The sequence below is a fragment of the Mustela putorius genome, unplaced genomic scaffold (genome assembly GCF_011764305.1).
Source record: "Mustela putorius furo isolate JIRA1106 unplaced genomic scaffold, ASM1176430v1.1 tig00000253_pilon_pilon_pilon, whole genome shotgun sequence".
Taxonomy (NCBI): domain Eukaryota; kingdom Metazoa; phylum Chordata; class Mammalia; order Carnivora; family Mustelidae; genus Mustela; species Mustela putorius.
Genome location: NW_025421329.1, coordinates 11570880 through 11715058, shown reverse-complemented (window position 1 = coordinate 11715058; position 144179 = coordinate 11570880). Strand labels below are relative to the sequence as shown.

At 44.0% G+C, this 144179-nt stretch overlaps 1 protein-coding gene and 1 pseudogene across 3 annotated transcripts; one reads left to right on the top strand and one right to left on the bottom strand.

Annotated features, from left to right (window-relative positions):
• The first annotated feature begins 75916 nt into the window (after positions 1 to 75916).
• On the top strand, positions 75917 to 136578 carry ACSS1 (acyl-CoA synthetase short chain family member 1). 3 transcript variants are annotated; one of them, XM_045078475.1, is made up of 14 exons: positions 75919 to 76455; positions 87006 to 87102; positions 104832 to 105031; positions 111878 to 112053; positions 112446 to 112598; positions 115735 to 115882; positions 117143 to 117280; positions 122504 to 122596; positions 123754 to 123866; positions 124270 to 124396; positions 125180 to 125307; positions 125421 to 125484; positions 128042 to 128160; positions 135706 to 136578. In XM_045078475.1, exons 1-14 carry the CDS (start codon positions 76164 to 76166, stop codon positions 135883 to 135885), a joined length of 2028 nt encoding a protein of 675 aa, XP_044934410.1. In that variant the 5' UTR covers positions 75919 to 76163; the 3' UTR covers positions 135886 to 136578. The 3 variants fall into 3 exon arrangements, with proteins under 3 accessions (XP_044934411.1, XP_044934410.1, XP_044934412.1); XM_045078476.1 differs by lacking the exon at positions 117143 to 117280 and having other exon boundaries at positions 75917 to 76455; XM_045078477.1 differs by lacking the exons at positions 75919 to 76455; positions 87006 to 87102 and adding an exon at positions 93669 to 95784.
• On the bottom strand, positions 130716 to 131092 carry LOC123391606 (annotated as a pseudogene).
• Positions 136579 to 144179: the final 7601 nt, after the last annotated feature.

The window sequence follows — 144179 nt, the reverse complement described above, 5'->3', positions numbered from 1 at the left end:
TAATATTGGTAAATATTATTTATCTTACTTAGCAAATAAGAAAGAGGCCAGAGTGCCCATCTCAAACCAAGACTCTTCCTCACAGGATGGATGCGACTGGGTGAAGTAATGAACAGAATTCTTTCCTTCATCTACATATGCATTTGGAAGTGGAATTGTGTCCTGTCACAAGACACCTAGGTTTTAAAACACAAAAGATAACATGTCTTTATGAGGTTGAAAGCATGTAACTCTTACTATGGTGAGGCGATGAGTCAGTGGCAGATAGGAGATGTCCTGTGGGTTGATTTATTTTTTGCTCCCCTCTGTACTGCTAACATGGGAATGCCTTTTTTTCACATAGCTCAGTCCCTGAAAGTCCCTGAAAGAGCGTTTTGTGACCTGTAACCTGGCCATTTCAAACTATCCCTTGCAACAGTGCCAGTCTTTGGAATTTCAGTGTTGACTAGGAGCTGTGACTACATCACATCACTTGTGTCCCTTTATGAGAGAAAATTGTTGTAGTTCAAATATAAACCCTATGATTTCAAATATCTGGAGTGTGGATACCCAAGGCAAGAAGCCATGGCCATGTATAGAATACTTCCAACTTCAAATACTCCATCCCTTTTTCTCCATAAACCACTGAAAGATCTCAGAAATCCCAATATTCAAAATCCAGATAGTGAACCTCGAAAGAAATCTGCAAGCATTAGAATAACTGTATTCAAAAGTCACATTAGCTCAACAATGGATTTATGACTTATTGTCAACCATGTGTATATTAGCCCATACCCTTTACTTATGACTGCTGCATTTACCTGGTGCATTTGGACTTTGTGTTTTGAATTACAAACCTTATGAACCTCTCACTGGTCTAAATGCCTATTCAATTGTGGCTACAAATGGCACAGAAACTGCTGCTGATGTGCAAAGGCTGACAAAATCTCCAAGTCTGTTTGAACATAGTTTAAATCGAAGAGGGTTTCAATAGGATTCCATTATAATTTGTTCTACTAGTGTCAAAATGAGTGCAAAGAACAAAAGAGAAATTGTTTTAAGGTTGCTTTATGGAAGCAATTCACTCGTTTGAAACAAGAAATGACACTGAGCATAATCAAAAGATAAAATTGCTAATCGTATGATGGCTGACGTGGTTCTTCATATTCTATTGAAAGACATTCAGTTAACTGTCAAGCCTGTTAACTCAAGTGCTACAGGAAGGGCATTTCTTAAAGCAGTGCCATCTGGTTGCCTCAGTTTCCCAGGTGACTATGAGTGGTTAGAGCATATTCATCCATATTCTAGTCCATGCAAATCCACACAGCATTGCCTCTACTCTCAACCTCTCTACTTGCTCTCCAAGCCTCCTGCCATTTCATCTTCTTGAAGCAAACCCTTCTCCTCTCTCCTCAGAATCCTCCAACAACTTCCCAGTGCTAAAGTAAATGGTCTGCACTCCTCAGGCTTGTGAGCTTGGGACAGCTACCCAATATCCACTGTTCATTCATGTCTTACAACACTGATTTTCTTCTAGGGAGCCATGCCCTGTTAGAAAATAGCTGGTACAGCCTCCCTTGCAGCCAAGGGGTGGTCTATGAGCTGTACTGGAAACCATGGGGTTTCCTTAAGAAAACACTTTAAGGGGAGCTACTTCACCTAGACGGGCATGGCCTATCATCCTTTTATCTTCTCCTCGGGATCAGACCTATAACATGGACAAGATGGTGGAAGCTCCTACTGCCAACAGATAGCCTCAAGGGTGGAGAATCAGAAAAGTAGATGGAGCACAGATCTTTGAAGCTGTCATACCAGTTCTAGTGAGCCAACACCTTGACTTCTTACCCATGAGAGAGTTACCACCCAGTATACTGAAGCTACAGAATTTGGATCTCTGTTGAGGCTGCTGACCCAATTGCTAATGGATAGGGTTGGCATGGAACAGTCTCCATACTTAGTGCTTTAAGCTTCCCTATCAACTTTTGCATCACTTATTTCTCAATCCTAATGCAAAATCATTCCAAACAGGCACAGATCTTGGATTCCTATATCAGGTTTGCCAGCATGCTAGTTCCAGGGATCTGTATCTTCTACTTCCTCCCAGAGACAGTCTACCAAGCCTGGTTGCTTCTTCCACCCAGCCTTTTAATAAGATTTTATTTATTTGACAGAGAGAGATCACAAGTAGACATAGAGGCAGGCAGAGAGAGAGAGAGAGAGGAGGAAGCAGGCTCCCCACCGAGCAGAGTCCAACACGGGGCTCGATCCTGGGACCCTGAGATCATGACCTGAGCCGAAGGCAGAGGCTTAACCCACTGAGCCACCCCGGTGCCGCTCCAACCAGCCTTTTGACAGATAAAAAAGGGGGAAGTGATCTATTTTACATTTGGTGGATTTTAAAAAAGCTTTTTAATGATCTTCTGAGTATATGTACCAGGAATCAGGACAGGTGGACAGGCCCTGTTCAGGGTCAAGAAGTGGGGTCTGGCCTCAGCTGCTTCTGGGCACCTGGCAAATCACCCCCTTACTCCATTACTGGTCACAGTGATGGAGCGCCTGGATGCGGTGGACTTGTCAGCTTCCTTCCAGGCACGTGGACCTTTATTTTAAAATTGTGATCACTGGAAGATATTATCTCAGTCCCCAGGAAGTGAAAGATCTTTCACAAACAATGTCATGATTGGAGTGACTCCTCCCAGAGCCGCCGGTCATAGAAGTCAGGCTGTACCTGCTAACCTCAGTCTGTCTGAGCTCCCACCTGCTAAGAAAACCCCTTATCAAATAGACAAAAGCTGCTTTAAAGAAAAATGGGTCTGTGGGTGAATCAGCACTCTAGGTGAATGGCTACAGGGCTCTATTGTCTAAACAAAATGACAGGAAAAAAGGAATTCAATTGGATAACTAATAGGTGAAGGGGATTAAGAGTACTTGTGAGGAGTACTGAAACATGTACAGAAATGTTGAATCAGTATATTGAACACCTGAAACTCATATAACACTACATGGCAATTATACTAGAATAAGATCATTTTAAAGATTGTATTTGTTTATTTGTCAGAGAGAGAGAGAGAGTAAGCACAAGCAAGGAAAGCAACAGGCAGAGGAAGAAGCAGGCTCCACTCAGAGCAAGGACCCTGATGCAGGACTGAACCTAGGACTCTGGGATCGTGCGTGACCCAAGCCAAAGGCAGACACTTACCCAGTTGAGCCACCCAGGCATCCCGAATTTCTTTTCTTTCTTCCCCCCCCACTTAACATGCCTGACACAATGATGAGGTTAGACTTTAATATAGGATGAAAACACGAGGCAAACTTTTAGTGATGTCACTTTAAGGTCTGGCTGATTTGTCATTTCACTACTATTCTTCATAATCTTTATCAACCAATTGCTATAACCTCTCTTTATTCAAAATAGGCATATTTTACATAAATGATAGGATTCAGTCTCTACCTCTCTTTCTCTTTGCTTTTACTCCTCTTTTTAATGTTAGTTCCTAATTTAAGGCTCTGTATATAATAACTATTCAATAATTCTTGGAAAATAATCTCTGTAATTGAAATTCATACCACATTCAGAAGTACCATTAACCTATTTACAGGTGGGAAGCCTGACCATCGGGTTTAATGAGTTGCCCTAAGTCAGAAATTAAGTCTGTCTTTGAGATTTCAAATGCATTACAATATTTTCATTGAGCCAAGTTTTTAATAGTGCTATCTGCTGAGAAACAGATGATCATTTGCGAACTCAAAGGTGTTTATTAATTTGTCTGCTTGCTTTCCTCTCCCTTGTAAGTAATGATATCAATAAGTAGTCACATTTGTGAATACTCACTCGTGCCCTCTATTTATTCACATGGAAGCCCTTTCTCAATTAAAAGCAAATGATCTACCATCTCCGTTTGTCTTATAGTGGGGTCCAGACTGCTTGCCAGGATTCCAGGGCCTTCAGTCTTGGGACTTGGCAAGTCTGGTGAAGGCGAGGAGTGAGGAATGGAGGTGGACACAGTGGGAGGGAAGAATGTTTACACAACTGCCCTGGAGACTCCCTCTCTCCCAGGTGCAGAATCCCCATCGAAATCTAGGGAACTTAATCTGAAAAATCTGCATGTGCTGGGAGGAGTGTGTTCTCACGAATGGATGTTGGTGCTTCTCAAGCAAAGGTTTCCTAAATCTGGCCACTGCAGAGTGTGAAGCTTGCCTGTTGACTCACACCTACTCAACTGTATTATCAGGTCCTGACATCCCAATTACAATAACACCCAGTGGGTTTCTCCATGAAGGACTGTATCTAACACTGCTCAGGTCCTCCGGGCCTCACCTGTTTCTTGGTCCAGCCACAGCAGACTCCAACTTCTTTTCACAGGTACAATTCAGTAATGTTCGAGACTGGCCTTATTAAATGTCACTTGATCCCAGTACAGCAATAAGCACTACCAACAAACAAACCTATGAAAGCAATGGGATTATCCCTCCATTTCCTCACACATAATCCCTTTCATACCATTTCCACTCTTTTTTAATAGAAAAGATCATAACAGAGCCTCACAAAAACCTGCTTCAGGAAACACCAAAGGAAGTGGAAAGATCCTTATCCCACTTGGGAGCCCCAGTGGAAACCCTCAAAAGGAAGAAGGAGCTCAGTGTGGTTCTTCCCTAGTAGGGAATGACCCTCCAGTCCTTCCTATCCCTCCATCCCTCCTGCCGCCAACCCCACCCCACGCCAGAGAACTAAGCCTTCCCAGCCCTGCCTACACATCCAAGTGTAAATGAAGATGGTATCATTTACTAGCTTACACAAATTCCCTAGACAATGGCATGAAATCATGAAAGCAGGTTGCTCAAGATTACAGACCTATACAGAAAAAGGGGAAATAAACATTCAAGGTGAACTTGACAACTTAAATAAAACAGAATTTTATAAATAGAACAGTGAGAACAAGGAAAATAACCTCATCAGACCTAAGATAGAAAACACAGACAAGGATAAATGTCATTAGTGATGCACTGTTACTTAAAAGCTAATATGACTCTGGTGACAACTGTCTTGGTCCCTGTCCTCTTTCCCTCTGGGGATAGTTTGAAAAATGCCACAAATTCTTCTTTAGCTGAAGCCACACCTTTAGATGACACACACCCACAAATGATTTGGGGCAGCCAGTCCTTAGAAATATAACCCAGTTATGGCTGGAGAACCTCAGGCAGTCTCTATTCTAAGGGATACAAGAAAACTCCTGGAGCAGAGCTGGACCGAACCCACAGTGGAGCCCACCCCAAGCAACCAGCAGCCAGAGACAGAACCACCCCAACCAATGGAGACTGGTGAGGAAGAAAAACAGACACTTGTTGCCATAAGGCCTATGTAAGTCATGGGGTTTGAGGAGCTGTTTTTCAACATTACTGTGGAAATGTTGACGGGGAAGAAGAAACTCACACCAAGAAGCTTCACCAGCCATGAAGGTCTGCAAGCCCATAAAGAGATGACCCCAAGGATAACATAGTAATGAAAAGCAGAAAAAAAATGGATCTGAGTAACAGACGCTGCCCACTGATACAAACTTTCTGTCAACAAAAGTCCATGCTAATCAGGGTGCAGGCAAGACTCCTTTTCCTGACACTGGCCAGTAGATTTTAGAACTTCCTGTGTGTGCAGTATACTGTGCCAAGGGCAGATGAACGACCTGGAGCTTCATACCTCGTAAGGAGGTAAAATCCACAGAGGGAAGCCCTTTTGACTCAGATCATAAGACAGCAAGTATGCTGATTGTGCTTCAATGCTAAATCAACACTTCAAACATCATCATTTAAACACTTTAAATCATCATCATTAGTATGAAAGAGAAATATACATTTGAAAAATGCACCTATTTACAGACCTAAAAATGTCCCTTATACAGATTATATGCAAATACAAAATCCTAATGTGGATGAAATACTAACTACCTAGCAGATGAAAGGCTCAGCTCAGTCCATCAGTGCTGTGAAAGGGGATGTGGTCAAGGACATGGTGGGAGAAGGCTAGTGGAAAAGGGGGAATCAGGAGTCGGGACTAGTCATCCCCTAAAGTCAGCTTGCACGGAAGGATACCTGGTGTGATACACCACCTAATATGCCACCATGCAAAATTATTTCTAGTAAGTTCTGGAAAGCATTAAGAACTCAAAGAGAAAAGTCCAGAAGAGTCTGGAACAGAAAAGAGTCCAGACTTTTCAAAGAGAAAAGTCTGCAAGCACACTTTTTCTGATGCCATGGAGACTTCAAATTTCAGAAACTCTCTCAAGTGCCATGTTTTCCATCCACATCCACTTTTAGGTATTAACATCACTGGACATATTTGACACGGAATTATTCCTGGAGTCATCCAGAAGTTAAGCAATAACGGACTGAAGATAACCCTTACCACACCCCATGGCAACATAAGGAGATGCTCTCCTTTCTCCTGCCTGAATCCCAGCCCCTATCCCTCACCTCCCCACAAGATGCTTGACACCAGAATCAATAAATAGATAACCATTAGACTAGGCACACAGCAGGGATGTCCCCTCTGGTCGTCCACTGGTTTCCATCCATGTTCCTAGAAATCCAAGCTTCCCACATGACCAACATTTCTGACTGTCACTTCCATGTGGCTCTGGGCATCACTTAATCTCACCCCAGCTTCCTAACCACAACCTGTCCACGCCCGAGATCCAATAAAGCTCACCAAATCCCCTCTCCTGCACCAAATCTCTTCTGGCTCCACCTAAAACATGGAGTCCCTTGAGGGGACTGCTTCCCTGTAGACTGCCAGGTAAGTCTTTCATTATTCCTACACCACATACTGCCGGGCCTAAGATGTCGTCGGCATCCTCCCTGCTCCACACTGCAATATCCAGACCAGGGCAGTGCTTCCACTCATGCACACCAACGCTTCTTTGCTAGTCACACAACCAGTCTGCATGCCAACTAGCCCACCCACCCGAGCAGCAGCACACAGTCTTCCGCTCATCCCGGCATACTCACAGAAGATTTCAGGGCCTGGCTCACTCTTTCTCTTGTAACTAGCACTGATTTCAGCATTTCCAAAGGTCATGCCTGACTTCCACACTGCAAGGAGGCTGTCCTCCACCCCCTGTCCCACCATGCAGGTATGCCCAAACCAGACCCTAGACCCAGGCACTGCTTTTCACCTCCCCACATCTGGGGGTCCTGTCACCTGCCATTTCCCCTTGTCCCTGCTCACCTTCTAGAAAGCTAATTCCAGCAGCTCTTCAACCCTACCAGGTCCTTGAACCCAAACACCACACCATCTGGCCACTATCTATATAGGCTCAAGTCTTCCCTTCTTTTTCTCTCCTATTTGGTTTCCACAGCCCACCTTTTTAATCAGCTCTTGCACATTACCCCCCAATGCCCTTCTTTTCCCCTTTCTATATTCACTCAAGAGAACCCCAGGCTCAGTTTCGGTCTTGAATCAATTCAATGTAGTTCTGTGCACACAGGCCATGTACTAGACATAAAAAGGCATTTAAAAATTGTTTTAGGAGGAGGAGTCAAGATGGCGGAGAAGTAGCAGGCTGAGACTACTTCAGCTAGCCAGAGATCAGCTAGATAGCTTATCTAAAGATTTCAAACACCTAAAATCCAACAGCATATCAAAGAGAAGAAGAACAGCAATTCCAGAAACAGAAAATCTACTACTTCTGAAAGGTAGGACTGGCGGAGAAGTGAATCCAAAGCCACGGGAAGATAGACCCCGGGGAGAGGGGCCAGATCCCGGCAAGCGGCATTGCAACGGAGCACAAAATCAGGACTTCTAATAAAAAAAAAAAAAAATCAGGACTTTTGAAAGTCTGTTCTGCTGAGGGACATCGCTCCAGAGGCTAAAACGGGGTGAAGCCCACACGGGGTCAGCATGGCCTCAGGTCCTGCAGGGTCAAAAAAGGATCGGGGGTGTCTGAGTGTCGCAGAGCTTACAGGTATTAGAACGGGGAAGCCGGCTACAGAGACAGAGCCAAGAGTGAGCTCACAGCTCGGGATTACCTTGAACCGGTCGCAGGCTCAATGAGCTCGGAGTGTGGCTGGAAGTCAGGCAGACAGAGTTATTGGGCACTGTTCTCTGAGGGCACACTGAAGAGTGGGGCCCCAGGCTCTCGGCTCCTCCAGGCAGAGACCAGGAGGCCAGGAGGCCGCCATTTTCATTCCCGTCCTCCAGAACTCTAAGGAAAGCACTCAGGGAACAAAAGCTCCTGAAAGCAAACCTGAGGGGATTACTCAGCCTGGCCCTAGAAATTCCGCCTGAGGCAAAGACACTTGAGAGTCACTACAACGGGCCTCTCCCCCAGAAGATCAACGAAAAATCCAGCCAAGACCAAGTTCACCTACCAAGGAGTGCAGTTTCAATACCAAGTAGAGCAGCAGAATTCCAGAGGAAGAGAAAGCAAAGCACGGAACTCATGGCTTTCTCACCATGATTCTTTAGTCTTGCAGTTAATTTAATTTTTTTTCTTTTTCAATTTTTTTTCTAGTCTTCTGCTATAATTTTTTAACTTTTACCCTTTTCTTTTTTAACATTTTAAAACTAGTTTATCTAATATATATATATTTTTTTCTTTTTTATAATTTTTCTTTATTCATTTTCTTTTTATAATTGTTTCTTTTCTTTCTTTCTTTCTTTCTTTCTTTCTTTTTTTTTTTTTTTTCTTTCTGAACCTCTTTTTATCCCCTTTCGCCCCCCTCACGATTTGGGATCTCTTCTTTTTTGGTTAAAGCATATTTTCCTGGGGTTGTTGCCACCCTTTTAGTATTTTACTTGCTCCTTCATATATTCTTACCTGGACAAGAGGACAAGGCAGAAAAATTCACCACAAAAAAAAAGAACAAGAGGCAGTACCGAAGGCTAGGGACCTAATCAATACAGACATTGGTAGTATGTCAGAACTAGCGTTCAGAATGACGATTCTCAAGGTTCTAGCCAGGCTCAAAAAAGGCATGGAAGATATTAGAGAAACCCTCTCAGGAGATATAAAAGCCCTATCTGGAGAAATAAAAGAACTAAAATCTAACCAAGTTGAAATAAAAAAAGCTATTAATGAGGTGCAATAAAAAATGGAGGCTCTCACTGCTAGGATAAATGAGGCAGAAGAAAGAATTAGCGATATAGAAGACCAAATGACAGAGAATAAAGAAGCTGAGCAAAAGAGGGACAAACAGCTACTGGACCACAAGGGGAGAATTTGAGAGATAAGTGACACCATAAGACGAAACAACATTAGAATAATGGGGATTCCAGAAGAAGAAGAGAGAGGGGAGCAGAAGGTATACTGGAGAGAATTATTGGAGAGAATTTCCCCAACATGGCAAAGGGAACAAGCATCAAAATCCAGGAGGTGCAGAGAACGCCACGCCCCTCAGAATCAATAAGAATAGGTCCACACCCCATCACCCATTAGTAAAATTTACAAGTCTTAGTGACAAAGAGAAAATCCTGAAAGCAGCCCGGGAAAAGAAGTCTGTAACATACAATGGTAAAAATAATAGATTGGCAGCAGACTTCTCCACAGAGACCTGGCAGGCCAGAAAGAGCTGGCATGATATATTCAGAGCACTAAATGAGAAAAACATGCAGCCAAGAATAATATATCCAGCTAGGCTATCATTGAAAATAGAAGGAGAGATTAAAAGCTTCCAGGACCAACAAAAACTGAAAGAATTTGCAAACACCAAACCAGCTCTACAGGAAATACTGAAAGGGGTCCTCTAAGCAAAGAGAAACCCTAAAAGTAGTAGATCAGAAGGGAACAGAGATAATATATAATAACAGTCACTTTACAGGCAATACAATAGCACTAAATTCATATCTCTCAAAAGTTACCCTGAATGTAAATGGGCTAAATGCCCCAATCAAAAGACACAGAGTATCAGAATGGATAAAAAAAACAAAACCCATCTATATGTTGCCTACAAGAAACTCATTTTAAACCCAAAGACACCTCCAGATTTAAAGTGAGGGGGTGGAAAAGAATTTACCATGCTAATGGACATCAGAAGAAAGCAGGAGTGGCAATTCTTATATCAGATCCATTAGATTTTAAAACAAAGACTATAATAATAGATGAGGAAGGACACTATATCATACTTAAAGGATCTGTCCAACAAGAAGACCTTACAATTTTAAATATCTATGCCCCGAACGTGGGAGCAGCCAAGTATATAAACCAATTAAGAACAAAATCAAAGAAACACATCAACAATAATACACTAATAGTAGGGGACTTTATACTCCCCTCACTGAAATGGACAGATCATCCAAGCAAAAGATCAACAAGGAAAGAAAGGCCTTAAATGACACACTGGACCATATGGACATAACAGATATATTCAGAACATTTCATCCCAAAGCAACAGAATACACACTCTTCTCTAGTGCACATGGAACATTCTCCAGAATAGATCTCATCCTTGGTCCTAAATCTGGTATCAACCGGTATCAAAAGATTGGGATCATTCCCTGCATATTTTCAGACCACAATGCTCTGAAGCTAGAACTCAACCACAAGAGGAAATTTGGAAAGAACAAAATACATGGAGAGTAAACAACATTCTTCTAAAGAATGAATGGGCCAACCAGGAAATTAAAGAAGAATTGAAAAAACTCATAGAAACAAATGATAATGAAAACATAACGGTTCAAAATCTGTGCGACACAACAAAGGCAGTGCTGAGAGGAAAATATATAGTGGTACAAGCCTTTATCAAGAAACAAGAAAGGTCTCAGGTACACAACCTAACCCTACACCTAAAGGAGCTGGAGAAAGAACAAGAAAGAAACCCTAAGCCCAGCAGGAGAAGAGAAATCATGAAGATCAGAGCACAAATCAATGAAATAGAAACCAAAAAACCAACAGAACAAATCAACGAAACTAGGAGCTGGTTCTTTGAAAGAATTAGTAAGATTGATTAAACCCCTGGCCAGACTTATCAAAAAGAAAAGAGAAAAGAGTCAAATAGATAAAATCATGAGTGAAAGAGGAGAGATCACAACTAACACCAAAGAAATACAAACAATTATAAGAACATACTATGAGCAACTCTACGCCAACAAATTTGACAATCTGGAAGAAATGGATGCATTCCTAGAAACATATAAACTACCACAACTGAACCAGGAAGAAATAGAAAGCCTGAACAGACCCATGACCAGTAAAGAGATTGAAACAGTCGTCAAAAATCTCCAAACAAACAAAAGACCAGGGCCAGATGGCTTCCCGGGGGAATTCTACCAAACATTTAAAGAAGAACTAATTCCTATTCTCCTGAAACTGTTCCAAAAAATAGAAATCGGAGGAAAACTTCCAAACTCATTTTATGAGGCCAGCATCACCTTGATCCCAAAAACCAGACAAGGATCCCATCAAAAAAGAGAGCTATAGACCAATATCCTTGATGAACACATCATCAAGGAAAATTGAAAATTCTCACCAAAATACTAGCCAATAGGGTTCAGCAGTACATTAAAAGGATTATTCACCATGACCAAGTGGGATTTATTCCAGGGCTGCAAGGTTGATTCAACATCCGCAAATCAATCAATGTGGTGCAACACATCAATAAAAGAAAGAACAAGAACCATATGATACTCTCAATAGATGCTGAAAAAGCATTTGACAAAGCACAGCATCCCTTCCTGGTCAAAACTCTTCAAAGTGTAGGGATAGAGGGCACATACCTCAATATTCTCAAAGCCATTTATGAAAAACCCACTGCAAATATCATTCTCAATGGAGAAAAACTGAAAGCTTTTCCGCTAAGGTCAGGAACACGGCAGGGATGTCCATTATCACCACTGCTATTCAACATAGTACTAGAAGTCCTAGCCTCAGCAATCAGGCAACAAAAGGAAATTAAAGGCATCCAAATCGGCAAAGAAGAAGTCAAACTATCACTCTTCACAGTTGATATGATACTATATGTGGAAAACCCAAAAGACTCCACTCCAAAACTGCTAGAACTTGTACAGGAATTGAGTAAAGTGTCAGGATATAAAGTCAATGCACAGAAATCAGTTGCATTTCTCTACACCAACAACAAGACAGAAGAAAGAGAAATTAAGGAGTCAATCCCATTTACAATTGCACCCAAAACCATAAGATACCTAGGAATAAACCTAACCAAAGAGGCAAAGAATCTATACTCAGAAAACTATAAAAGTACTCATGAAAGAAACTGAGGAAGACACAAAGAAATGGAAAAATATTCCATGCTCCTGGATTGGAAGAATAAATATTGTGAAAATGTCTATGCTACCTAAAGCAATCTACACATATAATGCAATTCCTATCAAAGTACCATCCATCTTCTTCAAAGAAATGGAACAATAATCCTAAAATTTATATGGAACCAGAAAAGACCTCGAATAGCCAAAGCGATATTGAAAAAGAAAGCCAAAGTTGGTGGCATCACAATTCCAGACTTCAAGCTCTATTACAAAGCTGTCATCATCAAGACAGCATGGTACTGGCACAAAAAACAGACACATAGATCAATGGAACAGAGTAGAAAACCCAGAAATAGAACCTCAACTCTATGGTCAACTAATCTTCAACAAAGCAGGAAAGAATGTCCAATGGACAAAAGACAGCCTCTTCAATAAATGGTGTTGGGAAAATTGGACAGCCACATGAAGAAAAATGAAATTGGACCATTTCCATTTCCTTACACCACACACGAAAAATAGACTCAGAATGGATGAAGGACCTCAATGTGAGAAAGGAATCCATCAAAATCCTGGAGGAGAACAGGGGCAGCAATGTCTTCGACCTCAGCTGCAGCAACATCTTTGTAGGAACATTGCCAAAGGAAGGGAAGCAAGGGCAAAACTGAACTATTGGGATTTTATCAAGATCAAAAGCTTTTGCACAGCAAAGGAAACAGTTAACAAAAAACCAAAAGACAACTGACAGAATGGGAGAAGATATTTGCAAATGACATATCAGATAAAGGGCTAGTGTCCAAAATCTATAAAGAACTTAGCAAACTCAACACCCAAAGAACAAATAATCCAGTCAAGAAAGGGGCAGAGGACATGAACAGACATTTCTGCAAAGAAGACATCCAGATGACCAACAGACACATGAAAAAGTGCTCCACATCACTCGGCATCAGGGAAATACAAATCAAAAGCACAATGAGGTATCACCTCACACCAGTCAGAATGGCTAAAATTAACAAGTCAGGAAATGACAGATGCTGGCGAGGATGTGGAGAAAGGGGAACCCTTTTACACTATTGGTGGGAATGCAAGCTGGTGCAACCACTCTGAAAAACAGCATGGAGGTTCCTCAAAATGTTGAAAATAGAACTACCCTATGACCCAGTAATTGCACTACTGGGTATTTACCCTAAAGATAAAACATAGTGATCCAAAGGGGCACGTGCACCCGAATGTTTAGAGCAGAAATGTCCACAATAGCCAAACTATGGAAAGAACCTAGATGTCCATCAACCGATGAATGGATAAAGAAGATGTGGTATATATACACAATGGAATACTATGCAGCCATCAAAAGAAATGAAATCTTGCCATTTGCGACAATGTGGATGGAACTACAGGGTATCATGCTTAGTGAAACAAGTCAAGCAGAGAAAGACAACTATCATATGATCTCCCCCTGATATGAGGAAGTGGTGATGCAACATGGGGGCTTAAATGGGTAGGAGAAGAATAAATGAAACAAGATGGGATTGGGAGGGAGACAAACCATAAGTGACTCTTAATCTCACAAAACAAACTGAGGGTTGCTGGGGGTGGGGGGTTGGGAGAAGGGGGGTGGGGTTATGAACATTGGGGAGGGTATGTGCTTTGGTGAGTGCTGTGAAATGTGTAAACCTGGCGATTCACAGACCTGTACCCCTGGGGATAAAAATATATTATATGTTTATAAAAAATTAAAAATTTTAAGAAAATTGTCTTAAATATTGAATGCATATGTAAAAGAATAAGCTTCATAAACATGTAACTTGTGATATATAATTAAAAAAAAAAAAAAACACTTTAATTCCACCCACCCAACCAAGCATCCAAGCCTATCAGTCTTTTGTACCACCATGCCAGCAACCCCCATCCACACTGTTCACCCAACCTACAGTCCCCTCCAGGGCCAACAGCAGATACACATGTGCCTGTATGCCCAAGCACAACCAGGCTGGCCCAAGAGAAGGAAAAGGCCCCAGAACCCTGGCATAATGATTCTGAAGCATACTGGAGCCTAAACTACATATATATTCCTCCTTGCAAAAAGTGAACCAAGCTCCTCTTTTAGCTTTGCCAATAGATTAGTTTCTTACATCCATTACAGCCTGTTGTATATACCCGTTAGAGTGCAGAATTTTAAATTCTTCCCTAAAAACATACACATATCCAAAATGTTACCATGATTAATAATTTACTTCCATAGATATTCTCCACACCATTTAAACTAAAAATTAACAGTGGCCTAGAGAGACACTGTTGGTTTCCCTCCAGCCCCCCACCCCACCGATTCCCACAATCAGACCTTTCCTCTTCCTAACAGAGCACCTCTCTGCACAGAGTCAAGTCCTTTCGGGAGGCTGGCCTATCCCTGGCCCTAGGAGGGAAGACCTGATGCTGTTGAGCAAATTACAGTGCCAACACACCCCTTGCCAGTGATAGGTTTAGGCTCAAGCCTGTGACCTAACACTTCAATAAGAAATGGGAAAAATTATGATGGAGATGTCTGGAAAAGATTCATTGTTTTTAAAGAGACACAAAGAAGAAGAATTTCTTCTGTTTCTGCCTCTGGATGTTGTTCTTTCTGGGTGCAATACTTGTAAGGGCTGCAGGCATTTTGCCACCTTGAAGACAAGACTGCCACACTGAGGACACTAAGGATGGCAAGACAGGGAGGCAGAGCAGGTCTGAGCTGTTAACATCACAGAACTGCCGAATGAATTAGCTGTCTCAGGGTTCATCCTAGCTTGGGGCTGCTTTTATAGGAGGAAAAAAAAAATCCTTATCATTTGCATTTCAGTTTTCTTTTACCTGCATCCAAAAACATCCTTGTAAACACCGAAATAAAACCTGACAGCTGAACAGGAAACAATTACCAGTTATGACTGAAGAAGTTGTAAAAGATAGCCATCCTAAGAAAATGGATTACCTTCATATCTTTATATTTAGAAGGTAAACAAGATGTAGAAAATAAAATTCTTACGAGTCAGGAAGATATTAACCCTTTGTAATCCAGAACTGGCAATCCACATGTAAAAGTCATTCTATATAAAGACGGAACCCAATTGCCTAGTGCTAAAGTTTTAAAAAGTAGAGCTGATTTATTTAGATATTTTGACATACATTTCTCAAATACAGGATCCTAACATGTTCTTTTTAACTAATAGGGAGTACCAATATAACACACAACACAAATATATACCAATGATATACAATGTTTAAGTCAAATGTGCTTCATATACATTTTAATATATCTATACCTTCAGTAGGATCAAGTTTCATCAGACTTTTAAGTCAATGCAAAATTGCCTCTGCTTCTCTTGATCTGAATTGGGGCTAGCCTATATTACAGGCAAAACCACTCATCAGGAAGTCACTGATAGAAATAAAACAACAGATAAAGTAGGAGCTAGCTGGTAACCTCTACCTGCACCCATCTCCAGCAACTAAGGAAGTAGAAAAGTGATGATGAGGGCAGAGAGAGCCATCTTACTTACGTCAAATAATTATTAATAATTATAGTAATGGCTTACAAAAGAGCTTTGATTATATTAACTTAATTAAATCTCTAGTAGCCATAGGAAGCAGGTACCATCCTTAGGGTGAGTGGAAGGTCAGAGAGGTTAGGTTAGACTTGAACCCAAGCAGTCAGGCTCCCACACTGCTCTGCCATATCAGTATTAACAGGAAGTGTTGAGGAGGTACGGGGAAGTATAACTGGAAAATGATTTTTTAGAAGACTTTATTGATTCATTTGAGAGAGAGAGAAAATATGAGAGAGAGAGACAGGGACAGAGACAGAGAGACAGAGAATAGGAGTGGGGGAGGGGAAGAAGGAGAGGGAGAGGGGGAAGAAGACTCCCTGCTGAGCAGGGAGCCTGACACAGGGCTGAATCCCAGGACTCTGAGTTCATGATCTGAGCTGAAGTCAGATGCTTAATCAACTGAGCCACCCAGGTGCCCCAAAAACATGATTTTTTTAAATCATAAAGATCTGGTAGAAGTCACAGAACTAAAGAGTTGCTAAGTCTAAAAGTGGACTGACCCAGACGTTGGTTTATTTAGGACACCAAAGTCAGCTTGCACATGGAATGACCTTCCTCCTGGACAGGTTACAAAGGTGCTCTTTCCCCGAAGAACTTCAGCAAAGGCTGAAATGGCCTTCCCCAAAGGCTTCTCTTTACCTCTGGAAATCCATCACAATGTCCCCCAACCCGCCAGCAGCTATAAACATAGCCGACTGTATTCCTTACAGAAAAAGCCAAAGGCCTCTGGTCACCAGGCAGCCTCTTCTCACTCCCAGGCCTCAATCTGCTAAGCAGCATGGGAAAGCCAGAAACCCACAACCTGAGGAATGGGTGGCAGATCATTTGTTATAGGAGTCTAGCAGAACAAAAGAAAGCCATTTAAGTATTATGTAAGTCTTCACTTACTGATGTGGAAAAATGGCCACGAAATGTTAAGTCACAAGTCTAGGGTTAGGGGTGTCTGGGTGGCTCAGTGGGTTAAAGCCTCTGCCTTCGGCTCAGATCATGATCCCAGTATCCTGGGATCGAGTCCCACATCGGGCTCTCTGCTCAGCAGGGAGCATGCTTCCTCCTCTCTCTCTCTGCCTGCCTCTCTGCCTGCTTGTGGTCTCTGTCTGTCAAATAAATAAATAAAATCTTTAAAAAAAAAAAAAGTCTAGGGTTAGACTCTGCCTAATGACCATTCAGGTAAAACTGTGTTTCTGTGTGCTATGCACCCAAGACAGACACAGACAAACAGGGGGGAGAGACAGAGAGAGAAGAGGATGCACACAAGAAGGGCAAGCATAGAAAACATGCTTACCGGATAAGCACATAAGCAATCTTTCTGATCTCAAGCATAGCCCTTTGTGTCAAAACATGCTTACCAAAACTCTGTCTCTCTGATTATTTGACAGAGAATGGAATGGAGGAGGAGATCGCAGAATTTGAAGAGCTTTCTCACACTTCAATTATTTTTTTGCTCATTTGTATCATTCCAATGTTTACAATGAGTACATTAAATTTCATAGCCAAAAAAACTATGCACAACAACATGGATGGATCTTGAAGGCTTTATGCTAAATAAAATAAGTCGATAGAGAAAGACAAATATGTACTCAATGATCTCACCTGTACATGGAGTAGAAAGAAAGAAAAAAACTGACTGATGCATTGGAAGAGAAATCAGACTTGCTGTTACCAGAGAGGAGAAGTAGGGTAGGAGCGGGAACTAATGGAAGGGGAAAAAAAAATAAAAACTAAAATAAAAAATAAAAGAGCCGCTAGAGTGTTTTGGAGAGATCTTTTTTTCAGACATTTTTCAAAGCCTAATTCCTATGACAAAGGAAAGAACAACTCAGCAAACACAACACCAAACTATAATGTTCTCCAAACCTGTCTTACTCTTTAAAACTGAAGTACATTCAAGACCCACACAATATATTAAATAGTATTTTCACCAACACCAAAATGCCCCCTAAAGCAAATAACTTAAATTTCTTCTGTCCAACACTGTAATAGAACTGTTACAACACATATGTTGTAGATAATACCTTGTAATGGCCTGTTGGTATCTTTAGGGAAAGCTGTGTTTCTCTAATTGCCATTTACCAAAAAGTGCAGAAAAATAACAGAGCCAGGCAAAAAGAAATTATCTCCGCCCAGCCACTCAATAACTTGTACTGACCCAGGGTCAAGCACATGTGTGACACCCCTGAATGGAAAAGATGATGACATTACCAATCATGACAAGTTCATATAAAAGACCTGGTGGCCTTAGCACACATTCAGTCATGTTTCTTCATTCTGTGTAAACCTGGCACCAACAAGCAACTTCCAGAATACAATCTCCATCAGGTATTCCATCGGCTAGCAACAATGGCTTATAAAAATGAGGTCTTTTCAGGTTATACTGAAAAGAGAGATCAAGAGTCAGAGATCAAGACTCCCTCGGGTCTTTCCATTAAGAAACACAATATAAAGTACAAATGGGGCCCTAATTTAGCAGGTTCCTGAAATGAAGCCAAGTATTGGCTTCTATTGGCAATCATCTATATAGATAAATTAATATTACCCTGACCAATCAATATTTTCCTGTGCTCATTCTTTTATAGCAGCTGGAAGATCTATCTCCATTTTTTGTCAACATCAGGGGTAATTTTGAGGGAGAGAGAGAGCACCAAAGAGAGGAGGGGAGCGGGAGCAGAAGCAGAGGGAGAGGGTGAGAGAGAAACTTTTGCAGGTTCCATACGCAGCATGGAGCCTGACACAGGGCTCAATCTCACAACCCTGAAATCATGACCTAAGCCAAAATCAAGAGTCAGATGCTTCACTGACTGAGCCACCCAGACATGCCAGGAGTACTATCTAATATATCTGCTTCTTGCCTCTTATTGATATTTGGGGTAACACAGCAAGCCCGCCTCCATACTGTTACAAGCCTGGGCTGCTGTGTGGGCCCCGTTACAAGGCCCACAGCAGTCTAGCTTTCCTGTCCCATGGGCTGCAGCCAACCTGTCTTCTCATCACTGCTCACTGCCACAGTAAGGACAGACACAGACCATGTGTGCTCACCTTCTGCAAAACCTGCTCCTGCTATGGATTCCATGGCTACTCACTTCTTTTCTCCAGCACCACTTTTTTACCTTACCTCTTCCCTTTTCTGTCTCCAGTCACTGCTCAGTATTGGCGCCAAGGATCAGACTTTTTATAAAGCAAGTCAAAAGAAAAGAAAGGTGTTCTTTACAAAGAAAGATCCTGAAGGTCAACTCAGGTCACTCCCCTGCTCATCCACCCCCTGGGGCTTCCCATCTCACCCCTCAAAAAAAAAAAATAAAATAAACCCAAGTCCTCAGTGAGACCTACAAGCCCCACCTGGTCCTACACTTTCCTCGTCCACCCCCAACTCCTCCAACTCTATTGACTTCCCTTAGATTATCAAGCATATTGATAACTCAGAGTCTTTACATTTACAGTTCCCTCTGTTTGGAACACTACTCCCATAAATAATCCCAAACTGTTCCCTGCTCAATCCAGTTCTTGACACTAACAGGGGAGGCCTTCCCTGACCCTTCCATCTAGACCAGCATACACACTCCCCAATTAAGCTTCATTTTCCTATAATCATTACCTGAAACTATACACTTATTTGTTATTTGTTTATTGTCCATCTGCCCCAATAGACTGAAAACCTCATGAAACTGGAGCTTCATTTGGCCCACAGCAAGCCCTCAGTATTACTTGCAGAACGACTTCAAAAGAGTGTATACTATCTAACATAGAGCTCAAAGAGTGGGAAATCCATTTATTAAAAGGGAAACCCTTACTTCCCTCCAATTAGATAAATCCCCCACTATAACTCCCACAGGTTTAAGTAAAATTTATAAAATATCATGTAAGGTTTTCTCGGTGACCTAGGATTATCAACACAAAAGTCAATGCTCTCTTGATACACATGGGCATAAGCAGAGATATGAGCAGTACTGTTTTATGTGGGAATGTATCAGAATGCCTTTCCAGAACTACTTTCTCAGGAATAGATGAGCCAGAATGAGATTCAGTCTCTAGGAACAGGGCAAATAATAGGCAGGCCAGCTAATCAGAGTATACCATCTCCTACAGGAACAGGTCCATGACCCATGGAAAGCCAAACAGTGTGGTCTCAAGATCTGGAGCCCAGAGGGGTCACACTCTTCTCAAGGGTCACTAGCTTTCAGGGACCATCTCTCCTGCACCTGGCAGAGACAGTCTGACAATGAGGTGGAAGCACAGAAAAGAAACAAACACAGAGCCAAGAGTGGAAAGGAATAATTTTCACCAACAGGGAGGTCAACAAAGAGAGTGGACATGAGAATGGGTGGGTGTTCTGGACTCCACTTACATCCCTGTCAACATACATACATACTTAAAGCCAAATGTACCCCTGGAATAGTTGTGTGTATCATTAAATTCCCTCCTTTTGAAGTCAGACTTTCTGCCACTTACAACCAAGAATCTTGACTCATACAAATATGCTCAACATATACAGCTAACCCTTGAACAATGCAGGGACTAGGGGTGACTACTCCCCCCATTTAACTTTTGACTCCCCAAAATCTTAACTCATAACAGCCTGTTGACCAGAAGCCTCACCAATAACATAAACAATTAACACATATTTTGTATACATGTAATATGCACATGGTATGCTGTATTCTTACAATAAAGTAAGCTAGAGAAAAGAAAATGTTATTAAGAAAATCATAAGGAAGATAAAATACATTTACATTTCTGTAGTGTTATTATAAAAAAAAAAATCACATAAAAGTGGACCCATGCAGTTGAAACCCACTGTTCAAGGGTCAACTATACTATCACTTGGGTGGAACAGAATTTTTTTTTTTTTTAAAGAAAAAAAAAAATCCCCCAACTGGTTAAACACACAAACAAGTAGTTGCCAGGGCTGGAGGGAGGAAAGAACAGAGACTGCTTCATGGGTACAGGGTTTTCTGTTGGAGTGATGAAAATGTTCTGGAACTAGATAGAGGTGTGATGATTGCACAGTACTGTAAATGTTCTAAAGCCAGTGAATTATTCACTTTAAAATGATTAATTTTATATTATGTGAAATTTACCTCAATAAACAAAACTTTAATTGTGAAAACAATGCTGCAATGCGTTTTTAATCGCCTTTAAGTGTACCTGTCATCATTTCCTAGAAAACGAAATTAAGCTAAATGATATGTACATTTTTAGCATATTAGCACATACTAACAAATTACTTTCAGAGGGATCATACCAAATTAGAATTCTATCAAAGGTATACTGGAAAGAAAAGACAGATAACCAAGAGGAATCATTAAGGGAAAAAACACACACCAGGCACCTTGGTGGTTCAGTGGGTTAAGCCTCTGCTTTGGTCATGACCTCAGGGCCCACAATCAAGCTCTGCATCTGGCTTTCTGCTCAGCAGGGAGACTGCTTCCCCCCTCTCTCAGCTTGCCTCTCTGCCTACTTGTGATCTCTCTTTCTCTCTCTCTCTCTGTCAAATAAATAAAAAGTCTTAAGGGGCGCCTGGGTGGTTCAGTGGGTTAAAGCCTCTGCCTTCAGCTCAGGTCATGATCCCAGAGTCCTGGGATCTAGCCCCACATCTGGCTCTCTGCTCAGCAGGGAGCCTGCTTCCCTTCCTCTCTCTCTCTCTGCCTGCCTCTCTGCACACTTGTGATCTCTTTCTGTCAAATAACTCTTTAAAAAAAAAAAGTCTTAACACACACAAACACCAGCAACTTTGCTAAAATAATAGGTAAATACATTCTTATTTGTAAGTTTATATATCCTAGAGAACTGAAGTGACATTTAAAACACTGGTTCTTATCATTTCTTCATTTGTGACATATATATGTATAATTTAAACATTTGTTCTAATTTTTCCTGTTGATATATAGGCGCTCTCTATGTACTGAGGATATAACTATATCCTGTCCTATAAATTTCAAATATTTTTCCAGTTCATTCTTTACTTTTCACTTCAGTTAAAATGATGTGTCTGCTTGTGCACATATTTATTTTAGGCACAGAAGGAGAGGATCAGAACCATTCTCTCCAAAATAAACAGCTGCAATATAACACACACGCACACGCGCGCGCACACACACACACACACACAAGATATTATTTTACCTCTAACCCAAAGTTCAGCATAAGCTCTACTACAACAAGCCTACATAAAACCAAACCCATCCTTCTCTTATCAGACATAAAATCCATGGAAAATGGAGGTTTACACTGTTTGTCCAAGAAATATGACCATATAGAATAAAACACGTTAATCCCTTTCAGAAGTTGTAAAGAAGCAACATATGTCACTGTTCCCCTCTCTTCCATGCGGTCTTAAAAATACTACCAAAGATCTCATTAAAAGAATTTTTCCTAGTCCTTTTGGAGGGACAGTGACTCCGTTTCAGTTGCTGTATATTTAAAATTTTACAATAGCGTCTTTGCAATTTGGTTTCCATGAAAGAAGCCTCACCCAAGCCTATCCTTCCCAACAGCCCTCTGGTCCGGCTGCCCCTCTCCTCTGACCTCTTTGCCCAACATCTTCTCCCTTTTGTCCACACTTTGTCCTCTCTTACAGCTCTTCTCCTTGAGGATAGAGGGGTGGGTGTGATAATAAGTGCATGTACACAAGGGAGAAGGTCAGGGGACTCTTTTAGGAGACCTTAATTCTCAGTCTCAAATCACTACTTTAACGATGGGAACACTGGCTTGTGAAAACAATCATTGGGGCAGGAAGGCTTTTAGAAATTTTTCAAAATATCAGGTAGCTGTTACTCTCCCAGAGACTTATACCCGCCTATTTGGAAATCACGTTTTGGGGGTTGCTTTTTAAATAGTTGTTAATTCTAGACTTGGATTGTAAGCTCTGGCAATGCCAACACTGGGTATAGCAACTGGAACATATTCTGTCTGAATAAAAAATACCTGCTAAATGAACAACAGGACCATGGAGCCAGCCGCCTCGATTCAAACCCTGCCTCTGTCACTTACCAGCTATGTCACCCTGGACAAGATTCTTAACCTCTCTGGATCTCATCCGTAAAATGAGGAGAATATTACCTACCTTATTTGGAGGATTACCTGAATTAATTCACATAAAAGTATTTCTGGCAGTGTTGGGCACATGGAAAGTGCTGATTAAATGCTAATTATTACGATTACAAATAAAGAAGTATGTTACCAAAACGAATCAGATGAACAAGAAGCTCTTCAAGTTCTCAGTGTATTTATCATCTAGGAGGAGACATCCAGCAGATACAAAGCCAAAGGCCATAAATGCCAAACACAAAGTTCAAAATGCCATGGAAATTCTGAGGAAATATCATCTCAGGGCAGAGGGATAAAGAAAGTTGATGTGGAAAATGTAGTGTCCTCACGCTGTCTCCTGAAAGGGTTTTAGATGGTAGGATGGACACCTCTGGGGAAAGGGATGGTGTGTCAGTTTGGGCTCCCTGAGAAGGAGACACCAAGACAGCATTACACCTGTGGGAGATTTATTGGGGGAACTGGCTGTGAAGGGGAAAAGGGAGAGACCTGAGAAGGCATGGGCAGGTTGAACCACAATGCAGGTCTGACCCCCTCTGAAGGAGACAGGGAAGGAAGGAAGGCTGGAAGGAAGGGTCTCAGACTCCCAACTCAGTCTGAAGAGGGTCTTGACCAACCCATTGGGAGTCCTCAAGCCAAAGTCACTCTTCAGAGGCATCTGGATCTTGCATGAGTGGACCACAGTAGTATCCCCACTTGCTCAGTAACTGCAAGTAGCCAAAGAGAAGCTCAGCTTTGGCTAAGAAGTGGTGGTGAATCTAGAGGGCAGCAGCTGGAACCATCAGTCAGTCATGATCCCCAAAGCAGAGGCCTAAGTGATACATTCTCATGTTCCCACAGTGGGGCACAGGCAGTGTCACTAGTAACTATTTGTCCTTGAAACCCTGGTTGACGTTCAGTGAATATGTGCCATCACTTAAAATCAAATGCAAGACAATATCATAGGGCTCCTTATCTTTTTAGGCTAAAGCACAGTTGCAATAGTAAAATAAAATATTTACTGTTAAAATGCCTTTCAGATGTGGGTTCAGTTTCTAAAATAATACAAAAGACATAAAAATGGTAATGAAATCTCTTTTATAAAAATCACAGTTAAAAACTTGAAATAGACATTCAGAACTACGTCAGAAACAAAGTTTGACTAAGAATCTGAAAGGTAAGTCCTTTCTGAACTGGTAGCTTCAGGCAGCATATTGATCCAAGGAGAATATAAGAAAACACTGCAAAAGGGCAAGGTGCCACACGAATATGTATAATCCCAAAACATCTTATGTGAGGTGAAGTGGCATTCAAGACAAAAATGGAGAAGATCAAAATTACCCTTAGCCACTAGAGCCACACCCAGCAGGACAGATGGTCCCACAAAGGACAGGCATGAAGGAAGGAAGACCATTGAGAACACAGCACTTCCCTGGGCCCACCCACTGCACTCGGGGACACATAGTCACTGAGTGGAAGGCCAAACAATATGTGCACTCCCTAACTGTCCTTGTTTTACATATATATACATTTCCTGGCTTCTGGCCAATTACTGAATACATAAGTTAAATGCATTTATGAGAGTGTTCCCCCAAAGAAAAACAATAATCAGTAACAGGTCTTACTGACTACAGTAATTCCTTTGTTTTAAGGCATGGGAGAGGGAGCAAGACACCCTTAGTCCCTATTACTGCACGGGCATAAAACCTGGCTCAATAGCCAGGCTACCTCTTACCTTCACAGAGAAAACAGAAGCCAGGCCAAGAGAGCTCCCTCCACATCTAGGACCCCATTCTTAGTTCCTCCAAGTGGACTTAGAGGAAGTGATGTCCCTCTTGTCAAGCCTGATCTGCTCCACACCCTTCATCCCACTGAAGGCCTCACCTTTGTCCATCATTTGTATTCCCCTTCTCTGCACTGCTTCTTCAATTTTGCTCTTTCATTAGTTCCTTCTTCTACATATATATAAGATCAATTGGCTCGGGTCTTAGAAAAAGCACACCCACACATACCCACCCACCCACCCATCCTTGACCTGGGATTTCCTCCCTCTCTTTCTGGCATATGAATCTGTATTCTTTCCACTTCAAGACCCAGAACTATGACTCAAGCTAGCTGAAGCAAAAACAGGGTGTTACTGGCACCTGCAACCAAGAAACTCAGAGTTGGAGATGGCACAGGTACAGCCAGACCTCTCGGCTCACAAAGGGTCGGCTGCACTCCTCTCACACTCCATCTCTCTGCCCCACTTCCCTCTCATTATGGATTCCATTTGAGGTAGGTTCCCTCCACGCTGGGGAAAGATGAAAGCTGGCAGCATATGCTACACCCTCAGGGTTTGCAATCCAAAAGGTGGGAGCTCACACTCCCCTGGCACTCATATTTCAAATCTCAGAAAGTCTGAGAATCTTGGGCCAATCATCAAGGGAGCAAAACTGGATCTGGCCCCTGCCCTCTATGTAGGTCTTCCTGGCTCCCAAGAACTACCACACCAAAGGATAAAAGCCAATGGACACTTAACTCCATGGTGGCCACACCATTGCCTTCACACAAGTTCCTCTCTCTGCAATCCCCTCATCCCCAATCTGTCCCCTGGGAAAACCCCATATTCATCACTCCAAATCCACCTCAGACCGCATCTCCCTCAGGAAGCACTGGCAACCTCTCCAAGAGGCATAGGTTCTAGGATTCTGCCCTATGAATATCTGAATACACAGTCCTCCCGAGCAGATAGACAGACAGACAGAGACACACACACACACACACACTCACTCATACACTCATGAGAAAATGTGTATCGAACTGAAATTTCTTTTAAATCTGAAGACAGCATAGTTGTCTACTACTTTTATATATTACAGTACAATAACATATTCCTCCTTTAAAAAAAAACTTAAAAAGGTTGATATCCAAGATCTATAATGAACTCCTCAAACTCAACACACACAAAACAGACAATCATATCAAAAAATGGGCAGAAGATATGGACAGACACTTCTCCAATAAAGACATACAAATGGCTATCAGACACATGAAAAAATATTCATCATCACTAGCCATCAGGGAGATTCAAATTAAAACTACATTGAGATATCACCTTACACCAGTTAGAATGGCCAAAATTAGCAAGACAGGAAACAACGTGTGTTGGAGAGGATGTGGAGAAAGGGGAACCCTCTTCCACTGTTGGTGGGAATGCAAGTTGGTGCAGCCTCTTTGGAGAACAGTGTGACAATTCCTCAAGAAATTAAAAATAGAACTTCCCTATGACCCTGCCATTGCACTACTGGGTATTTACCCCAAAGATACTGATGGAGTGAAAAGAAGGGCCATCTGTACCCCAGTGTTTATAGCAGCAATGGCCACGGTCGCCAAACTGTGGAAAGAACCAAGATGCCCTTCAACAGACGAATGGATAAGGAAAATGTGGTACATATACACTATGGAGTATTATGCCTCCATCAGAAAAGGCCGAATACCCAACTTTTGTAGCAACATGGACAGGATTGGAAGAGATTATGCTAAGTGAAATAAGTCAAGCAGAGAGAGTCAATTATCATATGCCCAAGGCCCAGAGAGGCCAATAAACAGGAAAGGGAGTCTTTTTATCTTCTGCCATCCTGAAATCAAATATAGCCTCCCTAGAAGTCTCTAGTCTCCCTAGAGATACAAGTCTCCCTAGAATATAAGTCTCCCTAGAAGAATCTAGTAAAACAGACTAGGAAGAGAACAGCACAAGTCCAAGAAATATTTTTGGGAGACATGCAAAAACCCTAGGGCTTTTGTTTCTATGTTAATATCCAGTGTGGTGGGTAAATATATTTTCTGATATATAAATATGCTTTGGGGTCAGATAACTAGCAGAGGTACAACACAGCCTTTAGAATCAGGAATCCCAGCTCTGCTGTTAACTGACTGGGTGCTGACAGACAAGCAGTTAAGCTCACTGAGCCTCAGTTTCGGCACCCTCTCAGTGGAGGGTAGGAACACTGCCTGCATCAGAGGTTGTGGGAAGATGTGATGGAACCAGGATGAAAATAAACAACCATACCATAGCTTTCTACCCTACTATTATGTTCCAGACCCCTGTCCCACAACCTACTAGACATCTCCACTTGGATCTTGCACTTTTCTCAAAATCAATGCCCCTAACACCAAATTCGTCTTTCCCTATCATTAGCCAGGATCTCCACCTAACTCCTCTGGCCCTCCTCCCGACACTCTCATTCTCCAAGATGCCTCCCTCCAATGATCAAATTACACCCATGTGTCTATTGCTAGTCGGACTACAGTGCACATGGTAGTCTCAATCCTTGCTGCTAGTAGGCTCACTGGGAGCAACATTTAGGAAATGAGAGCAGTCAACTGAGTCATAAACATGTTCAAATCCAGCAATTTGACTTCAGTGCAATCTGTCCTAAGGAAATGACACAAATTAGAGACAAAGCTGCTTCCCAAGATGCTTAGAGCAGTATTATTCAGATCAGAGAAAAAAAGAAAGAGAGAGTGAAAGGAAGGAAACAATTCAACCATCCAGGAAATGGTAAGCTAACTTACAACACACAGTTTCAACAAATGTTTGTAGTTAATAAAAATGAGAGGAAAATGCAAATAATAAAATAACTTTAAATGGCAATATTTAAAATTGTAAGCGAGGGGCTCCTGGGTGGCTCAGTGGGTCAAAGCCTCTGCCTTCAGTTCAGCAGAGAGCCCAATGCGGGCTGAGCAGAGAGCCTGCCTCCCCCTCTCTTTCTGCCTGCCTCTCCGCCTGCTTGTGATCTCTCTCTGTCAAATAAATAAATAATTTTTTAAAAAGATTTTGTTTATTTATTTGAACAGAGAGAGATCACAAGTAGGCGGAGAGGCAGGCAGAGAGAGGAAGGGACGCAAGCTTCCCACCAAGCAGAGAGCCCTATACGGGGCTCGATCCCAGGACCTGAGATCATGACCTGAGCTGAAGGCAGTGGCCCAACCCACTGAGTGACCCAACCCACTGAGCCACCCAGGCACCCCAATAAATAAAATCTTTAAAAAAAAATTGTAAGCGAACTTGTCCCTATCTAAAGTAACAAATGCTTAAAAGGAAATAGACCAAAACAGTCCATTTTACTCCATCAGTATATAGAGAGCATTTGTGAGAGACTCCTCTCCACTCTGGTTCCAAATATTGGGACCAAGCCCCAATGTCACTCGATTTGCCTTGACTGAGGCCTCTTCTCCCAGATCTCTTCTGCTTCAGACTGATCACTCCTCACCTGGCTTCAACACACTTGTTTCACTACTTAACTGAGACAATCACTAGTTCCCACTGCCTTGGCCCTTTGAAATCCCACCCCTCTTCTCCATTCACGGAGTATCTTCTTTCAGACCCTTGTCATTTGTCTCTTCTTTCTCTGCCAGCAGGGTCACCCCTACCATCACCACTCACCCCCAATCCTTTTCCTGGCCCTGCTGACAGCTAGGCAGCTCTCAATTCTTATCATTTGACTTCCTAAGCATTCTTCAAGAAGGCCCTCCCACCTGCAAAGTAAGATAGGAGCTTCCAACTCAGACGAACAACACCTTTTGTGATCTGACCCCCAAACTGCCTCAGCTTCTGTCAGTCAGGCTGCCACTCTTCTCCCCCTACGAAAATCCCCCAGTCCAACTCACTGTCCTGTCCCTACCCCTGGCCTACATACCAACTCTAGTCACATATCTGACACTGTGAACACCCTCAGGGCAAGAATTCTACCACTCTTTCTCATGACCAATGTTACCCTGGGACTCCCTTACTGGACAGGAGGAAGGAGCAGGCTGGTGTACCTCACCTTTCTACATCATTGCCATGTGTATTTCCACTACCAGCTTCCATCTCCCCTTGCTTGGAACTGCCTTCCTGCTGCGCTTCCCAAATGCTAACCTTTCTCTGTCCCATATGCAGCTACTAGCCACATACAGCTACTAAGCCCTTAAAATGCAGCTAGTGTAAAATGAGACGTGCTATTAGTGTCCAACACACACTGGATTTCAAAGACTTGATATGAAAAACAGAACGCAAAAAAATAATGTTTTATATTGGTTACCTGTTGATATAATACAGACTACAGCTGTGGGATTCAATACAATGCATTATTAAAATTAATGTCACCTCTTTCTTTTTACTTTCTTAAATGTGGCTACTAAAAATTTTGAAGTTACACATGTGGCTCAGTAGTCTAGACAACCTTCAAGGGACCAGCATGAGGAAAACCTTCCTCAAAAGGCCCTTCTGTTTGTGCCACTCTTCATGATCTTTTCTGACCCTTTGGAATCCTAAAATGGGAGTCCCACATAGAAGCCACTATCTAATTACATGCCATACTATATGCTTCCTGGTACATCATTCTTCTTGCTACATCAATACCATTTATAGATGGGGATTTGTAGTAGGGACTCAACCTTTAATTAAACATGGCATCTTTGCTGGAATAAGATAGCAATACATTTTTTTTTGGTTTCTGTTTTGTTTTGTTGACTCATTTACTCTCCCATTGATGATTTCAAAAATGCAGGGAGAACTGGAAGTCAGGGGACCTAATGGCTCTTTGGTCGACCTGTAATTAACACAATGCATATAGGCCATGTGCACATAGATCCACGGCTTGGCCCCTTGCAAGGTCTATCTGGTCCTCAGTCTCCATCCTTGTAAAATAAGGTTAATGGTATCAGGCCAATCTACAATACACAGTCAGATTAAAGTAGCTAAATAAGTTCTAACTGGAATGAGAACTACTCTACTTTCCACAGTTCGCTGGGTGTCTCGCAGTTTGTGTTGTCTTTCACACAGACTAATTTTTAGAAAGAGAGAACAAATGTACAGCAACTATCCAAATACCAGGGTTAGTGTAGGAAAGTACCTATCAAAATACTTTTCCTAGTCTGTTCATGATGGAGGGCCAGTAATAGGAGAGGAAACTATTACATGCCTGCTGCAAGCTGAAGTCATTTATACCTTATACTCACAACAAATTTTACAAAGTAGACATGACCATACCCATCTGACAGAGTAAAGAAACCGAGGTTCAAAGACAGGCTAAGTAACCAGCCAAAATGATGTTGCCAACGACTGGAAATCCAGGTCAGTGGTATAATCTTTGTAAAAAAGAAAATCTTTATTATTGCTTGAAGAAAAAATATGTGAAAATCAAGAGTATTACAAGAAATATGCAAATAAAAATACAACAATAATGTCTATTCATTTCCTTCAGTAGTTTTCTTGCTCTTGGCTAATTCTTGTCTTTCAGGTCAAGAGGCCATTTTTTTCCTAAGTAGACTTTTTCTTTAAGCAGCAAACAAATAGGGTATATGATGTGCTAGGAACTAGTCCATGAATACACTGTATTTCTTTAACATCTTTAAACCAGAGTTGTTGGCCAGAGTTTATGTGAGACATTATTACTAGAAGTCTTCAGACACATTTGCAAAAATGTAGTCCCTATGGGTAAGACTGCAGCCAGAAAGGACACTGGGTCATTCCACAAACAAATGCATCCACAAAAAACAGCCTCCTATCAAAGAACCTGCCTGTGTTACAAACTGAAGTCATCATGAGCTCAATGAACTGAAAAAAGAAAGTTCCTCAAAATAAAATATTGCACCTTAAAGTGAAACCACAATTACACAGTCTCAAAAATGAACTACTTTCTCAGACTGGTAACAATGTACTGTGCATCTCTAAGACGCCAAACTCATCTAGGTTTAATTGATTCCACCTTTACAAAATAGAGCCAACATAATCCTGCAGATTTGTACAGAACAAAAGTTCAAATTCTCTACTACAGAAACAGTCCCAGAGTATCAAATCTGTTCCTTTATCAAGTGTCCCTGCAGTAGTATTTATCAGTCACTAGAAGAACTCTGCACAATGCAACCTGTGTGAACATGAGATTTTACTACAGGGAGGAGACAGGTCAGTTTACCAAGGACACCACATTTCACTTTCACAACTCTTGAAAACTAATCTCTTGTAACAGTAAGTAATTAATTTACATTCATTCCAAACTGAACGAGATAGTGTAAACCTCAAGGAATCTGAGATTGTAAATAACCTCACTTGGGAACCAGGTGTGTGTGTGTGTATGTGTGTGTGTGTGTGTGTCCTCTGAGGTACTTCACAGGGTATAAAAAGAAGTAATTAGCAAGTTTTAATCTCATGAACAAGATCTTTATTTAAAATTCTCACATATAAAATGAATTCTTTTATGTCATATTTCCTCAAGTGTGTTTTTCCCCTCATTTTAAGAATAAAAAAGACATCCAGAGGAAACAAGGTGTCCTTTTCTCAGCCTCCAGAAACACTAGGGACAGCACAGGTAGCACAGGTGTTTGGTCTTAAACAAAAGTTAAGACTAAGTAGGGAAGAAAATGTAAAACAGAACACAGCCTAGCAAAGCAGCCAGAGATCCCATGCAGCAGGTGACAGGAAGCCTTGGGGACACTTCACAGCCACCAGGATGATCTTCATCCCAGGTCCCTGCAGGCCCCCTGAGCTCCACCCAGCAGTCCATAAAAACGAAAACGAAAGGCGGCCAAGAACTCTGTCATCCTGGCAAGAAAGCAGCAGCAGCCTCCTTGAACCCAGGAAAGCCACCCCTCCCTCCACAAACAGGAGGAGCCCCCTTCACACCAACCACACAAGGAAGCCCAAGCGGCCAGACCCAAAATAAAAATAAGAGGAGTGCAGGAAGATAGATGACAGCTCAATTAAATTTATCCTGGGAGGGTCACCTGGCTGGCTCGGTGGGTTGGGCCGCTGCCTTCGGCTGGGATCATGATCTCAGGGTCCTGGGATCGAGTCCCGCATCGGGCTCTCTGCTCAGCAGGGAGCCTGCTTCCCTCTCTCTCTCTCTCTGCCTGCCTCTCCATCTACTTGTGATTTCTCTCTGTCAAATAAATAAATAAAATCTTTAAAATGCAAACTATTTTTCCTTTTGACTTCTAGGATTCACACAAAGGAGGGAGTCCGAGTCCCTTTGACCAAACTAAAATCAGAGCTCCAGCTTCACACGAACATCAGTGGCTTTGGCAGCAGGAAGAGCATCCTTAGACTGTGCGTGAGGAGGCCAGCCGGTACACTTGGCTCCTGGGATCCAGCTTCACTGGGGTATGAGGTAGCCTTGCCTAGAGGGCTCCTCATGCTCTTGTCTCTTGCTTTGTAGGAAGTGCACCCACCTTCCCTGTGGTGTGCAAGGTCCCACAGCAATCCAGTAGCAGAACCAGAAATAGCACCTAAGGGACCTGACTCTCAGGCTGGTATGCTTTTGCAGATTAGGTGCCTGAAACCTGGAACAAAACTTTGAAAAGGAAAATGGCCTGGAGATTTCTTACAAGAGATCTGTAGGATTATTTACTGGCCTCTCGATCCTCTGACACTCCAAATATGGACAATTGAGCGAGTACTTAAGCTGGCTCTTTAAAATCATGGGCTTTCCGTCCACTTGGAGCACCATTTTTCTCATTCAAGGGAACCTGTACCTTGGGGAGAAACCCAAGAGATGTGACATAGCTTTGTATTCTCATAATTAGCATAATATTTGACCTCCAGAAGCACTTGCTAAAAGTTTATTACAGAAAATGGAATAAGAGCTAGTTCTATCTATGCTATTTTGACAACTCTAAAAATAGAAAGCCTCTAACAACTAGAAGAAATGTGTTTGCATGCCTGAATGATAGAAATGTCCATATCCGAATCCAAGGAACATGGGATTGTGACTATTTCTTAGAAAAAGGAAATCATCTTTGATGATCTGGGTGGTCCCTAAATCTAATGACTGTCTTCTATTTATAAGAGACAGAAGAGGAGAAGACACAGAGAAGGCCATGTAAAAATGGAGGCAGAGATTGGAGTCATGTAGCCATAAGCCAAGTGATTCCTGGAGCCACCAGAAGCTAGAAGAAACAAGGAAGGATTCTGTCAGGGGGTTGTCCAGAGGGAGCAACCACACCTTGATTTTAGACTTCTGAACTTAAGAAATCAGAAAATAAATGTCTGTTATTTTAAGCCACCTCGTTTGTGGTACTTTGTTGTAGCAGCCCTGGAAAATGAATACCACCAGATGCTGGAGACAACCCAGTGTGACTGTCTAGCAAGATCAGAAGGACCAATATTTATTATAAGACCTTGAATAAATAAACATTCAAGAATCCATAATGATACTCAAAAGAATGCTTTTTGATGTCCTAGGTGGGTGTTTCCAGTAGAAAACATGGCGTGTACTTTTGACGATTTGGGGCAGAGTTGGGTTTTTGTTTGTTTGCTTTTGTTTTTGTTTATAGCTTATATATTTGAAAGAGAGAGTGAGAGAAGGGGGAGGGGTGGGGAGAGGGACAGGGAGGGGGGCAGAAGGAGAAGAAGCAGTCTACCTGCTGAGCAGGGAGCCCCATCTTGTCTCTAGGCTGATTATCATCCAAGGACCCTGGGATCAGGACTTGAGCTGAAGGCACGTGCTTAATGTACTAAGTCACCCTGGCCCCCCTGGGTGGGCATTTTTTTAAAAAGAAGAGAATGTGAGAGCCCCAGATGGCTAAGACCCTTTCTCAGTAACAAATGGGGAACCTGATCTGAACTGGGTATGTGTTTCACGATTCTAACCAGTGAAGAGTGCAGGGCTTTAGAGCTTTATAATTCTCCCCATACGTCACATACCAGAAAGGATCATGTTTTCCTAATGACAGAAAATTGAATTCACGTCTTCAGGTAGACAGAGCCCAAGAAACCAGGACTGAGTGAGTGAAATGAGAGACCAAAAGGTCCCAAAGAATGAGAGAAACACTTATCAATTCTTGATATTGTCTGCAGGAGAATTTCAGATTTTTGTTTTGTTTTGTTTTTGTATCCAATTTACATATATTCAAACCAATACATATTTACTGAACAAGTCCTACCATTAAACTGTGATGACCATAGTTTTCTAATTCCCATTCTTTTCTATTTCGCAGAAAATTGTTGTTTCAAGGGCCATGTGAAAACTGCAACTCCTGCCATTATTGATGTTAAATCCTTATCAAACAATTCTACCATTCCTCATTGTTGGGCTTATACCCAGCACAGGGTCAGGGTCAGCAGTCAATCAATATTTGTGAAATAAAATCATTTCTTCGTTAATATCTCCATGAGCATTATTAAGGAATGTTGTTTAGTACAATGTTTTCAATTTAACTACTGTGTTATGAATCCAAATGTTAAAATTCTACCCTTCTTCCCTCAGAAATCTTTCTAAAATATAAAGAGACCTCTCTGTCTTCTTAAAGAGCTTATTCACTGTTTATGAAATCACAATCTGCCCCACCCATCCACTGTGATTCCCTTCAACTCCTCTTACAGGGGTGTTGCTACCATACACAAAGGAGAAATGCCTGGTAGATCTTCCCCCCATCTAATTTTAACCATTTCTTGACCCCAAATTCAGTCTCTGCAATCAGAGATCATTTGTTTACCTTTTGAACATCCATATTGGAATGTTTCTGTATGTTTAGAACTGCCAGTTCTTAGTTTCCAGATAATCTAAAGGTTAAGGTATTTTACTTTCTAGTTGTCTCTCATCAGAGTTTTTCAGTTTGGAAGGATTTGGAGTTTCTTCAGGTTGACTAAATTATCCTGTGCCTGAACATCAGTCCCAGTTGTCATGATTATTCTATTAATTTTAATGTGTGTGAAAATTCAACTTTTTGATGCAAATTTTCTTATCAGATAAGCTCATTGTGCCTGTCCTCAGGGAGATTCAAATTAAAACCACATTGAGATATCACCTAATCACTTTTCTAAATTTACTCAAGCAGATATCTTTGGAGCTGTGCATTTCAATCACAAAGTCATCTGCTTTGGATATATTTTCTTTTCTTTTTTTTTTTTTAACATCAGAACAGTATTAACATTTCAGTGGTGAATCCTGGTAACACATCAACATTACAAAAATGTAAGGCCATAACCTTTTATAAATTCAAAAAATTATCTTTGAATGATAAGGTCAGAAAAATAAAGAATCATGGAAACTCTCTAGATAGTAAATACAACTTGCATAGAAGGACGATGTACAAAGGCTGGAGAGAGATGAAGTTTCATAGGTGAGAAGCCTGTGAAAATGTGCTCATGACCTCACCACTTCCCCCATTACACAAAATGTCACTATTAGGTTTAATATTAGGTAAGATGTACTCTGTAATTTAGAACCAGGTGCTAGATTTTCTGAAAATGAGTGGAGGAGGAGGAGTCAAGATGGCGGAGGAGTAGCAGGTTGAGATGACATTAGGTAGCAGGAGATGAGCTAGTTTATCAAACCATTCCAAACACCTACAAATCCAACAGGAGATCAAAGAGAAGAAGGTCAGCAATTCTAGAAGCAGAAAATCAGCCACTTTCTGGAAAGCAGGACCTGTGGAGAAGTGAATCCAAAGCCACGGGAAGATAGACCATGGGGGGAGGGCTCCCTGCAAGCAGCTGAGCAATGGAGCACAAAATCAGAACTTTTTAAAGTCTGCTCCACTGAGGGACATCACTCCAGAGGCTAAGTCAGGGTGAAGCCCATGCTGGGACAGCGTGTTCTCAGGTCCTGTGGGATCACAGAAGGATTGGGGGTGTCTGAGTGTCACAGAGCTTGCAGGTGTTAGAGCGGTGAAGCCAGCTACAGAGACAGAGCCGAGGAGTGAGATCTTAACTCCGGGTTACCTTAAACTGTGATCCTTGGGACAGTCAGGCCACTGCTCTTTGAGTGGGGATCACACAAGATCCGGGGGAACCCCCTGGAAGAGCGCAGGGATCTTCTGGGTTTGGAGACTCCAGACAGGGCTGTGTGCCAGAGACAGAGAAGCGTGGCCGCAGGCTGGGTGAGCTCAGAGCATGGCCAGAGGCCAGGGAGACAGGAGTGATTGAGCGCTTTCCTCCAAGGATGCACTGAGGAGTGGGGCCCCAAGCTCTCGGCTGCTCTGGGCCAGAGAATGGGAGACAGCCATTTTCATTCCCGTCCTCCAGAACTCTATAGAAAGCATTCAGGGAACAAAGGCTCCTGAAAGTGAACCTGAGTGGATTACTTAACCCAGCCCCTGGTAAAGGCGGTGAAATTCTGCCTTGGGCAAAGACACTTGAGAATCACTACAATAGGTCCCTCCCCCAGAGGATCAGCAATAAATCCAGCCAAGACCAAGTTCACTTACCAAGGAGAACAGTGGAATTCCAGAGGAGGAGAAAGCAAAGCATGGAATTCATGCCTTTCTCCCCATGATTCTTTAGTCTTGCAAAGTTAATTTAATTTTTTTAATTTTATTTTTTCTTATGCTAATTTTTTAAACTTTTTAATCTTTCCCTTTTACCATTTTTAACTAGTTTAACAATACTTTTCATAAAAAATATTTTTGAACCTTCCTTAATATAGTCATATTTTATCCTATATTGTATCTAACTTGATTTTTTTTATACACATAAGGTTTTCTCTTCTAAAAAAAAAATCTGGGATGCAACTTTTTCTAATAGATCAAAATATACCATAAATCAGGCACAGGGCTTTGCTCTAGTCACCAGCCTGAGTAAATTCTCTCCACTTTTTATTCTTTACACTTCCAACCAACTTATCTTATTCCACTCCTATTTTAGAATTTATTTTTAAAAAACTCATCTTTATTGTCATATTCCATCCCTTCATCGTCTTTACCCTTATTTTGTGTAGTATGTGTGTGTGTGTGTGTGTGTGTGTGTAGTTTCATTCTATAAAATTTTGGAAGGTAGTTTCTTCTAAGAGACTAAAAGAATTCCAAAATAAAGTGGTTGACTCTGTGACTCTGTTCTCTTCACCAGTCTAATATATATATTTTCCTTTTTTTATTTTTTCTATTTTCCCCTGAACTTCTTTTTATCCTCTCTCTTCCCCCAAAGATTTGGGGCCTCTTCTGATTTGGTTAAAGCACATTTTCCTGGGGTCTTTGGCACCTTTTTAATATTTTACTCTCTCCTTCATATATTCTTATCTGGATAAAATGACAAGACAGAAAAACTCATCCCGGGGGGGGGGGACAAGAGGCAGTATCAAAGGCTAGGGACCTAATCAATACAGACATTGGTAATATGTCAGATCTAGAGTTCAGAATGATGATTCTCAAGGTGCTAGATAATAGAGAAACCCTGTCTGGAGAAATCAAAGTCCTTTCTGGAGAGATAAAAGAACTAAAATCTAACCAAGCTGAAATCAAAAAAGCTATTAATGAGGTACAATAAAAAATGGAGGCTCTTGCTGCTAGGAAAAATGATGCAAAAGAGAGAATTCGTGATATAAAAGACCAAATGACAGAGAATAAAGAAGCTGAGCAAAAGAGAGAGAAACAACTACTGGACCACGAGGGGAGAATTCAAGAGATAAGTGATACCATAAGATGAAACAACATTAGAATAATTCAGATTCCAGAAGAAGAAGAAAGAGACAGGGGAGCAGAAGGTATACCAGAGAGAATTATTGTAGAGAATTTCCCTAATATGGCAAAGGGAACAAGCATCAAAATCAAAATCCAAGAGGCACAGAGAACCCCTCTCAAAATCAATAATAATAGGTCCACACCCCATCATCTAATAGTAAAATTTACAAGTCTTAGTGCCAAAGAGAAAATCCTGAAGGCAGCCCGGGACAAGAAGTCCATAACTTATAATGGTAAAAATATTAGATGGGCAGTGGAAAAGCCATCAATATGCTGTCTACAAGAAAGTCACTTTAGACCCAAATTCACCTCTGGATTTAACGTGAGGGGGGTGGAAAACAATTTACCATGCTAATGGACATCAAAGGAAAGCTGGCGTGTCAATCCTTATATCAGATCCATTCTATTTTAAGCCAAAGAGTATAATAAGAGATGAGGAAGGACACTATATCATATTCAAGGGGTCTGTCCAACAAGAAGATCTAACAATTTTAGATATTTTTTTTATTTATTTGACAGAGAAATCACAAGTAGGCAGAGAGGCAGGCAGAGAGAAGGGGGGAAAGCAGGCTCCCTGCTGAGGAGAGTGCCTGGTGTGGGGCTGGATCCCAGGACTCTGAGATCATGACCTGAGCCAAAGGCAGAGCCTTAACCCACTGAGCCACCCAGGTTCCCTGAATATCTAACAATTTTAAAAATCTATGCCCCTAACATGGGAGCAGCCAACTATATAAACCAATTAATAACAAAATCAAAGAAACACATCAACAATAATACAATAATAGAAGGGGACTTTAACACTCCCCTCACTGAAATGGATAGATCATCCAAGCAAAAGATCAACAAGGAAATAAAGGCCTTAAATGACAAACTGGAATAGATGGGCATCACAGATATATTCAGAACATTACACCCCAAAGCAACAGAATACACATTCTTCTCCAGTGCACATGGAATATTCTCCAGAATAGATCACATCCTGGGTCGTAAATCAGGTCTCAACCGGTATCAAAAGACTGGGATCATTTCCTGCATATTTTCAGAACACACTGCTCTGAGCTAGAACTCAATCTCAAGAGGAAATTTGGAAAGAACCCAAATACATGAAGATAAAAGAGCATCCTTTAAGGAATGAATGAGTTAACCAGAAAATTAAAGAAGAATTGAAAAAATCCATGGAAACAAATGATAAGAAAACACAACACTATGAAATCTGTGGGGCACAGCAAAGGCAGTCTTGAGAGGAAAATATATAGCAGTACGAGCCTTTCCAAAGAAACAAGAAAGATCTCAAATACACAACCTACCCATACACCTAAAGAAGCTGGAGAAAGAACAACAAAGAAAGCCTAAACCCAACAGGAGAAGAGAAATAATAAATAACAGAGCATAAGTCAATGAAATAGAAACAAACAAACAAACAAAAATAGAACAAAACAATAAAACTAGGTTCCTTGAAACAATAAAACTATAAAATTTTGGTTCCTTGTAAGAATTAATAAAATTGGGGCACTGGGTGGCTCAGTGGGTTAAAGCCTCGGCCTTCAGCTCAGGTCATGATCCCAGGGTCCTGGGATTGAACCCCCCATTGGGCTCTCTGCTCAGCAGGGAGCCTGCTTTCCATTCCTCTCTCTCTGCCTGCCTCTCTGGGTACTTGTGATCTCTATCAAATAAATAAATAAATAAAAGCTTTAAATAAAAAGAATTAATAAGATTGAGAAACTCCTGGCCAGACTTATCAAAAAGAAAAGAGAAAGAGCCCAAATAAATTAAATCATGAATGAAAGAGGAGAGATCGCAACCAAGACCAAAGAAATACAAACAATTATAAGAACATATTATGAGCAAATATACGCCAGCAAATTTGGCAATCTGGAAGAAATAGATGCATTCCTAGAGACTTATAAACTACCACAATTGAACCAGGAAGAAATAGAAAACCTGAGCAGACCTATAACCAGTAAGGAGATTGAAGCAGTCATCAAAAATCTCCCAACAAACAAGAGCCCAGAGCTAGACGGCTTCCCAGTGGAATTCTACCAAACATTTAAAGAAGAATTAATTCCTAATCTCCTGAAACTGTTCCAATAATAGAAATGGAAGAAAAACTTCCAAACTCATTTTATGAGGCCAGTATTACCTTGATCTCAAAACCAGACAAAGATCCCATCAAAAAAGAGAATTACAAACCAATATCCTTAATGAACACATGTGCAAAAATTCTCACCAAAATACTATCCAATAGGATCCAACAGTATATTAAAAGGATTATTCACCATGCCAATTGGGATTTATTCCAGGGCTGCAAGGTTGGTTCAACATCTGCAAATAAATCAATGTGATACAGTACATTAATAAAAGAAAGAACAAGAACCATATGTTACTCTCAATAGATGCTGAAAAAGCATTTGACAAAGTACAGCATCCCTTCCTGATCAAAATTCTTCAAAGTGTAGGGTTAGAGGGCACATACCTCAATATCATCAAAGCCGTCTATGAAAAATCCATCGTGAATATCATTCTCAATGGAAAAAAACTGAAAGCTTTTCCACTAAGGTCAGGAAAACGGCAGGGATATCCATTATCATCACTGCTATTCAACATAGTACTAGAAGTCCTAGCCTTAGCAATCAGGCAACAAAAAGAAATTAAAGGCATCCAAATCCAAAGAAGAAGTTGACTATCACTCTTCTCAGATGATATGATACTATATGTGGAAAACCCAAAAGGCTCCACTCCAAATCTGCTAGAACTTGTACAAGAATTCAGTTAAGTGTCAGGATATAAAATCAATGCACAGAAATCAGTTGCATGTCTTTACACAAACAACAGGACAGAAGAAACAAAAATTAAGGAGTTAATCTCATTTACAGTTGCACCCAAAACCATAAGAAACCGAGGAATAAACTTAACCAAAGAGGCAAGGAATCTATACTCAGAAAACTATAAAGTACTCATGATAGAAACTGAGACAAAGAAATGGAAAAATGTCCCGTGCTCATGGATTGGAAAAACAAATATTGTGAAAATGCTATGCTATCTAAAGTAATCTACACGTATAATGCAATCCCTATCAAAATCCCATCCATTTTGTTCAAAAAGATGGAACAAATAATCCTAAAATTTATATGGAACCAGAAAAGACCTCGAATGGCAAGAGGAATATTGAAAAAGAAAACCAAAGTTGGTGGCATCACAATTCCAGACTTCAAGCTCTATTACAAAGCTGTCATCATCAAGACAGTATGATACTGGCACACAAACAGACACATAAATCAATGGAACAGAATAGAGAGCCCAGAAATAGACCCTCAACTCTATGGTCAACTAATCTTCGACAAAGCAGGAAAGAATGTCCAATGGATAAAAGTCTCTTCAGCAACTTCTGTTGGGAAAATTGGACAGCCCCATGCAGAAAAATGAAACTGGACCATTTCCTTACACCACACACGAAAACAGACTCAAAATGGATTAAGGACCTCAATGTGAGAAAGGAATCCATCAAAATCTATGAGGAGAACACAGGAAGCAACCTCTTTGAACTCAGCCACAGCAACTTCTTCCTAGGAACATTGCCAAATGCAAAAGAAGCAAGGGCAAAATGAACTATTAGGACTTCATCAAGATCAAAAGCTTTTGCACAGCAAAGGAAACAGTTGACAAAACCAAAAGACAACTGACAGCAAGGTGGTCTTTAGCTTCCAGGTGTTTGAGTTCCTTCTGAACTTTTCCTTGTGATTGAGCTCCAGTTTCAAAGCATTGTGATCTGAGAATATGCAGGGAATAATCTCAGTCTTTTGGTATCGGTTGAGTCCTGATCTGTGACCCAGTATGTGGTCTATTCTGGAGAAGGTTCAGTGTGCACTTGAGAAGAATGAGTTTTCTGTTGTTTTAGGGTGGAATGTTCTGTATAGATCTATGAGGTCCATCTGGTTCAATGTGTCATTCAATGCTCTTGTTTCTTTATTGATTTTCTGCTTCGATGATCTGTCTATTTCTGAGAGAGGCGTGTTAAGATCACCTACGATTAGTGTATTCATATCAATATGACTCTTTATCTTGATTAACAGTTTTCTTAAGTAATTGGCTTCTCCCATATTGGGAGCATAGATATTTACAATTGTTAGATCATCTTGGTGGACAGTCCCTTTAAGGATTATGTAGTGTCCTTCTGTATCTCTGACTACAGTCTTTAGTTTGAAGTCTAATTTATCTGATATGAGAATCGCTACCCCAGCCTTCTTTTGAGGTCCATTGGCATGAAAGATGCTTCTCCATCCCTTCACTTTCAGTCTGGGTGTATCTTTAGGTTCAAAATGGGTCTCTTGTAGACAACATATGGATGGGTCCTGTCGTTTTATCCAATCTGCAAACCTGTGCCGTTTTATGGGTGCATTTAGGCCATTCACATTGAGAGTGATTATTGATAGATACGTTTTTATTGACATCGAGTTACCTTTGAAATCTTTCTTTCTGTAGACTGTCTCTATATTTCTGTTCAATGCTATTCTTGGGATTTTTCCTCTTTTATAGAACCCCCCCCTTAATATTTCCTGCAGTGTCGGCTTGGTGGTTGCATAGTCTTTTAAGCCTTGCCGGTCTTGAAAACTCTTTATCTCTCCATCCATTTTGAATGTCAGTCTTGCTGGATAAAGTATTCTTGGTTGCATGTTCTTCTCATTTAGTGCCCTGAATATATCTTGCCAGCCTCATCTGGCTTGCCACGTCTCTGTAGACAGTTCTGACGTTATTCTGATGGGCTTCCCTCTGTAAGTAAGAAGCCTCTTTGCCCTGGCGGCTTTCAAGAGATTATACCTACAATTATAATTCCTCAATTTGACTATCAGGTGTCGTGATGTTTTTTTGGAATGTATAATCTTGTGTGGAGACTGTTCAGCCTCTAGTACATGAACGCTGGTTCCATTTGCGAGATTGGGAAAATTTTCATGAAGGACTTATTCGACTATATCTTCTAGACTTCTTTCTTTCTCCTCCCCTTCAGGGATTCCAATAATTCTGACTTTGGAACGCTTCATGGCATCATTTATTTCCCTGATTCTGTTTTCATGGTTTCTAAGCTGTTTGTTCCAGGCTTCCTCCTGATCCTTTCTCTCTATCTGTCTTCCAGATCACTAATTCTATCTTCTGTCTCAGTCACCCTAGCTTTGAGAGAGTTTAGATTAGATTGGAACTCATTGAGAACATTGTGAACCTCCTCCCTGGTAGCTTTAAGCTCCACCCTAACATTGTGAACATCCTGTCTGGTCGCTTTCAGTTCAGCCCTAATCAATTCTGTTTGGTCATCCATGGCTTTCTCAAACCTAGCTATTGCCTGGATAATTGTTAGCCTGAATTCTCTTTCCAACATATTGTCTATGTTGATAGCCGTTAGCTCTGTTGCAGAAGGTCCATCCTCTGTAATTTTCTTCTGTTGGGCATTCCTCCTCCTAGTCATTTTGGTGGGAGATGACTGAACAGATGTAGCTGGATGTATCAACTGTGTTGCAGTCAAGGTGCACCCTGGAACACTTCTGAGCAATCAGGATTCCCCACCCAAACGAGAGACAAAAGAAAAAGAAAAAAAAAAAAAACAACAAAAAGAGAGAGAGAGAGACAGGAAAGAAAGGGAAGATGAAAAAGAAGGCTCAGCCCCGATGGGCCCCAAGGTAAGATTTATGAAGTAGACAAACAAAAAGAGAAAAAGACTGATACAAGTATATGACAAGAAAAAAATATATATATGCAAATAAAGAAAGAACCTCGTCAAAAAGAACCCCAAGTGTAAAATTTATATGCTATCAGGACAAACACAAAAATCACAGAAACACTGGTGGAAGAAGATGGGAGAGTTCTTATAAATTCTCAGTGTGTGCGAGGAAGGTTGTTTTGATTCTTTCTGGATGTATCTTGATATCTTTGTTAAAGGACTCAACTTTCCTAAGATAAAGGGGATTAAAAATTGGTTTACCTATAGGGATAGTATTGATTGGGGAAAGGGGATTACTTTGAAGTTTAACTCTATATGAATATTAGAGGATAAAAATAAAAAGGAATAAACTAAACTAAACTAAAATTTAAAAAAAGGAATTCAAAAAATAAGAATGCAAAAGAAAAACATAGGTGTATGTATCAAAATGTTCAGGTTAGAAAGGTATTATGGAATTTGATGTACTGCACAGCTTGCTGTGATGATAAATAGGTTAAAAAAATTACCTATGTGTAAAAAAAATAAATAAATAAAAAGAACCGGTATAGTGGGAACGGGTAAACAATACAAGTTTTCCTATGAAGTAGTGGTTGTTCTCTTGTAGTCCTTTTCTCTCTCTCTCTCTCTTTTTTTTTTCTTTCTTGGTTTGTTTTCTTGTGGAGGGGCCTGCCACGTGGGTTGTCAGTCAGTGATGTTTCCTGAGTTAAGTCCTCCCGCCCCCCTGAAGGGGGTGGGTTCTGAGGAAACTGGTTTTTTTCAGGCTTTTGTTCTCTGGCGGTTTTTATGCTTGTTCACTTTTTTTTTTTCTCTCACCTTGATCGCCTTTGATGGTTTTTGTAGTTTTAGAGGAAAACAAACTGCACCCTGATCTCCCTCTCAGAGAGAAGCCTCAGTCTGAGTACAGAGCCTAAATAAGTTCCCGCTTGGCTGCTGGCAGAGCAAGTTCCAATTTGTAGAACCTGGGGGTGCAGGATCTTTTGCTTGTACCCAAAGCCAAGGCAATGGCAGCTGTCTGGGAGCTCCCTACCGCCAGAGAGGTTCCAAGCAGCGATCGCACGCTGAGATTTTGCCGCTGGCCCAGGCTGGGAGTGCCCGGCTTGCGCGCACCTCTTTCAGAGGCGGCTATGGGTCAAGCGCATGTCTCAGGCACTGAGAACGGGGCGCAGGTCCATAAGCACCAGGCTGGGCTTTTGCGCACCTCTGTCAGGGGAGAGTTTGGGGTGCGCGGCTTAGGCTTTAAAACAATGGCTCGGGTCAAAGAGCGCCGGCCGGGCCTTTGTAACTCAGGGGAGCATGAGGGACATGCGCGCATATCTCAAGCTTTGTGGTAGGGCTCACGCGTTCTGCCGACTGGCGACTGGCGTGGCTCCCATCCCCTCACAGGAGCTAGAACCCATGCATTCTCGGGTGTGCTGGTGGCTTAGGGACCAAGACCTGGTTTCTCCGCCACACTCTCTCTGCTTCAACGCTGGGGAGGCTGTCCTGGGACCGGGGACTTAAGCCCCTGTCCCTACCCGCCCCGATTCCCACAATATCCCCCCGCGATCCTTTGCTCTTTTGGAGTGCTTTCACCCAGTCTCCAAGTTAATGCTGGTCCCCAGACGCAGGGCACTCTCGCTTGTATTGGAGTATTACTTTCCAACCAGTCGCCTCTGGTGGCTCCCTCCCCCTTTTGTTTATCTTCCGATATCAGTCCTCCATTCCCATTTCGCTTTACCTGCCCACTGGTGTCTTCTGCTCCTGTAGAGATCCAGACGTGTATAATTCTGATCTCAGGTTGATTTCATGGGTGATCAGAGTTCTTTGATAGGTAATCAGCTCACTTTGGGGTACGGGCTGAAAATGCGCCTCCTCCTACTCCCCCGCCATCTTGTCAACCAGGAGATCAAAGAAGAACTGAAACAATTCATGGCCCTTCCCCCCCCCGAACCCGACAACCTGAATAGACCGATTTCTAATAACGAGATTTCCCCCCCCCCCCCTTTTTTTTCCCCCCCCCCCCCTTTTTTTTCCCTTCCCCCCCCCCCCCACCTTTCCCTGAAGCCCCCAGACTCTTTTTATTCCCCCTTTTTTTTTTCCCCCCAGGCCCCCTTCCAAAAAGGAGAATTTTAGACCCCTGATGAATATGGATGCTAAGCTTCCCCCTTCCCCCCACCCTTTTCCCCATGATCAGGTGGGATTCATCCCTGGGCTACAAGGATTTCCCCATATTCAGCAACGTGACAGGATACAAAGTCAATGTGCAGAAATCAGTGGCTTTCTTATACACTAACAATGAAAATACAGAAAGGGAAATTAGAGAATCGATTCCATTGACTATAGCACCAAGAACCATAAGATACCTGGGAATAAACCTAACCAAAGAGGTAAAGGATCTGTACTCGAGGAACTACAGAACACTCATGAAAGAAACTGAAGAAGACACAAAAAGATGGAAGACCTTTCCATGCTTTGGATTGGAAGAATAAACATTATTAAAATGTCTATACTGCCTAGAGTTATCTATACCTTTAATGCCATTCTGATCAAAGCTCCTCCAGTATTTTTCAAAGAGCTGGAGCAAATAACCAAAAATTTGTATGGAATCAGAAGAGACCCCGAATCACTAAGGAAATGTTGAAAAACAAAAATAAAGCTGGGGGCATCACGTTACCTGATTTCAAGCTTTATTACAAAGCTGTGATCACCAAGACAACATGGTACTGGCATAAAAACAGATACATAGACTAGTGGAACAGAGTAGAGAGCCCAGATATGGACCCTCAACTATATGGTCAATTAATCTCGACAAAACAGGAAAAAATATACAGTCGAAAAAAGACAGTCTCTTCAATAAATGGTGCTGGGAAAACTGGACAGCTATATGTAGAAGAATGAAACTCGACCATTCTCTTACACTGTATACAAAGATAAACTCAAAATGGATAAAAGACTTCAACGTGAGACAGGAATCCATCAGAATCCTAGAGGAGGACATAGGCAGTAATCTCTTCGATATCAGCCACGGCAACTTCTTTCAAGATATGTGTCCAAAGGCAAAGGAAACAAAAGCAAAGATGAACTTTTGGGACTTCATCAAAATCAAAAGCTTCTGCACAGCAAAGGAAACAGTCAAAAAAACAAAGAGGCCACCCACGGAATGGGAGAAGATATTTGCAAATGACAGTACAGACAAAAGGTTGATATCCAGGATCTATAATGAACTCCTCAAACTCATCCCACATAAAACAGGCAAACATATCAAAAAATGGGAAGAAGATATGGACAGACACTTCTCCAATCAAGACATACAAATGGCTATCAGACACATGAGAAAATTAGCCCTCAGGGAGATTCACATAAAACCACATTGAGATATCACCTTACACCAGTTAGAATGGCCAAAATTAACAAAACAGGAAACAACATGTGTTGGAGAGGATGTGGAGAAAGGGGAACCCTCTTCCACTGTTGGTGGGAATGCAAGTTGGTGCAGCCTCTTTGGAGAACAGTGTGACAATTCCTCAAGAAATTAAAAATAGAACTCCCCTATGACCCTGCCATTGCACTACTGGGTATTTACCCCAAAGATACAGATGGAGTGAAAAGAAGGGCCATCTGTACCCCAGTGTTTATAGCAGCAATGGCCACGGTCGCCAAACTATGGAAAGAACCAAAATGCCCTTCAACGGACGAATGGATAAGAACGATGTTGTCCATATACACTATGGAGTATTATGCCTCCATCAGAAAGGATGAATACCCAACTTTTGTAGCAACATGGATGGGACTGGAAGAGATTATGCTGAACGAAATAAGTCAAGCAGAGAGAGTCAATTATCATATGGTTTCACTTATTTGTGGAGCATAACAAATATCATGGAGGACAAGGGGTGTTAGAGAGGAGAAGGGAGTTGGGGAAAATTGGATGGGGAGGTGAATCATGAGAGACTATGGACTCTGAAAAACAATATGAGGGGATTGAAGTGGCGGGGGTGTGGGAGGTTGGGGTACCAGGTGGTGGGTATTATAGAGGGCACGGATTGCATGGAGCACTGGGTGTGATGAAAAAATAATGAATACTGTTTTTCTGAAAATAAATAAATTGAGAAAATTTAAAAAAAAAAGATAACTGACAGAATGGGAGAAGATATTTGCAGATATCTTCTGCAAATTTGAAGATATCAGGCAAAGGGCTAGTATCCAAAATCTATAAAGGGCTCAGCAAATTCAAGACCCAAAGAACAAATAATCAAATCAAGAAATGGGCAGAGGACATGAACAGACATTTTTGCAAAGACATCCAGATGGGTAACAGACACATGAAAAAGTGTTCCACCTCACTCGGCATCAGGGAAATACAAATCAAAACCACAATGAGATACCACCTCACACCAATCAGAATGGCTAAAATTAACAAGTCAGGAAATGACAGATGCCAGTGAGGATGCAGAGAAAGGGGAACCCTCCTACACTGTTGGTGGGAATGCAATTTGGTGCTCTGGAAAATAGCATAGATTTTCCTCAAAAATTTGAAAGTAGAGCTACCCTATGCCCCAGCAATGGCACTATTGGGTGTTTATCCTACATATACAAATGTAGTGATCCGAAGGGGCACGTGAACCCAAAAGTTTATAGCAGCAATGTCCACAATAGCCAAACTATGGAAAGAACCTACATGTCCTTCAACAGATGACTAGATAAGGAAGATGTGGTATATATATACAATAGAATACTATGCAGCCATCAAAAAAATGCAATCTTGCCTTTTGTGACTACGTGGATGGAACTAGAGGGTATTATCTTTAGTGAAATAAGTTAGTCAGAGAAAGACAATTATGATCTCCCTGATATGAGGAAGTTGAGAGGCAACGTGGGGAGTTTGGGGGGGTAGGAAAAGAATAAATGAAAGAAGATGGGATCGGGAGGGAGACATACCATAAGAGACCCTTATTCTCCCACTGAGCCACCCAGGTGCCCCAAGAGACCCTTAATCTCACAAAACAAACTGAGGGTTGCTTGGCGGTGGGGGGTGGGGTGGGGAGAAGGTGGTTTGGTTATGGACATTGGTGAAGGTATGTGATATGGTGAGTGCTGTGAAGTGTGTACACCTGGCGATTCACAGACCTGTACTCCTGCGGCTAAAAATACAGTACATGTTAATAAATTTTTTTTTAATTATAGAAAAATAAATGTAGATTATATGATGTCCACAAAAACTATTCATTTAAATGGAGAAGTCCATCACACAGTTTTGCTTCTATATCTTGTAATTTTCTAGAAAAATGAATCTCAAAATAATTCTTAGAGAACACTAATTCTTACTAATCATGACACAAGAATGCAAATTCATTTACTTATCTACATGTAAATGTATGTCCTAAATGGAGACTGCTTTTACCTGGCATTTCAGACAAAATTCTCAGTTTTAAGCAACAGAAATTGACTGGCTATTTAGGTAAAGATGACTCATGCAGAGAATGCCAGGCTCCCCAAATCAATGGAAGGTTGGAGATGCAGTCCTGGAAAACAATGAGAAAATTAGATCTAGGGTAGCACTGGGAGGCCTAGAAAAGTCATAGAGCAGAACACATGGGTCGGCATACAAAGACTTCCATGACAATGAAAGAACTTCCACCGTCCTACACATCTTCAAGTTCAAAGTCTCAAGAATATCCAGTTGGCTAAGTCTTGGATGACTACCTAGCTCTTGTGTCCACCCGCTTGGCTGCTCTGGGTCAGAAAATCTGAGGTGTTAATTCTCTTTGTATGTAGGACCTCCTCCACCGAGACACCTATACAGGAGTGTATTATTGGAGAAAGGGAAGTTGGATGCTGAGTAGCTAAAATAACAACAATAAGGAGGAAATAATAACAAAGAAAATAACAAGGTGAAACATCATTTAGGATTCACGTGACATAAATTAACATATGCCCTGGAATATGAAAATGAACCACCCATCGGGTTGATCTATAATTAAGATCTTATATTTTATTAAGATGATTTGAAGACATAGTTTACTGCTTTCAGTTAATCTTTAAGGAAGACTTAGAGCTGATAGGTTTTTTTTCCCCCCTATATGTTAACTGGGAAACTCCTGATATCACTTAAACATAGGATATGTGTCAATTAGGCAATTATTAAAATCATCTTAGTGAATAACTGGAAAGAATTGAATCCTATTGTTTTTTCCTGTTTAACCAAAATTAAATAATTCAAATACCACAGAGAACATTACTAAGTACTTCCCTTTATATTATCCTTCTTTCTATGTCTTCATGTTCCTTCTTTTCTCTAAATTTTTCTCTAAATTGATGTCCCCTTCATGAGACACATGTTTTCAAGTCCTTCTGAGTAATGTTTTGATCCAATCTGTAGACTTCACTGAGTCCCTACTCTGTGCTAGTTTACACCCAGAGCTGAAGTTACAAACAGAATGAAGACACAGTCTTGATTCTCAGAAAAGTCACAGTCTAGCTGAGAAGTCAGACATAGGCCTGAGCTCAGAGAGCTCACAGTCTAGTGCAGGAAATGGATACCTGAGTAGATAATAATAATTAACAATAGCGATACAGGCAGGACATTATGGGAGATACCAGGAAGGACTGGGCAGTAGAGATGAGGGGAGGATCAGAGAAGGCTCACTGGAGGAGGTGACATCTGAACTGGGGAAAAGATCTCAACACACCACAGGCAGAGTAAGGAAGAAAATGCAATGGACTGTGTGAAGATCACCAGAAGCAGTCTGGTTTTGTGTGGTTTCCCCTCAGATTTGTGCTTGTGGTTGTACTCAGTGTCATGTAGGGGTTGCAGAAATATATGATGATCTTGTAACCTTATAAAAACAGAGAGCCAACTGATAGTAAAATGTGATGAGGCCAAAGCTGGAAGAGACTCTATAGAAGCAGGACAGGATGAGGGCAAAGGCAGAGGGTCTGAATCCCAGTCCTTCCCCCTTACTAGCTATGTAATCTTAAGTGGGTGACTCAATTCTCCAAGCCTCAGTTTTCTTCACTTATAAAATGAAGAGAAACTCACATTAGGCTATTTATTCTAAGGACTAAATGAGTAGAGAAAGGATCGAACACAATGCTTGGTACAAAAATGTTGTTCACTGACTACTATTTTGTTTTTCTCTTCTCCTCCATTTCCAGAAAATACAAACAAGGCAATTTCTTCTTGCTAAGATTGTGCACACTTGATTTCTCCATGTGTCACCTAGGAGGGGTTGACATAGCTGAGTTTCTCATGGTTTTACCTAATTGAATCTGAACACCATCAGAATAGGTCAAAGCAATATCCAAGAACTGTTTATCTCACACATTGGTGACATGTACTCTTCAGTAACAGGGGACGTATTCATGGATGCTGCCATCACATCAGGTTAGATATTGCTCCTTTCTGAATCGTCAGTGATACTGGATTAGGAATGTTGGCTAAGGGAAAAGACATAACATGTGACTCAGCAGTTTGTTCTGGGCTTATTTTGCTTCCTCTGCTTTCTGTGAGACCAAACCCATGAAGAGTTTATGGGTCCTTTTCAAAAGTTAAAGTCACAGTTCAGATGATTATAAATCATGTTATAATAAATCAAATTAATAATTCTGCTATAGCAGTCATAAAACAACAAAATAACACCCCACAGTGTAAAAGGTTTGGTTTAAATAACCTATCCAAAAGATACCAATTAAGGTTTTTCTCCAGCACTTACATGTTCATTTTTAAATCAAATAATAAGCCTTTTGTCTGAGCCTCTTCACAATTCAAGGTTCTTCTCATTCATTCATTGATTCAAAAAGCATTAACTGAGTTTCTTTTGCTGGGCACTTATTCTAGTCACTGAATGGGTAGAAATTTAAAAAAAAAAAAAAAGACAAAATCCTTGTTCCTGAGTTGCTGTCTGGTTGGGTAAACTATCTGAAGATAACACCTTACAAAATAATGTTGAAGCTGTTTTTATTTTTAACTTTCAGAAAGTATTTTAAAAAGCCCCTCCTTTCCTTTGCGTTTGTATAATTCTGCCCCACTCCATCTCAGCCCTGGTTGTGAGATTGCCTACTGTAGGTGCAGGCTAAATAATTCCACTGGATTGTCAAGGGTTATCAGCAAGGAAATCCTGGAGTCTTAGAACGTCTTGAGAGTAAAATGTGACTGACAGATGTATTCCCTCAGTATAAAATGGAAAAATAAGAATCATAGTCGGTTAGTAAGTGGTTGTCACCAGCACTGGAGATGGAAAGACCAACCTGAATATGACATGCTAGTGCTGGCGGCATTAGGGTGGCTGGACAATGCCATCTCATCCCACTACCATTTTGCAAAAAATTTGTGCGCCTTCTCCCATTCAGTCTTCACCACAGCTCATAAATCTGGGGTTCTTATCCCCATTTCACCTAGACTAAGAGAAGTTGTGTGGCTTCCCAAGGTTATACAGCTCGCAAGAAGCAGGTCAAAAGGACAAATCAGAGGGACTGAGATCAGCAGAGCTCAGGAATTAAGTAAATAACTGGGTTGGCCTTTTGGCAGCTGGAGATCAAGATAGACCAGCTCAAAAAGAATGGGATAGACTCATGAAGGAGAATGTAAAGACTTGCCTGGGAACTGAAACCTACCAAGACTTTAGACTCTGACTTTCAAACCAGATGCTACTTTAAAGTTCATCCAGACAAACTTTAGAATCTGGTCACTTCTCCAAATCTCTGAAGTTAATGAATAGTCCAACTAGGTAAGAAGTTCCAGTGTCTTGACTCCTAGGCCAATGCTCAACTTCACCCCATTATTTGCTGGCTAGAAAGGTTAGTGGAAGTTCAACTTTTAGTAAAACCTTGAAGGAGCCTGGACTTATCTTTGACAGTGGTTGTTCTCAATGAACCATACTCCCAGTGTTCATATACCTCTGCATTTTTCCTTTCCCTTTGAATCGAAACTGATTCTGTAATCTTCTTTAACCCATTGAACATAAAGAAAGTGACAGGGTACAAGTTTCCATGCTAAGCCTTAAAAGGACCTGGTAGCTTTTTTTTTTTTTTTTGCGCACTGGAAGAAGACAGTCACCGGGGAAGAAGTTTGACTATTTGGAGATTGCCCCCCTGAGAGATATCTAATCTAGCCATATGGAGAGACCACACAGAGAGGAACTGAGGCCCCTGGCTAACAGCCTCAGCTGAGCTTCGAGCCAACAGTTAACACCACCTTCCCAGCCATGAGAGTAGGGCTATCTTGCAAGTGCACTCTTGAGTCCAGGTCAAAACTATCAGCCATGTAGAGCAGAGTTGAACTGTCTCAGCCAAGCCTTACCCAAATTACAGGATTGTGAACAGATAAACAGAAAGGTTATTGGAGTGAGCCACCAAGTTTGGAGATGATTTGTTACATACCAGGAAGTAGCTACAACAGTGAAGGTATGTGCTGGTGGCTCCAAGAATCTGGAACTACCAAATTTGGAAGACTTATCTCCTTAGTTGGACAGAGCCACACACTACATCCACTGGCTCATCTCTAACATCCTTCTGGTTCTAAAGTTCTTTGAGCTTGTGACTCCTTGTGGCTCTTCCCTATGACTCTAAACAAGCCTGGTGTCTACATGATAAAGAGATTGTTGCCCCCCAGAAGGTGACTGGCCTGAGAGGGATTGCTTTTCTCACCAAAGATTAGAAATGTAGGTGACAAGAAGGGAGGGAGACTGGTCTTCTAGAGGTAGAGGGATACAGAAGAAGAAGTTCCAAGAATTTGGGTGCTGGCAACAAGGAGATAAAGCTCAGAGTCTGTCTCCATAAAGGACATTTGGGAACATTTACACATTAATTAACCAAACATCCATAGAAAAAGCACCGTGCAAGCCTGAGATATGCAGGTCAACAGAAATTGACTTGAGAAAGTAACTTTTGATTGATTCAGTATTAGCGGAAGCACTTTAAAAACTGCTGGACCTGTAACTAGTTCCTGGCAGCTAGTAAGCAGGCAGAAACATAGATGGAGTCTCCAGGAGAGTTTGGAAGAGCACATATCAATTATATCTACCACTAAAATGTTGCGTGGCAACCAACCACATAACTGTAGTGGCATACACCAATAAACATTTATTCAGCTCATGAGTCTGTAGGGTTCATCTGATCTGGGTCAGTGTAGGCTGCTCTTCACTTATCTTGGAGTTCACAGCTGTTGGCTGACCTTTGTTGGGACAATGGTGGTAACTCTGCTCTGGTCCATAGGTTTTTCATCCTTCCCCTGGGACCAGAGGACTTGCCTGGGCAGGTCCTGCTTGGGACAGTACTACAGGGCAGAAGTGAGAAAACCCAACTGTACAAACAGTTTTAAGACTGCTGGACATATTTGCTATTATCCTATTGGCCAAAGCAACTCACAAGGCTGAGGCAAGAGCCAAAGTCAGAGAGCAAAAGGAATGGATAGAGAGGTTAAGAATGATGAGGATTAATCCGTCTAGCACAGAAATTCTTTTGTAAAGATCAACCTTGATGATGGAAAGGGTAGCTTTTGGAAAGACTTCTCAGAACATCTGTCTGATTAGGCTGCGTGATTAGCCCCTGAGGAACTGAAGCTAAGGAAACCTTCCTCTTCAACAAGCAGTGACTACTATCCTCAGTCCTTTTGTGACATTGTTGCAAGCACACTGTGAAGGCACACACACACAAGTCGTGTCTTTCCCCAATGTCTGCTTCCTTCAGTCATAAAGCAAGGTTAACAAATGAAAAAGCATGCGCAAGATTCCAAACTCAATGGCATTTCATCACATATGTTAACTTGGTGTCTTACACATCACACAAAGCAAAGACAAGACAAGTCACACAATAAAGAAGACAGAACAGGGGTGGGAAATGAATGCACCAAACACGAAGTCAGTCTGTGAGTGTGCAGTTGAGGTAAGGCCTTGGCCTGGTCTGGGTCAAATACGGGCACATGCTGCTTATTATGTTCAGGCAGTGGAAGATCTCTGTTACGCTCAGCAATCAATAGGGCAGAGTGTTTGGCAGCAGCTGCCTTTGGGATGTGGTCAGATGTGAAAGGGTCAGCATCTAGATAGTCAGTTTGCTGCAAAAAAAATTCTCCTTTTTTAAAGAGATGGAATGATTCTTGGGCATTTTTAGATGTCCTCTGGTTCTGCTGGTTATCAGTTCAGGGTCTCACCAGCTGTTGCCAGTTTTGGCGATATGTGGTCTTGGCTGCAATGCCCTCAGTTGCTGGCATCACTGCCTGACAGAAGTGACTGCTCGACACGAGTGACCCCATCTTGCTCTGTACACACTTTAAAGGAATTAATATTTCTGCCTGGTTATTTGCCTGACTACCTTGTGGTGACCACCCTTCAATATCCCCTGACTTTTGGAGATCACTGAACTTTGGAGTCTGGGGATGGAGGCTGTCCCAAGGGTGGAGAATAAATGTGGTGAGGGTGGTGATACTAGTGGTCTTTCCAAGTCTATGTTATAAGAACCAGGTGGGTTATTGGGAAGGAATTGCTGATGTGAGATCAGTGCAATAGACTTAGTTATATTACACTTTCCCTACTACAAAATAAAAGGAACTTGGCAGCAATGTCCACAAAAGCCAAACTGTGGAGAGTGCCGAGATGCCCTTCAACAGATGAATGGGTAAAAGATGCGTCCATACATCAATGGTATATTACTCGGCTATCAGAAAGGATGAATACCAGAAATGATGTTACTGTAGGAGAGAGTGCTGAGTGAAATAAGTCAAGCAAAGAAAGTCAATTATCATGTGGTTTCACTTTTTTGTGGAAGGATTAACATGGAGGACATTAGGAGAAGCAAAGGAAAAGTGAATTGAGGAGAATCAGAGGGTGAGACAAACCATCAGAGACTATGGAGTCTTAGAAACAAACTGAGGGTTTTATAGGGGAGGGGAGTAGGGGGATGGGTTGACTAGATGACTAATGTTAAGAATGGCAGGCATTTGGGGAGACAAGATGGTGGAGAACTAGGAGGAGGTGCCGTTTCAACCTGTACCCTAAAGTGAGCTGATTACCTACCAAATAAGTCTGATCACCCATGAAATCAGCCTGAGATTGGAATTATACACTTCTGGATCTCTATGGGGGCAGAAGATGCCAGTGGGCAGATAAAGCAGAGTGGGAACATTGGACTGATATCAGAAGATAAACAAAATGGGGAGGGAGCCACCAGAAGCAACCCATTGGAAAGTAATACCCCAATATGGAAGTGCCCTGCCACTGGGGACCAGCATTAACTTGGAGTCTGGTTGAAAGCACTCAAAAAGAACAAAGGATCATGGGGAGAAATTGTGGGAATTGGGGCAGTTAGGGACAGCGGCTTATGTCCCTGGACCTAGGACAGCCACCCTGGTGCTGAGCCAGAGAGAGTGTGGCGAAGAAACCAGGTCTTGGTCCCTGCGCCACAAGCATGCCAGAGAGCGCATGGGTGGCAGCTCCCATGAGGGGCTTGGAGCTTTGTCAGCCAGCAGAACCACTGCCTTTTGCACTCTCCAGGCACATGCTGTGCTGTGCTATCAGAGTCTGAGTCATGTCCCTCACCTCCCCCTGAGAGAGGTGCCTGTGGTCTCCAGCTGGCAGAAGCACAGCCTTTTGCACTCTCCATGTGTACAGGTCACCTGACCAGAATCTGAGTCGCGGCCGACACTCCGCTGAGATTGTCTGGTGTTCTCGGACCTGGAAAGTCTGAGCACTCCTAGCTCGGGCCAGCGGGAAAATCTCAGTGTGCCACTGCTTGGGATCTCTCTGGTAGCTGCCCAGACAGCTACCACTGTCATGGTTTTGGGTACAAGCAGGAGTTCCTGTGTCCCCAGGGACCTTCACTGGGAATGTGCTCTTCCAGTGGCCAAGGGGGAATTTATGTACTCTGGAGTACCCAGAGGGGAACAGACTGAGGCTTCTCTCTGAGACAGAGGTCTGGGTGCAGTTTGCTTTCCTTTAAACATCCAAAAAACATCCAAAGCTGTCAAGGCAAGAGAAAACAAACAAACAAACAAAACCTCCAGAGAACAAAAGCCTGAAAAACCGGTTTCCTCAGAGCCCACCACCTAGATGGGGGTGGGAGGTCTTAACTCAGTAAACACTGCCTGAAAACCCATGCAACAGGCCCCTACTGCAGAAAGCCAACCAAAAAAAAAAAAAAAAAAAAAAAAAACACAGAGAACAACCACCACTACTTTGTAGATACAACTTTTATTTTTGATTCGTTCCCACTATTCTGGTTCTTTATTTTTTATAGATAATATCTTAACCTATTTACCATCACAGTGAGATGTCCAGTACATCAAATTCCATAATAACCTTTTAACCTGAACTTGCTGATACATATACCTGTGTTTTCCTTTTGCTTTTCTATTTTTTTTTATTTATTTATTTTCAGGACAAGAGTATTCATTATTTTTGCACCACACCCAGTGCTCCATGCAATCCGTGCCCTCCATAATACCCACCACCTGGTACCCCAACCTCCCACCTCCCCCCTGCCACTTCAAACCCCTCAGATTGTTTTTCAGAGTCCATAGTCTCTCATGGTTCACCTCCCCTCCAATTTTCCCCAACTCCCTTCTCCTAACTCCCCGTGTCCTCCATGCTATTTTTCTATTTTTTAATCTTTTTAATTTTATTTTTGTTTAATTTAGTTTATTCTTTTTTTATTTTTATTTTTTAATATTCATATAGAGTTAAGCTTCAGGGTAATCCCCTTTCCCCCATCAATGCTATCCCTATAGGTAAACCAATTATTAATCCCCCATTATCTTAGGAAAGTTGAGTCCTTTAACAAAGATATCAAGATACATCCAGGAAGAATGAAAATAAACTTCCTCACCCATACTGAAAATTTATAACCACTCTCCCATCTTTTTCTTCCACCAGTGTTTCCGTGTATTTGTGTTTGTCCTGGTAGTGTATAAATATTACGCTGTGTTTTTTTTGTTTTGTTTTGTTTTGTTTTTTTGATGAGGTTCTTTTTTTGTTGTTTTTCTTTTATATATATATATATATATATATATATATATATATATATATTATTTTTCTCTTGTCATCTACTTTTATCAGTCTTTTTGTTTGTTTTTGTTTGTATACTTCATCAATCTTAAGGTACCTTGGGGCCCATTTGGGCTGGGCCTTCTCTTTTATTCTTTTTTTTCCTGTCTCTCTCTCTCCCCCTCTTTCTCTTTTTTATTTTTTCTCTCTTACTTTTTTTTTTTCATTTGTGTGGAGACTCTTGATTGCTCAGAAGTGTTCCAGGGTGCACCTTGACTGCACTACGGTTGATACATCCAGCTACATCTGTTTAGCCATCTCTCACCAAAATGACTGGTAGGAGGAATGCCCAACAGAAGAAAAATTCAGAGGCTGGGCCTTCTTCAACAGAGCTAATGGCTTTCAACATAGACAGTATGTCGGAAAGGGAAATCGGGCTAACAATTATCCAGGCAATAGCTAGGTTGGAGAAAGCTATGGATAACAAAAAGGAATTGATTAGGGCAGAACTGGAAGCCCCCAGGGATGATGTTCACAATGTTCTCAATGAGTTCCAATCTAATATAAATTCTGTAAAAGCTAGGGTAACTGAGACAGAAGATAGAATTAGTGATCTAGAAGACAAACAGATAGAGAGAAAGGATCAGGAGGAAGCCTGGAACAAATAGCTTAGAAGCCATGAAAACAGAATTAGGGAAATAAATGATGGCATGAAACGTTCCAACATCAGAATTATTGGAATCCCTGAGGGGGAGGGGAAAGAAGAAGATTAGAAGATACAGTGGAACAAATCCTCCATGAAAAGTTTCCCAGTTTCGCGAGTGGAAACAGCGTTCATGTACTAGAGGTAGAACAGCCTCCCCCCAAGATTATAGAATCTAGAAAGACCTCAAGACACCTGATAGTAAGAATGAGGAATCATAATTGTAGACAGGATCTCTTGAAAGCAGCTAGGACAAAGAACCTCCTTACATACAGAGGAAAGCACATAAGAATAACTGTAGGCAGCCGCGGACTGGGCTAGAGTCAAGAGACCAAACCAGTCCCCGACTCACGCCTCCTGGAAGCCCAAGGGTTAATAACCCCATGAGTGGAAAGTTGAGCAGCGCTTGAGAAAGGGCCTGAGCTATGGATCTGAAGACTTGCTTACTTGGTTGCCTTGCATATGCTTATCTGGAACGGGCACAACAGGCCTGCTCATTAAACTATTGTGGGATTGTGCTGTCCTTGCACAGGCCATAAACTATGTCTTAAGTTACTTTGAAGTTAGTGCATCTAGTTTAGGAGTTATCTGAAGACAGAGACCACTGGTATCAGAGGGACTACTATTAGTCCTTGGGAAATAGATAATAGGGAAACTTGAAGGGTTTTCTGTGCATGATGCAAATTCTTTAGTAATCAGCTAAAAATAAATACTTTCTTCTGATTGTTTCTGTTAGCTATATAATGCCTCACAGCCTTGAATAAAATTGGCACTGCTTGGACATCATCCACTGTGTCCCTCCTGTCCCCATCTCTTTACGTCTCATCTTTGTCTCACCATCCTCTTACCCTCTCGACCCTGATCGTGTTGTCGCGCTGGCCACGATAAATAACAACAGACCTGTCCACAGAAACCTGGAAATCCAGAAAGGGCTGGCAAGACATATTAGGGCACTAAATGAGAAGAACATGCAGCCAAGAGTACCTTATTCAGCAAGGCTGACATTCAAAATGGATGGAGAGATAAAGAGTTTCCAAGACCGGCAAGGCTTAAAAGAGTATGTGACCACCAAGCTGACACTGCAGGAAATATTAAAGGGGGGGTATATAAAAGAGGAAAAATCCTAAGAATATCATTGAGCAGAAATATATGGAGACAATCTACAGAAAGAAAGATTTCAAAGTAACACGATGTCAATAAAAACGTATTTATCAATAATCACTCTCAAAGTGAATGGCTGAAATGCACCCATAAAATGACACAGGGTTGCAGATTGGATAAAATGACAGGACCCATCCATATGTTGTCTATAAGAGACACATTTCGAACCTAAGGATACACCCAGACTGAAAGTGAAGGGATGGAGAAGCATCTTTCATGCCAATGGGCCTCAAAAGAAGGCCGGAGTAGTGATTCTCATATCAGATAAATTAGATTTTAAATTAAAGACTGTAGTCAGAGATAAAGAAGGACACTACATAATTCTTAAAGGGACTATTCACCAAGACGATCTAACAATTGTAAATATCTATGCTCCCAAAATGGGAGCAGCCAATTACATAAGAAAACTATTAATCAAGATGAAGAGTCATATTGATACGAATACAATAATAGTAGGAGATCTTAACACACCTCTCTCAGTAATAGACAGGTCATTGAAGCAGAAAATCAATAAAGAAAAAAGAGTATTGAATGACACATTGGACCAGATGGACCTCATAGATATATACAGAACATTCCACCCTAACACAACAGAATACTCATTCTTCTCAAGTTCACATGGAACCTTCTCCAGAATAGACCACATACTCGGTCACAAATCAGGAATCAAATTATACCAAAAGACTGAGATTATTCCCTGCATATTCTCAGATCACAATGCTTTGAAACTGGAGCTCAGTCACAGGAAAAGTTTGGAAGGAACTCAAACACCTGCAAGGTAGAGACCACCTTGCTTAAGAATGCTTGGATCAACCAGGAGATCAAAGAAGAACTTAAACAATTCATGGAAACCAATGAGAATGAGGTCACTTTGGCCCAAAACTTAGTGGATACAGCAAAGGCGGTCCCAAGGAAGAAATACATAGCCATCCAAGCCTCCCTCGAAAAAATTAAAAAATCCAGAATACACCAGCTGTGTCTACACCTTCAAGAACTGGAGAATCAACAACAAATTAAGCCAATTTCATACACAAGAAGGGAAATAATCAAGATTAGAACAGAGATCAATGAGACAGAAACTAGAGATACAGTAGAATATATCAATGACACTAGAAGCTGTTTTTTTGAAAGAATCAATAAGATCGATAAGCCATTGGCCACACTAATCCAAAAGAAAAGAGAGAAAGCTGAAATTAATAAAATTATGAATGAAAAAGGAGAGATTACAACGAACATCAAGGAAATAAAAACAATCATCAGAAGTTATTATCAACAGTTATATGCCAATAAGTTAAGCAACCTAGATGAAATGGATGCATTCCTGGAAACTATAAACTCCCCAAATTGAACCAGGAAGAAATTGACAACCTGAATAGACTGATATCTAGTAATGAGATTGAAGCAGTGATCAAAAACCTCCCAAAAAACAGGAGCCCAGGACCTGACAGATTCCCTGGGGAATTCTACCAGACTTTCAAAGAAAAAATAACACCTATTCTCCTGACGCTGTATCAAAAAATTGAAGCAGAAGGGAAACTTCCAGACTCTTTTTATGAAGCCAGCATTACCCTTATCTCCAAACCAGGCAGAGACCACACCAGAAAGAATTTCAGACCAATATCACTGATGGATGTGGATGCTAAGATTCTCAACAAGATCCTAGCAAACAGGATCCAACAACACATTAAAAAGATTATCCACCATGACCAGGTGGGAATCATCCCTGAGTTACAAGGATGGTTCAACATTCACAAATCAATCAATGTAATAGGACAAATCAATAAAAGAAGAGAGAAGAACCACATGGTCCTCTCAGTTTATGCAGAAAAAACATTTGACAAAATCCAGCATCCATTCTTGATTAAAACGCTTCAAAGTATAGGGATAGAGGGAACATTCCTGAACTTCATTAAATCTATCTATGAAAAACCCACAGCAAATATAATCCTCAATTGGAAAAAGCTCACAGCCTTCCTGTGAGGTCAGGAACACACAAGATGCCCACTTTCACCACTCTTGTTCAACATAGTATTAGAAGTCCTAGCAACAGCAATCAGACAACAAAGAGAAATAAAAGGTATCCAAATTGGTAATGAAGAAGTCAAACTCTCTCTCTTTGAAGATGACATGATTCTTTATATGGAAAACCCAAAAGACTCCACCCCCAAACTACTAGAACTCATACAGCAATTCAGCAACGTGACAGGATACAAAGTCAATGTGCAGAAATCAGTGGCTTTCTTATACACTAACAATGAAAATACAGAAAGGGAAATTAGAGAATCGATTCCATTGACTATAGCACCAAGAACCATAAGATACCTGGGAATAAACCTAACCAAAGAGGTAAAGGATCTGTACTCGAGGAACTACAGAACACTCATGAAAGAAACTGAAGAAGACACAAAAAGATGGAAGACCTTTCCATGCTTTGGATTGGAAGAATAAACATTATTAAAATGTCTATACTGCCTAGAGTTATCTATACCTTTAATGCCATTCTGATCAAAGCTCCTCCAGTATTTTTCAAAGAGCTGGAGCAAATAATCCAAAAATTTGTATGGAATCAGAAGAGACCCCGAATCACTAAGGAAATGTTGAAAAACAAAAATAAAATGGGGGGCATCACATTATCTGATTTCAAGCTTTACTACAAAGCTGTGATTCACCAAGACAGTATGGTCCTCGCATAAAAACAGACACATAGGCCAGTGGAACAGAGTAAAGAGTAAAGAGCCCAGAGACCCTAAACTCTATGGTCAAATAATCTTCAACAAAGCAGGAAAATATATGCAGTGGAAAAAAGACAGTCTCTTCAATAAATGGTGCTGGGAAAATCAGACAGCTATATGTAGGAGAATGAAACTCGGTCATTCGCTTACATCGTACACAAAGATAAACTCGAAATGGATTAAAGACCTCAACGTGAGACAGGAATCCATTAGAATCCTAGAGGAGAACATAGGTAGTAACCTCTTCAATATCAGCCATAGCAGGGCGCCTGGGTGGCTCAGTGGGTTAAGCCTCTGCCTTCAGCTCGGGTCATGATCTCAGGGTTCTGGGATCGAGTCCTGCGTCGGGCTCTCTGCTTGGCAGGGAGCCTGCTTCCTCCTCTCTCTCTCTCTGCCTGCCTGTCTACCTATTTGTGATCTCTGTCTGTCAAATAAATAAAATTTTAAAAATCTTATAAAAATTAAAAAAATAAAAAATAATAAAAAAAAAATCAGCCACGGCAACTTCTCTCAAGATATGTCTCCAAAGGCAAAGAAAACAAAAGCGAAAATGAACTTTTGGGACTTCATCAAGATCAAAATCTTCTGCAGAGCAAAGGAAACAGTCAAGAAAACAAAGAGGCAACCCACGGAATGGGAGAAGTTATTTGCAAATGACAGTACAGACAAAAGGCTGATATCCAGGATCTATAAAGAACTTCTCAAACTCAACACACACAAAACAGATAATCATGTCCTAAAATGGGCAGAAGACATGAACAGACACTTCTCCAATCAAGACATACAAATGGCTATCAGACACATGAAAAAATGTTCATCATCACTAGCCATCAGGGAGATTCAAGTTAAAACCACATTGAGATACCACCTTACACCAGTTAGAATGGCTAAAATTAGCAAGACAAGAAACAACGAGTGTTGGAGAGGATGTGGAGAGAGGGGAACCCTCTTTCACTGTTGGTAGGAATGCCAGTTGGTGCAGCCACTTTGGAGAACAGTGGAGATTTCTTAAGAAATTAAAAATAGAGCCTCCCTATGACACTGCAATTGCACTACTGGGTATTTACCCCAAAGATACAGATGGAGTGAAAAGAAGGGCCATCTGTACCCCAATGTTCATAGCAGCAATGGCCATGGTCGCCAAAATGTGGAAAGAACCAAGATGCCCTTCAGTGGATGAATGGATAAGAAAGATGTGGTTCATATACACTATGGAGTATTATACCTCCATCAGAAAGAATGAATTTCCAACTTTTGTAGCATCATGGATGGGACTGGAAGAGATTATGCTGAGTGAAATAAGTCAAGCAGAGTGAGTCAATTATCATATGGTTTCACTTATTTGTGGAGCTTAACAAATAACATGGGAGACATGGGGAGATGGAGAGGAGAATGGAGTTGAGGGAAATTGGAAGGGGAGATGAACCATGAGAGACAGTGGGCTCTGAAAAACAATCTGCGGGTTTTTTAGGGGCAGGGTGGGGTGGGAGGTTGGTGGAGCCAGGTGACGGGTATTAGCAAGGGCACATATTGCATGGAGCACTGGGTGTGGTGCATAAACAATGAATTCTGTTACGCTGAAAAGAAATTAAAAAAACATTTTTAAAAACATAGCTTTAACCATGGGGGTGGGGAGAATGGTAGGTGTAAGGTTTATAGGCGAGATAAACACAACACCAGGCGAAGTGGGTGCAGGGCAAGATTTATTGAAGGCACTCTCCAGCGAAGTTTCAGGGCTCAGGAGAAGGGGAGCCAGGAAAGTGCCCGGGAGGATGTGGGCACCCTGGTGTGAGGTTCAGCAACTCTGGAAAGCAGAGTGGAGGAAGTGGAGCTGGGAGGAAGTTGGTGGGGGTCTTTTATCTATCTCCTGCATAGGTATTGGGTTACCTATGGAGACTTGACCTGGGCATACATCCTTTTGAGGAAGAGTCAAGGGTTAAGGAGTGGGGGCAGCCGGGGGTGGGGGGGTAGGCTGGAAGATGGGGGGACCCTCTCGGTGGTCATTTCCATTGCTCTTACTGCACTCAGGGAGCCTCCAGAGCAGCTGGTCATTTCTATTGTTCCTCCTGCACTCCTGGAGCCCCCAGGTCCAACAGCAGATATTTTATGGAACACAGGGTGTTGTATATCAACAATGAATCTTGTAGCACTGCATGAAAAGCTGATGATGTATTTTATGGCTAACATAACACAATAAAAGGTGAAAGAAAGAAAGGAAGGAAGAAAGAAAGAAAGATGGGCATAAACAACACATAAGTATCAGAAGTTCACACACTGGTACCCCCTGTTCGCAAGTACATTGATATGTTTATGTCTTGTTTTTAGCTTAGAATCCATCTGAATTCACAGCTTGGACATTTTTATGTGAAGGAATTATTGTAGTTCTGCCTTCATTTTTCCAACTTGCCCTCTAAATCACCAGCTGTGGCAGTCTTCTCATTACCTACTGATCTTTGAAATGTCTCTGTTCAAATCATTGTCCTATTAGCCACCTTGCTGGAATGTGGTTCAGCCTCAGTTACCGTTTTAGGACTTCTCTTTCAATCTCTTCCACCCAAGGCAGCCTGTATTACCTCTTTTCTCTTTCCCTCTTCAACACCATGTCAGTTTTGTGAAATGACTAAAGTTGCACTAAATCCTGAGTGAAGGCACTAGGGATGCAGCTGAGTGTGGGAGGTGGGGAGATTCTGGGATCTCTACATATCATGGGCAGAGAGCATGTGATGGGGCTGGAATTCCATAAAAATGAATATTGCAAGGAAGTGTGTGTTCACATGCGTGGGGAGTGGGGGACAGAAATCCATTTCTTTTGCCACGTAATGCAATGAAGAGTCCTTCAAGAAATTTCTGATTGAGATACTCCTGAGACACACATCACATCTTCTTGAACATTTCTTAACTCTGGCTGCATCAACTTGCTTTGCAAGTCTGGCTGCTGCATGGAGAGTCTCAGTCTCTTAATTTCCATCTGGGCTTCTCAGACACTGAGGTATGGGTCCTTTTGGGAGTTCACCTGGTACTCTCACCTGTGAGACTTGGAAGTGCCAAGAGTCACAACTCATGACCGGTGGTTTGAGGGGTGGGGGTTGAATCCTTGAGAATGAATGTTCCCCTTTCCACCTCTGTGACTGCAACTCTAATGTGCATCCCATAAAGAAACCTGAAGGTCTTGGTGGGACCCTGGCCCCAGTGGCCCACAGGGGTAACCAGTTGGAGAAAGGGCGCTTGCTGTTGATGAGGGAGCAGGAGGCTGGCTGAAGACAAAGCAAAAGCTGGCACCCTGTACCCCCTCTCCACCAGCACCCCTTGGTAATGTGTGACATTCCTCAGGCACCCCTGACTGCCATAAGCGAGAAACAAATAGTTTACTTGCAGAAATCACAGCCCTACAAGACAGGGGTCTCCATTGGTTTACAAATGTCCTAGAGATTTACAAAGAAGTTACTTTATCAATAGTACAATTTCCAGAGGCAAATAACTCAGTTCCTCAAACCCTAATGTCACCCTCCCCTCCATAAACAAAACTGAAGGAGGCTGTAGTAGAAGGAAATGTAAATATAGTTAAATCTCTTCTGAACCTAAATCTCACTAACAAAGACGTTTGATAGCAGGATTGGGACATCCCACCAGGAATCTCCCAACTATCTTGACTTTAATGGCTGGCCAAAAGACAACACTGATCAAGCTGCAAGGCCTCTGGTATCCTGGCACCTTGAAGGCCCTTTTAGCATATGAAAGCTCCCTTGAAACCTCCCTTCCCCCTTCCCTTCCCCCAAGAGTAAGGTACACAACCTGCCATAGCTCACAACCTGGGGTGCAGCTCTTCCTGCCCTCGGGTCCTGTCCCCGTGCTTTAATAAACCACAATTTTGCACCAAAGATGTCTCAAGAATTATTTCTTGGTCATCAGCTCCGGACCTCAGCCCACCGAACCTCACCTAGGTTCTAGAACTTCATCACTGTTGCATTCCCTCCTTTTCCCTCTGTCTCATCGTCCTCTGCCATCATTCTTCTCCTTTCCCTAGGTGTCCTCCCAAGTCAAGCCATGAGCTCACAAGCCCTCAAGAGTCTCAGGTGGGGTGGGATGTGTCCACATCCTAGCCATGACAGAATCATTGTGGAATCTAAAACAATTCCTAAGGAGCACCTGGGTGGCTCAGTGGCTTGAGCCTCTGCCTTCGGCTCTGGTCATGAACTCAGAGTTTCTGGATTGAACCCGCATTGGGCTCTCTGCTCAGCAGGGACCCTGCTTCCCCCTCTCTCTCTGCCTATCTCTCTGCCTACTTGTGATCGCTCTCCCTCTCTCTGTCAAACAAGTAAATAAAATCTTTTTAAAAAATAAAAGAACCCTTATGATCTAAAATTTCTTTGCCTTTGGAGATGTCTTGAAAGAAGTTGCTGTGGCCAAGGTCAGAGAGGTTACTGCCTATGTTCTCCTCTAGGATTTTGACAGATTCCTATCTCATATTGAGGTCTTTCATCCATTTTGAGTTTATCTCTGTGTACGCTATAAAAGAATGGTCGAGTTTCATTCTTCTGTATATAGCCGTCCAATTCTCCCAGCACCATTCATTGAAGAGACAGTCTTTTTTCCATTGGATATTTTTTCCTGCTTTGTCAAAGATTATTTGACCATAGAGTAAAAGCAAAGGAAACAAAAGTGAAAATGACCTTTTGGGACTTCATCAAGATCAAAATCTTCTGCACAGCAAAGGAAACAGTCAACTAAATGAAGAGGCAACACAGAAAATGGGAGAAGATATTTGCAAATGACACCACAGACAAAGGGCTGATACCCAAGATTTATAAAGAACTTCTCAAATTCAACACCCCAAAAAACAAATAATCAAGTCAATAAATGGGCAGAAGACATGAGTAGACACTTCCCCAAAGAAGTCATACCAATGCCTAACAGACACATGAAAAATTGTTCATCATCATTAGCCATCAGGGAAATTCAAATCAAAACCACATTGAGATACATCCTTACACCAGCCAGAATAAAAATTTAATTAGATTTAAATTAAAATTAGAAATTAACAAAATTAAAAATTAACAAGGCAAGAATAAACAAATGTGGGAGAGGATATGGAGAAAGGGGAACCCTCTTACACTGTTGGTGGAAATGCAAGTTGGTTCACCGCTTTGCAAAACAGTGTAGTGTTTCCTCAAAAAGTTGAAAATAGAGCTACCCTATGAGCCAGCAATTGCATTACTGGGTATTTATCTCAAAGGTACAGATGTAGTGAAAAGAAGGGCCATGTGCACCCCAATGTTCATAGCAGCCATGTCCACAATAGCCAAGCTGAGGAAAAGCCTAGATGCCCTTCAACAGACAAATGGATAAAGAAGGTGTGATCCATATACGGGATGGAATATTACTCAGCCATAAGAAATGATGAATACCTAACTTTTCCATCAATGTGAATGGGACTGGAGGAGATTATGCTGAGTGAAATAAGTCAAGCAGAGAAAGTCGATTATCATATAGGTTCACTTACTTGTGGAACTTGAGGAATAGCATGGGAGACATTAGGAGAAGGAAGGGAAAAATGAAGGGGAGGTCATCAGAGGGGGAGACAAACCATGAGAGACTGGACTCTGAGAAACAAACTGAGGGTTTTAGAGTGGAGGGAGGTGGGGGATGTGTTGGCTTGGTGAGGGGTATTAAGGAGGGCATGTATTTCATGGTATTATACATAAACAATGGATCTTGGAACATTACATCAAAAACTAATGATGTACTGTATGGTGACTAATATAACATAATAAAAAAATAATAAATAATAAAATAAACAAAATTCCATCTGCCCACAGACTGGCTTTACTGAATTCAGTTTTGTAAACAAAGCTTGAATCCAATCAAACAGGCATTTTTGTCAGTCTAGATGATATCCAGTCACTGTCCCAATTTTTATGCGCTGGTTTTTGGGATTGTGTATACATGGTTTGAACATGATAAGAGTCAATTTGTTAGTTTCTCCTTGTATTTCTGTCAATTTTTACTTTATTCTTTTGGAGTTGTGTTTTTAGGTGTATACAGGTTAAGAATTTCTGAATTTTCCTCATGACCATTTACCATATGTAATTTTCTTCTTGATCTCCCATCCTATTTTGAACTATAGCCCATTTTGTCTGGTATTTAATCCATATTTATTTGGTAAATATTTTCCATGCTTTCAGTATCAATATTTCCATATAATTATACTTTTAGGTTGAAGTATATCTCTTGAAAAAGTATCTAGTTGGGATTTTTTTTATCCATGTCAACAATCTTTGTCTTCAACAAGAGAATTTACTTGGAACATAATTATTGACCGTTTTGAATTTGTTTTCACTAATTCTTTGTTATGTGTGTGGGAAAACTTCTCACCTTTCTTTCTTTTGTTTCTTTTAAATGTGTTTCTCCTTTCTTTCTATAGCTCAGATTGCTCAGATTCTCTTATTTTCGTTTCCCTGCTACTAGATTAAAAGTTGTGTTTCTACTTATGATTAATCTAGAAATTGTAACAGTCATATTTACTTAAATTTAAAGCTCTCCCAACCCCTGGATGGATTATAGGATGCTACTCCCATCCACTTCTACAGTCTTGTTGTTTAGGATTTTGTTTCCATCTCTGATTCACTCCACCATGTAGACATTGCTGTTCCAGTTATATAGCTAATGATTGTTTTGATTTACCCCCAAGTGCAAAAACTTCCTTGTTTATGGCCCTCTTGAATTTTAGATCTTCATTTGGGGCTAATTTCTTTTTCTCCTGAAGGAATTCATTAGCAAGGGAGTTATGTGGAGAACTCTATTAGTTTTTGTTTTGTACTTTGCACTTGTTCTTGAAAAATGGTTTCACTAACTACACTATTCACAGTTGGCAATTGTTTTCCTATAATAGTTTAAAGATATCCCACCTGTGCCAGATTTCAATCTAATCACCATTCCTGTGTAGGCAATCCATCTTTTCTTTCTGTTTTTATGACCTGCTGCTTGTCTTGTCTTTGCTTTCTGACAATTTTACTATGATGTATGTAGGTGTTGATTTCATTTTACTTAACCTGCTTTGACTTGTGCACTTTATAGGCTGAGTATGTCTTTTGCTAATTCTGGAAAATGTGCAGCTTTTAAATCAATGAATATTGCCTCTTCTTATTCTCTCCTCTGGACCTTCAAGTGTGTGTGTGTGTGTGTGTGTGTGTGTGTGTGTGTGTGCTTGTGCATGCCTGCACGTCACACTGCATGTCTTGCATCCTCTTTTTCAAATTTTCTATCATTTTGACTCTATGCAACATATTTAATGGGTAAAATTTGATTAATTATAGCTATTACAGATAAGATGTTTGGACATACATCCCCTGATCTTGTTTTATATTTTCTAACTTACCTTTCTTGCTTTGTCCTTTCCCATGTTACTCAATCCAGCTTATATTTTTTTTGTTTTTTTGTTTTTTGTTTTTTGATTGGCCAACTTTTGTTCCATTTCCTTCACCAATGGTTTGTAGTTACATTCTCTATTTCTAGTTTTCTAGAATTATTTCTGATTTCTAAAAGCATACTCTATGTGTGTTTGGGCTATAGTTTCTTCTCCAAATTCCACCATTTGCCTTCCATCTGGCTGGGGTTCCTCCTCAGGATTTTTCTTCAACCATGGTGTTATGGACCAAATGTTTGTGTGCCTCCAAAACTCGTGTGTTGAGATCCTCACCCGAGCGTGCTGACATTAGGAGGTGAAGCTTTTGGGAGATGCTGAGGTCATGAGGGTGGAGCCCCAAGGTTGGGCTTAGTGCCTTTGTAAATGAGACCCTAGAGTGATTGCTTGCCCCTCCCACCATGTGAGGACACAGTGAAATGATGGCTGTTTATGAGCCAAGAAGAGGGTTCTCCCACCAGATACTGAATCTGCCAGTATCTCATCTTGGGACTTACCATCCTCCAGAACACTGAGAAATTAACTTCTGTGTTGAAGTCATCCAGTTGGTCATACTTGTTATAGCAGCCCAAATGGACTGAGACATTAAGCTTGTCTTTCCCATTTTATCAGAATTTTAAAATAAATTATTTTGATTATTTCATATACCCAGTCCACCACCATGATCTCTCTCTCTCTCTCTCTCTCTTTCATTCTCCCTACCATATATGACAGATGTGTCATGTCTTTAACCAGAGGGTCTGTCCTTTGAGTTCAGGACTGCCACACTGCCTTGGACACAATCTTTGCTCAGGAACTCACTAAAGAGACAAAAACTATTTCAAGGGATCTCATTATTCAGGAAATACTCTTGAATATCCTTTGATGGTGACATGATTTCAAGGAATGTATTGTGGTGACATGATTTCAAGGAATGTATTGTGGTGACATGATTTCAAGGAATGTATCTGTTTGACCTGTCTTGTAGTACAAATATCAGGTTTCCCAGACAGGATAGGAAGTAACGTTAACATTAAATGTAGCCTTCCCATAAAAAAGAATATCTTGCCATTTGCAACAACATAGATGGATCTAGAGAGTATTATGCTAAGTGAATTACATCAACCAGAAAATGAAAAATACCTTATAATTTACTCATATATGAACTTTTTTTTTTAAATGCATGGAATTAAAGAAACGAAACAAATGAGCAAAGAAGAGAGGAGGGGAGCAAAACCAAGAAACATACTCTTAATTATAGAGAACAAAACAAGAGTTACCAGAAGGGAGGGAGGTGTGTGGGGATAAAGGGTGAAAAGGGGGACTGGGATTAAAGACTAGATTTATGATGAAAAAAAGTTAAATGTAGAATTCATCACCAGGTGGCAGTGTTGGTCTGCTTTAAATTTCTCCAAACACCATGTTATAAGATGTTTGGTGCAACTAGATTTATGTTTTCTACCATATTGTTCTGATCCAATTAATGAGCACATATCCTCCTGTATTATCACCTGGTGCTTTCAGGGTTGGGGTCCTGCTTAATCTGTCTTTGAACCAGCACCCAGGGAAAGCAGTGTCCTCCCCAGAGAAAGCCGTGTCTTCCCCAGCTGGCCAGCACCTGTTTGCTGGCTGAGCCCTCTGTTTTCAGGGTGTTTGTCTCAAAGTTGTGCTATATGTAAAACCTCATATTTGGGTTGATTGAGGTGAGAGGCTGGGGAGCTGATGGAAGTATTCCTATTGCCACAGGCAGAGATAGCAAGAGTGGTTTCAGCTGCCTTTTGCCTTCTTGTGGCAAGAAAAGGGTAGCTCAGACCTGCTCAAGGACTGCTCCCTGGATGCCCTTCTTCCCCTGTAGACTCTTGCGATGAAGGACCCAAGCATCCAGGGTGATCACTGCCAGACAAGTGTCTGAGCAAGGATACCCACAGCACTGAGACGATGAAGGGGACAGGGTGGGCTGCTAGTGGGCATTAGGGCCTTTGAAGAGGAGTGAGTGGACTCTGCAGGCCTCTGCCAGAGAATGAACCCACTGGATGAACCATGAGGACAAGTGGCCCCTGGGCCTTTCTGGCACATGCAGAAAATCCACACACTGTTCAGGATGGCTGTCCTAGTTTGGGAGGTGGCTTCTCTGAATAGTGTTGCACTTGGCTGTCTCATCTACTTTGCCCTCTGGAATATAAGCCTCCTGCTCTTCCTGTTACCTCCCACTGAATCACCAGTTGAGCTCAACGGGAACCCCAAGAGTGAGCTCAGAGCCCTCCCTAGTTGTCTACCCCCTTAATTTTTTCTTTCATCCAAGTTGAAATACAAACCTTCCCAGGCAGAACTGGCTGCCATTCTCAGAAGCTACTGGACCAGAAAGCCATCAGACCGTCCATCCCTGGTGGCACTTCTGTCCAGGACAAAGCCAGTTCTAAGTAGGCCAGCTTTAAAGAAATCCACAGACCATGCTCCTGACTGCATCAGTCGGGTGTGAGGTGCGGCAGATAGTATGTCTCCTTTGGAGCCCTGGATTTGGTCCTGGTTTTCACCTCCTGTCCTGCTTTTTGGTGGGGAACACTCCCACCCTGTAGTTGTTGTGTATCATTGGGTTAACCACACAGGGCGTGGGGTCGGCAGCTCATCCACAGGGATGTGGTGTGCAGTGTTACAGGATGGGAGACAAAGGTTGTGCTGCAGCTATATGGGAATCATTGAGCCCCCACTGCCAAAGGGGATGGAATCAATCCTCTCCAGATGTTGTCATTACCACTGAGTACATGGCAACACTACAAAGTGGAAACCTGGGGGGAAGCTTTCCCTGACACCCTTCTGAAAGCACTCCTAGACTCCCAGCCAACCAAGTGTTCTCCTTCAAACCTGGTTCAAGCCACCTATTATGGAATTTTTGTTTGGGTTTTGTTTTGTTTTGCATTTCACTCATTTGAGCAGCTCTCTGTCTCTCTGCCTCTCCCCCCCCCCCCCCCCCCCCCCCCCCCCGCTTTCTGTGGTAAGCTTGAGCTCAGGGGCTGTCTGGAGGTCATCCTTGTCAAGCTGTCAGCCCTTAGCCCTGGGCTGTGCACACAGGAGGGGCTCCAAAGATCACCTATGCATGTCATTGAATAGAAGTGCAGAGTGGGTAAGCAGAGATCTTTGAAGGCTTTTGTGGAAGTACCCAACTTTACAGATTTGGTGAGTCAGGGCTAGGTCTTACTGACTGGGGGCAGGTGGTTTTCCCATCCATTACCAACAAAACTGTTTCTAGGGGCACCCAAGTGCTCTGAGTAAAGTAGGTGTTTGGATCTAAGGAGGCAAAAGTCGAAGGGGGTGTTGGTGGGCTATAGCCTCCAATGTGAACCTCAGGCCCAAGATATAAAGTAAGCCCCAGCTTCCCATGGGAAACCTCCCAGGCCTCCCTACGTTGGCACCTGCCAACGTACAGCTTTCAGTGCTGAGGACTTTGCCCAGGGGCCTGTTGGAAAGAACATGGGACCAGCTCTGCCTGGATGGTTGGCTGCTCTCTCAGCACCACTGTGGCCCCAGGGAAGCAGCCCGGGGAATATGGCTGGGGCAGATGGACAGTGGCTCCATTTGGTTTTAGTCATGGGAGATATGTTTCCAGGAGGCAGAAAGAATGGCTTTGGCCTCAGGGACCCCAGGGCTATGACACTCAGGAGGCAGGGTCCCAGGTCATCTCTTGGTTAATGGGCTGGCTGCTGGAAGTGCAATTCTGTACCACCTGAATTCTGAAATGTTTTATGTCCACATAATCACTTCTCTTTACCCAACCTGAAGAAAACAAGAACTAGGTACTTCTTTATTTTTTAAAGGTTTCTTTAAAAGGTTTCTTTTAAAGGTTTCTTTATTCGAGAGGGTAAGGGGCAGAGGGAGAAGAAGAGAGAGTCCCTAAGAGGACTCCACACTGAGTTGGAAGACCAATATGGGGCTCAGTCTCAGGACCCAGAGATCACAACCTGAGCCGAAATGAAGAGTTTGATGCTTAACGAACTGCACCACCCAGCTGCCCTTGAACTTCTTTATTTTTTTAAATAAGGATTTTATTTATTTATTTGACAGACAGAGATCACAATTAGGCAGAGAGAGAGAGGGAAGCAGGCTACCCACTGAGCAGAGAGCCCCATGTAGGGCTCGATCCCAGGACCCTGAGATCATGACCTGAGTCAAAGGCAGAGGCTGAACCCACTGAGCCACCCAGGCACCCCTCTACTTCTTTATTTTAAAGTCAAGTCAATTCTATGTACTTTTCTCATTGTTCTCATGAGGATCTTACTCTGGGAGGCTACTTCAGCTCTCTTACAGCACCACACCTGAGTTCCAAGAAAGCTGGAGCTGCAGCTGGGGCCTGCAGGGCCTAAATCTGGGTCTGTCAGATAGGGATGCCCCCTGTGGCCCGGCACTAAAGAAATCCACCAGCCTGCATTCAAGGGGTGGGGGACAAGCTCCTCTCTCCACGGAGCAGCATACTATCCCTTCTACACAGGGGATGAAATGTTGGTGGTAGTCTTTGGGACACACTACAACAGTTATAATCTTCATGGACAGTTTAGCATTTTCTATTGAAAATGAAGATTCAGGCCAAATGGTGAGGCAGCTATTGAGATGGCAGCAGGAGTGCTGGGTGTCAGTGCTGCTCTTTCACATGACCGCTGTGGGCTTTTCAGTAAGCCTGTTTATTTCTTTGTGTATCTGTCCTACCAGGGGTTGGTTATTGGTGGTAGCTGTAGATAATTTTTAAGCTAAGTAAAAAATGTGCTTGGCACAGATCAAGTTACATGTATAATGCTAGCTTCAGCAGTCTTAAAATCCTTGGTTCTCTGGCAGAAGGCGGGCATCACACACACACACACACGCGCGCGCGCGCGCGCACACACGCGCAGGCGCTGCTGGGGCTGACTTCCAGTGGAAGTGCATCTGACATGTTCTCCTCTGCCTGGTCTTTCCCTCTGCAGATCATATAGCTAGCAGGAAGGAATCTTTCCCAAACCCAAAGAACTCAATCAACCAGTTTTTCCAAATCCCTGTTCTCCTCTGCTTGCCTTCTTTATTACACTTTTACATCTTGGGTGTTGAAATCTTTAAGAATCTGGTTGAAACAAGATTCCATGAGTTTCCTTCTATCCTTCTTGGCTTGAGGACAACAACATAGCCTCCACTAGGGAGCTTCCTGTGTGCCCACTGCAAGCTAGACTAGATACTACTGCATTTAATCTTGACCTTGGCCCTGGGAAAAGAGATGTTAATCCTCTTTTTCAGGAAATGAAAATGAGGCACAGAGAGTTTAAGAAACTTGACCTAATGCCCAGATTAAGGCTCTACAAGGTCCCTCTCTCTCTTTTAGTGATTGGTTAAGTTCCTGGTTTAGAGGAGGGCTATGGCCAAATCTCCTTTTCGGGCTTCTTATTCTTATCGCCTTATTAACCTTAATATGTTGCTTTGTTCCATGTTTCTTTACTTGGTGCCGAGACTCCATTGCTACAATGACTACACCAAGACAGACGATCCTTGTTGCGCGAGGACGCCTCTTCACTGTCAGCGCTGGATTCAGCTGCCTCCACCTTTCGTAACTCCCTTATACATTCCTACCCTGATCAATATTGACCCCAGTAGGTAGGGACAGCTCTACACCCCTATTCAGCACGAAGAAGTTATAGAAGATGAGACCTTCCACCTTCAACCACCTTAAAGATTTAAGGGTCAAAGTTGTTCAGGGGGGAATGAAGGAGCAGGAGGCTGGCTGAGGACAAAGCAAAGGCTGGCGCCTTGCACCCCCCCTTCACCCGCTCCCCTCCATATGTGTGGCGTTCCTCAGGCACCCCTGACTGCCATAAAATGATAAATGGTTAACTTGCTGAGATCACAATCCTGCAAGACAGGAGTCTCCCTTGGTTTGCAAATGTCCTTGAGATTTACAAACAAAGAGGTTACCTTATCAATAGCCCAATTTCCAGGGACACAGAACTCAGTTCCTCAAGCCTTAATGTCACCCTCCCCTCCATAAAAAAACCGAAGGAGGCGGAGGTAGAAGGAAAAGTAAATAAAGTTAAATTTCTTCTAAACCTAAATCTCATTAACAAGGATGCTTTATAGCAGGAATGTAACATTCCACCAGGAGACTCCCAATTGTCTTTACTTGATAGTAACCAGGCCTTTAATATCCTGATAGTGCTTTTTTCCGCATGCGTGGGCTAACCGGCCAGTTCTGCTTCTGTAAGATTGCTTTGTCTGCTTTCGCGCTGGGTCCCCTGACCCAATTCACTGACACGAAGTATGCCTGTTCAAACTGTCAATCAATCAGCTCAGCCCCACCCGAAACTTGTTTGTACCTGTCTATAAAAACCCTGCACCAACCCAGCTCTGGACCTCTCGGGGTTATCGGCCACTAGCAGCGCAGAGATCCAGGTTGGAACCTGCAATAAATGACCCTTGCTGATTGGCTCACGTCTCTGGTGGTCTTTTAAGGTGGGGGTAATACTCTATTGGCATTTCAGACCAAGATCAAAGCCAAGGTTTAAGCTAAGGCCACAGATGCGGGAGCAATGGGAGAAACCCCCAGGTTTCTAAATCAGTCAAGGTTAGCAGAGCATTTTCTTTGCTTATACTCCCCAAGGGGCCTAAGGCTGGCAGCTGGCTGCTAAGAGCATCAGTCCTCGGGCCAGGGTCTGAGCCTCAGACCCCAGAACAACATCCTGGCTCTAGGCACACTAACCAGCCCATTGGGCCCACATGGGCCACTTATGTGTGTCACAGGTCGGCCTGGCAAGATGATGTGCTCACTCCCAAGGGAGCACAAAAGGAGTGATATTTGGACTTCAGCCTCTGAGATGCTGAAAGAACCTAACTGTGGTGGTCTTCACACCCACCTGCGTGCTTCCCTCCACCAGAGGCTTCCATTTTTTGCCGGCTCTTTCCCATAAGGGATGGTTCAGGCTACCTGGAGCCTGGAGCCTATACCCGGTGACGCACCCGTCTTTTTTTTTTTTTTTTTTTCCCCCCTGGCGCAGCTGTTGGTTCCTGAAGACCCACAAAGTGAAACCAAAACCGCCTGACGCTGAGCGTCAGGCCGGGAAGGCAAAGACAAGGGCATCACAGCCCACCAGAACCGACGGCCACCTTCTGGCCTGTGCTCCCCATGCCTACTCTTCCTTAGCGGACCTCTTCTCTGGGGCAGGCTCTGGGAGGCAGCGTCTTACCGCACAGGCTGGGGGAGGAGTGGGTGGTGGCTGGAGGAGGAGACGGGGCGGGGCCGCACAGACATTAAGGGGCGCCCCCGCTCGCAGCCCCAGCTTGCGGCTCAGAGTGCCTCAGGGCTTCTGGCGAGATGGCGGTGCGTGGCCTGGGCCGCTGCGCGCGGCGGCTCCTGGGCAGCCTGTGCGGGCGCTCGGTGCAGTCGGTGCCACAGCTGCGCGGGGTGAGAGCCGCCCCCGGGGCTGCGGGGCAGCCAGGCTCCTACCAGGCGCAGAGCGCGCAGGCGGCCCGGGATCCCGCCGCTTTCTGGGGGCCGCTGGCTCAGGACACGCTGGTGTGGGACACCCCCTACCACACCGTCTGGGACTGTGATTTCAGCAGCGGGAAGATCGGCTGGTTTCTAGGAGGCCAGTTAAACGTGTCTGGTGAGTGGGCTACGGGGGGGGGGGTGGGGACGGGAAGTAATCCAGGGCGCCCTCAGCTCAGGAGTCCCGAGGGCATTTAACAGCCATTCACGGCCCCACGGGAGGCCCCTCCTCCAGTCTTCTGCTCCTCGCACTCTCAACGGTGGCGCCTCACCGTCCCAGCCCCCATCCCATCAGGATCCCCGGAGGCTCCAGTCCGGGCCTCAGTCACCCTGAACCCAGATTCCAGCTTAAGCGCTAGGGTTCGCGCGTGCGGAGACCCGGGCGGGCATCCGTTTAGGTCGCCCAGTCATTGGTCTTGCCCCAGCGCAGCTCCTCAGTCCACTGTCCCCAGAGTTCAGCCTGGGGGTTCCACTGCGCTGCGGGCTACCCCTGTGCCAGGCTAGGGAGGAGGGCGCCGGCTCTCAGATGTAGGCCGGGACTTCCCCACTCCTGTCCCTGGGAGAGGCAAAAACTAAAAGCGCCTGACTTGTTGCCTCCGGTTGGGTACCCCAGAGACTTGCTCCGGGAGAGACTGCCCAAGTAAACAAACCGAGTGGCAGGCAGAGGGGTAGGAAAAAATTACCGCCAGCAGTTGGAATCAGTTATCTCCTTGCTCTGGGGCTTGTGGGCGGGAAGGAAGGGATGGGTGTCTCCCAGTTGACTGTTTCAGTTGTGTACTGCCTCGGAAGACCTACAGGTTGCTTTAGACCGGGTGGTGATTGAGATTCCAGAAACCAGCTTCACCAGGCAGTCAATCAATCCTCTGGTATCTTCTGAGATTGAATCCACTAGTATTTCTTTAAGATAAGGTGGGTACACTGTATCCCCATGCCACAAGGGGAGAAGGTCCAGGGACTGGAGGCGGTAATGGCCAGGAAGGGTAGGCCTGGGGTTGGTCTTACAGGGCAAGATGGGACTTGCAGTCAGGTGCCAAGTCAGGGGGGCTGCCTGCTGTCCCAGACTATGGAGTTGATTGGCGTCTAGGAGTTATTTAAGGAAAGCACATGCAGATCTTCATGGCAGGGCCATAACTAGACCTGAACTTCTAGGTAGGATCTGTTGTGTGGCACAGCTCGACCAGGTAATGGCCAAATTTTTCTGCTCCTCTGAGCTTAAGTGCCCCCCCCCCATATAAACTGCAGGCAATAATACCTACCTGCTATTCTGGTTGTGAGGACACAGTGCCAGAAGGTATGGAACAGCCTGGCATTTATTGGTGATCAGTATGTAGTAGTGAATTTAATTTATTATATTTAGAAATAGCCATAAAATTATGGGTAGTGTGTTGCAGTTAACTTTCAAACAAAGAAACTTGAGGGAACTTTGGACCAGATATATGTTTTTTCATATTGTATATTACTTTGCTGGTTTAATCGAAGTGAGTCACTTACTAGATAAGTGTTTTCTCTAAAATTGAGTCAGCAGCAAGTGTCCTTGGACCAATGGAAAGAAAACCAAACACTTAGGTTTGCAGGGTTGATGGCATGTGCCTTTGAAAGGGAGGAGAACAGCCTCTGAAGGCATAGAAAGTGCAGCTTCTGGAGGCCTGAGGCTACTGTGAACATTCCTGGGTGGCTTGCCACCTCACACTCTTTGATAAGCCAGTAGGGACGGACCTCATGGGACAGGCACCAAGGACCTCATGAGCCTCACTGAGTCAGGGCTGGGTGTGTTCAGCAAACAATTCTTCTGCTTCTTTTTTCTTCACTTATTTCTCCTTTCTGGCTACATAGTCAGCTGAGCTTCAGAAAACTGTTGTATAGAAAGCTTTTCACAACTTCCTACCTCTAATGCATATGCCTGCCCACTCAGCTGTCAGGAATATCTCTGCCCTTTGCCAGTGTCTGCAAAGTATGTTCAGAGTATGGAGAAAGGCCAGGTCAGGCCAGAGCTGCCCTGGGAACCACTTAAAACGTTGTGGAATGGGTGCGGGTGTTTTGGCCTGATCTGTAGACAGCACAATGATGGCTTGTTCCAAAGAAGTATTGCTCTCAAAAATGACATTACTCCTTCAGGAGGATCTATACTAGCGGTTTTCAAGGTGTGGTCCCCAGGCTAGTGGTGTTAGAATCATCTGGGAACATTTTAGAAACATAAGTTTTCACACCCCATTCTAGACTGTCAAAATCAGAAACCTTGGGAGTGGGGCCCTGCCATCTTTCTGTATGTGTGTGTGTGTGTGTATGTGTTTTAAAGATTTTATTTATTTGATAAATAAATATTTATTTATTATTTATTTATAATAATAATATTATAGTCATGACCTGAAGTCATGACCTAAGCCAAATCAAGAGTTGGTTGCTCAACCAGCTGAGCCAACCGGGCCTTGAATCTGTGTTGTTGTTGTTGTTTTTAAAATATTTTATTTATTTATTTGACAGAGAGAGATCACAAGTAAATGGAGAGGCAGGCAGAGAGAGAGGGAAACAGGCTCCCCGCTGAGCAGAGAGCCAGATGCAGGACTCGATCCCTGAACCCTGAGATCATGACCTGAGCCGAAGGCAGCGGCTTAACCCACTGAGCCACCCAGGTGCCCTGAATCTGTGTTTTTAACAAGCCCTCCAAGGGCTTCTGGTGCACGTTCAAGTTGGAGGACCACTGACCTATATATCCCATACCAGTGAAGATGAAAAAAAAAAATAATAAAAAGGATAGGATTGAGATTAGTGTCCTGGGGATGCCTTCTTTAAGCAAACAAAAATGGTATATGGGTAATGCCATACAGTTTAGTGTTCTAGAGTGTATCTAGAATCACACCTAGATGTGAATCCTTGTTTTCCCCTTATCTGTACTTTGCATGCATCTCCTCATGTGTAAAGTAAAGATAGGTGTAACCAAACTCTATTCTAGTTACTATTGTTGCATATCCAACTACCCTAAGCTTAGTGGCATAAAGCAGCAACAATTTTATTAATCCCCCAGATTGTGTGGGTCAGGACTTTGGACAGGGGCTGATGGGCAAGCGCCAGGAGATGGCTTCTTTCTGCTCCTGAAGTCTGTCTCCGTCTCTTGTGTCGGCCCTGCTTCTCACTCCAAAGTCGGGGACCTGGACTGGGATGGCTGTAGACTGGGCTCAACTGGAACTGTGGCCCGAAGCACCTACACAGGGCTTGTCACTGGGCGACAGAACATGGGTGACAGGAGGTCTCAGAGACTAGTATTGAGACCAATACTCAGAGCCAAGCTGCTAAGCTTCTTCTGACTGGCAGTGTATGTATGACCTGGGGACATCTGGGGCTGTTGTTAGTGTCAAATGAGAAAATGCTTATAAAGCATTACTTGCATCCAATCACTGGCTTTTGTTATTTATTAATGAATCATGGGGAAAGCTGTGACCTTGAACTTGGCCTTCAGCATTGTTAATAGTGTGCTGTTTCCTCTGACAGGACTACATCGGTTTGCATATGATCAGTCTTGGATAAGAGGGAAGCAGGCTAGCGAAGGCATGCAGGTGGCCAACACAGCTCTCAAAGTCCATCCTGGGGCTCTGGGACAGCCAGGTCACCAGGTGGGGTCATGGTGTCAGGGGCCACCTGGGCAGGGCAGGTAGAGAGAGCCTCCAGTTGCTTCCCTTATATTTATGTAAAACTGCTTTGCTGAAGGTTCTTTTTTTTAAACCAAGATCTAAAGAGGATACTTTTTTTTTTTTAATTGGGTTTTTTGGGGCACCTAGGTGGCTCAGTGGGTTAAAGCCTTTGCCTTCAGCTCAGGTCATGGTCCCAGGGTCCTGGGATTGAGCCCCGCATCAGGGTCTCTGCTCAGCGGGGAGCCTGCTTCTCCTCTCTCTCTCTCTGCCTGCCTCTCTGCCTACTGGTGATCTCCGTTGTCATATAAATAAATAATAATAATAAAAATCTTTATAAGAATTAGGTTTTTTATTTTAATTCCTATATAGTTAACATGTGTTATATTAGTTTCAGGTGTACAATATAGTGTGATTCAACAATTCTATACATTACTCAGTGCTCATCAAGATAAATGTACTCTTAATCTCTGTCACCTATTTCACCCATCCCACCACCCACCTCACCTCTGATATTTGCAAATGACATAGCTGATAAAAGGTTAGTATCTAGAAAGTATTCTTACCAATCTGAAATTTGGCTGTCTTTCACAGGGCTCAATGGATAAAAGTCTGTGCTTTTTTGCCCATGAGCTCAGGATGTCAGGAAGTTGAGAATGCAGAACTAGAGGGTAATGACATGTGTTGCCTTCAAAACACACAACTAAATTCTGTTTTTTCTCTCTTTTTAAGATTTTATTTATTTATTTGAGAGAGAGAGAGAGAGAGAGCATGCACATGAGTGGGGGGAGGGGCAGAGGGAGAAGCAGACTCCCCACTGAGCCTGACTCCAATCATCCCAGGACCCTAGGATCATCTCCTGATCAGAAGGCAGATGTTTAACTAACCGAGCCACCCAGGCACCCCTAAATTCTTTTTTCTTTTTTTCAAAGATTTTTATTTATTTATTTGACAGAGAGAGATCATAGTAGACAGAGAGGCAGGCAGAGGGAGAATGAGAGGGAAGCAGGCTCTCTGCTGAGCAGAGAACCCGATGCGGGGCTTGATCCCAGGACCCTGAGATCATGACCTGAGCCGAAGGTAGCGGCTTAACCCACTGAGCCACCCAGGTGCCCCTAAATTCTTTTTTCTAAAGACCAAATTCTGAGTCAGATTTTTTTTTTTTAAATGGGTTTTTTTACCTTAAAGCAAGGGTGTAGAAAAACTATTTTTAATTGACCATTGAGTGTAGAGTTTTCTGGATGCTTTTTGGAGCATGAGTTGAAGGTATGGAAACCATTTTGCTTTACTTCCCTCCTCTTTCTGATTGCACCTCCCATAATCCAGACGGCAGACACACTGAGAGTGGCAAGATGCTGCATTTCTGTGCCTCATTTTTCTCTCAGTGACCGAAGAAACTTTTCTACAGTCTTTCAAGGAAGTCTAAATGGAAGTGTAACCCTTGGTCTTAGGAGGAGGGTCCCCCTGAAGAGACTGAATTCTTCCCACTTGTCAGATGCACGACTTACTTTAAATAGCAGATGTTTCTGGAAAGTTGGCAAATACAATTTGAGACTGATGTAATTTCTTTAAATGTGCCAGGGAGATTTTCTATTTAAAGAAAGCCCATTGTGAATCCTTTTGTGAATATTAACTCCCTCATTTCTTTTGAATAAAATTGAATTTCCCTGTGTGGGTTCACTTAAAGTTGGGGAGGGGAAGAGATGTATTTAAACAACTGACAGTAGTTCTTGAAAATTCCTAGGTAAGTGTGTGCTATCTTTATAATGGAAATGATAATCCTATTGTAATCTTTTTTAAAAAAACAAAACTGGGGCACCTGGGTGGCTCAGTGGTTTAAGCCTCTGCCTTCAGCTCGGTTCATGGCCTCAGGGTCCTGGGATCGAGCCCCGCATCGGGCTCTCTGCTCTGCCAGGAGCCTGCCTCCCCCTCTCTCTCTGCCTGCCTCTCTGCCTACTTGTGATCTTCGTCTGATAAATAAATAAAATCTTTAAAAAACAAACAAACAAACAAACAAACAGGGTGGCTCAGTCAGTTAAGTATCTGACTCTTGATTTCAGCTCAGGTCCTAATCTCAGGGTCTTGGGATCAAGCGCTGCTTGGTGTTTTTGGCTCTATACTCAGTAGGGAGTCTGCTTGCCCTTCTGCCCCTCCCCCCCACCCGTTTTCTCTCTCTCTCTCTCTCTCTAATAAAATAACATCTAAAAAAAAAAAAAAAAAAAGCTCAGAACACATGAACCACCAACAGACATTTGCCTAACTTTTTGCAGAATTGTGTTAGGCCAGGTGCACACCTGATCTTAGGAACATGATGGAGCCTCATATCATCTCATCCTCCTGATCCCGATGTGAAGTGGTTTGTGGTCCCATTGTACAGATATGGAAACGAAGGCTCCAATTCATATATGGTGATGAACAGTATGGAAGATACCCAATGCCACAGAGCCTGCATTCTTCCGAGGAGGGGAACCACAAATCATTAAGCAAGTGACCTCACACGGGGGTCACTTGCTCAAGGTTTTTATAGATGCTAAGGGGAGGATTCTGATAGCATCCCTTCTACTCCAAACCCATGATAAAGGAATCTTAGGGACATGTTCCCTGTCCTCAGGGACTTGTGACCCAGATAGGGGAAGATCTAGCAAAACTAGCATTGTGTCCCAGAGTGGTGACTACTGGTCAGGTAAGTAAGCATTAAAAATGGTGTGAAAATGACAGGGATCAAGAGGTCACTGTGTGTTGGGAAATTGGAAAAGACTTACAGGAGGAGGTGGGGTTTGAGCTGAGCCTTAAAAATCACACTAGGTCCTTAACTGCTTGTTCTTGGAAATGGAATTTTCTTGTCCCACTGCCCAGTTCTTTAGGTGGAGTCTTTGTTTTCCGATGTGGAGAAGGAAGAATTTCCTTCCTTCCACCTACCCTCCCTTCTTTCTTTTCCTCCCTGCAGTTGAGGCAACAGCAGGAAACATGCCCATGTGTTAAAAGCCAGCACACACACAGCATCTTAGGGCTACTGTCACCCCAGGCCCTGCATGGAGCTTTGTGAATATGCTGGTGTCATCTGAGTGTTGTCCGCAGTAGCTGTCGAGGGTGTTTTTATTCCCATCTGACCTCATGCAGGAAACTCACAAAGCATCTAATTTCTACCACATCTCTGAGTCTGGAGCCATCACTCCCACAACAAATGAGGAAAGTGAGATTTAAATTAGATAAGCAGTGCACCATCTGTGGTTAATAAGTGGTTGGACAGGGTCCAGACTCCAGTGTGTGTGTTTTCCCTATGACTCCAGGCCACCATCCAGCAAAGGTTTGACCAGATGTCTTACAGAAAGTCTTTAATTACTCTTATCCCCAAAGGAAGAAGAATGTCCCCTCACCCTGCCCCAAATTTGGAACAGAATGTGTGTAGTTGTAAGCCTACGTGTGTGTCTGCAGGAGTGGGTCCAGGACGGCAGTTGTAGCAGCACCTGGGATCTTACTAGAGGCGGAGATGTGCATGCCCACCCAGACCTGCTCATTCAGAGACTCAGGGCAAGACCTCACCATCTCTGGCTAATAAGCCCTCTGGAGTTCTGGGGGATTCAGAAGTGCTAATCTAGACTAGAAATAAACCTTGAGAGATAAAGCCACTAAGACACGAAGAGATCTGTTCCCTCCTCAGGCAGGGAACCAACATGGTGTCATTTAGACTCCAGTGTTGCCCTCAAGGTTGAGGACTTAAATTAAAAGCTGTGGTTCTTCTCTGCTCTGTGCTCTGTGTTCGGCTGCACATGTACAAATATGGTCAGGATATTGGATCCCTGTCCACAGAGGGGCTACAAGTGCCATCTTGGGAAAAGATAGAGGGAAGCATGAGGTCCATGGGATGTGAAGTGCTCAGTGAGAGTGGGAATCTGTAGGCCAGACCTGTAGGAGTGTGGACACCAGGCGAAGGGCAGCAGTGTGGACAGTAGGACAGCGTCCCCCAGGCACAGAGAAACAGTCCAAAGGCCCTGAGGGAGGAAGGTGCTCACTAGACTCAACATGATTGCTGGGAGGAGGTAGATCACATGGAGCCTTAGCAGCTGCTTGTTGAGAACTTACTATGTTCTGAACTGGGGTGGGGAGGGGCAGTGAGGCATGTAGGGGACACTGTACCTTGGGCTTCATGCTGACCTTCCTGGATTCCTGCCATCCATCAGCTCCAGAAAGAGAGATAGATGGCTGGTCTCATTGACCACCCATCTATACCCTGGATACCCAATGTCCATCCTGTGGACACTGCCTTCCTGTTTGGTGTAAACCAGGTGGAGGATGCCTTGCTGGGGTCCACGGCTATGAGGGTCTTGGCTCAAAGCTGGGCCGTCATTCATTGAGTGAGAAGTATGTCCTGGTGCCCTGGCTGCCATGGGAACAGACCGTGCAGTGAGGTGTCATGTGTGATTGGAAGCCCTTCCTGCTGCTTTCTGGCTGTGGCATTAGGCAGGTCACTGTACAACCCAGAGCACCTGGAAACTGTTTTCCAGGCTACCCCTGGGCTGCCCACTTTTCAGGGTGACTCAAAGAGTCAAACTCAGAGTGGGAGAAATTTTAGAGCGGGCTTCTTAGGTAGAAGCGGGTGTAATCAGCTCACCTGTGATGCGTGAAGCAGCCATGCACCAATGAGCATTTGTGCGCAGGTGGGAACAGCACCCTCTTCCAGTTGGACCAGCCACCCCCATGCAGGGCACAGCTGTAACTCAGTGTGTGGGTTCTCAGCTGGGCACTTCTAGGCTTGTTGTGACCTGCCTAGGGTCATCTCTTCTTAGTCCATCCCTTAGGTCCTCCAGGGCCAGGCAGTAGGAGTGGGGTTTTGGGGCTGGTGGGCTTGTGGTGGGAGTCCGGAAGTGGTAGGGGGTGGGAGGGAGAAAGGGCTTGGCCCTACTAGGGGGTGCTCACTGCTTCAACTTCCAGATAGGGTGTGGCCTCATCTGCTGGTTGCTAAAGAGAGGCCAGAAATCGGTGGTTTTAGTGTGAAAACTCATGATTTCTAAATTTTGGACTGATTGACACATACACATTAGGTTTATTGTGTAAATCCAGGTTTGGCCGCCAACCTCCCCCTCAGTTTGACCTCTTGTATTTTCTATCTTCTTTTTTTTTTTTTTTAAGATTTTTTTTATTTATTTGACAGAGAGAGAGAGAGATCACAGTAGGCAGGCAGAGAGAAGGGGAAGCAAGCTGCTGAGCAGAGAGCCTGATGTGGGGCTCAATCACAGGAGCTTGAGATTGTGACCTGAGCCGAAGGCAGAGGCTTAATCCACTGAGCCACCCAGGCGCCCCTCTATCTTCCATTTTTATAGCATTTCTTCTCTTCTGTTTTTCTAGTAATTCAAAGAACTTTCTGGTATCAATAAGTAATATTAGTATTAATAGTTCTTCCTGATGACATCTATCTTTATTAGATTTTTTGAAGTATAACATATTTCTGTGAGGATCCAGAAAGTTCAAATACATTTTTAAAATATTTTATATATTTATATGAGAAAGAGAGAGCATAAGCAGCGGTGGGAACAGAGGCAGAGAGAGAAGCAGGCTCCCTGCTGAGAAGAGAGCCCAATAGGGGGTTGAATCCCAGGACCCTGAGTTCATGACCTGAGCCCAAGGCAGATACTTAACTGACTGAGCCACCCAAATGTTCTCAAATGTAATTTTTTTATTATAAGAGTAAGTGATAGATAAAATAACTTGACTGAAAAATGTTATTTGCATACAACAGCTAAAGTATATAAATATTTTCATGGGGGTTCACCCTCTCAAGAATTATGAGAATCATTTGATCTTTTAGGGGTATGGTTTCCCATAACTTTTGTCAGGACAGTTACTCCATCAAGAAATATTATTGGAGTTCCTGTAGCTCATTGCATAGTATTATCAGTTGATAACAGCACCCTGCATTCATACAATAGCACTTCAACATTGGTCTTTTATTGGATTCCTATTGTAATCCTGTGATTAGACATGGTAGATAATGTTTCTCCCATTTGTATGGGAGGAGATTGGAGAAGATAAGTAACTGTATTCAAATAAAAAAAAGAGAAAGAATTTGTATATCTGGACATTGGGGGTGACCGTGAAGACCAGGTGGACAGATGACTGCTGGGTCCAGAAGCTATTTGACATCATTGTTCATCTTGCTGAAGGGGAAGTGAGTAATGAAATCTGTCTGCGAGGGCTGATAGGAAGGGGCACTAAATGAACCTGCCAGATCGAAGCTCACCTTGAAATCAAGAGTAATGAACAGGATGTTAGCAAATTACCCGATCCTACTAATCTTCAGGTTTACAGTAAATTGTCAGCACTAATCTGTTTTTGCAGGCAGTCATGTGATCTGAGCTTGGGTAATAGAGGGGGCAGGAAGCAGAGTCTTCCGGACAACCAGCACGGCTGGTTCCCTATCATTTCATCACTTGTTGGAGCAGAGGCTGGTTTGTAGGGTGCTGGCTGGTTATCTGAAAGGCAATATGAATCCTTGCCCTGGATTACACCTCCAGCAGACTCGAGAGACTGCCGCATGAACTGTGTACTGAATCAGGGTCAGGCTGTTTGCATTAAGCCTTCTTTCTAGCATCTCAGGTTACAGCACTCCATCCCAGCTGCATGTTAGAACCACCCAAGGAGCCCAAAAACCACAAGGCCAACTGGGTCAGGGTCCCTGGGGGTGTCCTGGGTGATTCCCACAGGTGGCCAGGGTTGGGACCACAGGTGGGAAGCACCTGCTTCAGATATTCACAAGGGATCACCCTGCACCCGTGAGATGCTATTTATATACTGGTTGTCTTGTTTTTTGTTTTTTAATTTTTTAAATTTATTTTCAGCATAACAGTATTCATTGTTTTTGCACCACACCCAGTGCTACATGCAGGCTCTGACAATCATTCTCCTTGCAAAGAGTAGATCCCTTGCCTTTGAGGAACATAGGGTCCACCTCAGTGGAAAGCAGCACAAGCCATGGCAAACCAAACCTTCCCCTTATCCAATTTCATAAGAACCCTGTGTAACATCTGTAAAACCTATTTTTGTGCAGTCAATTGCTTGGATCAGCATGTTCAGAAGTCCCCGGAGAGCGTCGCTTTGATCTGGGAGCGGGATGAGCCTGGAACTGAAGTGAGGATCACATACAGGTACTGTGTGTCCCCTGACGGCACCTCAGTGCTCAGCAGGGTCTCCTGACCCTTTACTTATCTGTTTGTGGTAGACACCAGCACCAAACATCTCTGCTGAGCTGTTACCAGGAGCAAGACTGCCCAGCTTGGAGAAGGGTTGCCCTTCACCTTGGCAGTTGGTGCCTTTAGTTTCCCACAGAAGGATCTGGTCTTTGGACACAAATATGATGAATGTTCAAGGCATGGGAAGCTTTTGGCACAGTCCCAGGTGCTTCTGTCTTGTTCTAGGCTGAAGTCATCTTTGTTTCAAGGGGCATGTTTTAGCTTTGGAAATGTTCTCTGGTCCCAGGACAGTAAACATGAGTACAAAGTGAATAAAATACATGCTGGAATAAACAAATGAGCCCACTCGGCCTCTTTCTCCCAGCACTGAGAGGGGGACCATAAATAAGATCAAGCCATTTAAAGGGGGGAGGGTCCTCCTGACATTTATCTTGGATTCTTTAGATAAGTTCTCCACATATTCCATGTGTCAAGCACTTTTCTGGATGTTGTGTGCATGTTGGGGTTTGAAGGAGCCCAGCATCCAGGAACTCCCTCTTGCTGGGACTGTCTTGCTCAGGGGTCTTTTTGGTTTGTCCCTACAGGCCAGTGCTTTCCCCTTCCCTGGGGTTAAAACCCCCTTTGTTTAAGCCTAAACTTGCCTTTACAATGCTATCTCAGACCCACTGTCAACCTGAGTTGTAATGTTCTTTTTCACCAATACCACCCTTCCCCCGCAGTCAAGTCATGCTCTTTCTCCTGGTGGGCAGCTTGTAACTTTTCTTTTCCAGTCATTCCACAGGTTTCACTGAGGGCCACTGTATCAGTCAATACAAGCTAGGGTATGTCATAGTAACAAATAGTCCCCAAATGCATGGTAGGGTGTGAATGGGTGGTTGCTTTAGACTGAATAGTTACGGAAGTCCTCTCTGAAGAGGTGATATCAGAGCTGGGGTCTTGTTGCCAAGAACGAGCAGCCAAGATTGGAGGAAGAATTTCCAGGCCCATCCAAGACCGTGAAGAAGTGTATGTTCTGGGAACAGAGAGAAGGTGTAAGTGGCTGGGGCAGTGGGAATGAAGGGGGTTGTGGTAGGGTTCCCTGCAGGGAAGCAGGGGGCCTGAGAGCAGCAGTGACTCCCCTGCTTGGTAACTTGGGGGCCATTGGGCACCCCTAGGTTTGTTTCTCAGATTCAGGTTTTATCACAGACCAAATCCACCAAACCTGGTAAAACTGGACTCAAGTTGACATTGGATTCAGCAAAAAGATGTCTGTTATTCTGCTGCAACTCCCTGTGGGCACCACCTTGCCCACCTCCCACATCAACAACCCTCAGCTATCACCCCTTTTTCTAGTGTCTGTGTTGTTTGCTGACCTATCTCCCTACCAGCCTGTGCAGATAAGCCTCTTGCCCTCATGTGGCCCACCAACCAGGAGCGTTGGCCCTGGGAGCCTTGGGTCCAGGGCCCAGCATCCAGGGCCCAACAACTGGGCCAACAACTGAGGCAGATGCCCAGGCCCCTGTGTACACTTGAGTTTGGGGAGCTCTAACAACCAAACCGGCTTCACCATTCATTACTGTTATTGGCCCAACTAGATTTATGTTTAATTCTTTAGTGAAATATGAAGACTCTGTGGGTGGGGTAGATGGGCTTACCTCCTGGATGCTGGAAATAAGCTGATCCAGGGATGGACTGTTTTCCTTCTGTCATTGTCTCAGATGTGCCTGGACCCCCGGGATACCCCCTTGGCTGGAGATCCCCCATGTGCACACTGAATTAGTGGCTTTGGGTGGTCCGAGGACTGGGCTTGAATTGGCCTGCTGAGATGTGTGGTTGCGTGCAAGCCACGGGGGATAGGCAAGAAATGCACTGGTGTGTTAAAACCCAGAAGGGCTTTTGTTCCTTTGTTCCACAGCAGCCCCAGGCAAGGGGCATGCTTCTGAGTAGGCAAAGCATTTATTATTCTCTCTTTAAAAATAAGCAGGCTTAGCCTGGAATGATTTTACAAACCGTAGCTGGGCTGAGTGCCTAAAGACTGCTTCTAGTCACTGTCTGAGGAAGAAGAGGTATGTGTGTATGGGTTGTCTGTGATCAGAGCTAATTTTTGGCAGCCCCAGGTTAATTATTCTCCTGGTCATCTTAGGTTTTTGACATGAAATTTCCTTTCTGCCTGCACCTAAGCCAGTGCTGAATGTCCTGCAGCATATAAACACCACTAACAGAAAGTGCTTTCCTGCCCCAGAGTCTCATGTGGCGACAGCCAAGATGCCTTTGTTGGCCCAAAGAACAGGTTCCAGACTGGGAACCTGAGCCCTTTCTAGAAACGTTGTGGGGCTGTGGTTTTCAGAGCCTGGCATGCTGGGGACCACACCCATGTGTCCATTTGGAGGTTGGGGGTGGCCCCTGCTGACTCTTCCCCCACCATGACCTCAGGTACAGAAGGGGGCATGTTGGTGGTGCCTGGTGGCTCAATGGGTTAGGGATCTATTGGCCTTTGGCTCCAGTCATGATCCCGGGGTCCTAGGTTGGAGCCCCAAGTTGGGCTGTCTGCTCAGCAGGAGTCCGCTTCTCCCTTTCTCTCTGTTGCTCCCCCTGCTTGTGTGCTCTTTATCCTTCTCTCTCTCTCTCTCCAATAAATAAATAAAATCTTTAAAAAAAAAAATGTGGCAGGTCAGCAAGTGTAGGACCCACGGACCCACCCCTGGGGCAAGCACTATGGCCTTTGCTCTGGAATGGAGGACTCTGCAGTCTGTAGTTCTGAGGCCACCTTCTGCTGGCGTGGTGATCTTGGCCAGCCCTGTCATTCCTCCATCCGTCCCCATCTGTAGAATGGTATGATCATTATAACCGAAGTGATCCTAGCTGTAGGCACAGGGATGCGACGGAATGCGTTGGAGCTGGAAGCAGCAGGACTAAATAAAAATGATGATTATCATTTTCCCAGTATTTTTTTCCAGTACTTTCTGGGTTCCAGAACTGTTTTAAGCATCAGACCTGAGTTACTTTATTTAAATACCACAGCCTGATTAGATAGGAATTAATTTTGTTATTGTTATTTCTAACACTTTATTATGAAAAATTTCATAATTTGAAGAATTTCAAGCAGTACACCTATTGTGTACCTAGCACCCAGTTTTTACCCCTAGAGCTTTACAAAGCTAGTTTTTATCCCATGTGATTTGTGTATCCATCCCTCTGGGGTTGGTCCATCTTATGTTTTGGATGCATTTCAGCAGCATAGCATTAACTAGTGTTCATTGTGTGTTTATTTTCTCTCTTTTTATGTGAAATTTATATGCCATAAAATGCACAAGTGTACATTAGCTCAGTTTTGATCAATGTGTATACCTGTGTAATTCAAATCCTTATTGAGATACAGAGTAATGACCCTGTCCCAGAGGGTTCCCATGCCCCTTCTCAGTCACTATCCCTACCCTCCCTAAGCAATAGCTGTTCTGATTTTTTTCCCAAATAGGTTGTCAAAGTCTTATCTTAGAGGTAAAGAGGTGAGTGGATCTCCTTTCCCTCCTAGGGCTGCAGAATGTTTCTGAGGAGGCATGTTCCTGGAGCATCGTTGTAGAGTTTATCATGGAGACCAACAACTCCCACCCAGTGACCCTAGTGACACCTCCATCCTGCTCACCAGAATCTCCACTGCTCACCCCATGTCTGGGCAGGCACACATGCACACACACGCACACACATGATTGTGCACTCACACGCATACATTTTTGGCTTGCTCATTTTCCAGGCACATTTCTGTAATGTGCTCATTGTATTTGGGATCCATCCTGGAAACACTCTCTCAGGTGGCAATTAGGGCCCTGCCACCTGTTCTGGGACATGTGCCCTGTGTTGTCTGTGGGTGGACTCCACTATTCTGATGACTGGCACATATTTCTAACCTCATCTCCCTTGGGCAGGGAAGGCCTGGCAGGATAGGCTTTGGGAACCCTGGGAAAGCCCCATATCCTCGCCTGCCCCACCAGTTCCTTCCCTCTGTGACATCTCTTGGCACCGGTACCAAGGAGCACCCTGCCAGATGGGCCAGGAAGCTGCAGGAGCGCACTCCACAGTGCAGGTAGGCCCTGAGCTGGTCATGGGGCTCTGGGAGGAGGAGGCATCAACAGCCATGACTCTGCGGGGCAGAGGGCAGCCTGAGTCCCTAGCCTGGAAGCAGGGGCAGAGGTCTGCCCCAGCCCAATTTTAGCCTATTGCTGCCCAGAGAAGTTATTTATGTTCAGAGCTGGCCTGAGAAAGCTGTTCTGTCCTAGGAAACAAGCAGACTACAAGCCCTCCTGCTCCCCTGAGGCCTCTGTGGGCAGTAGCTGCAGAGGCCAGGCAGGTACAGATAACTTGGGTGGCTCCCCAAGGCTGTGTAGCCAGATAGCATCTTGGGTGCAGCTCCTTCCAACAGTCCATATGTGCTTTTCCAGCACAGTGTCTTTCTAGAAGATTGTCCTTCAACTCTCGTTCAAGTAGACAGATTCCAGAGGCCCTTGGGAATGAGGATGTAGACAAAACACAAATCCCTGTCCTCAGAAGTTCATGGTGGGGTGGTGGGTAGATTCTTAGGCTTCTAAACTGCTATCTGGAGCCTGGAGGTTTGGGCTAGGGATTTCCAAGCTGGGGAGGGACACAGGACGTGGAGTGGAGGCCTGTGGCTGATCTCAGCCTCTGGATTGTATGTGGGTGCCATGAAACACAGGTGACAGCAGGCTGTGGGGATCTTCCTCTGTGTAGTTACCAAGGCTCAGCTCATCTTGTGTCTGAGTGCTCCGAACAGAGGTCTGAACTTGAACTTGAGCTCAGAACTTAAGGCAAAGACCAAATTTGAGTCCTGTGACCTCGAGGCCTGTCACTCTACCATGTCCCCTGCTAAAGAATAAAGGACCAGATGAGAGGATCACCATTCCAGCAGTAGCAGACCTGGGTCAGTGCGGTAGTCACAACCAGCACAGCACAACAGAGCCCGATGTGCACAGGCCACACCATAAAGGGCCCGTGTTGTCTTAAATATGCCTACAGCATGAATTGAGTATAGTTTTACTATGGGTCAAGCCCCTGGAGGGGCCGATCTCTGTGGCTGTTCCATTTTCTTTCTGGTGGACAGTGTGCACTGTGAGGAAGCCCTGTCCAGAGGAGCAGAAGGGATGTCAGGCCTCTTTCTATCCTGCCTGCCTCAGAAGCCCTAGGCGGGCATAGAGGGGCCGGCTTTCTTCCAGGCATGCTGGGGCCAGGCACCGAGTGTTACTGTTTCCTTATCTTCAAAATGAAAACTTGCTTCTCCTCTGTGGGATGGCCAAGTATGGAGCAGCACCTATGTGATGAAAGTCCAGAATAGGGTCTAGGAAGATGAGGATTTGGGATTTGAGGAGGGAAGGGCATGGGGCTGCTCTGTGGCTGCTGGGGCTGGGAACTGTTAGGGTGATGTTTTCAGAGCAGGGACTTGAGCTCCGGAGAACAATCTCTACTCAGCTAAAAAGCAGCCCCTCTCCCTCTTGCGGGCCTGACCCTTGTTACTTGCTCTTCTCCTTGACCCCAAATTAATTATGTTAATGAGCGAACTCCTTTATTAAAATAAAAAGGGCAATTGAAAGGAAGGATCCTTAATGGGCCTAATGAGGTTGATGGGCAGGGTGCTTTGGAGTAAAATAGCCCCATGATCTGTGAGGTTTCCCATGGCAAGGGCAATTTGCCAGGCAGGGCAAAGTCAGTTTACTCCATGGGCTCCCCTGAGTTGCGGGAGGAGAGGCCCAGGCCCTTGGCTCATGTGCAGTGTCCTGGCTTCCCTGAGTAAGAGGAGGGAGGTACCCTGAATACACCCTTTCCCCTGCTGACCTCTGAGTAACTGTGATTGCAAAACGTGGTCGGGAATGTACATGCCGGCTGCCAGGAACTGGTGGAAACCCTGGGTCCCCTGGATTGTGTGCTTACATTTCCTTAAGACTTTGGATCCAGATGTTGAAACTGGGAAGTGTTTTGCATCTTTCTCTACATGATTTCTTATTGTTCTTGTCCTTCTTTTGGATCAGCTAAGTCTATTGGAATTTCGTATTTTAGAACAGCCAGATCTTGGGACTGCAGCAGGAATGATCCACTCTGAGAGTGTCCATGGCCAGGGAAACCTCCTTGATGGGGATCCTTCTGAGAATTTTGCTGGATCTCTGTTTTTGTGGACCCTCTTCTGCATGCAGGGGTTGTTGGGGAATGGGTGGGTTGTGGGAGGTGGCAGGGCAAGGCCTGGTAAGGGCACAGTGCACACCTGGGGTGGGACTGGGGGAGGGTATCTGGTGCCTGAAGGGTGGAGCTGGGGAGGAGCTCTTTGCCTCAGGAGTGGGGACAAGATTTCCTGCCACAGCTTGGTGGGGAGTCTTCTAGGACTAGGTGTTATTGTTCCTGTTTTCTTCCTTTCTGCTTTGGAAGACTCAAGACTTTGGTATAAGCCTGACTCATAGGTTCACTGTAGGTAGCGCTTGGTGTCATGCTGCCCCGCCCCATGTTGGTTCTCATCCGGGCAGCACTGTGGGCACAGAGGGATGTGGTTGAACCTCCTCACCCGTCCAGATGTGCACATCGGGTCCCGGGTTGGGGGAAGTGCATCTTCATTCCTGCTCCCTCTTCCCACAAGTGTCCATTTCTTTCTCCCTTGCTTGGTGGACACAGAAGGAAGGTGTCACTGTGAGGTTAGACCCACTGTCTGATGCAGAGTTTAAAAATCTATACACAGCTATGGTAGGCATGTGTGCCACTGTGCATGGCAGTCCCCAGCAGGACAGCCCATGCAGTGCTGACATCTAGGCATCCAGTCTTGGTCAGGGCTGAGAAGAGGTACTAGTGGGAGGGTGGCATATGTGTGTGCCCTGGGCAGCCCCTTTCCGTGCTCAGTCCACATCCAGCCCCCAGCGCCAGCCAGGCTGGACTCATCTGTCCACTGCCTACCTGGAACAAAGGGCACCAGCAACAGCTCCTGGGAAAGTTGTTGGTGACCATCCTGCATACCAGGCTGGGAGTGGGAATGGGGTGTCCCAGCCCTCTGTCCTCCAGGAGTCATACCTGACCCTGCTATCTGGGGGCAGTCCCTGGCTGACTAGGCAGTTGCTGACACTGATGCTTGTAGCTCACATTCATGCTCATACTTGGTTTTAAAGTCCAGGATCTGATGCTTGAGGACCTGGGCTCCTCAAGCTTACCCAGCTGGAAAGGTCAGAAATGGGGTTAGAGTTCAGCTTTGATTGGCTTTTTAGCCAGTGTACTGAGGAATCTGAGAGGGAGGAGGTAACTCTGTAAACAGGACCTCTCCTGCTTGGCAGCACTAACTTGATGACAGGCCAGATGCCTGGGGGTTCCTCGTGGTTCCTGGAGGTGTGTGTAGAGGGTAAACTCTGCTGTGTGCAGACAATAGCCCTTTAGTGACCAGGACCCTGTGTTCCCACTGTCTGTCCCCACTTCCTGCTTAAGCAGACACACAGTAAGTGCTAACATCAGCTGGGGAGAAGAAGCTTCTCGGTGCCAGCAGGCTCTAGGTGGCCTTGAAGCAGGACAAGGGTCAGCTGCAGAAGAAGGTGGGGCCAAGGGCTAGGGAGTCCTGCTGTGACCGTGGAACAGCAAGGAGCAGGAAGCAGAATGTTTAATGGGCGCTCTGGGCCTTGGAGCACCTTCCAAGTTCAGGGTCGGGGATGCCGTGTGTGCCAGAGGAAGGGGTGACAAGAGGGTGCTGGCTACTTCTCAGAAAGGGGCTGCCTGGCCTGGTACTCCTTCATCCTTCATTCTTTGTGCTGGCCCTGCCCAAGACTGTCTTGCCCCTGATCTGCATGTGGTAATAGCAGCGGGTCAGGTTGGGTGAGAGGCTTGACGATTTCCCATCAACAAGTCCAGAGAAACTTCCTCTGAAAGACTAGAGTGAGGTTTTCGAGTCATTGGCAGGTTTTTGAGTCATCTGGACCAACACATCCCCATTCTCCCTGCTGGTTCTGCTTGACTGGGTTAATGAGGCAACAAGGACTTGGAATTTGAATTCCCCGGGGTCCCCACACATCAGTGATGTGTCACTCTGGTAGCATCTAAAGCAGGGATTGCCTGTGCCGGGTGTGCCTGAGTCCCCAGAGAGGTTCCCAACAATGAACTTCAGCCGTGCCAAGTCAGGATCTCCTCACGGGGTCCAGGGACTTTATTTGGAAACATATCTCCAGTAACATAGCTGCCTGCCCTGGTCAGAGGGGCCGGGTCTGTCAGGAATCAGCTGTAAACAAAGGAAGTCAGTACCACTCTTTTAAGCAGAAAGGGAGCTGACAGAGTGCTAAGAGATCATCTGAGTAGACTCCCAGCACCTACTCTGGCACAAGAATGAAGACCCCCCAGGCTCCACCAAGTGCTCAGAACACACCACTGTGCCTCTGGTCCCAGCCAGGAAACCACAGTTCTGCTGGCTCAGCTGCTCAGCTTTCGCCCAACATCTTTACAACAAGTGGAATCTCTCCAAGAAAACCCAAGTCCCTCCCGAGCTGCAGCAAAGCACAACCCACTGTGCAACTGCTCCCCATGTGCAGATGCCTGGTTCAACCTGAGTCACAGGCAGAAGCCCAGACGGGAGGTGTCTGTGGCAGGCTGAGGAGACCGGAACAGAAGCCGATGGAGAGAATGGCATGGCGACCGCAGGCAAGTCTATGCGGGGTGGGTTTATGGATCCAGATTCTGCTCAGATTCCTGGGTTGTTGACTGTGACAGTATGAGGACCAGGCCTGTCACCGCCCAGATCCCAGGCCACTCAGGTGGGGCCTGGTGGTCGTTCCTCCTGGTGCAAGGGACCAAACTCCTCTGTGTACCACAGCTGTTCAAGGTCTGCTCTAACTAACATGCTCTGATCTTCACCCTGTCACTCACTCAGCCCTTCCACCAACGTAAGCCCATCTAGTTGTGGATTCATCACAGGCCAGGCCATTTTCCAAAAGAGACATCTCCTATCCTTACATACAAACTTGCTAGCTTTCTGGACCTTATGACTAAATTGTGGGACAATTTTCCAGTCACGTAATGTTCTACGTGAGGAGGTCTTTGGCATGTTACTAGCTGGTGGAGATGGGTGTGCTTTTGTGGAACTGCAAAGGGCATCCCTCAGAAGGGGTATAAGACCTGGTATGTCCTCCAGCGTCCCAGGGCAGGTGCCTTCAAGCAGGGCTGAACTGCGCAGCCTTCTGCAGTGGCCGAATGATGGGGCTGCCATGAACCGTATGTGCATAGGGGGAGAGCCACAGGGAGCCCAGTTTTGGAATTCACACAGAATGCAGTGCCTTAAACCCAGGATAGGGGAGGCCTGTGGCCTGGTAAAGGAGATAGCTTGAGTGGAATGAACCAGGTGTGCCCTTTGTTCCTCCCCTTCCTTCCAGAGGAACAATTTAAATTTCTATTACCAATTATTTGTCTATTAAATGTGTGATTATTAAGTAAAATGAGTTAAATAAGTAAATAACAATTATTTTTATGAAGGAAAGAGTTGAAGTAAGCTTTAAGGACAGCCTCAATGGGAGATCACAGGAAGCTTTTGGGGCGCTGAGGGCTCATGATGTTGTTTCTGCTGTCACAGGGCTCCTCTTCCCAGTCCCTTGCTCGGTTGGTCAGTGAGTCATGTTGGTAGCTGGAAATCCTCCACCGGGGGAATATTAATACCACAGTAATTGGCAAATGCTGTAAATCAGGGCTTTCCCCCCCCTTGGGAAAATTGGTTGTTAACCAATAGACAGCACAATAGTGCACTTCATGGGTCCCATGTTTTTTTTTAGCAGTTTCTCCAAGTTGCTACCAGAGGCCAGGAAATCAGCTTGGGCCCGAGGCAGTTGTACCAAATTCTTCCCTCTTCCGGAGGGAAGCCTCCGGATTCCCACTGCATAGCCTTCAGATTCCCACCGGTTTCCTTGCTTGCTTTCCTCTGCGTACTAATGTGGAATGATCTGTGGACTCACGGTGAAGCCTGGAAATAGAGCAGCCCCCAACTCATGTCTGGTCTAACGCTGGCCACCCTGTATCCTATTGTTACCCCTGCTGCTCAGTGGACTCGTGAGGAGGAGCACTGTGGGAAGACCCACAAGGCCACCCGTGGGACAGGTCATGCTGGAGTGGGGCCTGAGAAACATCCAATAGCTCTTTTTTTTTTTTTTTTTGATGAGGGAAAAGGCAATGTTTTTAGAAAGTTAAAACCTACATCCTGTTCCTGATTCCACCAGAGAAGGGACACCACTTATGTGGCTTTCCTTCGGAGGTAAACAGCCTGGCTGGCCAGTGGACGAGTGTCCTGCCAGGGCACCAGCTGTTTTCTGGGCCAGTGTCCAGGACCAGAGTCCACCAGCACACTCTTGTACAAGGCTACCAGCCTGGCCTCTGGCTCCCTCAGGGTCGGGAGCCGGACGCCGGATCTTGAAAGGAAGAACTTATTTTCTGGAGACAAGATGTGGGCTGGAGGCCAAGTGTTGAGGTCTAAGGGGAATTCAGGCATTAATTAGGACAGAGGTTTTTTCAAGTCTGACCTTACCTCCATTCTACAGGGGTTTGTCTAGAGGCTGACTGCATGTAAGGCTTTGTCAGAGCAGGAGCAAACGACTTTGAGTGAATGTTTTGACCTGGATATGCCTAGTGAGTGTATCCTGGAGCAGGTGGTCTTGAATGTGCAGCCAAACATGGACTCCTGAAGGAAAAAAACCACCCTCAACCCCTCCTCTCTCCTGTTCTCCTCTATCCTGATTGCAAGATGTAACTTGCATGTAACTAGAGGGAGCCAGCTTTGAACATCTCTCGTGCTAATTTTCCTTTTGAACAAGGTCAGCCTCAAGTTCAGTTTTTAGTTTAGTCTTAAAAATGAATGTACATTAAAAACAAAACAAAACAAAACAAAAAACCTACCCTCCCCCAAATGTTACATACAGAACAATAGAGTTGGTGAGTGGCAGAAATCATGAAATTTGAGAAGGTTTGCCATGGAAAACCGGCTATCCTGACATTGAGGGCTTTGGGGGGAACTGCTTAAAAGCAGGACCCTTGGAACCAGGCCTGGGTTTGAATCCTTCCCTGACCATTTCGGGAAGTCAGTTAAGGTCTGTTTGCCTTAGCTTCCTTATCTGAGAAGTGGAGGTTGGGGGAGGGAATGGCAGCTCATACCATGTGAAGGGTAAATGTGTGTGTGTAGTCAGAGCAGTCCTGGGCACAGGACATTTACTGAATAGCTGTTACTGTTGTTCCATGGGAAGGAAATGTGAATGGGATGATGGGCAGGAAGGAAGGGGTGTTCTGGATGCCAGCATGTGGGGTTTGGGACCACCAGAATGTGGTCCTGGCTGGCCATGGAGAAGAGGTTCCCTGTACTCACAGTGGGTGGCAAGTGTGGTTGCAGAAGGTGCAAAGGCTGGTGGATATGGTGGAGACACGGTGGGTGACAGACAGGTGAGGTCCTCAGAGCATGGCACCTCCAGCCTCTCGGAACCAATGTCCATGGGCTGAGTTCCTGCAACTTGCAGGCCACTGGCAATCCGTGCTGTGTGTGATGTATCCTTCTCAGATCCGCTGACCCCCTCAGGGCGAGGACTTGTGTGAGCACCTACTGGGGGAGCACGCAGCAGGTAGGCTATGCAGATGAGGGCTTCACAAGGCTTTTGAATACCCTGAGCCAATGACACAGCGACTTACACTAAAGCAAACTGGCATTCTCATTCTTCCTCCTGGCAAGAAGCACTTGAGGAACCACTGATTTATGATGATTTCCTTTCTCCACCATAATTATAGCTACTGTTTATAGGAGGCCTTCTTATGTGTGTGAGACTTCATGTATGGTCCTTGTCTTAGTCTGCTGGGGCTACTGTAACAAAACACCATATCCTGGGTATCTTATAAACAACAGAAATTCATTTCGTACAGTCCAAGAAGTCCAAGATCAAGGCAGCAGCATAGTCACATTCCACTGAGGACCTTCTTCCTGAGTTATAGCCACTCCCCTCTTGCTCTGTCCTCACATGATGGGAAGGGCGAGGGAGCTCTGTGGGATCTGTTCTATAAGACCATTGACCCCATTCTTGAGAGTGTCACCCTCATGACCTAATCACCTCCCAAATGCCCTATCTCCTAAACCATCACCTTTGGGGTTACAGTTTCCAAGTAGGAACTTGGGAACACACACCTCAGACCACAGCTGTCTCAAACACCTTGGTAGTGGGCCCTGTTCTTAGGCTGCTGCAGATAGGACTGTCAAGGCCCCAGGTGTGCAGAGAACTGGGGTGGGAACCTGTCTCTGATCAGATGTAGTTTGGCTTCCAACAATACACTCTTCTGACATAAACTTTCCAGGACCAATACTTTCCATAACTATAGCATAGACTCAAGGAAAATATAATTCTTTATTTTATTTATTTTTTAGATAGATAGATTGGCGGGGGGGCAGTGACTGGAGAGCCAAAGGGAGAGAGAGGGAGAGAATCCTCAAGCAGATTCCCTGCTGAGCACAGACCCTGGTATGGGGCTCAGTTTCACAATCCTGAGACCACGACCTGAGCTGAAATCAAGAGTCAGGTGCTCAACTGATTGAACCACCTTGAAAATTCACTTCTGTAAGGAAGGTAAAAAACATGCAGCTCTAGTCTTCTCAGTTTCACTGGTTGACTTTATGTTACCAGTGGCAATTCAGCTGTTTTTTCTTGAAAACCCTGTTATCTGGGGCCTTTCTTGGCAAATAGCAGCTTTGGAAATTTTACATCTTTAAGTGTGGCTACTACTTTATATTCCATTGCATCTACTCTTTACTAAAGGTCATGGTCATGAAATCAAATAATGATGTACAAGGAATTTTATACTTGATTTATGAACCCATTCAGCTGAATTTCCAGGGCATCTCTTCTCCCAGTAGTTATGAGCAGAAGAGTGAGCAAATTTTATCATCATCAAATCAGTGTTAGTGGCTACAATAATGTCAGGGTCAGAGAAGTCTGTCTGGAAGGAAGGAGTTTGTCTCTAGACCTCGTTCTGAGACATAATTCATGAGCCATCGACATGTCCTGACTATCCTTCCACGCAAGCCCCATGTGAGAAAAGGGCCCTCCTGCTTTGTTCTGCTTCCTTTTCTTCTCTTACTACCCGATCTTCCAGAAGTGGCTTGCTGAAGAAAATGCTGAACTGCAGAACAGCAGCTGAGTGCCCTTTCAAGTTCTGCATCTAGATGCTGGAGTCGACCCCTCCTCCAAGCACCCAGGCTTGGAGGAGAGCAGAGACTCTGAAAAGCTTTGTGTCTGTCACAGACCTTAACATACACAGTATCGACATGATCACCTGGGTTTATTTCCCTTATTGGCAAAAGAGACTGAGAAGTACCCTCTGGGTGCTTTATCAGTGGGAGCGGTCCCTCTCACTTGCTGTCAAAGGGGTAGGACAATTCCCTGCCTGTATGATGCTGTTGGGCTGGCCAGCCTCACCCTCTTTCCCTGCAGGGAGATGCAAGGCATCTGCAGAGTTGACAGGCACTCACAGTGAGAGCACAGGCCTGAGGAGTCCTGCGCCTGCCAGAGCCCTTGTCGTTTCTCACTTATCTGCAGCTCCCATTCATTCCACAAATATTTACTGAGCCTTCTATGAACTAGGCTCAGCTGTAGGCCCTAGGAAGAAGGGAGTAACCCCCAAATCCCCGCCCACGTAAAGCTTGTACTTAGTGGGATAGATGGACAATGGAGGTGGTATTTATTTAATGAACACTAAGAGCCAGTGTAATTGTGGGCAGTGAGCAGATCATGCATTCTCAATTTGTTTATTTCTTAAATACAAAACACGCACACACGCGCGCACACACATGGCCTATCTTACTTCCCTGGGCTGTCATTGGGAAATGCTAGGACATAAAGATATTTTCCATGAAAAAAAAAAAGCTTTAATTAGAATATAGATAAACAAATAAATACCAGTGTATTTATTCCTGTCTTTCTTCTGAACTCGATTTCCAGTTGTGTCTGTTTTGGACTGAGGTGGTCCAGGGGCCTTTATACTGGCTGACACATTGACAGGTGTCATGTTGGTTATAAATACTTGAGATCAGATTATGTCTTTAGCATTGGATAAACATTATTCCCTGCTTAACAGTTGGCTATAGAAAGTCTTCTCCCTTCCCCAAAGCCAGGTAGCAGTCACTAACACCATGCCAAATTTATGTATTTGTGCACATTATTTGCATATGTTCATATTGAAGGTTTAGGTCTGAAGAGTCTACATTGCAGACAAACTTAGATATCTTGGTCAATACCTGATAACAAATGTTACTTTTCTCTTTGCACTTGAAAATATAACGCTATCTTCAGTAAGATCATTTCTCAGAAAGCTGAAAGCTGCTATCCGTTGGGAAGACCCTGTTAGTATAAGGAAGCTAGTATTTCCTGCAATGACAAACTGAAGCACCAGCCTCCAAGTGGCTGCATTATCTTTTTGATACAGAAACAGTTCATGGGAGTCTCTGAGAAGTCACAGATATCCAAGAACATGCTTTTGGACAGTTTTTTGAATATGTGGAATGATAGGATCACTCAAATAACATTTATTTTTCCATGATTTGAAGACCTAGGTTTGCTGACCTTATTTTCCAATGGCAAAAGTGTGGAGGAAATCAACATGTTCTTAATTTACATTATTAAGTGTAGAGTTGAGATCAAGGGTCTGGGTGCCGATATTCTACTCTAGAGAGAGACAATGAGAATGTGGGGGTCAATTTGGTAACCTGGAGGTATAACTATAGAGAGTTCATGGGGTCATGGATGGGTGGATGAGAGAACTTGGAGAAGAAAGGCTTCTTGGAAGTATGGAGGGTATTGAGAAATTTGAAGGGCTGCCACTGAATGAAAAACTAGATTTATTCAGATTTAAAGAGCTGAGCTAGGACCAATGTGTGGAATTCGTACAGCTACAGAACTTGGTCCCACTTTAGAAAGACTATTTCTCTACTAAAATGACAGAACAGAGACAGCTCTATGAGGTGGCAACTTCCAGCAATATGCTTCTTAAGCAGAGGCTGGGCCACTGTGGACAATAGTGTAGCAGCAAGATTTCTGGACCCCAAGGCAGAATGCACCATCTGACCTTCAAGGAGCCCTTTGATTTTCAGGTTTATGGCCTTGGCAGAGTGGATAGAAAGGGGAACATGCCTGGAGATTTACCCAGAGCAAATTCTTTATCAGAAACTGCTCCCCTGGTTGTAGCAGCAAGAGTCTGAGACCCACTGGCCGCAGCTCCAGGTGCAGCACACAGTTGATGCCTCTCAATCCTCCAGGGAACCCATAGGTTGCCTCAGCTTAGTCTCCAGACCCTCTTCCAGGGCTATGGCTCAACTGTCCTATAGTAGAGGGGTACTGCTGCTCCCTTGCTCCTCTTCACCATAGCCAATCTGTCAGAAAGTTCTCCCTGCTGCCCTCAGAGACTATTGCACCAAGCTGAGGTAAAAACGCCCTTCACACACTCATGCATGTGCCTTCATCTCTCTAGTCAGAACTGTGATCCTGTAGGACACTTTCATTCTCATCTCCACAGTGTCTGGATGGAATTTTAGCATCTTAGGAATTCACCAGTTATGTGACTTTAGAAATATTTTTTTTAGAATTTAGATTTTTAGAATTTTAGAAAATGATGACAAAGAGATCTAATGGGAAAGATAATACCTACTGAATATTTGGCAGGGCCATGGGTGGGTGATGCTTTTCACTAACATTTCTGACAGGTACAAAAGTTGCATGGCACCTGCCATTTCTCAGATGACTGCATGGCGGTTGAGAAAGGTAAGCTGCCATGTTTAATGCAGCCACTATAGAAAACTAACCCAGGCTCTTCTGTCTAGACAGTTCACTTGTGTGAACTTCTCAGACTTCACTTGTGTTTCTTGACTTCTGACTGATGCCTTTGGTCTACAGAGTTAAGGACTGAATTTCATCACCATTGATGTGTAACACATATCTAAGCTTCCATCTCCCTGAGCACTGCCCAGAGGCTTAAATCCTTAGCTATGAAAATGGTGCCTCCACTTGGCTTGAGTTACTCTCCTGCATTATTGACCACAGCTGCCTCTTCCTAATACTTCCTTAATACTGTGATAGTATTATCACGGGCTGTCCCAGCCTCCTTCCCTGGATTAGTATGGATGTTCCCAGGTTCTGGATTCCGGGGTTTGGCGCTGGGGTCTGTCAGGAAGTACGTTTTCTTTCTCAACATAAACTTAGGCAAGGAATAGGTGGAGCACCATGAATGGGGTCTTTGTCCTCCTGAAAGCTTTAAGCAGGGGATGAAATCCTGCAGAAGAGGCATGCTGGAGCCAGCCTGGCGGGGAGTTACTGGTGGCGAGGGCACATGCAGGCTGGAATTATGATCTGGTTCTCATCAGCTCTCCATGCAGGATGGCTTTGGGAAGAAACAAAAGTCCCCTTGAAGTCTCTGCCTGAAATGGGCCGTGTTCATCTTCATTCCGCTGGTGTTTCTAGGCGGCCTCTTGCTGAGCTTGGCCTTTCTCAGAGCCCTTTCCTTGAGGACCTTTTGAACAGAGGGGAAGCAGGCACACGCTTGTAAGGGGACTTGCAGAGCTCAGAGGGTCCAGTCTCTGGCTGCCACGGCCTGAAGAAGTCGGCGCTGCCCCACAGCCCCCACTCAGACCCGTCGGGGAGATGCAGAGCGTGGGTGCGGTTCGTTTGGTTGGCTGCCCCTTATTCTGTCTTTCCCTGTTAGTTCTGTGATTAAATAAATTAAAGTCAAATCACAGGAAAAACGGGTAAAATGATTGGTTATTTGCGTAGTCGGGGGTCAGCTGGCCCATCCGCTGGAACCACAGGGAATGGAGTGTCTAGCTCCCCACGTTGCTTTTCTCTACTCCCACCTCCATTCCAGACAAGTGGGCGCTTTAAGGCGCATAGTCCCTGTTTCCGGAGTTGAGTGTCATTGACTCTGATTGGGCAGATTGGGTCACGTGTCAAGCCTTAAGCCTGTCTGCGGCTCTAGGGAGATGCTGCATTCTGATTGGCAGGCAGAACCTCGTGATTAGTGCGAAAATGGAGGGACGGTCACGTAGACAGGAGAGGTGGGAGGGGGTGGGTATCCGGTGGGCCTTGTGTGTTCAGAGTGCCACGTGCAGTCGGTGCCTTGCAACTGGGAAAAAGGAGGTGCTTTCATTCCCTGCCTTCCCTGCCTCTGGGTTACAGGTGGGTGATTATCACGTGGCCGCCATCGCTTCGACTCAGCGTGGCTACACGGGGTTGGGGGTCTGATGCGTGAGCAGAGGCCTCCCGGCTAGAGCCTTGCTTGGTGCAGCTGGGCTGTGCTCATGCAGAAAACGGGGGCCTTACTTTCCCCACTAAAGGTCTTAGGATATCACTTTTGGGGACGGACCTTTCCGTTCGACTTCCGAGACGTCTCAGGGATGTGACAGTTTAGGCTTTGGACCCCTGTGCTGTCTGAGAAGCCCTGCTGTGAGTGAACCCAAGGACAGCCATCTGACCACGGTAATGTGGCCATGAATCTGCTAGTACTAGCCTGCGAAGTTGAAAACATTATTTTCTGGAAAAGAACTTGTTGTGCAACAAGCCACTGAGTACCTACTGTTTTCTGGGCCCTGGCTGGGTGTACGGTACTTACTGTTCGCAGAATTATGCTCCCCAAATCACTCAGCATTTTGGCCCTTCACCATCTCTGATGGCCTTCTCTTCCTTATACTTCAGGGAACTGCTGGAGACCACGTGTCGCCTGGCAAATATGCTGAAGAGACATGGCATCTGTCGAGGGGACCGTGTGGCCATCTACATGCCTGTTTCCCCACTGGCTGTGGCCGCAATGCTGGCCTGTGCCAGAATTGGAGCTGTGCACACCGTGGTCTTTGCTGGCTTCAGTGCAGAGTCCCTGGCTGGGAGGATCAATGATGGTGAGCGTGTGGAAGGGAGGGAGAAACCTGGGGGCCCCTGGCCTTTGTTCCTTGGGGCCTGGCCATCGGGGACTTGGGAATGGAGACAGACATTAATAAAAATCACACAGACGAATGACAGATACCACCAGGGACAAGGACACGGCTGAATGAGCATTTGTTCTGTGAGCTGAGATCTGATGGCATTGGATTAATCAGGTGAAAAATGAAGACTTCAGCTGGAGGGAACAGCGTAGGTCTCAGCTACTTGGTGGGAGGAGCACAACTCATATAAGCACTTGGAGGTGACTGGAATGGCTGTGGTGGAAGAAGAAATGTGTAGGGCAACACGAGGCTGGGGATGTATGGGGAATGTCTGCTAGGTCAACATGAGGAAGGATGGGGCAGACCATTTCCAGAGGTCTGAGTCAGGTGTGGGGGCTTGTGGTGCATCTTTAAGGATTTCTATCTGCAGGTAGGTCAGAGTCTCCTGAACAGTGTCCAGAACAATGTTGTCTCCCTCCTTTTTCTGGTGTGGGAGGGCTGTCTGGATGGTGACCTCATGTCTGCGAGGTCTGACCCCTGCTCAGTGAGATCTTAGAGAGCTCCCTGAGCTGGCTCACCAAGGAGGATGCTTGGGGGGGCCACTGGGAGTTCTTTGTGTCTCACTGAAGACTTGCCTTTGGCTAGTGAACAGAGTTCAAGGGCAGAGTTTTGACCTAGACCCTAGCTAGCTGACCACCTTCTTTAGGAGGGACTGAGAAGCCTTTCCGCTCCCTTTCTACATCTCTCCCTCCACTTTCAAGGTTGGTGCTGTCACTTATTTTTCCTTCTCTCTCTCAACTCTGTAGCACCTACCATGTGCCAGGTACTGTTCTAAGCACTTTGCAAAAGTCATCTCCTTTAATTTAACTAAACTAGTCTTCATAAATATGATAGGCGATAATACTTTCCCTATTTTTCCCTTCCCCCATTTTTTATTACTATTATAACCATCTTAAAGTATACAGCTCAGTGGCATTAAGCACATTCATAGTGTTGTGCAACCATCATCTCTGTCTATTCCAGACCTTTTTTATTACCCCAAATGGACATCTCATACGCATTAAGCAGGCACTCCCTGTTTCCCCCTTCATCCAGCTTCTGGCAACCACTAACCTGCTTTCTGTCAGTGATTTGCCTGTTCTGGGTAATTCATAGAATGAATTCATGTGATACGTCGCCTTTTGTATATGACTTCTATGACCATCACAGTGTTTTCAAGGTTCATCCATGTTGTAGCATGTATCATTGCTTCATTTCCTTTTCTATGACAAAAATTTTACTGTGTGGGTATACCATGTTTTGTTTATCCATTCATCTGTTGATGGACATTTGACTTGTTAACATATCACATCTTGGCTATTTTGAGTAGAGTTGCTGTGAACATTCATGAGAACACCTTCTTCCAATTTTTCATGCATATACCTAGGCATGGAATTGCTGGCATACATGGTAAATCTGTATTTAACTTAGCGAGGAACTGCAAACTGTTTTCCAAAGTTGCCGCTCTGTTTCACATTCCCAGAAGCAATGTATGAGGTTACCAGTTTCTCTGAATCGTCAGCCCTTGTTTCATTTAAAAAAAAAAAAAATTATAACCATCCAATGTGTACGAAGTAGTATTTCATTGTGGATTTGATCGCCTTTCTAATGACTAACATCATTGAGCATCTTTTCATGTGCTTCTCTGTTTGTATGTTTTAGGAGAAATGTCTACATAAGCTCTTTGTCCATTTTTTAAATTGTTGTTGGGTTTTTGGTTGGTTGAGTTTTAAGAGTTATCTCTGTTTTGGATACTAAACCTTTATTAGATTTATCATTTACAATTATTTTCTCCCATTCTGTGGGTTGTCTTTTCACTCTCTCAATAGTGTCCTTTGATGTACAAAAGTTTTTAATCGTGATAAAGTCTGGATCATCCATTTTTTTTCTTTTGCTTGTGATTTTGGTGTATTATTTAAGAATCTATTGACAACTCCAGTGTGATGAAGATTTGCCTCCATGTTTTCTTCTAAGAATTTTCTAGTCTTAGCTTTTACTAGGTCTTTGATCCATTTTGAGTTAATTTTTGTATATCATGTGAGGTTCAACTTCATTCTTTTGCCAGTGGGTATCCAGTGGTACCAGCACCATTTGTTAAGAAACTGTTCTTTTCCCCCTCATCGAATGGCCTTGGCACTTGTCAGAACTAATTTGCCATATATGTTGAGGCGTATTGCTGGGTTCTGTATTTGGTTCATTGATCTGTATATCTGTCTTTAATTTTCATTTTTTTTAAGATTTTATTTATTTATCTGACAGATCAAAAGTAGGCAGAGAGGCAGAAAAAGAGGGAGAAGCAAGTAGGCAGAGAGGCAGACAGAGAGAGAGGGAGAAGCAGACTCTGCTTCTGAGCAGAGAACTCATGTCCTTGATTCTTCATGTTGTCATACTGCTCTTTTCATTCCAGGAATAAACCCCACTTGATCATGATGCATAATCCTGTTAATATGCTACTGGCTATAGTTTGCTAACACTTTGTTGAGGATTTTTGCATCAGTATTCATGAAGGGTATTGGTCTATTGTTTTTATTTTTCCTGTGATGTGTTCATCTGACTTTGGTATCAGGGTAGTGCTGGCCACATAGAATTAGTTACAATGTATTTCCTCCTATATAGTGTTTGGGCAGAGTTTGAGGAAGATTGATGTTGATTTGTCTTTAAACATTTGGTAGAATTCACCAGTGAGAACTATCTGGTCTTGGGCTATTGTTTGTTGGGAGCTTCTATTTTTGAAGATGAGGAAACTGAGGCACAGAGAGGTTAAGTGACTTGCCTAAGGTCACATTGCTGGTTAGTGACAGAGCCAGGATTTGAACCCAGGCATTCTGCCACCAGAGATCCTGCTTTAACATTACACTAGGCTGTGGCACCTTGATGGCTCAGCTAAGTGTCTGCCTTCAGCTCAGGTCATGATTTCAGGGTCCTGGGATTGAGCCCCACATTGGACTCCCTGCTCAGCGGAGAGCCTGCTTCTTCCTCTCCTCCCTTCTCCTGCTGTCTCTTATTAGCTCTGTCACTATTTCTGCCTCTTTCTTTCAAGTAAATGAATAAAATCTTAAAAACAAAACAAAACACATTACACTAGGCTGATCCTTTCCTTTGCTGAGGATATTATTATGGTTGCCAAGTGTTTCTGTTAAGATTCTTTAAAACAAGCTCAAAGCATTGGGCCCTGGAGATTTAGTAGCTGGATCCTGGAACAGGTCCCAGAACTTCAGGAATCCTATACAACAAGGCCACAGAAGGACAGGGGCCAGGTCATCTCTGAGGTCCTCAGCAGATGAAACTGCTATAATTTTCTCTATATTTTGTCAGTAAGAGATTCTTACCCAACACCTACACCTTCCACTCCAGCTATTCAGGTGTCAGTCCATGGCAAGACTCTGTTGGGACAGGTGTTTACCTCCTCTTGGGTCAATAAGAGGAGTGGCTGGTTATTTATTGCTGTGTAGCAAACTACTCCGAAACTTAGTGCTAAGAAGAATAAATTTAATTATTTCATGATTCTGTGGGGGCAAGAATCAGATGGGCTTGTGGGAATGTCTTTTCTCTGCTCCATGATATCTGGGATGCAAGCTGGGTTGGCTTGCATAGTTGGGGGCTGTGAAGCATCTTTTTCATGTGGCCTCTTTGCATGACCAGGTTGGGCAACCACAGGCAGTCAGACTGTTGCATGGCGGCTCACAGTTTCTCTTGGATGGAAGTAGAAAGTGCCAATTGCCCTAAAGGCCAGGTTCAGAATACACATATCCTCATTTTTAGTAGTGCATTGATCCAACCAGTCTGGTCATTCCAAATTCATGGTGGGGGACACTAACACCCTATTTCTCCTTGAGAAGTAGTATGAGACCAGATGGAAGAATTTTCAGCTCTCTTTAATCCATCACTGGGGGTCGGGGGTGGGAGTGTTAGCATGGCCACCAGGGTCTTATCATGAGCTAGGCGGCCATTCAGTCAATATGTTCAATTTTAGAATTTCTGTCCCCTGGCCTGGCCTCCAGACTCTAACCACTCCTCTTCCCTTTATATTCCCTCTTGCTTTAGGATGAATTAGGAGTGGAAAGAGAGTGTAGTATGATGGGGAGGGTGGAGGGCAGAATGATTCTGAGAGACTGTGGGGGAGGAGCAAGTAATGGCCCCCACATATGTCTGCACCATAATCCCCCAAAACCTGGGAATATGTTACTTAACACATCAAAAGGGCTTGGCAAATGGGATGAGCACGGAAATGGTGTGATTATCCAGGTGGGCCCAAACCAAAAATGTAAGCCCTGGAAAGAAGAGAACTTCCTCTGGCTAGAGGCAGAGGACATGTGGCAAAATAGGAGGTCAAAGCATGAGAAGGAGTTGATCTGCCTTTGTTAGCTTTGATGATAAAGGATGTCATAAGACAGGGGATGTAGGTGGCTCTAAAGGCTAGGAATGACTGTTGGCTGACAGAATGAAAAATGAGGGAAATGGGGACCTCAGTCTTGAAGTTATATGGAGCTGAGTTCTGTCAACACCCTGAATAGCCCAGAAGCAGAGTCTCCTCCAGATCCCCCAGATGAGAGCTTTGTTCCCTCACACATTGATTTTGGGCATGAGACTTCAAGAAAAGAACCCCACCAAGCTCACTGGACTAGAGAACTGTGAAATAAAATATGGGTTTTCTGAGCCACTAAGTTTGTGGTAATTGGCTATAGGAGCAGTAAAAAATGAAGACAGATGCTAATATCTGCTCAAAAGCCAGGGAGGTAAAAATCAAAGCTTTCCAGATAAAGTGTCATGCTGATCTGGCCTGTGCCCTGATGCTGTGCACAAACCCTGTACCTGCCACTGAACTTCAGGGGAAACCACAGAGTGTATCACGTCCCCAAGCACCTCCTAGAGACTAGGCATGCGATGCTGGTTCCTGCCCTAGAGAACTGCTTGGGTGGAAAGCCTCCAACAAATGAGAGCCAGGAACAAGGCATGTGCCATGGTAGGCTGTGGAGAAGCTCTAATCCACATAATGCACCTGGGATGGACAGGGACCACTGCTTTCCCTAGGGGGTCCTGATTTTTCTTTGTCTCTCACCCCCTTGAGGCCAGGTTCTTTCTACCTGTTGGATTATCTCCCTTCTTGCCCCATAGGAGTTGTCCTGGACCAGTCTCAGCACCCAGGATGTAGGCCAGGGTGATCTCTGACAGACTCCATCCAACTGATTTTATTTCCCCAGGGTGACCAATGGCCAGGTCTGAGGAGCAAAGAATGTGCCGCTGGGTTCCTCTGCTGTGCAGAGCCGGATGACACTTTCCTGGGTTCCTCAAAGCCTCTAGAGTACTTCTCTGATCCTTGGGTGACCCAGCCAAGGGCTAAGAGAATTCTTCGGTGGCTCTCAAGGTCATGTCAACTCTAGGGCCCTTGGGATAAAGAAAGAATGAGTGTGTTGCTAGAAGGCACTTTTCTGACAGAAAAGCTGAAGGAGATGGTATCTCTGTCAGGGCTCCCATAGAAGTAGACCCTGAGATGAGCATTTAGGGGTAGCCAGTTCATTTGGGAGTGGTCCTGGGAAGCAGTCTAGGGTGCTGGGGAGTGGGGCTGGGAAGAGAAATCCAGTAGACCAGCTTCCACAGTGGGTTCCTGGAGCTCAGTCCCCTAGAGAGCCCTGGAAGGTGATAGAACCACATAGGGATGGGCCTCTGGGGGGCGAGGGAGTTGGACTATTTATATTCCAACCCATGAATCATTGGTGGAAGGCTGCTGGGGTTGGGGCAATCCTTAGTGCTTCTGGCTGTGGCTTTGGAAGAAGTCCTTGGTACAGAGTAATAAAAGGTCTGAGGATGTGTGGGTCCCTACTGGTCAGCACTAAAACTGGGTATTTGTTCTGGGCTCTTCCATTAGGGGCCAGTTAGAGAATAGCCCACTGCAGCCTTGATTCTTTTGGGTCATCCCAGGTTGAGGCATGAAGTGGGATCTCATTCCTTTGCCTATGGTTCTGAGGCCTAGTTTGTGTCTGTATCCTGCTCAGGGCCTTACCTTTGGTCTGCTATGGAAGGTTCAGTCTTCCCATCCTTGCCCTGAGCCTGTTCAAGCCTAGCCAGGTCATTGAATAGCAGGTGTGGAGCCTGGAGGGCCATCTGCTAAAGGCAAGGGTGGGGGCCTGTAACTCCTGGCACCCACTGGGAGTGGCCTCTGTTTTCTGGCATTGAAGCTTCTTATCCCTGGACAGGACAGGGGCCACACAGGACACATTGGGGCTTGATCTCTGGCTGTCCAGTTTTCTTGGTCTCTGCATCTTGGTGTTGCTTTGACACCATAGTGGCTGTGGCTGAGGACAGTGTGATGGCCCCTCACCTGGGAAAGCCCCCCCAGCGCATGGCAGGGACTGATGGAAGTGTCCCCATTAGAGCTGTGAAAAGGCCTGGTACTTCTGCATTCAGCCAAAGATTGCAAGGAAGCCAGATCCTCCCATTTTGTGGACTCTTTTGCTCAAGAATGGACTTTGTTGGGGCGCCTGGGTGGCTCAGCGGGTTAAGCCGCTGCCTTCAGCTCAGATCATGATCTCAGGGTGCTGGGATCGAGTCCCGCATCGGGTTCTCTGCTCAGCGGGGAGCCTGCTTCCCTCTGTCTCTCTCTGCCTGTCTCTCCATCTACTTGTGATTTCTCTCTGTCAAATAAATAAATAAATAAAATCTTTAAAAAAATAATGGACTTTGTCTATCACATGTTTAGGCCTGGACTGTGTGGCTTCTCACCCTGGGCTGTGAAGCTCAAAGTGGGAAGGAAATTGACCATAAATCTCTGTTTGTATGAATTAGCCAAGTGCAAGGTAGTCATCACCTTCAACCAAGGACTTCGGGGAGGGCGCGTGGTGGAGCTGAAGAAGATCGTGGATGAAGCTGTGAAGCACTGCCCAACCATCCAGCATGTCCTGGTGGCTCACAGGACAGACAACAAGGTCCACATGGGTCATCGGGACATCCCCCTTGAGCAGGTGTGTTTGCTTTGCTCTGTACAGTTGGAGGAGGAGGGGTAATTATTGGGTACACTGGGTCTGAGTTCAACCCAGGTTGAAAACTGTGATTTTCAACCTGGGTCCCCTAAATGTGCTCAGGGTTCCCCAGTGGTATCTGATGGGCTTATATTGTGGTTGGGAAGCTGAAACTCAGATGCAACAAACGTACTGAAACAGTGTAATAGAAATGACTGGATCCTTCCCTTTGTGTTCCCTGCATCTGGAGTTGAACTAAGGTAGGGTAGAAAAGGCAAACTGAACCCAGTCTGCCAAGTCCTTTAGGCATCAGGTGAGAGGTATTTTCAGAGAGGGTGAATGGGGGCAGAGGTTAACTTCCTTGGATGGGACTGTGTATGTCTTCCCCCTTCCAGGAAATGGCCAAGGAGGACCCTGTGTGTGCCCCAGAGAGCATGGGCAGTGAGGACATGCTCTTCTTGCTGTACACTTCGGGGAGCACTGGGACCCCCAAGGGACTCGTCCACACTCAGGCGGGCTACCTGCTGTATGCCGCCCTGACACACCGGGTATGTGCCTTGTTGGGGGAGGCTGAGGGTGCGAGGAGTCACGCCTTTGTGACTGGGCTCTGGGTAGGGGGCCTTCAGAGCCTGGGTTAGGGCTAGAACTCCTGCTATAACCTAGAGCCTGTATGTGTGAGGGCCTAACGTTTCTCCTAGTATGTTTGGGAGTGGGGTGCTCTAAGTTGTGACACTGGCACTCTGCATAGGTGGGTGTGGGGCCCAAGTTTCTGTGCTCGTTGAAAGAGTCCAGGTCTCTAATCTGAGGCTCACTGCTGGCCTTTAGCCCCTTTGCCCCTGTGTCCTTGCCATCGTTTGCTCTGGAGGAGTCTGGCTCTCCCCAGGCCCAATATGCTCCTTTTGCTACAGCTGTGTTCCGATGCTCAGGGGCCCAGGTGTAAGCACCTAAGTGCCCTCCTGGGCCCCTTCATCCATAAGAAATGTAAAAAATCATATTTTACAACTGAGTTGGTATAGAGATGGATATTTTACATATTAAATGTCTACTTCTACTTAGTAGATCTTTTTTTTCTTTTTTTTCTGGTGTTTAAAGAAAGTAAAACATTTTCATATGCCCTTAAAGGTATTCTGGGCTTGGATCACTGGGGCCACATTTTAAAAGTAAAATTAGAAAAAAAATTTACTTTTCTTAAGGAAATCTAAGTCCATTATGTGGGAATTGTGTTACAGTGGACCACCCTTTAGGGCCTATAAAGAACATGGTGTGACATGCTTTTATTCTCATAAATGCATTTAAAAAACAGGCCTGATTTGAATGTGGGTGGGTTGGGGGGAGTTTGTGGTTTAATGGGCATTCCTGATCACTTGAGGAATAGTTGACACTTCCTAGGGAGGATTTGGTTTCAAGATAGTGTTTATGGACCTGACTGCTGCAAAAATTGAAACTCGGCTCTAGCTGGTACCAGCAGCAAAGGGGAAGTGACTGGCCTGGTGACCAGCAAGCCCAGGCTCATCCAAGAAGGGCTCAGACATTGGTCCTGGGTGGTGCTGTCTTTCCTTCCTTGGCTCCCTTCCTCTGTGCTGACCACATTTCTCCCAGTGGCTGGAGAGAGCCTCCTAGCCCCACCAAAGTCCAGGCCCCCATTTGGACCCAGTCACTGTGGCTGGGGGTTGGGGAGGAAGGTACTGATTGGCCAAGGTTATTCACATAGGAGGTGAATCTCATGAAATGAATGTGGCAAGCAGCAGGGGCTGGGAGGCAGGTAGAAGGCATGCACACTGCACATGACACAGTCTCTGAGTGGCAATGTACTGGTCCCACTGGCAGCACCCACACCCAGGGCTAACAATGTTGAAAGCGAGCCCGCAAGATGGATGTGGTACAGAACTAGGCAGAGCAGACAAGGTATTACTTGAGCCCAAATGAATAATAAAACAGTTGTCTTCTGCTTCCTGGGTCACCTGAACATGCCACAGAACCTTCTTGACCTTAGTGTTCTCTGGAAAACCCCACCTTTCCTCAGCTTTCGGTGGGTACATCATATAAATAAAAATACCTTGGAAAATATAACTACTAAGAGCAAATACCAAGAACTTCACAGAGTAGATCAAATTGTTTCCACCAGTTTATAGTACAGTTAACATTAGGGAAGCTATAAATGTGGTGAGAGATTCTTTTTTGTGTTTTCCACTTGTTACCAGAACCCAGTCTATATGAGCACAAGAAGTCAGGGTATAGGTATCTTTTGAATTTCTCTTCAATAAGAGATGTTTTTTTGAAGCATTAGGAATAGAAATTTTCAGCCTTTTGTAGATGAAAGCATGAGCACATGTAAAGGACATTAGGACCGTTGGTTCTTCAGGGAAAAGGATAGTTGGTTCTATTGGTTCCCACGGGGGTGGGAACTCAGGGTTGCCTGCTGGGCCCTTTGGAGCACGGCTGGCCACAGGCTGGAGAGATATCTCCAGCCCCAGGGAAGAGTTGGCAGTTTGGGTCCAAGTTGTACTAAAAATTCTTTTAGTCCCTGAATGCTGTGGGGCTTAGGAGGTCAGCATCCTGATTCTCCACGACAGTGAAAGCACAGTCCTCCTTGAAAGAGTCATCCCTCCCCCTTGGGTCACAGCTGCACAGGGCCCAGGCTGTCTCAAGACCACTGTGCTGTATGTGGACTCCTGGAGAATCTCAGTGTTCATTTGGGGCAGCAAGAAACTGGGCCACTCACCCGAAGATTTAAAAGAAAATCTTTTCATTGGAAAACAATACAGAGTAGAATCCAGAAAACCATCCAAATCAAGTGTGTGGCTTGAAGAATTATGAAAAGGCAAACCCCACTTTGGTCACATAAGCCCTTCCTCCCTGTCTGACTACAGCCCCTCCCTGTTTCCTGACTGATAACGTCATGGTCCCATGTTTCCCCTCTTCTAGCTTTGTCACCCAGTATGTGTCCCCTGATCCTATAGCTTACTCTTGCCTGCTGAAGCTTTTTTGAGATGTCTTTTAAGGCTTTTTTAACCTGTTGTTTCTCTGTCCCTTCCGTTTCCTTACACTTTTCTGTGGCACCCAGCAGTTTTATCCCTTTGTCCTCTGTGTTTCCTGAAAAGGGACATTCAGATTCAGGCTCTGGTGGGACCCTGTGGTGAGAATACAGGAGACACATAGTCTCTCTGTTCAGGCTCTCAGAAGCTGATGATGCTTGAGGCATCTTTTTGGCTTTCATGTTTTTGTAATTTTTAAGGGCTCTAAGAAGATTGTGATATAACTAGTGCAGGGTGCCCTTATTTTAGACTTACAACTAGATGGTATTTTGTACACTTGTGGCCACCACCTGCATCCAGATGTGGGGTATCTTCAGCTCTTAAAGGCATGAAAGCCTCCCCAAAACCCCCCCAGCAGGGCCAGCACTTGCACGACCTCCAGCATACAGATTAGCTTTGGTTGGCTGGGGCTCACCCAACATACACCTGGAGTCTGGCTTCTTTCACTGTTGCCTGCGAGAGTCAGCGTGTTGTGGGTGACAGTAACTGTCTTGTCACTGCTATAGCTGCACAGAGCCCCAGCAATGCACTTGTTTTTCCTGCTCTTAATAGCCTTAGGCGCAGCTGTGTTTTGCATTTACAGAACAGTGTTAGTGACCTGTGGGAATGTGGGGTGACAGGCTCCTGATGGCCTCTTCTATTTCTGCAGCTTGTGTTTGACTACCAGCCAGGTGACGTCTTCGGCTGTGTGGCCGACATTGGCTGGATCACAGGACACAGCTATGTGGTGTACGGACCCCTGTGCAATGGAGCAACCAGCGTCCTTTTTGAGAGTACTCCGGTTTACCCTGATCCTGGTGAGGACTGGGGATGCACACAGGGTCCCCCCGAGGGAGCTGGAGGAAAGAGAAGTTCACAGGAGGGTGGGGTAGAGGTCTTTGATCTGGCCCGGCTGTGGTCCTTGTGGTCCTGTGGCATAGCTGCCGAATTCTTCGCCCTGCAAGGTGGGCTGGGGCTAGGGGTGGTGTCTGCAGTAGGATCAGATAGTCATAGATTTGTCACTGAAAGCCATCTCAGGACAGCCCACTGCAGCGTTCCTGTCCCCCTAGCAAACTGGGTGCCTTGGGCCATCCCCTTAGCACTGTTCCTCTCTCCTCTCTGGCCACCTAACCAGATCCAGCCCTTCCTCAACCCTCAGGACAGCTGCCAACCTCCCATTACCCCAGACAGAGGGGACTTTATCCAGCTCTGTGCCTGTGCTCTCTGTCAGACAGCATTGCCTGTGGCCTGGAGCCACGTCCGTGAATGGAGATCACTTTGAGGACCCACATCTTGCTCACTTTGGCATCTTCCTCTGAGGCAGCACAAAACCCCAAGAATTTGTTGTAATGCGATGGAATGGTGGTGGCTCTGCCAGGAGGCTCTTGCCAAACCCTCCACAGTGCTAACAGTGATGTGTGTGGAACTTCTTTGTCACCTCCCCTGCTCCTCTCCAGCTTCCTGATGGACTAGGATGCACTCTCAGATAAATGTGCAGGCTATCTTAGATGTGATCTCAGGCATGTCACTTCAGCCCCTCGAAGCTCTGCTCACTCCGTGTGTAGAGCCATGGTGGCTAGTTGTGGGGGATTGTGGGGAATCAGGTGAGTAAGTGCTAAGAGAATTGCCCTGCTCCCCAGGGCTCGCTCAGTGGTGGCTGCCGCTGTGCCAGGGGAAGCACCAGTAACCCCTTTAGAGACCATTTTTGGTGTGACTGAACACAAGTTCTATGTCAGTACGGCATGGGTTATTTTTAAAATTCACAGTGATACTTCTTTGAACTGATCCTTGCTGTATCTTTTGGGTAACACCCTGTGAATGCAGCCATCCAGAGCCAGATGGAGGCTATTGCCAAATGTGCTGGCCCTGGATGGGGGGTATACTGGGAGATGATTGCCACGGGGAGCCCCTTCTCAGAGGGCTCCCTTCCCATTTCATCAATGGGTCGTTGGGATTCCATTTCTGTGAACACAGGTATTTGCCTGTATCCAGTGCACAGTAACTGTTGACTGATTTCTAAATAAGTTAGATAACGTGTGGTAGACTCAGACTGACAGTGAACTTGGGCCCTTCTGTAGGTCGATACTGGGAGACGGTGCAGAGGTTAAAGATCAATCAGTTCTATGGGGCCCCGACTGCTGTCCGGCTGTTGTTGAAATATGGCGACTCCTGGGTGAAGAAGTATGACCGCTCTTCCCTGAGGACCCTGGGGTCAGGTGAGTGACCCACCGTAGGGTAGAGCCAGTGAAGGATTCCAGATGGCTTTAATCATGAAGGCTGTGTGGCTGTGTCTGTGCTGAATTCAAACAGTGCCAGGCTAAATAGGAAACAGAGGTCCCTGCCCGTAAGCAGCTTCCTGGAGGCCCTGGCTGATCGTGGCCTGGGGCACAACATTCCAGACGTTTCTGTGCTTCATCTTTATTATGAAAAACCTGGTAAAGAAGCTCAAGCCCTTCTTTAGTGGCCGCATGGGATTGCAGTATGAGGGGAATTGACTGTGGGTCACGAAGGTGCTCCCCTGTGCTGGGGGCCGACAACCCCCAAGGACTGTGGTAAGCACACTGTGCTGTGTGTTGCTCTTGCTGTAGATATTTCCAAAGCAGAGGGTTTCGAGATCCAAGATTATCTCCGCTTGTGATTTTGACAGAGGTGGCCAAGCCCCATGAATGCACTTTGGAAAGAGGATGTGGGGTTATTTCAGGTGATATGGTGAGGTGGAGGGTACCCAAGCCCTTTCTGTCTCCTTTTCCTGACTCCTGTCATTTCTGCCCCTACACATGCTGTCAGTAGGGGAACAGGGCGGAGAGTGGTGAGTCTGAGATGCCTCTCTTGGCACATTCCCTCTGTGGAGGGTGAAGCTTGCATGTCGTGAAGGGAGTCATGTGATTGGAGAACACCTACCCTCCAACGCTGGGGCTGTGAGGTGCTCCTGCACTCTGGGCCTGGCAGTGCTTGGGACCTGAGGGCAGGTGGAGGGCCACAGAAACTCAGATCCTCCAGGTGCCATCTGCAGACCACCTAAGTGGGCCCAGGAGCTAGGTCAGGTTAGTGGTGAAGGGAGGTTTGAGTTTCCAGACGTGCTCTGCTAAGGAAGACTCACAAGGACCCCAGTGACAGGGTAAATGCTCCAAGTGCTTTGGAAGGAGGTGCCCAACACTTGCCTTAGAGTGGGGGAGCCCGTCCTGGCTCAAAGCTGCCTCATTCAGGCATCCCTTTAGCCAGACAGGCTTCTGGGGTCCTCACTCCATACGTCACCAGACCCACTTCCTCTCCTAGACCAGGCATGGAGCAGCTCGGCAACAGGGAGCACACACAAAGCCTTCTCCAGACTCTCTGTATTTTGCTGGTGTTGTGGGCATTTTCCTGCCATGTAACCAGTGCCAGGAGGAGAGTGCTACAGGGGTTCCCTTGGGACCTGGTTGTTACTAAGTAGTGCTGGCAGGCAGACAAACAGCACTGGGCACCTGCTCACATGGGAGCAATGTGGACCAGTAAGCTGCATGCTTGGCCAGGGCCCATGTGGTGCTGTCCCCCACTGAGGCTCTGCTGCTCTGGCTGCTTCCCGACATCTGAATTAACCCTCACAGCACACCACACTACGGGCGAATTGACTTCATTTAATCCTACCAGTCAGCAGAACCCAGCTTCCTCAGGACTTTTACCCCAGGATTTGCTTTACACTTCTTTTTAACTTTTAATTTCACAAGTGACACATAGTTCTCTTACTGAGAAAAAGAAACAATTGGAACACTGTCAAGCATGACATCCTCCGTGAGCGTGGCTCCAGGCAACCATGCTGCTTGTGCCCCTTCTGAGCCCTTCTGCACAGTCATGTTCCCATGAGAGACAGTATGGTTCTAAGATGTCTGCTTTCACGTAAACATGATCATGGTCTGGCGGTCTTGCCCCTGTGGTTGGAGATCTGGGATGTTGGCAGTTTCTCAGTGTACCTCATGGCAGCCTCTTAACGTCCTTGTGGGTGTGGGTAAGTGCAGGAGTAATGCATACAACAACCAGCCCCCATGTGACCAGCATGGGAGCCCCTGGCCAGGTCCGGCCGCGGTGCGTCGTGGGTCGTCCTGAGCAAGAGGCAACCAGAGTGGGAGTGTTTCACTGTTCTAGCAGTGGTATGTGTAAGCTGGTCAATTCTGGCTGAGTGCCAGTCTTATATGGCTGTTTCATTAGGGTCATAGCTTAGCCACTGGGGCTGCACCACTGACTGGGTTGCTTATAAACAACATGAATTTATCTCTCACAGTTGTGGGGGCTGGGAAGTCCCTAATCAAGGTGCCAGCATGATTGTCTTCTAGGGACGGCCCCCTTCCTGGGTTTGTAGATGGTGCCTTTTCCCTATGTCCTCACATGAGTGGGGGGGAAGAGGGAGCTCTGTGTGGTCTATTTTGTAAGAACACTAACCCCATTCCAGAGGGCTTCATGACCTCCCAAAGTCCTTACCTCCCAATACTATCATCTTTGGGGGTTAAGATGTCAACATATGAAATCTTGGTTGGGGGACACACACCTGGAGATTACAGTGGGTAGACACTGAGAAGTTGGGTTGTAGAGTCCTAGGGTAGAAAGCCATTAATTTGTGTGTGGTGGGGGGGGGCATATATACATAGCAGTTGTTATATTATACACATAGTTGACCTTTGAACAACATCTGCTTGAACTGTGTGGGACCTACTTAACACATGGATTTTTTTCAATAAATACAGTATAGGACTGTAAATGTATTTTCTTTATGATTTTCTTATTATTTTTTTAAAGATTTTTTTAAAATTTCTTTTCAGCATAACAGTATTCATTGTTTTTGCACCACACCCAGTGCTCCATGTGCCCTCTCTAATACCCACCACCTGGTTCCCCCAACCTCCCACCCCCCGCCCCTTCAAAACCCTCAGATTGTTTTTCAGAGTCCGTAGTCTCTCATGGTTCACCTCCCCTTCCAATTTCCCTCAACTCCCTTCTCCTCTCTAACTCCCCAAGTCCTCCATGCTATTTGTTATGCTCCACAAGTAAGTGAAACCAAATGATAATTGACTCTCTCTGCTTGACTTACTTCACTCAGCATTCCCGTCCATGTTGCTACAAAAGTTGGGTATTCATCCTTTCTGATGGAGGCATAATACTCCATAGTGTATATGGACCACATCTTCCTTATCCATTCGTCCTTTGAAGGGCATTTTGGTTCTTTCCACAGTTTGGCGACCGTGGCCATTGCTGCTATAAACATTGGGGTACAGATGGCCCTTCTTTTCACTCCATCTGTATCTTTGGGGTAAATACCCAGTAGTGCAATTGCAGGGTCATAGGGAAGCTCTATTTTTAATTTCTTGAGGAATCTCCACACTGTTTTCCAAAGTGGCTGTACCAACTCACATTCCCACCAACTGTGTAAGAGGGTTCCCCTTTCTCCACATCCTCTCCAACACATGTTCTTTCCTGTTTTGCTAATTTTGGCCATTCTAACTGTTGTAAGGTGGAGATATATTTATTTGATAGAGAGAGAGAACAGGAAAGGGAACATAAGCAGGGGGAGTGGGAGAGGGAGAAGCAGGATTCCTACTCAGCAGAGAGCCCGATGTGGGGTTTGAACCCTGGACCCCGGGATCATGACCTGAGCCAAAGGCAGACTCTTAATGACTGAGCCACCCAGGCATCCCTCTTTATGATTTTCTTAATTTTTTTTTCTTATCTTCGTCTTACTTTCTTGTAAGAATACAATATGTTGATACATACAGCATACAAAATGTGGGGTGAATGTTTATGTTATTGGTGAGGCTTCTAATCAACAGCAGGCTATCAGTAGCTAAGTTTTGCTTAACTTAGATATATATAAACAAAGTCCCAGTTATAGTCAGATTTTTGGCTGCCTAGGATGCTGGCACCCCAACCCCTGTGATGTTCAACCACCAACTGTTGTACATGTATCTAAAACCGCCACCTAGATCAAGCCTTAGAAATTTCCAGACCAAAGAACATTCCCTTATGGCCCCTCCCAGTCAGTAACCACCCATCACCCCCTCACACACACCTTTTGACCATGCCATGCAGGGACTGATGTGCTTGTCCTTGAACTTTGCACAGCTGGGTTCAGGCGGCCTATGCGGCTCCTGCATCTGCAGGGCTGCAACTATCTGGGCAGCCCTGCTGAGGGTGGCTGCGGTTCTGTTCTTGTGCTCTTGTGCTGTGTATCTCGTGGACACTGATGGTTTACTTCTCTGTCCCCTTCTTAATGGCACTTATGGTTTTTAACTGCGGTGATCCTCCTTGTGTGTGAGCACATCTGCTTTCTTTTCTATAGGCCAGGAGTGATGTTCTTGAGAATAAGATAAGTGTAGGTGTAGCTATAGTAGATTTCCACCACAGCTTCCTAAGTAATCGTAGCAGGTGTGTGCGCTGCTATGTGTTAACAGACACATGCGGTTTCTCCCAGCTGCATACCAAATTATGCTCCTGTACTGTACTGTTTCTCTCACTTTGCTTTTTTTTTTCTCTTTTTTCTTTTTTCTTTTGTGAAGTGAACTGAAAGTGTATTAAGTGAAGGTGAGAACAGGAAGGAAAGAAAAAAGCTCTCTAGAGGGAGAGGAATTCTGATTGGGCTGCCAATCAGTCTTTCATGGTCAGTCTTTTATAGGAAACCGACCAGGGAACTGAAATCTTTGATTTTACCACTGATGATTACTTCTCCTTTGAATATCTAATCTCTGATATCTAAGGCAAACATGGTTGTCTGCTTCTGTTCCCTTATCTCTGGTTTCCTCACACCTCAGCATTTCTGGGATTTTGGGTAAGCCTACCTCTCTCTCCCTACCTGGCCCTGCCTATCCCTTACTCATTTTTCATGTTTACAGCACTCCTAAAGGTAACCCTGAACCCATTAGCAGTCACTCACTCTTCCAACTGCCCTTTCCCCTACCCCAACTCTAAAACCACCACGAATCTAACTTTCTGTCTGTCTAGAGTTGCTTATTCTGGACAGTTCATATACATGGAATTACATATAAGGGTGTTACACACAACTAATGAATCATTGAACACTGCATCAAAAACTAATGATGTATTTTATGTTAGCTAATTGAACATAATAAAAAAATAGAAAGCTACTGACCAAAATCGGAAAATAAAATAAAATAAAAAGTAAAAAAAAAAAAATTAATGAGGGGTGCCTGGGATGTTTAGTGGGTTAAGGCTATTTAAGGTTTATTTCTCTCATATTCTAGGCAACTTTTAAAATTTTTGACCTGATGGTGAAAATATCTGGTAATTTGTATTTTTTGGCACCACAAATCTGATGAATCTCACTGTTTTTTCAAGTTTCCTCTTGCGTCCTTTAGGGAAATTACAGAGCTGTTTTCCCTGTAGAAACCTATCCTTTTTGGTTTCAGGTTTATTGAGGTCTATTATATTGTTTCTCTTTTTGTGTGTGGTTTCAGTGGGAGAACCGATCAACTTTGAGGCTTGGGAGTGGCTCCACAAGGTGGTGGGGGACAGCAGATGCACGCTGGTGGACACGTGGTGGCAGACAGGTGAGAGTCCCCAAGGAGAAGGGGCCCAGGCATGCCTTCGGAACCTGGTGCCAGGATCACTTGCAGTGTATGATAGCACGTGAGAACATGTGGCCAAGCCCGAGTCTTGGAGGGTCAAGTGTGAGTGAGGCTCTGCGATTGCCATCCAACACCGCTAATGCCTCAGCCCCTCAGATGGTTGGAAATCCCAGTGTCTGGAGTGAGAGGCAGAGCCAGGCTGAGGGATTCCAGCTGGAGGACTCAGGATATGTAATGACATCTCTGAGCCTTGGGTTCCTCATTTGTGAAGTGGGGGTGCTCCACTACAGGCCCTATGAGGATGGAGGGAGGTGATAGAACTGCTGTATGTTGTCCGAGGCCTGATAGGTAGTAGGTGCTTAGCTAAACGGTCATTTTCCTGCTGGGCCCGCATGCCCAAAACAAGTACAACTGATGCAAATGAGCTGACTGTAAGGGACCAGAGTCTAAATTTAGATTTTCATGGGAAAGCACTTTGTTTTTCTGTGCCATTTGGTTTTTCTCTGCCCTCTGTCCTCTGGGGTATCTGACTTACTGGGATGTTTAGGGCAAGAGACCACCACTGATGTAATAAATGTAGCCAACTGGGATCTTGTTCTTCAAGAAGCCAGAAAGTGAGGCAATGCAAATAGCTCCATTCTCCATTTGGGAAGGCTCAGAATGGAGGCTTTCTGCAACTGAGTCTCCTGAGGCATTTCCATGCAGGCTGAGAGAGGGGAATGCCAAAGAAAATACTTGAGAACAGAACTCTGGGCATTGCTTTTCATTATTTAGAGTGTGGGGGTGGGGAGCACTGGCCCAGAAGCAGTTCATTTCCTTCGTCTTCCTGTGCAAGCAGGTGGACTCTGTCCTTTTCTGCAGAGCTGAGGATGAGGGGAAGCAGCACCTGTCCCTGTGGAGTGCCCCGGCTCCTGGGACTGACCCCTCCGCTTTGGGCCCACATCTTATTTCCGCAGAACCCAAGTCTGGTCTTGCCTCAGAAAGATATCTTTGTGTCACTGGGGCCAAATAGGGATAAACACCCATCTCCCACCTCGGGGCAGCATTTGTGTGTCCATTGCGGACCCCTGATGGCATGTCTAGATAAAACATCTCAGTAGTTCCTGGGTCCAGTGTGCACTTCTCTATTTTCCCTGCAGAAACGGGTGGCATCTGCATTGCGCCACGGCCCTCAGAAGAAGGAGCAGAGATCCTCCCTGGCATGGCAATGAGGCCCTTTTTTGGCATTGTCCCAGTGCTCATGGACGAGAAGGTAAGGCCTGGTGAAGGCATCCCCTTCTGTGTGCTTGCCCTGTTGAGCTCCTGGTGCTCCTGTATGCCTTCCTGGCCTCCCCTGCCCACTATTTCATGTTACACAGGCCCAGCTCTGGTGGGTGGCAGAAGGGTGAGTGTTCACTGCAGCGTCTCCTCCAGGACATACACTTGAAATCCCTGCGTAGAGTGAGCCCTCGTCCTCCTGGACCTCCATCTCAGGCTGGATTCTTGCAGAGGAGAAGGGCAGTTCCTTTTGGGGAACGCTTGTCTTTTTTCACATTCCTGTTTTCACGTATTTCTCTGGTACTTCCATCTGTCATTTCTCAGAAGAACATTATTAATTCTTTGCTTCTCAAGCAGAATCTTCGCGTTCTCTCATACATGGGTCTCTGGGTCCACAGGGAGAGATCGTGGAGGGTGGTAATGTCTCTGGGGCTCTGTGCCTGTCCCAGGCCTGGCCAGGCATGGCAAGAACCATCTATGGAGACCACAAGAGATTCATGGAGGCCTACTTCAAGCCTTACCCAGGTGAGCCAGCTAAAATGGATTGTATCATGCATTTCTCCACACCTTGGGGATCTTAGGCTCAGAAGATGTCTTTAAGGTAATGATGACTGAGTGTAGTGCGGTAACACTTTGGAGTTGGAGTCCTGCCCCTCCCCCTCAGCTTTCTGAGCCTCCTGGTCTCTGGAGTGGGCAGCGTCCCTGGGGTTTAAGTGGGGCTGCATGCAGAGCCTGAAGCACCCGCCCCTTGGTGTGCACACCACACCTTAGGCTACTAGGAAGGAAGAATGAAGAAACCACTCCAGAAAACTGGCCTGATGTCTAACTGCAAGTTTTCTTCTGGCTTACTTTTCATTTTTTTCCTAGTTTGCTTTATGTCATTGGGCTGGAAGGTTATATACACATTGTGCCTGTTGGAACCCTTCATTTTCATTCTCAAGTTTGTGAATGAGCCTCACTTTGGGGACTGCTTGGGTGTGCTCTTTGCTTATCATCTACTCCTCAGATGTTTGCAGCTGTGATGTGGTCAGAACTCTGCCGATTCAGAGCCACTGCCCTTTCTCTAGCACACAGCCAGATGGTACCAACTAGAAAAGTGTCTCTGCAAGGGGTTAGCAGAAGGGTGGAGAGGCAGGAAGTCAACAGAGCTGGGGTTTTGGAGATTTCTTCCATAGAGTGAGGTCAAGATGTCTGTCTTGCTGTGTCCCTCATGTATGGATGGGAGCCCTGCTCGGTCCTGGTTCAGAGGTATTGCTGCTGAATACCTCTGCATACCTCTGAATACCTCTGCACCCCACTGTGGTGCAGGCCACTACTTCACTGGTGATGGGGCATACCGGACAGAAGGTGGCTACTACCAGATCACAGGGCGGATGGACGACGTCATCAACATCAGCGGCCACAGGCTGGGGACTGCAGAGATCGAGGACGCGATGGTGAGCACAGTTGGGCCTCCTTTGCTTGGGTAGCTCCGGGAGGCCTTGGATTGACCTATGTGCTAACTCAGGCAGCTGGTTCATCTGCATGTTTTGTTTTGTGTTCTAAATAGGCTAACCATCCTGCTGTGCCAGAGACCGCTGTCATTGGCTATCCCCATGACATCAAAGGAGAAGGTGAGTGCCCACCAAAGGTGCTCCTCATTCCTGGTCTCACACACACTGTTGCACTTTGTAAAAGGAATGTACTCTGGGAATGCGTGGTCGGGGTTTTGTATGCATCAAGCTGTTTCTTTCTTCTGTCCCAGGTAAAGACTTTTGGTGAGGATACTTGATAGCATGTATGTTAGACAAGGGTCCGATTTCTGAAATGTCTTAGTTCTGCTGTCCTTTAAGGGCACACACCCACAGGAGCTAGGACCTAGTGGGCCCCTGCTGATCTTGGGAGTTTCCTCCTCTGTCCACGTGTGCATGGCAGCTCATTTTATGGAGGGTGCCCATGAAATACACAGTCCTGCTCACAGCATCTCCTTGCACGTGCTCAGGCACAGTGCCCCAGGCAGCTGCTCTGGGGGCTGGCAGACAAGACAGGCCCTGGTGTGGGCCCTTGTACAGCTCTGGGATTCTTTTTGGAAGAATCTAACCTGTGGTTCCCACTGCAGCTACTGAATGATAACCAGAATAGTCTTTATTTGAAGACACCCCTTATTCTAAAGTCTCCCAGTGTCTAAGTGGGTGGGTCTGGGCAGGGGCAGGGTCACCTGAGTATTGTAATGCCCAGTGCATGGTGGTCACACTCACTTGGCCTGGTGTGACCTGGATGCTTGCTGACTATATGCCACACTGCTGGGCAGGCCATCCTGCACTGCCTGGCCAAGCACCCTGGCACTCTTGCCCACTTGCTGTCAGGGGCATCCTCTGTTTCAGCATGCCGTGGGGTCATCAGCCTTCCCGCCACATTTGTGTGCTACAGTTCCATTAACTACTCAAATACCTTATCTAAATTGACCCACTGTAAAATTTAATATTCATGTAAACACTTTTTAAAAAACGACTTTATTTACTTATCAGAGAGACAGAGGGAAAGAGGGAAGGAAAGAGAAAGAGATTGAGAGCACAAGTAGGGGGAGTGACAGGCAATGGGAGAAGCAGGCTCCCTGCTGAGCAAGGGGCCCAATGCAGGACTTGATCCCAGAATCTTGGGATCATGACCTGGGCAGAAGGCAGACACTTAAGAGATTGACCCACCCAGGCATCCTCTTTGAACACTTGAAAACTCATTTTTCACTTTCCCTGGGAAGCATATGTCCATGAGGCTGGCTTCTTCCTTAGCAGGAGACTGGAATGCATGAGAGCAGTCAGGGGTAGGAAGGAAAGGAGGGAGGGGATAGAAACAGGTCCTCTCATGTGAGACTCAGAGGCCTTGGGTCAGCTTGCATCCCCATTAACAGAAGCCACAGCCCAAGTCACTCTGGGATCAGTAGGCCTTCTACTATCCATCAGGCTGCTGGGGAGAATGTCTGTATCATGCTTATGATGATACACATTTTTCTGATTTCTGACGCATTTGAGCACCTATGCATTCATAATACATGAACAACAGCAATATCTATTGGTTACCTCTTTATTCCCACTTCCTATGTTTGCACGTGGTCTGGCTGATGAGAGTTCCTGATCTGGTCTTGTCTGATTAGGACCCAGACTTGGCGAGGAACAGAAGTCCCTGCCTCACAGAGCTTACACGCTGGAGGGTCAAGGTGTGGAGGGGAGAGACAGACAATAGGGAGTAAAAACAAGCAATGAGGAAACTACATAATAGGTTAGGTGGTGTGTGCCATGGAGAGAATTAATTAAGATGGGATTGGATTAGTGCAAGTATACACAGGCTGAATGTATGCAGGCACTTCATGTATGCAAGGGGCACTGTAGGTCCTTGAGGGAAGATAGACTGTTCACAGTGCTGCTGGGATGGCTCATGTGGAGAAACAATGGAATTCAATCTCTGTGTCTCACATATGCAAGATTATCCCAGGTGGATTGAAAAGAAATGTAAAGTCCTGTGAGAACCACTGTTAATCCTTTCTGGAACATGGTAGGCTATTGACAAATGAAACCTAGTGTTTCTGGTAAAATATGGGTTGGTCAGCACCGCCCAGCCAAGCTTCCAGCCAGGATGGAGCTCGCTGTCCAGGACAGTAGCTACAAGCTACAGATGGCCCATGCCACCCAGGAACTACATGTTAACCTTAATTTCATTTACATTTAAATAGCTACTGTGGCTAGGGCCCACCATTTTGGACACATACCCAAAGTGGTACGTGCTATGTTCTCATGCACCATGTCAAAGGATTAGGTAGTACGTCTCCTGTGAACCCACATTATGGGCTACTTAACAGGCACAAGTGTAGCAGGAGAGGTTAAGTCACACCTCCAAGGTGACATCCCCTTCCAGTCAACACCAGAGCTGAAGGGAGCTCTCATCTACATATTGACTTCACTGGGCTGCTCATAAGAGCTCTTAGAATCGCTTCCACTTTGAGAAGAAAAAAAAAAAAGAATCGCTTTCCACTTTGGATGAAATGGAAATGCATCTTTAGAGCTAAAGGAAGAAGCTGTTACAGGTCACCAATACATGATTTATAGTTCCTTAAGATATATGATGACTTGTGTACAATGCTCTGCCTTGGGAGATGGTTCATGGTTGAACCCACCCCAAACCTTTGACTCCTTTCAGTTGCATTTGCCTTCATCGTGTTGAAGGATGACACAGGTGACACAGACGCCGTGTTGAAGGAGCTCAGATCTGCAGTGGCCACCAAGATCGCCAAGTACGCCGTGCCCGATCAGATTCTGGTGAGTGGCACCTGGCCCTCTGGTGCGCTGGCACTGTGTTGTAAGCCTCCTTCTCTACTCCCACAAGTAACAGCCAACAGTGAGCCCTTCCATCAGCAGCAAAATGGAGGTTAGCCTGGGAAACAGGTGGGGAAGGTGAGTTGCTGCATCCTCAGAGAGCGGGTGAGGCCAGAAGACCTCACAGCCAATGTTTACAAAGCTCACCTGTCCACAGGATCATGCTGGGGAGGATTAGGTGCTCTCTTACTCTGGCATGCGGAGGCCAGTTATAGGAGCAGGGCTGGGTGGCGAAGAAAATCAGAGATTTTACATATGTATCTTTTACATGTTTTTGTTTAAATTCCATTTAGTTAACATACAATGTAATATTAGTTTCTGATGTACAATGTAGTGATTAGACACTTCCATACATCACCTGGTACTCCCCATAACCAGTACACTTCTTAATCTCCATCACCTACATAACCCACCCCTGCCCACCTCCCCTCTGGTAACCATTAGTATGTTCTCTATAATTAAGTCTGTTTCTTGGTTCACATCTCTCTCTGTCTTTCCCTTTTGCTCATATATTTTGTTTCTTAAATTCCACATATGATTGAAATCATATTGTATTTGTCTTTCTCTGAGTTATTTTTGCTTAGCACTATATTCTCTGGCTCCATCCTTATTGTTGTCGGTGGTAAGATTTCATTCTTTTTTATGGCTGGGTAGTACTCCATTGGATGGATGGATGGATGGATGGACAGACAGATGGATGGATATCACATCTTCTTTATCCGTTCATCAGTCAATGGACACTTGGGCTCCTTCCATAGTTTGGCTATTGTAGATAATGCTGCTACAAATATCAGGGTACATATACCCCTTCAAATTAGTGTTTTTGGATTCTTTGTGTAAATACCTACTAGTATGACTGCTAGATTGTAGGGTTATTCTATTTTTAAATTTGAGGAGCCTTTATACAGTTTTCCAGAGTGGTTGTACCAGTTTGCATTTCCACCAACAGTATAAGAAAGTGCCCCTTTCTCCACATCCTTGCCAACATCTGTTGTTTCGTGAGTTGTTGAGGTAAGCCATTCTGACAGGTATAGGTGATACCTCATTGTAGTGTTGATTTGTATTTCCCTGATGATGAGTGGTGTCAAACATCTTTTCATGTATCTATTGGCCATCTGTATTGTCTTCTTTGCAAAAATGTCTGTTCATGTCTTCTGCCCATTTTTTAAATTGGATTGTTTTCTGGGTGTTGAATTTGATAAGCTCTTTATAAATTTTGGATACTAACACTTTATCAGATATGTCATTTGTGAAACATCTCCCATTCAGTAGGTTGCCTTTTTTTTCCAACTGGAAACAAGTAATATTATTTAAAACAAATAATAAACAGCATATAGAACATGAAAAGATAAAATAAGAGTTAATATGTACCAGAGAGAAAGAATATATGGGGCAGGGGATGACACATTCTAGGGGGGCATTGGAGTCAGGCTCTCCCTGGTGCAAAAGTTTTTATTTTGATGAAGTCCAAATAGTTTATTTTTGCTTTTCTTTTCTTTGCCTCAGGAGACCTATCTAGAAAGAAGTTCTATGGCTTATGTCAAAGAGGTTACTCTCTGTGTTCTCCTCTTGGATTTTTATGGTTTCAGGACTCATATTTAGGTCTTTAATCCATTTTGAATATATTTCCATTTCTTTGTGTCATCTGCAGCTTCTTTCATCAGTGTTTTATAGTTTTCACAGTACACATCTTCAAACCTTTTTGGTTAGGTTTATTCCTAAATATCTTTCTGGTTTTGGTGCAGTAGTAAATGCAATTGATTCTTTAATTTCTCTTTCTGCTGCTTCATTATTGATGGATAGAAATGAAACAGATTTCTGTATTTTGATTTTGTATTCTGTGACTACTGAATTCATTTATCAGTTCTTGCAGTTTTTTGTTGGAGTCTTTTGGGTTTTCTACATAGAGTATCATGTCATCTGCAAATAGTGAAAATTTTATTTCCTCCTTGCTGATTTGAATGCCTTTTATTTGTTTTTGTGTGATTGCTATGGCTAGGACTTGTAGTACTATGTTGAGTAACACTGGTGAGAATGGACATCCCTGTCTTGTTCTTGGCTGTAAAGGAAAAGCTCTTAGTTTTTCCCCACTGAGGATGATATTAGCTGTGAGTTTTGGGGGGGGGGGGCTTTATAGTGTTGAGGTCTGTTCCCTCTAACCCTACTTTGTTGAGGGTTTTTTCTCATGAATGTACTGTATTTTGTCAGATACTCTTTCTATACCTATTGAAATCATGTTTTTTATCCTTTCTTTTATTAATATGGTATATCACATTGATTTGCAAATATTATACCACCCTTGCAACATAGGAATAAATCCTACTTGATAATGGTGAATGATTTTTTAAATGTATTGTTTGCTAGTTTTTTATTGAGAATTTTTACATCTATGTTCACCAGGCATATTGACCTTTAGTTCTCTTTTTTAGTAGAGTTCTTTTTTCTCTTTGGATTTAATAAAGTTTTATTTTCCAAAATGTACAGTTGGTGGGATCTGTTCATGCATGTTTACCAGCAGCAGGGGCATCTCCACCCTTGGTATTTCTGGTGTAAATTACTTGAGTTCTGTGCTTTGAAACAAGATTTTAATGAGTCCTTTACTAAGGATCCCCCGAACAACTGCCCTGGCGGCCAGGAAACCTTGAATCGTCAGTCTCCCAGAGACAACAGCAGGAGTTATAAGCTTATAGTTGGGAACTTGCTTATAGAGATTGTCATATGTCACTTTTTCAAGCAAGACCAGGTTATTGAGCTTGTCCCAAACTTTGTCTTTGGACCCCTTTTTTCTGGCCTCACTTCTGGATTTGCTCAATCGGTCTTTATCTTTTTTGGCTGACTTCCCAGCATCTTTCTTCTTCTTGTCCTTGGGCAGCATGGTGAAGCTCAGAAAACAGCAGCCACACTGCAGCCTGGCTAAAATGTCAGACAGTAAGTTTAGTGGAATCTTTACCTGGTTTTGGAAGTTTTCCTTCCTTTTATATTTTATGGAATGATTTGGGAAGAATAGGTATGAACTCTTCTTTAAATGTTTGGTAGAATTTGCCTGTAAAGCTGTCTGGGCCTTGACTTTTGTTTGTTGAGAGATTTTTTATTACAGACTCAATTCTTTGCTGGTGACCAGTCTGTTTAAGTTTTCTATTTTTCCTGCTTCAATTTTGGTAATTCATATGATTCTAGAAATTTATCCTTTTATTCTGTTTGTCCAATTTGTTGGCATATAGCTTTCCATGATATTATAATATTGTTTTCTTTCTGTGGTGTTCGTTGTTATTTCTCCTCTATCATTTGTGATTTTATTTGGGTCCTTTGTCTTTTCTTTTTGGTTGGCCAGAAGTTTATCAGTTTTATTTTTTCAAAGAGACAGCTCTTGGTTTCATTGACCTCTCCTAGTGTTTTGTTTTGTTTTTATTATGTTCAGTGAGATAACATATAGTACATCATTAATTTTTAATGTAGTATTCAACAATTAATTGGGTATAGCACCCAGTGCTCATCACCACACATGCTCTCCGTAGTACTCATCACCTGGTTAACCCAGCCCCTGAACCCTTCCTGTCTGAAACCCTCAGTTTGTGTCCTAGTATTTTTTTTAATTTTCTATATAATTTATTTTTCCTGTGATCTTTATTATTTCCTTCCTTTTGCTGGATTTAGGCTTCATTTGTTGTTCTTTCTTTAGCTTCTTTGGGTTTAAAGTTAGGTTGTTTATTTGAGAATTTTGTTTCTTTTTTTTTAAAGATTTTATTGATTGATTGATTGATTTATAATTTTTTTTTATTTTAAGCAAAACAGTATTCATTATTTTTGCACCACACCCAGTGCTCCATGCAATCCATGCCCTCTATGATACCCACCACCTGGTACCCCGACCTCCCACCTCCTGCCCCTTCAAAACCCTCAGATTGTTTTTCAGAGTCTGTAGTCTCTCATGGTTCACCTCCCCTTCCAATTTCCCCCAACTCCCTTCTCCTCTCTATCTCCCCATGTCCTCCATGCTATTTGTTATCCTCCACAAATAAGTGAAACCATATGATTGACTCTCTCTGCTTGACTTATTTCACTCAGCATAATCTCTTCCAGTCCCGTCCATGTTGCTACAAAAGGAAGATGTGGTCCATATACACTATGGAGTATTATGCCTCCATCAGAAAGGACGAATACCCAACTTTTATTTATTTATTTGACAGAAAGAGATCACAGTTAGTCAGAGAGGCAGGCAGAGAGGTGGGGGGGAAGCAGGCTCCCTGCTGAACAGAGAGCCCGATGTGGGGCTGGATCCCAGGACCCTGGGATCATGACCTGAGCTGAAGGCAGAGGCTTTAACCCACTGAGCCACCCAGGCACCGGGGATTTTTGTTCTTAATGTAGGTCTGTATTGTTAGATACTTCCCTCTTAAGACTGCCTTTGCAGTATCCCAGAGGTTTTGTACTGTTGTGTTTTCATTTTCATTTGTTTCTATGTTTTATTTTTCCTTTGATTTCCTGGTTGACCCATTCATTGTTTCATAGCATGCTGTTTAACTTCCATGTATCAGTGATTTTTCCAAAGTTTTCCTTGTGGTTGATCTCTCATAGAGTTATGATTTAAAAAAAAATGTGCATTGTATGATTTCAGTTTTTTGTGTTTGTTGAGGCCTGTTTTGTGACCTAATAGGTGATCTATTCTGGAGAATGTTTCATGTTCACTTAAAAAGAATGTGGGGGCACCTGGGTGGCTCAGTGGATTTAGCCTCTGCCTTCAGCTCAGGTCGTGATCTCAGGGTCTTGGGATCAAGCCCTGCATTGAGCTGTCTGCTCAGTGGGGAGCCTGTTTCCTCCTCTCTCTGCCTGCCTTTCTGCCTATTTATGATCTCTGTCAAATAAATAAATAAAATCTTTAAAAAAAAAAGAAAAGAATGTGTATTCTGCTGTTTTAGGATGGAATGTTCTGAATATATCTGTTAAGTCCGTCTGGTCTAGTGTGTCATTCAAAGCCACTATTCCATTATTGATTTTCTGTTTAGATGATCTATCTATTGGTGTATGTGGGATGTTAAAGTCACCTACTATTATTGTATTGTTATCAATTAGGTCCTTTATCTTTGTTATTTTTTAATAAATACTTGGGTGCTTCCATGTTGTGGACGTAAGTATTTACAATTGTTTATCTTCTTATTGGAAATCCCCTTTATGCTCATATAGTGTTCTTCTTTGTCTCTTGTTACAATCTTTGTTTGTCCAAGATAAGTATTTTGTCCAAGATAAGTATTACTAGATGTTTCTTCACCCCCTCACTTTCAATCTGCAAGTGTCTTTAAGTCTAGAATGAGTCTCTTATTAGCAGCATATAGATAGATCTCTTTTTTTATCCATTTTGGCACCATGCACGTTTTGATTGGAGTGTTTGGTCTGTTTAAAATCAGAGTAATTATTATTGCTTTCATTTATTTATTTGAGAGAGAGAGAGAACATGCAGGAGTGGGGGGAGGGGCAGAGGAAGAGAGAGAAGCAGACTCCCTGCTGAGCAGGGAGCCTAAAGCAGGGCTCAGTCCCAGAACCCTGAGCTCGTGACCTGAGGCCAAGGCAGATGCTTAACTGACTGAGCCACCCAGGTGCCGTGATTCAGAGTAATTATTGATAGACACATATTTATTGCCATTTTATTACTTGTTTTGTCATTGTGTCTAGAGATTTTCTCTGATAATTTTTTGTCTTTGTCACATTTGGTTTCTCCTTTGTGCTCAAAGAGTCCCTTTTAAAGTTAAAAATAGAACTACCCTACAATCCAGCAATTGTACTATTATGTATTTATCCAAATGATACAAATATAGTGATTTGAAGGGGCACATGCACTGCAATGTTTATGGCAGCAGTGTCCACAACAGCCAAACTATGGAAAGAGCCCAGGTGTTCATCAATAGATGAATGGATAAAGAAGTGGTGTGTATGTACACACACACATGCACACACACACTGGAATATTACTCAGCCATCAAAAAGAATGAAATCTTGCCATTTGCAGTGATGTTGATGGAACTGGAGGGTACTCTGCTAAGCAAAAAAGGTCAGTCAAATAAAGACAAACACCACATGATTTCACTTATATGTGCCATTTAAGAAACAAAACAGAGAAACTTAGTGGAAGGGAAAGAAAAAATATAAAATGAAGGTAAGAGGGGGAAGAAAACTATAAGAGATACTGATCTCTAGGAAACAAACTGAGGGTTGCTGGAGGGGAGGTGGGTAGGGGGAATGTGTAACAGGGTGATGGGCATTTAGGAGGGCACTTGATGTAGTAAGCACTGGCTGTTATATGCAACTGATGAATCACGAAATTCTACCTTGGTATAACTAATGATACAGTATATGTTAACCAAATTAAATTTAAATAAAGAATTTTTAAAAAGAGTCCCTTTTAATATTTCTTGCAGGGTGGGTTTAGTGGTCACAAACTCCTTTAGTTTTTGTCTGGGAAACTCTTTATATCTTATTCTGTTCTAAGTCACAGCCTTCCTGGATAGAGTATTCTTAGCTGCAGATTGTTCCATTCAGCACTTTGAATATATATACATACATCTATATATGTATCTATATGTCTATATATAGATATATGAATACATACACACACACGGTTTCCGAACACATCTGGTTTCCGAACACATCTGGCGTCAGTGCAGAAAACACGCCATACCCCTATCTGAGGGAGTCTATGTTGGGAGTCAGGTCTGGGGAAGAGTGGGGCCACCTTTCCAGTCCCATTAGGTTTCCACTCCTTTATTAACATTTTCCCCACAGTCTTCATTGGTTCAGAGCAGATCCGTGGAGGTAGGAGTGGCCCCGGGCTCATCTGGTATTACACAAATTCAAGCTGTTGGACTGGAACAGAGTTTCAGGGAGACCTGAACTCCCATAGGTGAACTCACCCCTCTCAAAGATGGATTACTGTTAAATAAGTTCAAAACACAGCTCTTAGCATATTCCTGTTGACATTAAGGGGGTCATGATTGTTTGAAAATGTTAAATGCTAAATTTTCAAACACTGAACAAGACAACATTCTCTCTATAGTAGCTCTTACCTCTTACGTCAGCAAAAAGCAACCTTGGCCTGGGTCAGTGGATGGAGACCAGTTGCCATGGCATATGCATGGTTCTGTTGCTACTGGGGACCTGTCAGTAATATAGCAAATGGGAGACAGAGGTATCGTCAGTGAGGCAGACGTGAGTATGGGCAGACCCTGCCTGAAGAAGGGCTTCAGCAAAACCCCTAACATATGGTTGATCCTGACCTTTGGGTTGATATTAATTTATGTCCAAACTGTGGGAAGAAAAAAAAAGAGAACACAGGCCTTCGTGTTCTCTAGGTTTGTTCTGGCAGCTCAGTCATTCATTCCTGAGTCCCTAGTGAGTGTGTCATCCCTGGGGCAGAACCTTTCCTATCCCAACACAATTGGATACTGCTGGGAGTCTGGGTGCCACCCAAACTTGAATGCTGTACCTCTTCCTTGCCAGGTAGTGAAGCGTCTTCCAAAAACTCGGTCTGGAAAAGTCATGCGGAGGCTCCTGAGGAAGATAATCACAGGCAGAAGTCAGGATCTGGGGGACACGACCACCCTGGAGGACCCCAGTGTCATCACAGAAATCCTGAGTGCTTACCAGAAGTACAAAGACAAGCAAGCTGCCTCTCAGTGATGACCTCTAATCAAGACCCAGTGCCTATACCCTTAACTGTCCTTCCAGAATGTAGTTCTCAGATTTGCTCATTTCCTACTGTGTCAGAAGCAGTCCTCTCCCAGAGCATAACCCATACTGCCCCTGTGTGAAGTCTGTGCTAAGCCCTGCCTTCTTACTGCTGAGAACCTATGAAGAGGTACTATGAGACATGCTTAGCTTTTGTTTCCCCTTGTCCTGGATTTGGTTTCCTGGAATGAAAATCACTGTCATCTCCATTTCTGTGTACCTCCTGGCAGCACAGGAAGAGGAAAAGCCTGGTAACATGTGCCTGCTCAGATGACTGAGAACTAGAAGCAATCATGTTTTTTTCCCCAGATACAAAAGGCAGAAATTTTATTTTTGTACTTTTATATTTTGGAAGAATGTACAAATACACACATGTAGTATGTGGATTTACATGCACATGCTCTTTGTAACATTTAGAATTGTGAGAATCTTTTGTGCCTCTGCTTATGAAAAAATATGAAGATGGTCAGAGGGTACATTTTTAATGTTTGGCATATTGGGGAATCCATATTGGCAATGTTTATACCTCTGTCTAAATATAGCTATCTTGAGAACTTTCAAGCTTGTAGCATCCTTTTTTTGTGGGGGGTATATATTTCTATTTCCCTTGGTTTATGTATAATAAAATCTAACTCTTAAAATTGATGGTATGAATGTGCTGATTTTAGTTCTAGAACCATTCATGTATTGTTTCTCTAAGCTGTGAAGTGGAAAGTTTTCCCTTTCCACCTTGGATGCCTCTTGGTAGGAAGTTAACATGCCCCAAATATGTGGGATGTTCAGGGAGGGAAGCCAATGAAAACTCAGGTGACTCCTCATTACGGCACTAATTTGGCTAGATATGGATCCTTGAAAACTGCCCATCCTTTTTTCTGTGGTTGGTATGTTCCAAGAATGAGACTTGTAACTCTGAAACAAGTCTCTCTCTCTCTTTTTTAAGTATGCCTTAAGTCATCTAACATTAACAAGATGGTATCAATCATTAGGTTGCAAATCATTACGTTGATTATTTATTAGCTAAGCATGCAGGGGCCAATGGGATGGAGTACAGGTGACAGCAGCCTGCTGAGCTGGGTTCTTGGGAACAGGGAAAGGTTTTCCTTATCTATACCCCATGTTATATGGTGCCTTGCAGTTGTGTAGGTGTTCAAGGGGTGTCTGGGGTACTCAACACCTACTGTGGATCACAACCGTGCTTGCTTCTCTCTGATTAGATGTGTATGCCTATGACACTAACAGGGTAGCTATTAGCTGTAGCCCACAGACATACTGAGTGATGGTCCGTTCTCTGTTGCAAAGCAACAAGCAGTGCTTAGGAACAGAGACCTGTGGCATGTGCGGTGGCCCTGGTGGACTGTAGTTATGGCACTGTTTATGAAATGGCTTAGATATAAACTTGGACAGTGACCAGCACAGTTCAAATAAAACTTTATTTTGTTCATTCTCTTCTCTCTGTGGTGATATTTTTGATCAAATAATGCTGTTGTTGTTGTTGAATATAATCCTAAAGACAAACTGGAAGGGGCCTATTAATTCCAAAAGCCATTTGAGAGGAAATCTATTACAGGGAAGAAATATAGACTAAGAGCTCACCTACCTCAGACTGTTATTTGGTAAACCTACTGGTGTCTAGATTGCTGTGCTATCCAATACACTAGTTCTATGTAGTTCTTTAGGTGTAAGTAAAAAATATATATAGAGAGAGAATAGAATGGAATAAAATAAAATATTCTGTTCCACAGTGACAGTAACCACAGTTCACATGCTCAGTAGCCATGTGGCCAGTAGCTACCAGATTGGACAAGATGGACAACAACATTCCCACCATTGCACAAAGTTCTGGTGGTGGTTGCTGTTCTGGAACACCCAACAAGAATGAGGCAGCAAAAATGATCTCAGGGTCATAGACTGCCTCCATGAGCAGCACAGTCTTGCCCTGACTCGGGGTTATCCTTTCTCTAGATGTTGGAGAATGAGAAGAGTGGGCAGCTACAGTGAAAGAGGAGACATCAGTGGTGTGGAAACAGGGTTGGACTGGGATCCAGAGATAGCTAATCTCAGTGTTAAGGGTGTCTCCAGGACAGCATGATTGACAATAACCATAAATCCCAGAGGCAAATTCTATTCAGATTCAGAAGAAAAGCAGTATGTGATGTTGTTGAAGAATAGTTCTCATTTAGAGCAGCTAAAAGAAAAGTTGTGCTCAAAGGGAAAAATTCAACTATTCAACATAATTTCTAAAGGGCAAATGTCCATATTAAATAAAATAGAAAAAAAGAAATCACAGCTAACATTCATGACATAAGTGCACAGTATTTATCTAAAGAGAGATCATGAGTTGGTTCAGGTGAATGCTCATCCCTGATTTACTCACCACAATGAGTTCATGGTGAAGAAAAGGGAGTATGAATTCTCATGCAGTTTCCCTTGCCTGACTGGAGAGAGGGCTGTGGAATTAACATGAGCTCTTGGTTGTTGTAGAGCTAACTTTGCACCCCCTGCATGGACCACCCTTGTCTGGCTCCACCCTTGATCCCCAAGCTCAAACCAAAGGTGTGGCCCCTTCTTGCAAGAGCTTTGAAGAATATCAACTGTATTTTATTTTTATTATTTTATTATTATTTCTTTAGGTGTTTACTGTTGACCTCTGCGTAGCTCTATGAACTGTTATTTTGGATTGGGTTAAGAAGCCAAAATCCAGGCCAAGAGGAAGCTTTCCTGGAGAGAGTGCTTTTGGAGGGTGTGGTGATGCCAAATAGAGTTGTAGTGACCTCTAACTGGAGTTCTGTAAGTTTTCCCTTCATCAGTTTGGAAATTTTGTTGTATAATATGAATAGACCAAATAAATACATAATTTCTGGGTCTGTGAATACCAGCTGTCTTTGGTTTTTGCAGTATTATTTTTTTATTGACTTGTTTTTATTCATCCCACTTGGGCTCTGTAGGGTTAGATCTGTAGCTTGATATCCATCTTAATCAGTTTTGGAAATACCTCACTCATGACAGGAATCCATCAAAATCCTAAAGGAGAACACAGGCAGTAACCTCTTTGATGTTAGCCACAGCAACTTTTTTCAAGACACATCTCCAAAGGAAAGGAAACAAAAGCAAAAATGTACTTTTGGGACTTCATCAAGATCAAAAGCTTCTGCACAGCAAAGGAAACAGTCAACAAAACAAAGACGCAACCCATGGAATGGGAGAAGATATTTGCAAATGACACCACAGACAAAGGGCTGATATCCAAGATCTATAAAGAACTCCTCAAACTCAACACCCAAAAAACAGATAATCACATCAAAAAATGGGCACAAGACATGAACAGACACTTCTCTAGAGAAGACATACAAATGGCTAGCAGACACATGAAAAATTTTCATCATGGGCCATCAGGAAATTCAAATCAAAACCACATTGAGATATATCATTACACTGGTTAGAATGGTTAAGATTAATAAGACAGGAATCAACAAATGTTGGAGAGGATGTGGAGAAAGAGGCACACTCTTACACTGTTGGTGGGAATGCAAGTTGGTGCAGGCACTTTGGAAAACAGTGTGGAGATTCCTCAGAAAATTAAAAATAGAGCTACCCTATGACCCTCTAATTGCACTACTGGGTATTTACCTCAAAGATACAGATATAGTGAAAAGAAGGGCCATATGTACCCCAATGTTCTTAGCAGCAATGTCCACAATTGCCAAACTGTGGAAAGAACCAGATGCCCTTCAACAGAAGAATGGATAAAGAAGATGTGGTCCATATATACAATGGAATATTAGCCATCAGAAAGGATGAACATTCAACTTTTATATCAACATGGACGGGATTGGAGGAGATTATGCTGAGGGAAATAAGTCAAGCAGAGAAAGTCAATTACCATATGGTTTCACTTACTTGTGGAACATAAGGAATAATAGGGAGAACATTAAGAGAAGGAAAGAAAAAGTGAATTGGGGGGAAATTGGAGGGGGGGACATGAACCATGAGAGACTGTGGATTCTGAGAAGCAAACTGAAGGTTTTAGAGGGGAGAGGGGTGGTGGAATGGGTGGTGGAATACCCTGGTGATGGGTATTAAGGAGGGCAAGTATTGCATGGAGCACTAGATGTGGTACATAAACAATGAATCATGGAACACTGAAAAATAAAATAAAATTAAAAATAAATAAATTCAACAATAAAAAAAGAAAAAGGAAATACCTCACTCATTGTCTCCTCAAATAACAGTTTTCATCTATTTGGTCTCCTTTTTTGCAGATCCCGAACTTCCCATATGTTGGAACATCTCACCTTCTATTTTTTAGATCTCTTACTGCTTTTATCTCCTGTGTCCTGAAAGTAGAGCCTGAGATGAGGGCCTGCATGTGGGTGATTTACTTAGGAATGGGACTCTAAGGACAGTGCAAGCAAGTGTGGCATTGGGTCAACCAGCACTTTGAACCACTGCTCCCTTCACCATGACTCAATAGGGAGGGATCTTAACCAGTGTGTCTATGACCCAGTTCAGAATGAGCTGTCTGAAACTCCACATGGCCTCTCAACTTTCTCCTCTGGAGTCTGCAGATGCACTCAGGAAAAAGTGGCTTCTGGCACTGGGATCATCTCCCTGAGTCTCTGTCCCCCAAAAAGCCCTCCTGTCTGCTGCCCTGGTTTATAAGTATCAGAGTACCATTTTTGTTCTCACTAATCTTGCTCTTCAGAGGGAAAAGAGGGGGAAGAAAAAAAAGGAGCCTCTGTTTCTACACTCTTTTTCTCAGTTGTCCAGTTTCCTCTTCTCCCTATCTTAAGGATATGTAGAGAATAGGGGATGCCCCCAAATTTGTTCCCAATCAGCCATGCCAGAGGCAAGCTGTGACCTTCCAAGCACACCCCTAGGGAGTTCCATCACAGTGGTCTTTGCAGAATGTGAAGGGGAAGTTCCTGTCTCCACTAGTCTTTATTCCAAATAGCAGAGAAGGAGCTGGTTAGTGACCCTGGGGCTTGCAACAAAGTGTACCAACTATGACCAAGGAAGTGACAAACCAGAGGGCAAAAATCTGAGGTAAAGTACACCTAGAAAGAGCATAGGAGAAGAAAGCCACGTCTGGCTGGCCTAGAACATCATCAACAAACTGGAAAGTACCAAGGAGTTCAGAATGCCTGCTGGAATAGATGACCTGCCAACTTCCTTTGCAGATAAGGTGTAATTATCTTGGTAAGATCCACCAACTGGGTAACTGTGTCTAGTCTCCTTGCTCCTGCAGACCAAACTTCTGCTGAGCAGCCTTCTGGATGCACAGCATCATTTTGGGCTGATTCTTTCCCCAAGAAGGATGTCACTTCAGCCAAGCACACATCTGTTTATTCCTGAGCCAATGAAACACTTAAATTTTATACATTTGCACAAAAAGGAAGGGCAGAAATTGTCCAAAGGGAAATAACTGGTTGTTTTCAAGAAACGGTTTCTGGATGTGATGAAATGTAATTAACAAGTGACCTGTGTCAACCAGGATACATCAGTGCTAAGATTCCCAAGGAAACGATGGAGCAGATGAGCTCATTTCTCAACAGAGGTAACAATAATGATGTCCAGGTCTATGTAGATGCTGACTAGTGAATGTCTTTCCTACTGAGCAACTTTTCCTACCAAGTCAGTGTTGACCTTAAGAATCCTCCTCATTAGGGTAATTAAGGCACTTTTCTCCAGTCAGCTTACTAATAATCCTTATCTCTCCCCTTGCCTACTTCTCACTGGGGCAGACATCATTCAATGTGCCATCCCCACCCTGCTCATGCCTGTGCCACCTAGTCTCCTCTCTCATTCCTCCCTGCCCTGAATACTCAGTGGAACAGGGGACCTGGTCCTCTAACATGGCAATCGGACGTGAGCATCTCACCAAAGTCGGGAACATCAGAGTCTGCTTCCAGGAATCTGGAATGCAGATAAAGAGAGTTAGTTAAAGATAGATAAAGAAGTATGTAAACCTGGTGATTCACATACCTGCACCCCGGGGGATAAAAATATATTATATGTTTATAAAAAATAAAAAATTATATATAAAAAAAGATAGATAAAGAGTTAGTTAAAGATATCTGCAGATAAAAAGAGTAGTTAACTGGTGGGACACCTGAAATGGAAGGTCATGAAGAGCTGGGATTGAGGCAGTAATTGTATGCATGGGCATGTCCAAGCAGAGAATGCTGGCATATGAGATAGGATGCATTTAGGAGCAAGCACATACTGCTCAGCTGACCGACCTTGGATATACAAGGGGTGGTTTTCCTCATGTTACCCAGAAGCCCAAGGGTACGTGGTTACTGGCAAGAGTCAGCAGCCTGGGTTTTCTGTTCTCATAGTGTTGTCTTCTAGACCTCAGGGTGATTTTCCACTGTCACAAAGATGCTACTGCCATTCTAAGTATAACTCTGGGGTCAGAGCAGGATAAGAAAGGGCAGGACCCTATCACTCCTTTTTTAATTTTTATTTTTGGAAAAGCAAGAACATTTCCTAGAGGCTAAAAGAAACCCGAGATTTCTCCTTTTAACTCAAGGTCAGATTGTAGCCTGTGTCACTGTATTCAGCTCTAATAAAAGGCATCAAGGACAAAGATGGACAGTCCCATAATAAGGCATGTCACAAATCACACAGGGTAAGAGACAAAACACAGTGGGGTACCAGGGAGGTTGAGAAGAATACTGCTGTTTTTCCAGGTTCTCATACCAGTTCCTGTGAGGTTGGGCTGCACTTTGTTTTGGAGTTCCATGGGATATCCCCATATCCTTCTAATAAATCCCTCCCTCATCTTAAGTGGACTTTCATGAATGTCTGTGTCTGGCAACTGGTTGATCTCTAAGATAATTTCCTACTCTAAACAAGTAATTCTACATGATCTAACTTTATGCTCTCCACTGTCCCACCTGAGCTGACACCAGCGCTTCCTATTCCAACACAACAACTTAGCTTGAAATCCTGGATGCAGGGTGGGAAGAAGGGCTCAGTCCATCGCTGTTCTTCTTCACCCCTTTAGTGTCTTTTAGATGATTCTTCTTTCTTTATTACTCATAACCTTGAAATCTACACTGATAGTCACCCTCTTATTGATCAATCCATAGACACCCCACGCCTTCCTCTTAAGCCTGTTTCTTGTCCTCTTCCATCCCCTCAACCTGCCCATTATAATCCTACTTAACCAAGGCCTGGTTCACTGGTCACTTTCTCCATGAAATCTTCTCTGGGCACTGCTACCTGATGGGACTTGCTCCTTGTAGCCCTCAATGCACTGTGTAGTTCCTCCATGGCCCTGTTTTAGATTGGTTATTATGCTAACCTCCCCCCTGGGATTATAATATGTCTGCACGTTGGCTTACCTTATTTCACCTTTGTTTTGTCATAGCACTTGGCTAAGTGCCTGAAAGGCTTTCAAGAGATATCTACAAAAGGAATGGAAACAGTATAGGGTAGGGAAAAAGCACTGGACTGGAAATAGGGAGCATTCCCTATGTCCACTGTACTAGACACAGGGAAATAGGGAGCAAATCGAGAGCTAGTTTAAGCCATGAGGCACCCTACTGGCTGCTCTCTCAGCATCACTGTCACTCCTTCCCTGCTGGCAGAACCCTGATTTGTTGAGATAAGTAACTTCCATGTGGGTCAATTTCAATGCAAGTGAGCTTCATCCCCATTCTCAGGGTGCATGAGGGTGGCTTCTGGTTGGTCTAACCCAGTGGTTTGCAATCAGGGGCTATTTTGCCTTCAGGGGATATTTGGCAATTTTCGGAGACATTACTGATTATCATGACTAGGTGGGATTCTATTAGCATCTACCTGTTGGAGACCAGGGATGCAGCTAAACATCCCGCAATGCACAGGAGAGCTTCTCCCTGCCACCCCCAACAAAGACTTATCTGGCCCAAAATATCAGTGGTGCTGAGGTTGATAAACCTGGACTAACCAATTACATTGTTTCCATCTCCCTGCTAACTGGGTGGCAGCTAGGCTACAGCCTGGGGAGAGAACTGAAATAAATCACAATAGGCAATGTGGATCTCACCATGAAAAACGGTACTAAACTGTGCCACCCAACACAATACAAGTTCAAACCCTCTAATTTAGCTCATTCAGACCATTTTCTCTGAAACAAGACAAGCTGATCTCCCAATTAACTCCACTTGGATTCATGTGTTCCAGGTAGGACCATGGGCTCCCCCGCAATGAGTCTCCTAGTTTATAAATTCTGGCCCATCTCTGCGAAGACCATCTGTTAC

Bases quoted from the DNA above. Each gene is read 5' to 3' on its own strand.
- ACSS1 (XM_045078475.1), top strand. From the start codon at position 76,164: ATGGCGGTGCGTGGCCTGGGCCGCTGCGCGCGGCGGCTCCTGGGCAGC. The intron at 87,103-104,831 runs GTACTGTGTGTC...CTTATACTTCAG, and splicing joins GAAGTGAGGATCACATACAG to GGAACTGCTGGAGACCACGT. The intron at 128,161-135,705 runs GTGAGTGGCACC...CTTCCTTGCCAG, and splicing joins CCGTGCCCGATCAGATTCTG to GTAGTGAAGCGTCTTCCAAA.